Consider the following 144,179-nt stretch of genomic DNA (forward strand, 5'->3'; position numbering starts at 1 on the left):
TACCACTTGCATTTACTGACCTTCAGTTCTTATTCAAAAGACTTTTTCCAGAGGATTTGTTGCCAGTTACCAGAATTTTTGAAAAGATTTTATCCACAGTGTAGATGGAATTCCATCACCAGTTCTCTCGGAAGACTGATTTCTCAAGAGAATCCATCAGGCAATAAAGCATCTGGCTGTTTCTTACTGCACTTCTTTCCTTCATTATTGTTTATTCTTCTAACCAAAGGCCATGGATGTTGGTGCAGATGAGAGTACTTCTATTTTTCTGCTGCAGCTGTAAGAACTGCTGCCTTGAGCCCAAGTTGCACAGTGGGGTTAAGAGACTCTTAAAGTTGCACAACATCCTAGTCATGCCTGTATGTCTTTTACTTGAAGTCTCACTGCATCATGGGAGTTGTAGTCTCACTTCCTCTCCAGCTTTGAGAGGAAGCTAATATTTCCAGTGACAGAGGAGGAAGGAACCAGAGCAGCAGGGTAGGTTCCTTTTCTTTATGTCTAATAAAATACTCTATCTTTCCCTCTTTTCCCACTTGCTCTCTTTTTCGATAGGAGGGAAGCAATCTGTGTGGTATGCTTTGCCTAGTTTGAGACTTTATGCAATGCATGAGCAGTTTGTTCACTGTTTTCCCTGTTTACTCCTTTTCCTTAACTCTTTCCCAGTCAGCTATTTGGAGAGGGATGGGAAGAGCTGGGCATGCACATAAAAGTTTCAGTAACCAGTTTTCATTCTTCAAGAACACTTTTCTTCTCCCTTGGCTAATTAGCTGTGGCATGATAACAATCCTAGCTATGCCTCCCAGAAATCAATTAAACTTACTCCCAGGTAAGTGGCGTTCAGATTGCAGCCTGATTCAGTAGCGAACAAGGGCATGGCCAATGCAGCATAAACAATGTGCAAGAATATTATTGATCACCGCAAAACTTGGGTTGGCATAGCATCTAAACAAGGTTGTTCCACCCAGGAGGGCTATTGCATTAATGCCCTATCTGTGGGCTTTCTGGACGCATCTGATTGGCCAATGTGTACTGAGACTGAGTGTATGCTGGCAAGATGTAGTGCACTGTGTGGTCCTGCCACTGAAAAATGGTAATGCCCTTTCAGATCTGTTACAGGATGGGGCTGAGGAAACTATTGATGTGAAGACAGATGTGAAGACAGCATTTGCAGGTTAGAACAACTCTTCTGCTCCTTTGCCTTTGCTTATATAGTATTAATATTTAGGCCACTGATGCCATGTCATCCATGATGTAACAGAGGAACAGGATGGTGTAACTCTGCCTTGCTTGGTTCATTTTCTCTTTGACTATATTTTCAGTACATTTTTTTTTTCTATTTGGGCCAGAGTGTACCCCCAACATTTCTGTAGCTACTTCTCTTCAAGATGCACTTAAAACTGTCTTTTAGTACAGCTATCCTGGTGTGCTTATTAGCTCCATACTGTGCAGTTTTGGGGCTTGTGCCAGCATTCCTCGCTTTTTGCTATCCTAATTCTTCCCATTTTAATTTCTTTGCAGACCAAGATCTGAAGGAGTTCCTGATGCAGAGTTCCCTGGTTGTTCTTGTTAAAATGTTAATGTCTAATAACTAGGTGTTTGTAAATAAATCATCATAGTAGCAGAATAGCACTAGAAATAATATTTAGAGCTCAATGATTTTTTTATGATGGCTAATAAAGTTGTTGAAATAAAGTGTGCTTGTTTGCATGATGGTGGTGGCACTGGACGAGGCAAGCTCCTTTTGGACTGCTTTTTTGTTTTTGCTAACTGAGAGAAGTAGCATTTATCTCTTACACGCTCTGACAAAAGTGGGATATGAGGTAGCTGCACCCGCCCTGTCCTGATTCTTTCTTTGTCATTAAAGCAGGGGGGCGGGGAGGCCAAATGGGGCTTCAAATTTGATATTCTATGGGTGTTTGTTTGAGGGGCGAACCAGACCAGGACATGAAAGGGTGAGAGACATTATAGCTACCTCCTTGCACTTTTGGCAGCTGCCCAACACCACTCATTTCCCCCACACATCACGTCAGCGGGAGTGTGGGTTGAGCTTGTGGGACCCTGTCCCCCTCTTGCATATCTCTTTCTTAAAATCGTGTTAAAATCATGCGCCAGTGGTATTGGATGGCTGACGCTTTTGCTCGTGGTTCCTTGTCCTACTCTGCCATCTGATGCACTAAGCTCTCACCCTCTGCTTGCAGATTCCATTGTCTGCTTCAAGGTACGGCTCTGCTGATGTACATTGAGGTGACAATCTGGCCTTTATAGAAAGAAAGCTCAGTGGGCAGAGCACACGCAGAAGGTCCTCGGTCCAGTCCCCAGAAGCCCCACGCTGGGCTTGGAAATAACCCTACTGGAAGCTCCGGAGAGTTGCTGTCAGCCAGTGTAGATGATATTGAACTAGATCAGTGGTTCTCAACCTGTGGGTCCCCAGATGTTGTTGGACTACAACTCCCATCATCCCTGAGCTCTGGCCTTGCTAGCTAGGGGTGATGGGAGTTGTAGTTCAACAACATCTGGGGACCCACAGGTTGAGAAAGGCTGAACTAGATGGACCTAAGAGCCCGACTCGGCTTCCTATCCTGAAGCCCTCTTTGGGATTCACAGCCCAGAAGGAGTTGCAAGGGTGTGCCTTATTTCTGCTCCTCATGCTGCATGGCTCCCTCTAGCTTGCTTGTGCTCTTCTGTAGCTTCTACAGCAGGGAGCCTTTGCTACACACGGAGGCTCCCTGCACGGTTGAGAACCCCAGGAGATCAGGTTGTTGATTACAGCCCTCATTTTGAGCTTCCATGACTGTAACACATCTGTGGGGGACCTCGGGCCTGAGAGTCAAATGCAGCCCTTCCAGCCTTTATCTGATGCTTGGAACTTGCTCCCTGCTTCACAACCTAGATTTTCTGCTTGGCTGGAATGTGCATCTGATTATGCCTCTTGCTTGTCTAGATGTGTGTGTGCACGTGTGTGTGTGTGTGTGTGTGTGTGTGTGTGTGCAGAAATGACACTACTGCACAAAGGTAAAATAGCCATCAGCTGCTCCACACACTTTTCCGCCTGCCCACCCCCTCACCACTGGAATGTGACCCTCAGAATGTTGCCCAGAAGGGAATGTCGCCCTCAGGCTGAAAAATGTTCCCCGCCCCTGCTGTAATGTCTGAAGGATCACATCAGTCTTGGTTGCAGTCTCTCCCTAATACCTGTTAGCTAAATAACTTTCCACAGTGTTTAGTTAAAGCACTTGGCGCTGATCATCTGTGTTTGTCTCGGCAGCAATGAGGAGGCTCCTTACCCACCTCCTGCTTCCATCAATCTCTAAGCTGGTATAGCAACATACTTTCTTTACCAGTTGGTCTGATGATACAGATCATGGGCTTGCCAATTGGTTCCATGCACACTGTGGAACACGGCTTGCCTGCCGGATGGCTTGTTTCTCTGCTCTGAGGAAGGATAAGCATCCTGTGGCTCAGTGTCTAACCATCACAGGGCTTCTCCCTCGCCTTGTGTAAGGGGAAAGAAAACTCTGCTTGGCTGGCTCAACAGCTGGCTTGCTTGCTTCCAGGTTTCTCATCATGGTAATTTCTGTTGCTGCTGTGAGATGACTGTATGTTCTGGTTAGGTCCTGAACAACAGCTCACCTTAGGCTTGTAGTTACTGGTTCCTTTGAGTCTCTTCTTGTTCTGTTAGCAGGCATGCTTAGGCACCCTGTCTGTCCGGGCTCCTGCCTTGCTGGTGAGGATGGTGGTGGTGGAGGAATTAGGCTACACCTGCTAAATCACAGTGGTGGGCCTGACGGTATTTCCTTCCTTTGTAACCAGCATAGGTTTCTGAAACAGCTGTGTATTGTGGTCTTCACGGGTGCCATTTTGGAGCATCTCATTTGGTTTTTCCCAACTCAAACTTGAGTTTAATTCATAAATGGAATACTTCAACCAGCTCCAAAGTTGCTTGAGTGCCACTCCTTGATCAAACATTTCCTCTTATCCTGACACAATCTGATACCATAACACAGGGATTGCCAAAAGATTTTGCATGTCTCTGCCCCAACCCTGTTCCTCTCTCAGCTATATCTCATAATAATCAATCAAAATATTTATTACTGTCAATCAACCATTATTGAAAATATAATAATCCAGAGCGGGACCATCAAAGATCTTGCATGGCTGTCAGTTGTGTGAATGCCGTTAGAAGTGTAAATTACTTAGTACTGAACAGAGCTGCTGAAGAACCAGATTTTTCGTGAAGTGTGTGAATCTTTTAAACACTTAAAGAGGTATTCAGAAAAATAACCCACAAATCCCCTTTTATGTATTTTGTGTGTTTAAACTAAGTGTTCTGTTATGTCAGCCCATTTGGCTTGAATTGCTGTGGGCAAACAGTCCATTTTCTTTAGAAGACGTTGGCTAGAGACAGATTGCTTTGACTCGCACTAGAGTCTGCTTACCTAGTGGGAAGTGTTTCACCATGCCACTGTCTGTGGCTATAGAGATAATAAATGTTTCATAGGATCCAGCAATTGGAGATGAACTAGGGAAATCTGTTGTGTTTGTTTCTTGCAACAGAATCCACTAGATGGTGCCATAACAGACACATTGCTGGAAGTTCCATTCATTGTTTGTGTATCACACAATTACACATCCCATATGTGTACATATGTGTTTGTGTGTAGAGGTTGCATAAATATGTAATTTGCATAAATTAAAGATATTTAATGATCTGATCCAGTCCTCAGTGAAGATAGTGGAAGGGCTGTTGCTTTGAATATGCTTGCCATTTTTTGTCTTGTCACAAGTCTGGGGATTTCCTGAGTGTTTGCCTTATTTATAGAGATTAAGACCACCTAAATACTGCTTGTAGTTACCAAATATCCTAGATTTTTTCTATAGCCCACCAATTCCCAGGAACTATGAGTGGATAAAAAGAAGGAAAAGTAACATGCTGAAGTTATCACTCTGCTGTTTGAACAAGGCTCATGTATTGTTAATACAGAGGTCTTAACTCAGTTTCAGGAAGACAAAATGAGGCGTAGGTTATGAGTCCAAGGTGTACAGAGCTTTATAGGAGGAGAAACAAATGAATGCTCCTGAAATATGTTGTTCTACCTTAGTCTTTATCATCTGGATGTTTTAGGCAGTCATTACGAATGGCACCAGATATGGCCCAATAGACTATTAAGTCTGCCATAGTTGATAAGCCCCTTGATAGCAGGTGTTTCTTATGAATTTCCAAGCACATTTGTCATCAGAGGCAAAAGTAACTTAGAAGTTACTTTTTCAACTCTTTTTGATCTAATCAGTCCTGTAAGGCTAATAAAGGTTCAAGAGGTTTGTGAAGAAGCTGAGCTTTGTTGCAAAGTCCATAGCTCTTGTACAGTTTGATTGCCGGAAGTATCAAAACATTTAAGATGAAACTTTGACAAATTTGGTAGATTGGTTTTAAGATCAGGTGTCTCCTTGGGGACAGGAAGACTGACATGTCTGCATCTGGGAAGGTGTGTTGTAGTTCCCTTGAGCTCATCCATGCCACTGCAACCCGCACCCCCTTTTCACATATTGTGGATGGAAACATCCAAACTTATGTTTCCATTTATGCATTGTGTGAATGATGGGGAGGGATAGAGCACATGGGAAGGGTAGGGTAAACAAGCCTTGAGATGGGGCAGATAGCCCAAGTTACTGGATAGTCTCATCTCTGCATGGCATCTCTCTGTCCAACAAAATAAGAGTTTACCAATAGCTACTGATGAAAGTGCATGTCTGTGTGTGTTCCCCTGCCTCCTATTGTTCTGGCAGGCAACAGCATCTTCTACGTTGCTCACTATTGTCCAACCTTTTCGTCATCAGATAGTGACTCCATTCATTTCCCACAGCCAATGACTGGCTGACTTCGCAACACACCCGATAAGCTTGTGCTTGACTGGATGCCTGGCAAACTTGAAGTCATCTATTCTAGCTTGTGTCCAATTAGCAGGCATCCTTTTCGAGTGCCTGAACTCTGTGCTGAATTAAACTCTTGTGCTTTTGCTCTTCCATGCAGGACTCTGTCAAATGGCTTCCCAAGTCTCCTAAGCTACATGGCAGTCATAACTGGAATTCCCAGGGTTCTCGCTGGGGCTCTTTGAAGGGAAAGGAGAATGTCCAAGGGTGCAGTCTGTACAAATTCAACTCGTCCAATGAAAAATGGAAGGAAGGGCGGATCAGCCCCGAACAAGAAGCTGAGGAGCTGGAGGATCCTGATGAGGATGTAAGTGCCAATCCAGCAAAAGATGTGCTGCACCCTCCTGCAGCCATATTCAGGCTTGAGGAAATCAAAGAAAAGAACCAAGGAGAGAGAAAAGAAATTATGCTGGCTAATGTTGTAGATTCTGAATGTTATTAGGAAGTAATAACATTCACAGATTTTCTAGCAGTATGATAGCCCTTGAACTCATTGAAATCAGTCCAATACTCATTTACATGATTGCTGCATATCAGAAGTAGCTGAAAAAATAATGAGAAGTTTGAAGGGCAAAAGAACAAGAGATTCTGGAACAGGAAATAGAGGCTTTGGTGTGTCAGAGAAACTGGGTGGTATTCATCTAAATTTTACACATTGAAATTAATGGACCTAACTTATGTTCATAATTTCAATGGGTCTATGCTGAGTAAAATTCACTAGTTTATTTTGACATATATCAACTATCTCTAGTGTATGTCCAGAACAGACAATTTTGTTCTTCAGATTTTCACAGGATGAACTGTACAATGCCAATCCTCACTGTTGACTGATAATCTTGGGATTTTCACAGCAATGTAAATTTGCACATAGACATCTGAGTTGCTGTTAGAAACTGTTGATTTCAGAGCTTGAGCTGAGATTCTCTGGATTTGTGGAAAACATATAATCCTGGCTGTACCTTCAGAAGTGAGAGTGAAGCTACACAAGCAGCTCTGTCTTCCTTTTGTGCCTTTTCACATTTACTGTGGTCTGGTTCACACATAAAGCTAAGCCATGGTTTGTTTGTTTGTTTGGTTAAATTTGCACAGGAGCCCATATCCAAATTCTCTGGGAGTCTCTTTGACTCTGGAGACAACCTTCGAGATCAAAGAAATGCTAGAGTCACTTTTCAACAGGAAAGGCAAAAAGTGGCAACCAAGTCAAAACCCTTCCCAGTGGCCAACAGCAAACCACAGGTTCCAGTTGCAGCTGCAAACAGCTTCCCGACGGATGGCAACAGGTTTTCAAAGGAAAGCAAGGAGCAGATCCCAGGAGCTGCAGATACAACACAGTCACCCTTGAAGGTAACCCATGAGCAAGAAGAAGCATTTGCCTCTTGGTTCTGCTTTCTAGAATGGAATGCTAATAAATGGAACAGTCTGTATTCATTAGCTCCCGCTCCGGCGGGAAGGTAAACGGCGTTTCCGTGCGCTGCTCTGGTTCGCCAGAAGCGGCTTAGTCATGCTGGCCACATGACCCAGAAACTGTATGCCGGCTCCCTCGGCCAATAAAGCGAGATGAGCGCTGCAACCCCAGAGTCGTCCGTAACTGGACCTAATGGTCAGGGGTCCCTTTACCTTTACCTTCCTAGGTCCCTAAAGTAGGCCCACGCTCTCAGTTACTTTTATACAAGGCAATGTGTGTGAGGGAAAGGCACTCTTTCTAAGTGGAGGTCAAGAAGAAGAAGGCTGAGAACCCAAAGCTTATTTTAAACTGCATCCTATAGCCACATCCCTTGAAGCAAGCCCCACTGGGACTTATTTGGAGTAGATCTGTAGAGGATTGTGTTGCTGACTAAATTAAGGAAAAATATTCATGGATTAACGTCCCAGAAATTGTGACTTGTCTTATGCTTTCACTAATTACATTTTCTAAACAGACAAGATAGATGTAAACTATTAAAAATAATTGTTAGAGACATGAGTGCTAGAAATCTGCACTTTAAACTTATGCAAAGGAATAATTTGACAGCTTCTTGGTCAAACAATGCATTTTTTAAAATTGAAGCTGGCTTTGATCATTAAAAGGATTTATTTTTTTTACATTAGGTAAAGATAAAGGGACCCCTGTGTAAATGTTGTGTTTTGAGCACCTAATGGTATACTACTTTGTACTGCCTAATGGCATAATTCATTTTAACTTATTGTTAAATTAAGAGGCTAACTAATAATATGGGGTTCGATCCAGACTGCCCTGCTTGATGCAGAACCGTTGAAATCCATAGCCCTGATGACTAATTCTGAATCCAGACTGCCATCATATACTGCCTACATTCATTATGCCATCCCAAAATTAAGCTGTCAGATTGCAATTTGTGTTGACAGTTGATACAGGTTCCATTGCATTGCATCCCAGATCACAAGATGGAGGAAACTGGAGGGAGAACAGGTGGGAGGGTCAATGCTGGAGGGTTTGGGTGAATCTGCTGGGGTTGTCTCCAATTCCTTGGCACTTCCTCCATAACTTCCATCTTCCAGGAGTCATAAACAAATATATCTTAGAATTTATTTAATGGGGCTGCCATCTATGTTGTATAAGTATTCCTCCGGTTCTGTGCCACCATGTTTAAAAAGGTAATTACTGCAGCACAGGGACTGCTGAGATCTCTGTTCATTTTGAACGAAACAGCATTTTCCATGTGTGTGTGTTGTGCATGAGTTTCATTACTTGTTGCTTGTCTAATAAGAATGAATAAGTGTTGTGTTTGCTTGTTAACTGCCTATTCAATATGAACTACAATTCTCTTCCAGATAACGATTACTGTGTGCAGTCAAATGGGGAGTCTTGGTATTAGCATTGCTGGTGGAAAGGGCTCATCTTCATGTAAAGAAAATGATGAGGTGCATTTCATTACTCACACATTTTCCAACTACTAATTCTTTGTTGTGAGAGACCAAAACAGTCATCCTCCTGTCTTGCCATTGTCTCACTGGAAGTCATTACATGGCAGCCTGTCTTAATAAGAAAAGCAGAAAGGTTAGCTTATGCTGAACCTCAGAATAATCACATGAATTTCAACTTCTTGAGGGATGACTAAAATAATATTTGTTTGTTTGTTTGTATACAAAGCCCATATGTTGGAAATGCCATTACCAGTATCATTTCCCACCTTGATTCAAGGTGACTCTACTTGCTTCTATGCTAATGCAAGTATCACACCTGTTCATTTCACAATTGCTCCTTGCTCTTGGGGCAGTGTGTCCGTGTCATCATGCCACAAAAACATTTCTGTTCATGGTCTCAAATCTCTTCCCAACCCAGCACACCTGATTCTGGCCCTCTTCTCTCCCAAGTGAATTTTTGGTTTGATCTTACTAGCCCGGGAAGGCTGGCTTCAATTTTTGTTGTTGTGCCCACCAAAATAACTGGCGTCCATATAATTTTTAAGGCAGTTTTTTTTTCTCCCTGTGCGCTTAGTAATGCATAGCTAGCAAAATAAACTCCAGGTCTGAAATGTCTTATTTCTCCCCAGGGAATCTTAATAGCACATGTGTCCAAAGATGGCCCACTTGACTTGGCTGGGGTACAATCCGAAGACAAAGTTGCGGAGGTATAGAGTCTTTGCTTTCATATTTCACTTTATGAAATGCTCTCCTGGACTGCAAGGTAGGTTAGGTGGGTTATTAAAGGTCACTTAATACTGAATTGGCGTTTCTGTGTGCTGCGCTGGTGCCGGCTCGCCAGAGCAGCTTCGTCACGCTGGCCACGGGACCCGGAAGTGTCTCCGGACAGCGCTGGCCCTCGGCCTCTTAAGTGAGATGGGCGCACAACCCTAGAGTCGGACACGACTGGCCCGTATGGGCAGAGGTACCTTTACCTTTACCTTTAATACTGAATTAAGCTCATTAGTTGTGGCCTACCCTCTTTCAGCAGTGTATTTTAGCAGATGGCCTGTACTGAAAGAAAATTGCTCTCTTCTTCTGTGAGAAAATTTTCAATTGTAAGTTGCTCTTGGTTACTTTTTGTAAACAAAAAAGGTGACTAAAATGCCAATGCTAATAATAATATTATGAACCTAAGTCCAGTGCTGCCGAAGACTTAACTTTTCACCCAGACCTTTAGATGAATCTGGTGGCATGCTTCAGTTGTTGGTTGTTAGGTTCTGGGCTGTACCTCTATTTATTTTGTCCTTTCATGACGTCTCTGGTCTGTAACGTTTCTACTGTAACTTATTCTGAGGTGACTTTCAATAATGAAGAGTGGGTAAGAAATTCTTTGAGTAAATAATGGCAGAGAGAGAGAGAGAGAGAGAGAGAGAGAGAGAGAGAGAGAGAGAGGTGCTTTTTTCACTTGTTGAATAAACATTATGGTTCCAGGTTTCCTCACCTGTTTCAATAATGCCTGAAAAGTGAATTGGCTATTTTTCTTCTTTTTCTTTTTAAGGATGCCCTTATATCAGAACCCAGCACACCTGATTCTGGCCCTGTTGAGATGCCATCCAAAAGTGGACCATTCCAGACAGTAAATCATGTTATAACAGTAAGTAATGATGGAGGAAGATATTTATGCATTAATAGTGTCTGAAGAGGTGTTACTATTATGTTTTGGTAAAATATAGCTTAATCTCCCCTCCCCAGAAAAAAAAATCCCTGTTCTTTTTATTTATACCCACCTACCCCTGAATGGTAAGTTATCTGTCTGGTTCTTGTACTGAATTAAAAACAACCCACCAGATGTCAGTGTTAGCCTGGGCTCTTGTCAGAAGGTTTCAAATTCATCATCGACTTTGGAGAATGAATACTATTTACCAATAGTTAGAATTAGTTAACATTCTGCTTCTTCTCCCACCCCCACAAAAAACCATAGGAACAAATTTAAAGTAAAACAGTTGAATAGATAGTAGTGTGGAAAATCCTTCAGGCACACAGCTCTTCTCCAGAAAAAATGGAAATATGCCCTGTTGCAATAGCATTAAAATACTTGCTTCAGCACTTAATAGTTTAGCAAAACAGCTCAAATCTTCTCTAACTTTAATTCTGATTTATATTAGTAGATTAGCAAATATTAATACAGTCGTATCTTGGATCCTCAATGCCTTGCGAGTCAAATGTTTTGGCTCTCAAAACGCTGCAAACCCAGAAGTGAGTGTTCTGGTTTGTGAACGTTCTTTGGAACCCAAACATCTGACAGAGCTTCCATGGCTTCTGATTGGCTGCAGGAACTTCCTGCAGCCAATCAGAAGCCACGCCTTGGTTTCCGAATGTTTTGGAAGTCGAATGGACTTCCAGAACGGATTCCATACAACTTCCAAAGTACGACTGTATACCCTAATGCCTAAACCATTCTAATAAAAAATGCAGTAACTGCTGGAAATTATTGGTTCTTTACATTTAGAGAGACAGTATTAAATATCAGTAGATATCAATCCAATGTCCCTCTGGTTACTGAGAAAACCACAAGAGAGAAAGAGATAGAGGATGGATGTTGTAGGCAGTTTCTGCAAATAATACAGATCCTGAAAGGGATTGCTGTGGCGCTGTGGTCTAATCCACCGAGCCTCTTGGACTTACTGATTGTAATGTTGGGAGTTTGAATCCACATGACAGGGTGAGCTCCTGCCAACCTAGCAGTTCAAAAGCATATCAGCAAGAGTAGATAAATAGGTACTGCTGCAGTGGGAAGGTAAACAGCGTTTCCACGCGCTTTGGCACTTGTCACAGTGTTCTGTATGCCAGAAGTGGTTTAGTCATGCTGGCTGCATGACCCGGAAATCACCACTCAAGGTGTCCTGTAACTTTCTAGTAGTAGTAGTAGTAGTAACAATAACAATAACAATTTCATTATTTATATGTCACCCATCTGACTGGGTTGCCTCAGCCACTCTGGGCAGCTTCCAGCAAAATATAAAAACACAATAAAACATCAAACATTAAAATCTTCCCTATACAGGTTTGCCTTCAGGTGTCTTCTAAAAATCATATAGTTGTTTATTTCCTTGACATCTGATGGGAGGGCATTCCACAGGATGAAGGCCATCTTCTTGGTTCCCTGTAACTTCGCTTCTTGTGATGAGGGAACCACCAGAAGGCCCTCGGAGCTGGACCTGTGTTTGGGCTGAACAAAGGGGGTGGGCCGAGGCCATTTAGGACTTTAAAGGTCAGCACCAACACTTTGAATTGTGCTCGAAAGCGTACATTCTAAAAAATAGAATGAAAAAATCCAGCAATATAAAACCATCCACCAAAGCCCCATATATAATCCGAGCACAGACCCTCTCTGGTCCCCCTCCAGCCATATTTCCACTGTAGGTGGGCCTCTCCTTCCAATCTGAGGAAGAAGGATATGAGAATAGACTATTCCTAAGCTATCCAACATTTGGGGAACAGTTAAGCATTCAGAGAATATCTGGAAAATGCATGACATTAAAATTTGCAAGGGAGATCTGTGTCAGAGGAGAGTTCTTGGCAGCAAACGAATGTTAGCTTCTAGATTCTCTTGTGCAATTCACTTCTCTTCCCTACCCCCTTCCCTACATTCTTTTACTGTATCCAAGATACCTCGAATCATCCTAACACGCCCTTCCACTTCAGACGAAGACACGGACCAGTTAGCGCAAGACCCTGATGACTTTGAGCCCGAGGAGACGGACAATTCAGAAGGCCACCTCTATTCAGACTGTTTAAACAATGCTTTTTACCCCCCTTAATAAATTATTCTTTTTAGAAAAAAAGTTTTTCTGTTGCATTGAATATGGTTTGTGAACTGCTCAGATTTATTCATAGTTTTAAAGGATAGAGCTAGGTAGAATGGGGTGGCCTAGGGAGCTTGCTGGCAGTAGATTCAGAGGTTTGATGGGCTAGATTACATTTGCAGGTCAGATGTTCTCCATCTCTGATTTAAGCCAATACAACGGAATTGAATTTCAGCAGCCCAAAATCTACTGGTATGCTCAATTAATATGCCTTGAATTGTGCTTGGACTGGGATTTATAAAAACTGAAATACTGAGTGAAAAGAATCGTAGAATTGTAGGGTTGGAAGGGACCCTGATGATCATCTAATCCAGGCATAGGCAAACTCGGCCTTCCAGATGTTTTGGGACAACAACTCCCGGCATCCCTGACCACTGGTCCTGTTAGCTAGGGATGATGGGAGTTGCAGTCCCCAAAAATTTGGAGGGCCGAGTTTGAGAACGCCTGATCTAATCCAACCCCCTGCAATGCAGGAATCTCAACTAAAGCATCCATGACTGATGGCCATCCAACCTCTGCTTAAAAACCTCCAAGGAAGGTGAGTCTACCATCTCTTGTGGGAATCTTTTCCATTGTTGAACAGCTCTTACCATCAGAAAGTTCTTTCTGGTGTTTAGTTGGAATCTCTTTTCTTTTAACTTGAATCCATTGGTTTGAGTCCTACCTTCCAGAGCAGGAGAAAACAAGCTTGCACCATCTTCCATCTAACAGCCCTTGAGATACTTGAAGATGGCTCACATATTACCTCTCACTCTCCTCTTCTCCATGCTAAACATACACAACTTTGCTTCAAAATTCAGCTTCAAGTGCATTTTAAAATGAGTTATGCTGTCATACAAAAACTTATTTCAAAGATGATTGGGAAATAATTGGAGGAAAGGCCAACAGATTTTTCTTTCAGTCATTTTATCCACACTCTCATTGATTTTCATGTCATCTTTTATGGTAAGTTTTTATCTTACCAAAATGTTGGCCCAATTAAAAATATATATAGGTGGCCATATTTTCACATTGTTTATGCAGCATTCTAGTAGAGGAGAGATAATTGTGAATGCAGAAGACAGAGCCCCTGATATTCTTAAGAATATTTACATACACAACAATCTTTCTTCATTTTCTCTGAACCAAAGGGAGATGATCAGAGAGCTTCACAAAACACAAAAAATAAATTAGCCAATTTCACCACTAAAATGACTAGATAAATACCAACATAATTCAATACTGAAAGCTGCATTTAAAAAACCCCATAGCCCAGGCCCCAGAGATGAGACATTAGCAATGAAATTGCACAGCAACAGAATTAAAGGCTCATTTCAAAGGAAAATGGTCTTCAAACTCTGGTGGAACTGAGATAAAGAGAAAAGTGATCTAGACTCTGAGGACAGGGAGTTCCACATATGCGATGCTGTCCCAATGAAAGTGTCAGAAGACAATGGTACATGCAGGAGAGGCTCCATCAGATGAATGGGTGGATTCACATAGGTCTTTCAAGCCCTCGTGGCCATCATACCTGGCTGGAGGCTCCTTCTCATCAACCCTCTATCCTGATTACACAGGGTTAAAAACTGGGATTGTCCCCTGTCGAAAATTTATGATTTCTGGAATATCATGAGCAGTCCTTGCTCCTCACAAGTAAGTTTGAGACACTTAAGATTGCCTGCTGTAAGGTTTTTTAGAGAAGAAACTTTTTTCTTTTTTATGCTAGCTGTTTCCCCCTTCAGTTCTTTTCCTCTATCCTTAATCTTAAAAACAAAGTCCATAATTTGGAAGCTGGGGTTCTTAACTGTATTCTTTTGATGATGAACAGAGCATCTCTACATCCTGCGCTATAACAGACTTGATTGTTCTAATGCCTCTTCTCAAAACAGGGCTGATGCAGCCATTAGGTGAAGCCAGGGCCGGATTTAGGTTTGATGAGGCCCTAAGCTACTGAAGGTAATGGGGCCCTTTATATGTCCAGCTGCCCTTCGTCAACAACAAATTGTCACTGTTTTTTGTGTTGAATATATGCTATATGGTAATTTACGGACCTAATAGGTATCTAAAGCCATTTGCACATAACAAATAGGAGCCTACACAACGCAAAACACTGTTGCTGTATGTAGGTTTTATTTTATTTGTTTTTTATCTTATAGTTTGGAAATGTACATCTAGTTTTTTTCCCCTTAATTTTTTTGGGGGCCCCCAAGAGAGTGGGGCCCTAAGCTATAGCTTGTTTAGCTTATACATAAAATCCGGCACTGGCCTTGAAGCTGCACAACCATCCATAAAAGAAGCTGAGCCATCCACCCATCAGTCCTCTGAGATGGTGGAGACTCTGATTTTAGCTCCACTGTTTTTCTCATTTTGCCCTTGTCAGCTACTCCAACTGAGAACACCCCGGGCGTGAATTCCTCTGTTTGGCCCTCATATTTCTACAAGCATAGTCAGACTTCTTCCTTCACATACTCTTCTGCCTTCTACCCCCCACAGATGCATGCATATTCCATACTTGAAGCCTGTTGTCGATAAAAAAAGGCTTGGCATGAAGCCGTGGTCAAGTGGTTCCTCTCTGAAAAACATATTATGGATGTTTAGCACTCAAGGTTCCTGTGTTTCTGCTCCTTAGAGGAGGACGTAGTATTAGTTAGTATAAGGCACGTGACACTATTTCCCCCCACCCATTTCCCATGGCTGGTTATCTCGCCCTCCTCCATCGTATTTACAAAGCAAGCAGTATTGTCTGCAGAGTGATGGCAGCAGGTGCTGCTGTCGGAATGTGGCCTGTGATCCCTCACAAGATTAGCTTCCCCCTCGTCCTCCGATTCCACGCCAGCTGAAAGGGAAGAACTGTGATGATAACAGCAGGCTCTCCAAGTGCGTTTCATTTCCAGTGGGATACCTCTCTGCGCAGAGTTTAATTTCAGCCAAGGGGTCACCATGCCTCTGCTCAGAAACATGTTTTTGTGTCCGAACCATGTGATGTAACGAGAAATAAACAGGTCTTTGAGCACGTTCAGAGTGCATTCCCAAAACCATCCGCGGTGCTTTCAGGATTACGGAAGAGTGGTTCTTAGACATGTGATGTTTCTAGTCATTCTGAGCTATAGCAATTTCCACTTTAGAAAGTTACCAGTGGCTATACTTAAAATGTTCACAAGAAAACCACAAACCGTCAACTTGCTATTGGGTTTCTGTGATGTTTGTAAGGGTAAGAACATCCACCCAGAGTTAAGGGTGGGGAAGAAATCAAACCAGTATTTGCAGAGAGATGCAGCTGCCCTTCAAAATCTGCAAGCTCCAAATTTCACAGCGCTGTTCTCCCCCCCCCCCAAGAAAATAATAATTATACAAACTTGTGGATATTCCAAAAAGATACACACAAAAATTGATATATTTAATGTACCAAGAACAATATCTGTGAGTGTACCCATCTCAGGTGCTCAGTAGACACAGACACACACTCCCCAACTCAGCTTCCCGTTCTTCAGTTAAAGCTTTGGAGAAGAGAACTTCATGAGATAACTTCTCCCACGGGGATTTTTCAGAGCAGGAAGTAGAGGCGGCCAAGGAGGTTGCACAGAAATGGAGAAAGTTTAATGGAAAGAAGGACACAGTCACTGCTCACAGGCACCTCACAGGAATACGGTAAGCCCACCAAAATTCTTAAGTGCCCCAAGAAAGAGGAAAAATAAAAATAAAATGGAAGACTCTTTGGCAGGGGAAGAAAAGTTCTGAGCAATTGGAGGACAGGATTCAGCACAGCATTAAGGGATTATTATTATTATTATTTGCTTTTTTTGACAGTACTCACTGGTACAGAGTATGCACAAACCTTTTTTCACAGCCCAGGACAGACATTTTGTGCCGGCACCACAGTCCAGTGGTCATTATATGAGTACTGGCACCTCATTTTCCACTGAAAAATCTGCTCCTCTTCTTCTGCAGATGTATTAGGCACTTGTCACCTAAAAGGTCTCCAAGCAGCTGACTTTTTAAAAGATAACTACATTATACCTTTGCAAATTCATAGAAAACATGAACATGCTCATAGAGACACCCACAATCCAAATTCATGTCCAAAAGCAAAACACTGTCAGGTTGGGTTTTGCAATAAATAGCAGGGAAGTGACCTACCAAAAAAGAAAAGAAAAATGAATTATTTCAGTGAAAGCATGTAGTTTACTGCACATTAATAATCTGAGGCATCATATTATCTGGAGTGAAGTTATGGGGGATTAAAAACAAAAACAAAAAACCACACATACCACGATTTTTTAAAATTTCTTTTTGCATTGGCATCTAGTTGGCTAGAACGCACGTTTGGTTTAAATATGACACTATTCACTTTTCACTGCCCTGTTAATAGCATTCATAAGTGTACAAAAATAGGGCATGAGAGACTCACAGGCGCTTTTAGTGCGATGTGTGAAAACACCCTCAGACAAGTTGTTCCTGCTACTGGGCATGCTCTCCTACTACTGGCTGCTAACTGTTGCCCAAATGGCTCTGAACCACTTCCAAGGCAGCCCTGCTTTCGTTGGTGTAGCAACCAAAGGGTGTGTTGTTGTTGTGAACCTAGGAATCTCACTCTGTGCGCCAGGGAATGATCCCCCTCCCAGCAGAGTTACTAATATTGGACTGCTGACTTTTATCAGCCATGAACTGTTGCCAGGTTATTCTTCTACAACTAACTAGACATCAGAGCCTGCATCCCATGCTATGCAAAAGGCTTTGCGTGTGTGTCTGTACATATTCAATAAAATACTACTAAACCAAATCTCAAATTTTTTTAATTGGTTGTCCATATACAGAGGGAGATGTTTTGTAATGATGAAGTGATGAAGTGGGAATGGTTTTCTAAGATTTAAACTCCTGTTCTGAAGTGTAATACACATTTTTTAAAATGTAATTAAATCTTGGTTTTTTTATTTATATAGCACCATTGATACGCCACGGTGTTTTACAGAATGACAAGTCCTTGCCTTGAGCTGCTTGCAGTCTAACATTCATTACTAAGGAGGCCAAGAGTGGGAGGGATATTAGGATAATGGAAGGAAGCATATTCTTTTCATTTCAGTTAAATGGACTTCTGCTTGGGTTGCCTGCATCTTACAGCTTGCTAGCAATTCTGAGGCATTGCTTTTCTCAAGCATCTAAAAGCAGAGTTTAAAAGGTGGTACTTGAAATACAGACAAGGGACGCAGGTGGCGTTGTGGTCTAAACCACTGAGCCCCTTGGGCTTGCTGATCAGAAGGTCGGCAGTTTGAATCCGCATGACGGGGTGAACTCCTGTTGCTTGGTCCCAGCTCCTGCCAACCTAGCAGCTCGAAAGCACACCAGTGCAAGTAGGTACCGCTGCAGCGGGAAGGAAAGGGCATTTCCATGCACTCTGGTTTCCGTCACGGTGTTCCATTGCACCAGAAGCAGTTTAGTCATGTTGGCCACATGACCCAGAAGGCTGTCTCTGGACGAACGCCGGCTCCCTCGGCCTGAAAATCGAGATGAGTGCTGCACCCCATAGTTGCCTTTGACAGGACTTAACCATCCAGGGGTCCTTTACTTAAAATTCTACTATATTCTCATTAAATATCCAGCGGTGCCCAACCTCACAAACAAAGTCCTGATATATGTTTGCTCAGAAGTAACTCATATTCAATGGTCTGCTTCTCTCTGCAATTGACCTTTTAATTAGTATTGTCCTCCACTCACCTTACTTTGAAATAGCTTCTGCTTCTCATCTTCTAACTGGCAGGTTTCCATTTTCATGGTGTTCCTTAAATTTATTGATCTATTTCTATTCCCTGCAAGTGTGCGTGCACACACATGTGAGCCTTTAATTAATAATTTCCTTTTTACAAGAGAGTGGGGGGGGGAATATTTTTAAGACTGCCATTTTGCAACGAGTACTCTGCTCTTTCAGTACAGTTAAAAGACACCTGAAACTAAAATTCTGAAAGTTGTGGTCACTTTAATAAATTGTACGTGCTTCTCCTTTCAGGTATTGCACTGGTATCATGCAGCTGCAATGAATAATGGGACATTTCAATTAGCTAATTCGTTTGCGAGTGAATGAATAGCATATCTACCTATCTAGCCAAAAATTCAAATATAAGACACTTTGGGACTAGAATTTGCTCCCACGTCTGAGAAATTTTAATTACTTTGGTTCAGTTCTCCATCACTTTTATATCCACTTCAAATGACTCTTTTGATAGCTGCCTCACTTGAAGTTGTAATCAACACATTTCCATAGATTTCCCGCAACCTCCCCCCAATAAAGAGAGTGGAAAGTTTTGCATATTGCTTGATTGTAATAATGCCTGAGTGCACTTGCTTGCATCGTACTGTAAGATGTGGAGCAAACTCTACCATCTACCTCACTGAGAAATGTGGTCATAATGATTCCTGGCACAGCTTTGGAAATTATCAAATAATATCCCCACATGTTGTGTGGCGTCAAGTGTTATGGGGAACCTGCTGTTAGGAAAAGAGTCAGAAGCAGGCAGGTCTTTTGATCCTGCCCTGTGGATGATGATGGTGTCTGTGTAGGGGTGCCAACTTGAATAAAATATTGGGGGAGGGGGGGTTAAACAGGTAAGCCCCACCCTGCATAATCGATCACATGATGTAGCACGCACACACCATTTGAATGACAATGCCCTAGTCCCTCCCCCCAAAAAAGCTTTTGCTTTTTAGAAGCTGCCCTCGAGGACAGCACCAAATTCTAAACTCACATTCAAAACATAGTTTGGAGGTTTGAACAATTTAAGTGAAAAACTGCTGCTGGATACTCTTTTCCCTTAACAAAGCTCTTAAGCCAGATCCCCAAACTAGATTTTGAGCTTTAAATAACAATTTGGACTGTTCTTCTAGGAAAAGTATGTCTTGGGTGTTTGATGTCCCTCTGGGCTGCAGCCAAAGATTACCCAGGGAGGTGGCATTTTGTTGTCTGAACTTCTATTGCAGACTTGTATCTCTGAGGTCCTTCCTGTTTCATCAGGGAATCCTTAAGCAGAGTTTATTTCACGATCCCCAGGTAATCAAAATTGTGTGGTGCTGATAGTGCCAAATGCTAACCAGCTTTTTTGATGCCAGCCTGGCATTTATTGTTATCAGAAGCTAGTTGCTTGCCTTCCCTCCAGGGTTCTATTTGTGAATTTTCTACGTCTATAAATGGAAACCCTAGCTAACAAGAAATTATCGCCTGGGCAGCCTGATACAGTTCTGTCTCACAACTTGAGTATGTGATGTGGTAGGGTGTCTAACATGTAGCCGGCTAAGGCGCTGCTTTGTGGGATCTGAATCCCTTCTCTTCCTTGGAAATGGAGTTAGGAAAGCACAAACCAGAAGCTTCAACAAGAAACGCTTTGTGGAATGAGAAGCTAAAGGTAACAAGTGGTTTACCTTAAAATAATGGGGTGGCTTGGAGTTGTTGAGGACATGGAAGAAATGCAAAGTACGGTAGCTCTTGCATGGCTGAGACGTTCCAGTTACTATTTTGATACTTCCTCGAGTCAGTGACCTTGAAGATTAACAGGTTCAATAACAGTGTGTAGAAATTAATTCCGCTGTTATCTCTCAGTCGGAATGATGGGGGTGGTGTTACAGACGTTTCGGTACTTTGGAGTTGCCTGTTAAAATGATAAAGCTATAGATCTGCTCCTGTATCTTGTGAAGTATTCTGTATATATTTTAACAAGTCTTTCAACACGGTGCATGCCTTCCACTATGTGTCCAATACTGCATAAGGCAGAGAAGAATCCAAAATCCCCCAGATTTGCTTTTGTTTACAGTATATGTTGACTTAGACTCCGGGGTGATAAATGGAATTTGCTTGTGCCAAATTTGTTTTCCCGGTAGCACGAAAGGGCTGCGTTATTCTTGACCCTGGGAATGGGTAAACTGTGTTGCCTGTCGCTTCCACCGAATGATGAATTAGAAATTGCATCGCGTTCTTGAGAAGGAAGGCAATACAATTGAGGGATCAGTTTTGTTGCCTTCTCCTAATTCACTGTGAGAATTGCTAGTTTTTACTTTGCTGGCTTTGACTTGGAACTTCCCCCAAATGCCAGTGAAAGAAATAAAATCATTTGTGGACAACAGTGCAAACATTTTATTCTACTCAAGGAGTCTTTGTCTGAGGCCCTGTTAGTCTCAACCCTTCACCTAGAGATTATTTTCTCCATTATCATGGGGTGTTTTTGTGCTACATTATTTAAGTTCTGACACAGAGATGTGTTCACCTAGTAACCTAGGGACAAGGCCACTGCCACCCCCAGGCTGGACCTAGAATCGTTCTTTAGAATTAGTGTTTACTTGATGTAGGCGTACCTGTCAATACCTGGACCTGTTGGTATGCTGCAGTAAATTGTATACATAGAGTTCCATAATATATACAAATTTATCAGTTCATTTTCTCTATCTTTTATACAAAACTACTATACATCATTATTAACATACCGGTACATACAATACTGTTACCTAGATTTTACTATGTCGTGTTATATAATTTTCTTTCCTACATATTAAAAAATGCAGCTCTGTATGTAAGTCCACCTGTTTTTCCAACCTTGCAATAATATATTTCTTTAATACTTTCATTCTGAATTTTAAAGCAAAAATAGGACTTTAAGCTGTGCAACGAAGTCCAACATTTATTTTCCCATTTTGCTGCAGTAGTACTTCCATTTTTATTTTCAGTTTAAGGGCTAGCAACCTATTTGCTGCTGAAAGCAAAAATGAAACACTATGTCAACTGCCTCTTTACATCCAACTTTTTAAAATAATAATACAGTGGTACCTCTGGTTGTGAACGTGATCCATTCCGGAGGCCTGTTCGCAACATGAAAAGCCCGCAACCTGAAGCGCCATATTTGCGCAGGTGCACACCGCGATTTGGCGCTTCTGCGCATGTGTGAGTGGTGAAACCCAGAAGTAACCCTTTCTTGTACTTCTGGGTCACCGCCGGATGCAACCTGAAAGAGTGTAACACTTGGCTTCTGTAAGATCTGGCCCTGGAAGACACACGTCCCAGTTTTCCTTTGGGGCATGTTGGTGGGCATGCTTCATGCATCTAAAAAAGTGGCCTTGAGTCCACAAAAACGATACCATCATAAATTGGTTGTTTTTAAGGTACCTAGGATATAAACCTCACCAGACACAATGAGACGTACTTCTGGGTAAGCCTGCAAAAGACTGTACTGTGAAAAGCCTAGGAAATGAATGTTCATTTGAAGCCTCCTTCCCATTTCTCCTCAGTTGTACTGTTCTCCAGGACCTCTTCCAGGCCAGTTGCAATTGCCTCCCTTTCTCCTTCACAGCTTATTTGATGCTGTGAATGAAGACATGAAGTAACAGTGGGAGTAGCAACTTGCCCCTTCATCAATAGCGTGTAAAAAATTGTTTTCGGAAGACCAGGCACAGATCCACTACAGCTCTATGCTCAAGAGGGAAAATGTAATGGGGAGCCTCAGTGCTTTAGCTGGTTTTCTTCAGGACTGTGACTGCAAGTTTCTCATTCTTTCTCTTCTCAGGAAGGAGAGGCAGGCAGGCAGAGTGTCCTGTCTGGTAAAGGGCATTAGCCATAGCACTGCTTGTATTTTCCTCCCCAAAGACTTCCTCACCTTTTAATGTGCCCTTTCGTTTAAAAGTACTCTATGTTACCGCTACAGCTGCTGCGTCAGTGCTTCAGCTTTGCCCTACCTGAATATTTTGTCATTTCCCTGGCCCAGAGAGAGGTGGGAGATGATTGATACGAAGGGGTAGGATCAAAGGCAAACGGACTTGCAAGCCCCACATCTTTAGTGTGACATTTGTTACATACAGTACATGCAGTAAACATATTTTCCATCTTCGCTTTGCACTGAATTTCACGTACCAAAATATGTCAGGCTCCCTTTGCCAATATAATATCCACAGGGAGAAATTGAAATAGATTCTTGCGGGAGATAAGATTACCGTCTGGCACCTCAGTCCAAAACATTTTCACGATGGCATGAGATGTTGGGTGTCCCCACAACACGCGGTTAGCTTCATGTTTTGAGATGTTGCACTGGTGTGAGAGCTTATCAATGAATTTCCTTCCCTTCTCTTTATTCGCCTTTACTTAAAAGAACATTTATAAGCTGCCAATTCATTAAGAATCATGGCTATGTACATGAAGACGTTGTAAGAGTATAAAATGCAGAACCAAATGACCACTGGCTCCTATTAATTCGCTTTAAAAAATGGTTGGCAAAATGTTTGTGACAGGTGTCAAGATGACAGAATTGTAGGTGCCCGACTTCAATATTACTTGATGCCCCTGCACTAAAAAGCCCAGGTTCATGTAGAAACTAATGGAATATCACTTACTGTAACTGCAAGACAGTCAGAAGCGCTTCTCCAGATGATTTCAATGATGAGAGCAGAAGTCTGCTATAGTGCAAGGATTCCCAAGCTGTGGTCTATGGGCCACCAGTGGCCTGTGAGCTTCATTCAGGTGGTCCACAGCATGTTGGTGGATTTGTGATTGAAGATGGCACATATATTGCATTAGATAGTTATATCCATTTTTAATTGTATTTCTTGGCCATAGATTCATAGAACTGTAGAGTTGGAAGGGACCGTGAGGGTCATCCAGTCCAACTCCTTTATTACTTCTTTTATTTATTATACTATATTGTATTACAGTTTGAATCTGAACACACTCAAATGCAATCTTTAAGAAACGATCTATGAAACACACTTGAAACTCCCACAACACCTAGTTCAGCACATTGCAATTGCTACAAGAGGCAGAAAAATCAATCGGTGGTCCACCAGTACTGTACCACCAGCAATTTCAGGTGGTCCATGGGGGAAAATCTTTGGAAGCTGCCGTAATAAGTGTATTCTAACCACATAGCTGTTGCAGAAAATCTGTGGACTGATGTGATTTTACTCTTGAATCTTCGCAGAATAGCAGACCCATGGATTAAGTTGTGAGAACTTGTAATTTGTGGCACTTGGATGGTTTTGCTCATCACAGGTGACTAAGTGTGTAGCTACTTATGAGTCTGCAGTAAGTAGTCTAATTTCAGACTGAATTTCAAGGTAGCTGCAGTACTTCTGAGATCAGCACCAAGCAATAGATTTGAATTCAGAGTACTTCACAATCTGGATCTTGTTCTATAATACAGCTTTATAAGATGATCCCTGACTGTTTCCACTTGATGGAGCTTGAAGCATTACAGAGTCATCTGAACGAGAGACTGACATTAGATAAAGGCTTTTAATGCCAGTCTCTGATTATCAGTACAGCAACAATGATGTTGACTTTCCTTACAGAAAGACGTTTCTGAATGCCATAGACACTCCTGACTTGCTTTGATTAATCATTCTCTTACTATCTGTTGGCAGCTTAGTCAACTTCTGTTGGCAGCTTGGTCAACTTCACTGATAGATGTGTCACAACTTGATTCATTAAGGGCTAGAGGCAAATGTATCTTATTTCTTTCTGGTAGTTGGGTAGGACAAGGTACACTGACCTCAAGTAGCACCACACTCCTTGGCTGAAGGAGAAGTCAAAGTTCACTGCCTTTCAGTTCAAACTGAACATCCCCAGGTTGTGCAAATGATAGATAGGAATGAATGCTGTTTATTTTGGACCAGGGTGTTTATTGCAAGGTGCTCTGCTAAGTGGGAAGCTTACACTGAAAGTAAACTGAGACATCTTAATAGCATTCCTTGCTAAAAATGCAAGTTGCAGCCCAAGATGGACTGGATTTTTGTAGTGCTTTCTCAGGAAGAGATGGGCAAGCCCAGCTTTACATCTGAACATTAGCTGACTGATGAAAAGGAAAAGGAGGAGCCTGGGGAAGAGGATATGGGAAAGTCTGGAATATGTGGTGATAAGTGAATTCTGGAAACCAGCCCTGCTGCTGTAAAATGCTGGTAATTTCAAAAAGTGCCTCATTCACCTGAGACTTATGCTTCCAGTGTCTTATCCAAGGAGGGAAATCACATAGGCATGGGCATCAAATTCACATGGAGCACACATCACTCTCAACTCTTTGGACTTCACCCTGGATATGGGAAAAAACTTTACACATACCCTCCACCTTCCAAAGCTACTTTTTAATTACAGTGGTACCTCGGGTTACATACACTTCAGGTTACATACGCTTCAGGTTACAGACTCCACTAGCCCAGAAATAGTACCTCGGGTTAAGAACTTTGCTTCAGGATGAGAACAGAAATCGTGCTCTGGCGGCCCGGCAGCAGTGGGAGGCCCCATTAGCTAAAGTGGTGCTTCAGGTTAAGAACAGTTTCAGGTTAAGAACGGGCCTCCGGAACAAATTAAGTACTTAACCTGAGGTACCACTGTACTTATATAACTGATTTCCTTCAAAGCAACACATTTTTACAAAAGCAAATGAAATACTTGGTATCAGGCTAGGGATGTCAGAGAATTCTGAAGAAAATAGGAGCAGAAATTGCCAAAGTTCATTTATGTCCGGCATGCAAATCAATCCAGTGAATCTGATTGGTATTCACAATTGATTTCAGTCCATAAATTATGTGTACTTGACATCTCCTACCCTTCAATCTGCACTGAATCTTCTTTTTACTGAAACAATGTGGCCTAATGTCAGAATAATGCAGTTAATTATGTAGAATTTTACCACCATGTGCAGAATGGAAATCGATGCCTTCTTACATTCCTAACTGAGACTGAGCAACGATTTGCAAAGAATCTCTGCTTCAAACCAGTCAACTGTCCCAACAGCAAGGTGACCCCACCATGCATCCAAATGGTATATAAGCTGTGATTTTTTTAATTGATTAATGTACCACTTAATCAAAGGGCTCATTAAAATGGTAGATAAAATACAGCTAAAACCTACAAAACTATTTTTTTTAAAAAACCCAAAATATACATAAAATACATAAAAATGTATGTATTTACATACAAATGTATACATAAAATCTTTGAAACACAGATAACACCAGTAAAACTTTTAAAACAAATGTAGGTAGCTATGCTATGTTTGAGTAAGGTTGCTGAACTAGAAAGGTTTTCTCCAGTTGTCTAAAACAAGGTAACAAAGACACGGAACTAGTGGAATTTAGTAAATTTCATCCTGTTGATTATCTTACTAGTTTAAATCATAATTAGTAGTTAAAGGGGACAGAAACACACATGCATCACACAGATATTCTGTCTGTTTTCCCTTTCCCTTCCAGCAATGAAATTGGTTTATTGGTTAAAATTAGTAAGGTAGAGCCTAGCCCTGCCTTGATGTCATCTTTATGACTCATCAACAGGATAGCATGTTAACCCTCCACCGTAGGGTGTGGTACTCTAAGAATAGTGACAGAACTTGACTCCAGCAACAACAGCTATTACATGACTCTCTCTAGTTGACTGAACTGTCACAGTGGCAGCAATGAGGAGAGAAAGAAGAAGAAAAGACTTGCATATCAATAGTGTGTGTGGGGGGGGGACAAAAAGGAAATACAAAACAGAGCTCTTCCTGTCCTCAGTGGAGAACATTATAATGTTAACTCTATGGCATCATCCACAGGACCTTGGGAATTATAGTTCTGCACAGAGGGCAAGGAATCTCTAACAAAATTCTTGACATCCTTAGCATTCTGTAAAAAAAGTGAAAGTTGATTAGCTCTTGGGGGGGCAAGTTATTGAGCCTTTTAAAAAAAGTTTTACCTATTTTTAAGGAGATTTGCCAAAATCTAGTTGCCATACGTCCGGATTTTCCTGGACATTTCAGTGATTTCCGCCCAGACACTGCTTCCGGCTACAGTATTCTGGCTATATCTGGGAAATTCCGGACATAGGGCAACCCTAGTTGAAGTGAAAGATGCCAGAAGAGAAAGCAAGCAGTCAGAGGCTGCTGTCTGGCCAGGCAACCCATCACCACTGGGATCTGGCTAGGCTAGCAGCTGGCTAGAGTGCCAGGCCTGGTTTTAGCCACCCACCGTCTGAAGCTGAACCTCTGTTACTGGATCACGAGACATTGCTACAGGCTCAGTAAAATCTCCCAGGACTTGAGTGTGCTTCTCTGTGGTGCCAGCAAGTAAGGACAGACTGCTGGCAGTCCTGGGGGAGGGTGGTAGCAGCAGTGGCGTAGCGTGGGTTCTCAGCACCCGGGGCAAGGCAAGTAATTTGCACCCCCTAACCCGTGGATTTTAGCACTCAAGTCTCTTCCGCCGCTCCCCAGATGTTGCGCCAGGTGCAGCAGGCCCCCCTGCACCCCCACCCTACGCCACTGCTCCCACCACAAGTCTTCAGAACAGCCATCCGAAGGCTGGCGCGGGGAGAAGGTCTCTCCGCCCCACCGCCAGCCTTCGGAGGAGGTCCGAGGACAGTGGGGTTCCTGCTTCCTCGAGGAGGGCCGGCCAAACGCGCCCCCCAAAATGTTGCGCCCGGTGCGGCCGGCACCCCTGGCACCCCCCACGCTACGCCACTGGGTAGCAGGTGCCCCTGCTGCCCCTGGTAAATTGGCTTGCCATGACCCTGAGAATGCTTCTTTCACTAAAGAGAGAAATTTGGATATGAAGCAGGGATTTTAAGTGGGTGGGGAGAAACTGAGGACAGAGTGGTGGGGAACTGCAACAAACTTTTGGAGTGTGACTTGCTACTCTGCAGGATACTCCATTCCACCCCAGACCCTGTGATCATCACCTGAGGACCTTCTTTGTTTTCCTCCTCTGAGAGAAGTCTGGAGGGTGGAAACATGAGAGACTTTTCTGAGGTGGTTCCCCACTTGTGGAACACCTCCCCCTCAGGAGGCTTGCCTGGCGCCTTCATTACATATCTTTAGGTGCCAGGCAAAAACATTCCTCTTCTCATCCTTTGGCTAATTAAACAACCTATGGCCTTTAAAACTGAGTTTGTGAGGGGTATTATTTTTGTTTGTTACTATGATATGCATTTATGTGTTCTTATATTGTAAATGACTCTGTGATCCTTGGATGAAGGGTGGAAGAGAAACCAACAACAACAACAACAACACATAAGAAACAAGCACGGATTAAAGATCTACACTGGGAACAACTGTCTCTATATATCTTGCTGCCTGAGGCTGTTACCTCACCTTGCTTCATAGATGGGGTGGCCCTGAGTTTAGTTGCCTTTTATACATGGAGTGGAGCATCATATTATCCATTACCAGCAAAATATCTTGGAGATGCTTACTTTTATACACCTTCAGTTAGACCTAGGTTGCTTCCAAGCATGTGCTCAGCTCTAGAATTTGTTTTCAGGATCAAAATTCATCTCACTCCATGCTTGGTTTCCCTCTCAGTTGTCTTACTTTTTGGCAATCCCCCCCCAGAGGCTTTTGATGTTGTTAAATGGATATGAGTAAAACTAAAAATCCACCTCTTGCTGATCTACTACAAATCACCTCCAAGATCTACCAGTAGATCACAATTTTCCTTCTTCTGAGCTTTGGGAAAGCAGACAGACTGTTAGAATTAGCATATGAAATGTATTCAGAAATTGGCCATGGCTTCCTGTGAAAATAATGTTTCCTTGTATATTGATTATCCCTGGAGTACAGCTGGGTTGACTCTAAGCCTGCATGTGAGACAATTACAAAGCCCCCAGCCTTGCCTCCATTTTCAGATGTTAATCTAAAGTTACTCCCTTCCATTTTAATAACTTTTACTGCTGGATTCCAAATTCCTCCTCATTGAATTACAGATTTTATAGTGGCCTATTTAACATCACTGACACAGCTCACATGATTTTAGAAAATGGCCAGACTGGCGTAGAAAAGAGTAAACAATCTCCAGCAACTCAGCTGTAGAATAATAATAAGATTTTAAATTAGAATCAGTTGGCTACTTTAAACTGAGGAATTGAATGGGCATATGCTTTCCTGTTACATCAGTTCATATTAATGTTTTAAAACTTTCCAAATGTGTTGTTACCCTCTTGCCTCTTGTAAATGAAATAAAAGAGCTACAGAAAGCAGAGGAAAATTTAACAATGTCTCGGTCCAGAGATGCTTTACAGATGAAGTCTCTGATGTACATACAGTGTCCCTTACTTACAAGACTCCAGTCGTACCTCGGAAGTCAAACGCCTTCAAGTCAAACATTTTGGCTCCCAAATGCTGCAAGCCTGGAAATGAGTGTGAACATTCTTTGGAACCCGAACGTCCAACGTGGGTTCCGCAGCTTCTGATTGGCTGCAGGAGCTTCCTGCAGCCAACAGAAGCTGTGCCTTGGTTTCCAAATGTTTGGGAAGTTGAACGGACTTCTGGAGCAGATTCCATTCGACTTCCTAGATACTACTGTATTCTCATTCATTTTAGTTGATGGGAAACCTCTGTGAGCCTATCATTTGGGTGCAAAAGTCTCCTCTATGCATCTTTGTATTATTGAACTTGCACACAGAGTTTGTAGCAAAACAGCACCCTTTATGACAATGCACATAAGGGAGGCGTCAGAAGGTTTGGGGGATTCACAAATTGTGCAGACGTATAAAATATTCAATGGGGGAAGAAACCCTAATGGAGTCAAAACAGCAGAAGTGGCCCAATAAGGACTAAAGCTGTGTACACACACCAGAGTTTAGTCTGTATTCAGTGCACTCTGCATGTTGGTTTGTTCCTTGTCAGTTTTGTACACATGATGTCAAACTCAATCCAAATATATCCTGTTTGATTCTATGAGTTGCTGAGTTTTGTTTTTTCACAAGCCAGGGTTGATGCAAAGAGAGATTTTAAAACGGAATGAATTTACACTTCAACCCACATATGTGTGATGTGCATGTGAACAGTACGTTTTTCCAGTGGTTGTCCCCTACTGTGGTGACATTGCAGTGAGTGTACACCACAGTGGAGCATTCCACTTCCTTTCTGTGTCAACTTAGTTTCTACTTTACCAGTGGGGTGCTGGCAGAGATTTACATTTAAACAATTAAAAGGGAGGAGAATAACATTGTTTTCTGAAAGTCTAGTATATTGGAAAATTTCTACCTCAAGTTATATATTTTTTTTAAATGGCTGTGCAGAGAAATACCTGCATGCATGTACACAATGACTACTTACCCAGTCCTGGGGTGGGTGGCAGTTGCGGCCTGTCACAACGGGTCATGACCTCCAGGAGCAACGGTGGGATGGGTGACCAACAGTTTGGAAATCCTCATTCTGGACGCAGAGTAGGACGATAGTTCTTGCCAGTCCCAATTTTAAATCCTGGGTCTTGGGGGCAGGCCTTGGTCCCATGATCGACCCTGTCATGCCTGCCTCCACTAGGAGACTAAGGAGGGATACAAACCCAATGCTTAAGCCAAATCCTATCTACTTCTGGAATCAATAAAGTTGTGGCCAATTTCAAATCCGAGAACGTTGTCCTTGTCCAGTTTGCTCACCTTAGACCAGGCCTTGCTGCCAGGGGAGGGGTCACTGCGAACGGGACCACAATGGGGCATGGAAATGCTAATTGAGGGAGGGAGCGGAGAAAACCGCTGTGAGCTACTTGCAAAGTGATGTGAACAACGCTAAGCAATGCGTCCAGCAGTGTTGTGAGAAACCTGGAGTCCCAGTAAGGACAACAGAACGCTGAATGGTTGTTCAGAGGGGGGAAGCGGAAAACTGAGGAGTGGAGGAAATGATACTTCTGATAGGGTGAAAAGGAGGACAGAGTTCCCACCCTTTTAATGCTTGTATTAAAAAAAGGGAATTTCAGCTGGAGCAGCTTACATGATAAGCTGCTGGAATTGCACTACAAAGATGGAGGAGTCCTGCCCTCTTCACTGGGGAGAATGCCAAATGGGTGAGCCCAGAGAAGAGGGCCAGTGGCAGTGTTACTGCTGTGGTTGTTAAAGGTGATGGCTCTTTCTAGCACCCAGGATAAACACTGAGCTAAAGCTGTGTGACATTTTTAGCCGAAAATGTTTTTGGTTTCCCACTGAGGCAGCTGTCAATTATTTGTGCTAAGTAGATCTATCCCAGAGGGACTAATTACGCTGCTCTTTTCTCAGACATAACTGGTAAATGCAGGTTCATGGTATTCCCTTGTTAGATGTGTAAAAAAAAAGGGGGGGAGATGTTCCAAAAAAACTTCGGGAAATAGAAAACAAGCCTTGGAGAGTTAAGTGATAGCTCTCCCGTTGATCTTTCTCTTGTTTCTAAAAGCTCCTTCTGATTTGATGTAGGTACTGTGCTGTTAACAGAGGTCATTAAGATAAAGGTCCTCTTCACATGTTCAACCAGCTGTGTGGGAAATGCTTGCCGCTGGTGCTGTGTACAACCAACCACATAACTATCTTCCACCTGATTGGCAGCCCTCCAGAAGGGAAGTTGCTGACTGGCTAGGAAAACCATATGTGAGCTGCTCTTCCCACATGGATGCTTTACACACAGAGACACACAGGAGCAATACTGTGATAGCACTGGTGGAAATAAGCTCCCTCAAGGCTGGGTGAATGTGTGAAGCTGAACAATAAGCTCTCAAAACCTTGGGTTCTCAGCTTCCTTAAAACAGGAATAGAGACTCTATGGCCCTCCAGATGTTGTTGGGCAGTAAACTCATTTAGATTATCTGAGGGCATTCTACTCATGGCACCAGACCCTACAGAATATCATAGGGTGGTGATATGAAAATAGTTTTTTTTTCCTGCTTTTGTTCCTGTACTATGGCATACTCTTCCCTCAGCCATGTATAAAATGGCAACCACCAGTTGCTTCAGACATCTTGTAGAGATATATCTGTTTGCTCAGGCTTTCCTTGACCTAGAAGATTGAACCATGTTTGAATCCCTTGAATTCCTAATTTGTTTTTATATGCTGATATGCTGCTGTTTTATTGGTTTTGGGTTGTATTTTTGTTCTAATGACGCCAGTGGTTTTTACATGGCACAATGCTTAGAGATTTGTAAAACATGAAGGGGTTTATCAATGCTTTTAAGTAAAATAAGCATCAGACCATTCACCATACTGGTTGGGGCTGGTGGAAGTTAGAGTCCAACAACATCTGGGCAACCAGATGTTTCTTATCCAAGTCCTAAAGGAAGCATTAGCATCCTGTAATCAGCTCCTCATCCCCCAAACCAGTTGCTTGTCTGAATGGAACCAGTAACATTTGACCAATTGGCTCTGGGACACAGCTATTATTTATGATGTTTTTGAAAAGCAGGTAAAACATGGATTTCTAATAAGTGATAGAGCATTGGTCCCTGGTCCAGTCCCTGGCAGCATCACTAGGTAGGGTTGGGAAACAATTTCGGCCTAAAAAACAGAAGACCTGCTTCCATAAGTGTACTGTAGTCAATATTGAGCTAGGTAGACCAACAGTCCGAATCAGTAGAAGGCATTTTCCTGTTTTCTTAAGTAGAGACCTGAGTGAGAACTGTCTCAGTGTATTTGAATCAGAGATCTTGTTATAAAGCATTTTAAATTGTCTTAGCAATTATGTTATCATAATGGCAGTTTTATAAATTTATAAATATATCATGAAGAATAAGATATTTTATTATAGTGTCTTACATTACTTTCAAAACTGCATTTTTCTCTTGTGCAGATTCCTTGAAGCCAGCTAGGCAAGACACTTTAGGGCCATAATTTTAACCATCAGTTTATTAGGGGTCTGATACACTGTAGCATAATCTTTGTAGAAGTGTTTCGATTTGGAGCGATTTTCTTTAAAAACACCAAGATGACTTTGCTAGGCACTTTTTTTTACTTTACAATCACTTGAGTTTTGTTACAGTAAAGCAGCTTTTGTGGCTGACTTCCATTCTGAAGGGCATTCTCAAGCAGTTGGTGCCAGCACCATGCGCCTACACACGAATATTTTAAACCGTTGTTATTCATGCTATACACACAAATTTTTATAGGTCCACACCAGCAAAGCAAGAATTCTGTGTCTTAAAAGAAGCAACATTCACTTGCGTTGTCTCCCTCCCTTTTCCCATTGTAGGTAAAATAAAATGCTTCCTTTGTAATTTCATATGGTCAGTGCTACAGACTGCTGATGTTCCAAGTATTCACTTAGGCAAAGCTGTGTGCCTTTTCTAGGTAACACGATAATCTGTGTCATTATCTGCAGAGCTGTCATCATGTGCGAGCAACAAGCAGGTGGCACTTGAATCCTTCAGCGGAATAAAAAAATATAATAGAATAGGTTTCAAGACAATGAATCCACTTAGTCCTAGAGGTCTAATGTGGCTTTGGTAATGATGTTGCCTCCTGATGTTGCTGAACTACAATTCCCATCAGCCCAGACTACAGGCCACAATGGCTGGGATCGATGGATGCTGGAGTCCCAACACATAGGAAAGGCCACCGGGCCACCATCTCTGTCTTAGGAGTAAGTTTAAGAGTTAAACCTTGTGGCCTGTTTTATAGGATTGCCATATGTCTGGGAAATCCCAGACATGTCCTTTGGGGGGGGGTAACATGCCCATGGGGGGATTTTTAAATTTTAAAGGAAATGCCATGGTTTGGGGGTTTTTTATTCATTTATTTAGTTCAGTGGCCCGGTGTGCCTTTTCCCCTGGCTTGGGCCGGCAGCGCCTCGGGCTGTCATCTTTTTTGCTCTTCAAGATATGGCAACCCTACTGTTTGGAACCCCAGCATAGGATTTTACCATTTGCAATAAAGTGCTCCTGATCTTCTTTGAAAATCAATGCATCCATCATTTTCTTTTAAACTGTCACCTCTTAAATTATATCCCATTGAATGACGATAACATGTTTTCCCCAGTGAAATGTTCAGAAATCTATCTACCTCATCTCATAGGATGCTTAAGTGCTTTTACAAAATCATCCATAAAACCTTCTGGTTGAACAAACAAATAAATGAATTTCTGTTGAACTTCTGCATTGTAAAAGTTCTAACATCTATTCTCTTCTCTCATTTTGCTATTCTGAAGTATTTTCCATTATAGGTAAAATGCATTCTTAGTAGTTCAGTATGATAAATGACTTTTTGATGTTTCAAATAGTCACTTAGGCAAAGTGCCTAGCTTTTTTAGGTAACACAATATTCTGTCTCATTGCAGAGCTGCTACGTGCAAGCAGTGGGCTGGTAGAACTTTAATATTTCAAAAAATTGAAAGGAAATAAAAGGATAGATTTTAAAACTTTCACAATACAGAACATTCAAGTGCTGTCTAAGTATGTTTCATTCAATTTATTTGTTCACCAGAATTTTTTTATGGATAACTCTGTGAAAGCCCTTAAGCATTCTATGGACTGAAATATGTCAATTGCATAATATTTAAACCAAGAAAGATAGGTTAGCATCATCCAATGGGATACAATTTAAGAGGTGATACTTAAAAAGAAAAGCATTTTTGCACTATCTTGCAAATATAATCATAAGCGCCTTATTGCAAATGTTAAAAGAGAGGACTACAAAATACTGGGATTAAAACAGGCCACAACTTTCATTTGACTCCAAAACTTACTACTGTGGCTCTCTAGATATTGTTGCCTCCAATTCCAGTAACCCCCTGCTATCATGGCCTGTGGTCTGTGATGATGGGAAGAAGAAGAAGAGTTTGAATTTGATATCCCTTTTATCACTACCATAAGGAGTCTTAAAGCGACTAACAATCTCCTTTCCCTTCCTCCCCCACAACAAACACTCTATGAGGTGAATGAGGCTGAGAGACTTCAGAGAAGTGTGACTAGCCCAAGGTCACCCAGCAGCTGCATGTGGAGGAGCGGAGACGCGAACCCGGTTCCCCAGATTACGAGTCCACTGCTCTTAACCACTATACCACACTGGGAGTTCAACAACAACAGGAGGGACACCATAACCAAAGCCACATCAAACCTCCAGGAATAAGTGGATTCATTGTATTCTATATAATGGATCCAGCATATTTAATATTGGGAAAATAAAGGTTTTAATTATCTTAACAGTTTCATATAAATATCTTGCCCAGTGAAAATCTTTTGCTGACACCTCTGGCCCATGACTTTAGGAAGCAGCCATTTTGCCTTTAACAATGTCACATTTTAGCAACTGAATGTAGCTGAACAAGCTGAGCCTTTGTGTCCCAAATTCTTCCTATGCCCACACAAACTGCCTACTCCTAGAATATCCCATTAATGGAATCTCTAGCTAGAAATATATTAATTCCCTAAGACACAGGCATAAATCTACAGCATTATTTTATTTGGTTTCCCCCCTCCCTCTTGTAAATAGCAACCCATACAACATGGAGAACAGACTGAGGCAAGAAATGTGAGAGACAGTTCCTCCTTTAATTTCCTTTACAGAGAACAGGTATGAAGTCTTTTTGAATGTAATGGCCTATTGTATATTTTTTTAAAAAAAATTCTAGGACTTGAACACTGCTGTAGGTATAATGCTGTTCTTCTAGGATGTTAAATTTTTAAATCATTGTATTGGTACTCCTGGTATAAATGTTTCATGTTTAAGATGGAAATCCCCATAGCATAGCTAGAGGAAGCAAGCCCCTTTTGAACTCACAGTGGCTTGCTTCCAGGTAGATAGGCTTAAGATGAGGCTTTAAATGTTGTGCTGGTTTTATGCAGTGGGTTCTGAATACAGATTGTTATTTTGGATGCCTGTTCACATGCTACCCATCTGCAGATGCAGATAAGTCCGTTCACCCCTTTTGGTGCAGCAGCATTGCAGGACTGCAAAGGCTTTACTAGAGCCCTGAGGGGGGAACTGGAACAGTGGTGCCCTTCCTGATAAGCGGTGGGGGCTTATCAGGAACTGGATCCTGGCCTGCACCCAGCTTTGGCTAATGGGGATGCAGGCTGGGGACTTGGGCTGTGCCAGGGGGCAGAGCTGACGGAGCAGGTAGGCTTCCTTCGGATCTGCCCCTTGCAGTCCACACCTGGGGCACTACCTGTTTGTTCCTTCGCCGAATTTTTCCCCTGCCCACCCACCCTCAGTTTAAGCTTATAGTCAATGACTTTGCTGTGGCTACGGTGGTCGCCGTTCTTTAAGGGGGCCAGGTAGGAATTTCCCCACTGGGCTAATTGCCACTGACCCGGTGGTTTTGCCTACCTCATAGCAATCGCCACAACTGGTTGAGCATTGGGGCAATCCTTTGTTTTGGATGCAGGGGAGGTTGTAGTTTCCGCCTGCCCCTCCATCCAAATGCTGGGGTATACCGTTAAAGGGATCTGGGGGGAGTGGCCATGTCTGTGAGCCCCGGGGGAGAGGGCAGGGCCGAAGGCCCTCCCTCAGACGGTGGTCCCTGAGGGGGGTCACCCTATTTGATGTAAGTCTTAGGAACCCCCATCTGGATTGACCACATCTCACTTCCGGCGGGTGGGCTGGAAGTATTTTGATTGCCCCATGCCCAAGCCAAGCCTCTTTCATCTGTATTCAATAAAGTTGTGGCCTGTTTTGACCCCAAACCCAGCCTCATTCGTCTCTTATTTGCATGGGTTGGGGTAGGGGAACCTGATTCCTGGTCCTGCAAAGCGACTCCTTTTGCTCCTCATCTAGCATGGAAGCGCACACCCAGTGAGCATCTGAAAGAGGGAGGGAAGCCTCTGTGGTGACTACGTGGGGCCAAATATGCGGACTGCAAAACTTAAACTGATTCCCTATATCTGTGCCACGTGTTGCTGGCTACAACACCCTGCAGTTCCAGATGGTGAGGCTTTGGAAAAACTTTTTCATGCTCCGGATAACCCCAAATGAGAGTGATCTGAATGGACCCGTAAAAATGTAAAATTGTAGCATGTGGGCCTGATAGTTCTGTGAAATCCTTAGCTTGGTGCCCTCCAAGTGACTGACAGCTGTCAGCCATTGGTACTTTCCCAGAGGAGTGTGTCAAATCAACATCTTGCAGTACTAAGCAGTACCGAACTCACTCTCCCGCCTTTTCTGCCTGTATCCCTGACACTTTGAGATTAACATCTCACGCTGATGGGTGATGTGGGTTTATGTCTGTGTACACACTACCAGCTTAAAACACAGCTAGGTGGTTCCTTTTCTCAATTCAGATCAGTAATAATAATTTTTTATTTATTTATTCACAGCCCATGTGACTAGGTTGCCCCGACCACTCTGGGTGGCAGAATGTGCACGGCCTATATCTCAAGAAATGTGGTGTTCTCTAATTTACCACAAGACTGCTATTGAGTTCCCCTGTGTTTACAAATTTGTGATAGACTGCTGCCACACATATCCTGCCCCATATTTTTTTTTACCAGCTGCTATGGAGGCCACGCATTTTTATTGCTTTCTGTACACATACAAGCAAACACAAGAATTATATAATATCTGTGGGACAACTCTCTCCACATAATTAGTGGTTAGAAGGACTCAGTTTTAGTATAACACATCTTGAAAGTCTGTGGGTGTTCTATAATCAGCAGTTCTTTTCATGAAAAGTTTCTCGATCACGTTGAGTATTTAAAAAATAAAAAAATCAGCTTTGGGCCATAGAGTATTCTTCTGCTAAACTGCATAGGAATGTTGACTTGGCTCTGGCTATGTAGCCTCAACTGTAAAACTGCATTCTTTTTACAAGGTAATGAAAGCATCTAACTGAAGGCTTTATTTGCTGAGGGAGAGCTTGGCTTAACATTTTCCAATATGCCAGTGGTTAAACTGATGAGATACTTTAAAATGAGTCATATGTCTCTCTTGTAAAATGGTGCTGCTAATTGCAAAAGCATGGAGTGAATCCTTTCTATCTGTTTAGTGTGCTTATAAAACGGAGTATTCCCACTGGAAGCATAAATGCTGATCTGATTATGGCACCACCCCCACATTTGAAACTTTAGATTGACTAGTAAAATCCTGTGGTGTGTGCCACAGGAAAAGTGGGCGGGGGGGGGGGGAGAGAGAGAGGAAAAAAAGAAAGTATTGTGGACTGCTTGAACTGTTCCAGCTCCATTTACTTGCTTTTCTACCTATGCTTCTAAAAGACAGACAAACAGCAACAAAAACAAGCAATTACTTTACCAGCTCACAGTAACATGGCAGAAGCTTAGGGAAAGCATAGTTTCCCAGGCAAGGTGTTCCTATTACAAGAGTATAAGAAGGATATTGACAAGCTAGAACATGCACAAAGGAGGGCAACCAAGATGATCAAGGGCATGGAAACCAAGCCGTATGAAGAATGGTTGAGGGAGCTGGGTATGTTTAACTTGGGAAAGAGGAGGCTGGGAGGAGATATGACTCCCAGTGGCGAAGCTGCATGCTCCACTACTGGGGGCGGAGAGCAGGCGGGGGTGTGGCTGGTGCCCTCTGGGGGGCATGACATGCGCCCCGGGGGTGTGACACAATGCCCACAGGGGCATGGCGCACATCCCAGGGGTGTGGTACACCACCTGTGAGGGCGTGGCGTGCTGCCCGCAGGGGCGTGGTGCACATTCTGGGGGCATGATGCATCGTCTGTGGGGGTGTGGCACCCGGTGCGTGCAGGGGTGCACGGTGCATGTCGGGGGGCTACACGATGGCACCCTACTGGAATAGTGGTGCCGGGGGTGGTCCGCTCCCTCCGCACTCCCATTCCTCTGCCAGTGATGACACCTATCTTCAAGTATCTCAAGGGCTGTCATATGGAACAAACTTGTTTTCTCCTGCTCCAGAGAGTAGGACTTGAATCTATGGATTCAAGTTACAAGAAAGGAGATTCCAACTAAACATCAGGAAAAACATTCTGACGGGAAGAGCTGTTTGACAGTGGAATGGACTCCCTCATGATTTTTGTGGGCTTGTTTTCCAGGTTGATTCTTTGAAACCCTGAATCTAACTTTTTAAAACACTGAGGGCTTATCCACGGTTACCTTTCCCCCACTCTTTCCAGGCAGAGGTCTGCACTGATGCTCCATGTCCAAGCATTTGTTCTGTATGTTTTGCTTTTGCCATGAGCTTTCCCTGAAAAACCCCCCACTCTTTTAAGATGAATTGGAACAAACATCAAATCAGGTTTTCCAAGAGTTGCCATTTGCTCCAATTGAGCTTTAAAGAGCAGGTTTCAAAAGGGGAGGGCTTGAACATGGACTTCTAAATTGTGGACCATGCCTGGAAAGAACGGAGGAAAAGTGTGGATAAGGCCTGAGTCAGCAAGGGCAAATTCAGCCTGGGTTGACTAGGAAAAGCTGAGGGACAGCCAAATTTAAATAACAAATTGACACACGGCTGTGAGGCATTTGCGAGCTTTTTTGCGGAGAAGGTCTTGTCGCTCCGCCATGACCTCCCTGCCAATTTGGATACAATAAAGGAACTGGAGGCCCCTCGACTGTCCTCGGGTCCAGTATTGGACCACTTCGACCAGATATCCCCAGCCGATGTGGACAGACTCCTCCGAGCTGGAAAGCCCACCACCTGTCCTCTCGACCCGTGCCCGTCTTGGCTGATTAGAGCGTGTCCAGACGAGGTGCGGGCCCTCCTGGGGGATATCATCAATTTGTCCCTTGGCACGGGGACATTCCCAGGGGAACTGAAGGAGGCAGTGGTGCGCCCGCTCTTAAAGAAAACATCATTAGATCCTTTAGATCTATCCAATTACCGCCCGGTTTCGAATCTTCCGTTCCTGGGTAAGGTGATTGAGAGAGCGGTTGCTGAACAGCTTGGTGGGTTTCTGGACGAAACATCGGCTCTGGATCCATTCCAGTCCGGCTTCCGCGCTGGTCATGGGACCGAGACGGCTCTGGTCGCCCTAACAGATGACCTTCGTAGACAGCTGGATCGAGGCGGGTCGGGGCTGCTGATTCTTCTAGATCTATCAGCAGCTTTCGACATGGTCGATCACGAACTTCTGGACCACCGCCTTGCCGACGTGGGGATCCAGGGCACAGTCCTTCAATGGCTGCGCTCGTTTCTCTCTGGTCGGGGACAGAGGGTGGCGCTTGGGGGGGAATTGTCATCGCGCCACTCCTTGGTGTGTGGAGTACCTCAGGGTGCGATACTCTCCCCAATGCTTTTCAACATCTTTATGCGCCCCCTCGCCCAGCTTGTTCGGAGTTTTGGGCTGGGTTGTCATCAGTATGCCGATGACACCCAACTCTATCTGTTGATGGATGGCCATCCTGACTCGGCCCCAGACACACTGACCAGATGTTTGGAAGCTGTGGCTGGATGGTTACGTGGGAGCCGGTTGAAGCTAAATCCTTCGAAGACAGAGGTCCTGTGGCTGGGACGGGGCGATATGGGATTGGGGGGGGGGGCAACTCCCATCTCTTGCAGGGGCACAATTAGTGCCAGCACCGTCCGTTAAGAGTTTGGGTGTAATCTTCGACACCTCCCTTTCCATGGAGGCGCAGATTGCAGCTATAACAAAGGCGGCATTTTTCCATCTCCGCCAAGCTAAGCAGTTGGCTCCTTACCTCTCTCGCCCTGACCTAGCCACTGTGATCCACGCGACGGTCACCTCCAGACTGGATTATTGTAACTCGCTCTACGTGGGGCTGCCCTTGAGACTGACCCAGAAACTCCAGCGGGTGCAGAATGCTGCAGCGAGACTCCTTACGAGGTCTTCGCTGCGAGATCACATTCACCCGGTGCTATACCAGCTGCACTGGCTCCCGGTGGAGTACAGGATCAGGTTTAAGGTGCTGGTTTTAACCTTTAAAGCCCTATATGGCCTAGGACCCTCGTACCTACGGGACCGCCTCTCCTGGTATGCCCCACAGAGAAACCTACGGTCTTCAAATAAAAACATCTTGAAGGTCCCAGGCCTCAGAGAGGTTAGGCTGGCCTCAACTAGAGCCAGGGCTTTTTCGGCTGTGGCTCCGATCTGGTGGAACGCTCTGTCACAAGAGACCAGGGCCTTGCGGGACTTGACATCTTTCCGCAGGGCCTGCAAGACAGAGCTGTTCCACCAGGCCTTTGGCCAGGGCACAGCCTGACTCCCTCCCTCGGCAATCTTCGCAGAGCTCTGGCCCAATGGTTGCCAGTGGCTTGAATTAATTAATTTTTATAATGAATGATTTTAGAATGTTGTTTATGTTGTACTTTTGTACTGTTTTATTGTTGTTAGCCGCCCTGAGCCCGGCTTCGGCTGGGGAGGGCGGGATATAAATAAAATTTATTATTATTATTATTATTATTATTATTATTATTATTATTATTATTATTATTATTATATAGATGAGAAAATATGAACAGTAAAATAGTCAGAAGAGATGATCCTCACTCCAGTTTGTCAGAGAAAATATTGACCTGAAGTTAGGTCCAGTGAAATGACTGCAAAGTGGTTCAGACATGATAATGCATCATTACTATATGTTCTTTGTTAAATATCCTCTTCACACGCAAATATATATCTATATTTTGTAGGTTCCTTCAGAATCTGAATTTCTGAGGTTCACTTTTGTTCCTTCATTTGGAAGGCTTCCAACTCAGTTCTACATCGCCGATGCCACAACATTTCTTGCAGAGGGACTTGTGGATAGAAACTCTCGAGAATTTACTGGGCACAAGGTAGGGTTTTTTCCTTTTTTATATTTTCATACTGCTTTATGTTTGTGCGGAGACAGTCTTTCAAACTGTCTTGAAATAGGTTGGCTGCCATCTGCATAGGTCCTCTTTGCTTGTAATCTTTACTGTTTACAAGCAATATCAACTGTTGCTATTTTCAGGTTGGATTCACTCACATGCCAGCAAACCTAGTTTTGTAATTAAAGTTTATTTGGTGCTGTAGTGCAACAGACCCATTTTCTGACACCCCCCCCCAAAAAAACTGGACATTTTGTGAAAAGCAAACAGGTGGGGAAATGTACTGCAAATTGTAGGATAACTGTGATTGATTTAATGTCAAAAAACATCTCCATAATCAAATCAGATGAATGCTCAATAAATCATGGAAGTCATCTAACCCTCCCCACAAACTTTGTGCAAACAAATTATGACGAAATGCTCAACTTATGGGTTTCCTGGAAGTGATCTTTATGTCAGCACTGCATTAATGTTTGAACCTTCTTGGAAAATGTTTTTAGCTTTGGCAGCATTATAGCTGTCCTTTGTTCTTCATCACACCTTGATGACATCACAACCAGCCAGGAGGGATAGGGAAGGCCTACCCATTTCAGCCCACCTTTGGGAAGCATATCCAGCTCGTAAATTCTTTGGCAACCAGTCATCTGTACTCTCTTTAGTCTTGCAAAGAGACGCTTAACAGACTGGGCTAGAGCCACTAATTTAAAAGAGACAGGTTTGACCATTTGGGCATCCTCATTTTCTACAGAACCCTGTTTTACAGATATAAAGCCATAGGCTAATCCATACTAATCTCAATCCTATAGCAATGTTTTGTAAGTATGCTCTGCTGGATTAAGCAGAATGTCTTTCCAATCATGTCTTCAGTTGTGCCCTTTAAATCCCCAATGGAGGTGACCTTAAGGAGTGCCAACTCTGTTTCCCCCAAGCCAATGTGTTTACACAAGAAGTTCCCAGGAGGCATTCCTGAATGAGCACAATGTGTACTAGGGTTAAGTGTACAGTCCTTAAGAGCTATTCCCTTGTGGGGTCCTACCTTGTGAAACAAGCTAAGACATTGTATTTGTTGTTTAAAATACATGGTGCCTTGTTGGGGACAGCCTCCAGTCTCTCATTCAGGAGCCACAGCAAAGCTGTTTCTGGCATTTGAGGGGTTAATGGCCAAAATCTGCAGGACCACTGAATGGGTCCCTGTAACAAAACAATGATGCTTTGTACTAAAATGCCCACCCTTAACAAGTACAGTCAAGCTCCCTGACTGCAAATTCTTTTGTGTTGTCTGCTCAGAGAGTGTCCTGGTTTTGAAGTCCTTTTGTGGCTTCAATGTCTATATGGGGCTTTGCCCCAGATTTTTCCCTCTGAGGAGCGTGGGAGCCAGTCTTTTGGTTTCGTGCAGCCCACAGCCAGAACCCAGTCTCCACCGTGCCTGCTTTTAAGGGGTCTCGTAGTCCATTCTGCTCGACTGCACCTGCCTCCACCCCAGTTCCTTTATTGCTCCTAATAAAATGTGAATGATTTCTTCTGGAATCTACCCCCCTCACTGTTTTGGTGCTGCTTGAAAGCAACAAGTGTCTTCCCTTGTATCAGGCCATATTTATGGGAAAGTGCATTGAGGGAAGAGGGAAGTCGCCAACAGTGGAAAGCTCATTATGTCAACAATACAAGCCCCACTTTCTTTGTCTGTGACCCTCCCCATCTTTTCTGGTGCCTGAGACGTTGGACATGTTTTCCAATGCACTGTAACATTAGCTTGTAGTACAAATTCTTAATTCTTTGGCTGGTAAAGAAAACGAGCTTATGAAAGTAAAACAATTGACCCAAGCCTGGTTTGTTTTTGTTATTTTACAATAGGCCGAAGCAGTTCCTGGAGGTCAGGCCGTAGGAAGTGGAAACGAGGGAAACGGCAGCTCTGCCAGTTGCACAAACAGTCGCCATAAACTTTTCCAAGCCAAAGATCACAAGTCAAGCAGAGGGGAAATGGAAGGGGATGACCTTTTCAAAGCTGAATTTGTCTTCATTACGGACTCGGATGAGGACAAAAACACTCCCCTAGGCAATGGATATGGACATGGAAGATCTAAGGGTCTGGATGCATCCTGTTTGTCTCCGAGGGACGGATCCAGAGGACATCCGACAGCCCCACAGTTACCACTGCATACTGAGATCTCTTACAGTTCTGTCAGCCAACAGAAACAGTCTCAGGTATCTTGTTTTCCTAATTGTGAGCATGCATGGGAAAGATAATATTGCCATCTCTATGAAAACCTGTCTGTTTGTACTCTTCTTGGTTAGACTTGCTGTTTATTCGTTACCCTGCTCAGTTACGAATTAGTCCCTTCCATATTTTCTTGCCTTCCATGGCTGAGAGAAGTTGCTTGTCTAGTGGAGGAGATTGGTGTGGTGGTGGAAAAAGCACATGGCACTGCAACATTTTTTGTACTTTCAATGACACTTTGCAGTTATGGCAAATGGGAGTAGTCCAGCCTTCACCAAGCTGGTATCCTTCAGGTGTTTTGGACACCCATCAGCCCCTACCAGCATGGCCAGTGGCCAGGGATGGTGGGATTTATAGTCCATAATATCTGGAAATCACCACTTTGGAGAAGGTTGGTGTAGACTGTTACTATACTACTTCACCTAATGATGGCTGAAACAACACTTAACCTGAGCACACATTCTACTTAGGACTATTTTACACATGACAAAAATCCTCTCTCTCTCTCTCTCTATATATATATATTTGGGTAGGGGCCATTAAGGAAACAAAGGAAGGGAAGGGCTGTTGCTCAGTAGCACAGCACAGGCTTTATATCCCAAAGATCCCAGGCTCAATCTCTGCCATTTCTAGGAAACTCTGGTAAAGATTCCTATCTGAAACACTCTAGAGCCACTGGCACTCAGTGCAGACTGTGCTTCATGGACCAATATAAGGTAGCTTCGTAATTCATTTTGACGTAGGGAATTGCAACTCTCTTGCATGCGGATCATCATGTGTAAATTGCTTCCTAGTGTGTGCAAACAAAAAATTCACATGACTTATTTGAATATGAGATTTGCTGGCATTCTGTGTAGGCATTGAGTGAAGTGTGAAGCATCCTACAGATCAATGAACAACTGTGACTGCTTTTAGTCTCACAGTATTACTCTGAAGCAGCCAGAACTATTCACTGGACCAAGCAGTCTGGGAATGTCATCAGCAAAACTAACTTTTGCTGATAATCATGGGCTGGATCCAGCGGTTCCCTTCCTCTAGTGGAAGAAGCTGGATCCAGTACCAAATCTCCAGGCTTCTTCATACGTTATGTTTTTTAGATTGCTGTACACCTACGTTTATTTTTAACTGTAGACATGAAATGGTAAACGATGAATGTGGCAAGCATGTGTTGGTAAACACGGGGACTGTATTAACCATACACATTTGTTTCAGAGCTGAGATTGGCTGCAGATCTGTCTCAAATCCATTTGGGGGGGCTGCCTAACTTGTGGCACTGTAACTTGTAAAATAAAGATTTTGAGGGGGTGGGGAATGTTTCAAATGTAGTTAGTCGACTCGTACCTTATCTGCTTTGAGATATATGTGTAAGGATTGCTTCCTATAGACCAGGACTCTTGCATCTTGTGTCTACTTTGTTTTTTGTTTTCGTTTTTTGGAAACCTGAGGTTCATCATTGAGAGCTGGGTGCAAAATTGGGGCTCAGCTGAGCAAACATACAGTAAGAATTAAAGGACAGGGTGCTTCTGAACACATGTCCAAGCCAAGATTTGTGATCAGCACCAGAACCAAGTGTACAATCTCTCTCTCTCTCTCTCTCTCTCTCTCTCTCTCTCTCTCTCTCTCTCTCTCACACACACACACACACACACACACACACACACACCATTCCGGGTTGCCCCTTTAAAATTCATTTTTCAACAACATAATTTAGGAGCAGAACAGCTTTGTGGTTGTTCCTAATGTCAAAAACTCTTGCTGATTTACTGGAAATCAATACCCCTCACCACCCCAGTTAAAGGCCATAGGTCGTTTAAATAATTAAAGGCCTGGGAGAAGATAAATGTTTTTGCCTGGTGCCTAAAGATATGCAATGAAGGCACCAGGTGAGACTCCCTGGGGAGAGCATTCCGCAAGTGGGGACCACCACAGGCCTCTTGTGGAGGAGGCACACAAAGAAGGGCCTCCGGTGATGATCACTGGGTCCAGGGTTGGTTCATATGGGAAGAGGTGGTCCTTAAGGTGTTACGGTTCTGAGCTGTTTAAGACTTTCTATGTCAAAAACAGCACTTTGAATTGGGCCCAGAAATTAATTGGCAGCTGTTGAATAGTGGGTAGACATGGCAGACGACACAGCGATTTCTCCAAAGCAGCTCTTTATTTTGTAAGCTGGAACAGAACTGAACAGCAAACAGCTCAGCCGGCCTGCTTTTATAAGCAGCCGGCTGTAAACATTGTAGCAACAACAACCCAGGGTTTCCCGCCTAAAATAACTGACGTGGACCTGAGTGAAGACTATCTACAGTATCCCCCTGCTGGCCCAGGGTGAGAACTTCAGTACATAACAGCAGCCAGTGCCATCGGGCCAGTATAGGCGTCATATGCTCATACCGTCTTTCAACAGTGAGCAACCTGCCCACTGAATTCTGCACCAAACTATCTTCAGATGCAACCCCACGTTTAACGCAGTAATCTAGCCTATAGTAGAGCATAGATGACAATAGGTAGGCTGTCCCTGTCCAGACAGGGGTGCAGCTGGGCCACCAACCAAAGCTGATGGAAGGCACTCTGCACCACGGAGGCCACCGGAGCCGCAAGCAACACAAATGGACCCAGGCATACCCACAAGCTGCACATCCACTCCTTTTAGTGGATTATTCAGCTGCACTTTACCTGGAGTCATTCTTAAATGTATAAAATGCTGCTTATATTGTGCTCAGCCAACCAAGAAGAACCTTATTCTTTTAGAGAACTCTGTATATATGGAATTCCATATGTATATAATAGGTACTAGTTTGCATCCCATGCCAGTGGGTTAGTCATGATTAATAATAATAATAATAATAATAATAATAATAATAATAATAATAATTTTATTTATACCCTGCCCATGTGCTTTCCCCAGCCACTCTGGGTGGTTTACAGCATATATAAAACATAGTAAAACATGTTATACTGTATATGTTGGTGTGAGTGTGTGTGTGTGTGTGTGTGTGTGTGTGTGTGTGTGTGTGTGAGATTTGTAAGCTGTTAGAGAATCCCTCAAGCAGCAATTGTTTTCATGGGTAAAGTGTTTAGCCAGATGGTGCTAAGGAATGTGCTTGGTGTCTTCAAGTCAGGACACAGCAATGCTTATGTCTTCACATCAACTTCTTGGGGAGATGTGAATGTATAACTGTGAGCCCATTTGCAGCCATTGGGTCCCTTTGCAATTCCACATAACACCAAGGTGTCTGCTAATAAAATCCTTCGTGGGTTTGCATTTTAAAAACCTGAAGCTTTTTACATCTTCTGTTTACAACCTACAGTTGTGAATGGCATTTATTATTATTATTATTATTTGTGGGAAACAAATTAGTATTGAATCTAGAACACTGATATCTTTCTTTTATGTAAAGCAAAGTGCCAACAAATTATGTGCATGGATTATTTAATATTAAATAGCAATCACTTAGCAATGCAGCACACAAAATAATCACTGGTAATTAAAGGAGGTGTTACGCTGTTAAAGCACATGGCAGATGTAGTGAATGGAAATAGGATGCATAATTTGAAGAACATCATGGTTGCTGCTCTGTATTAACATTTCTTTTTCTTTTCCCCTCTCCAGTTAACTTCTCCTCTGTCTACCTCTGATCATCCTTCTTATAAGCCACTTGTTGCTCATTTGCTTTTTCCAACTAACCTGACGGTAGAACAGGACCCGTCTTCCGCTGTCCACCAAGCCTCTTCTCTTCAAGAATCCCACAGCCAATGGCAGTCTGCAAATGGGTCCTCTGTACGCCAGACATCTACCTATTTACAGTCTACTGCTTCTTACAGCCTCCCTTCTCCCATATTGCAAAGACCTTCTTTCCCAAGTCACAGCCTTTCAGATGGGGCTCAGTTGCCCAGTGGTCTCCAGGCTAGGAATCTTCCCCAGAAATATGAGCTCACCTCATCCCCTCTATCAAGCAAAGACTCGTGCCCTTCTTCCCCACAGGCTCACAGTTCAGCAGACACGCTTCAGAGCTCATCCCCTCAGGCCGCTTCTCCTCTCCCGCCCAAGAGGTTTGCCCCCTTGTCTGTGGTTCCCATCTATATCACGACACACTTATTATCCCCTAGTCCAAAGCCTCTGTCTTCTCCTCTTCATGGTTCCGCCTCCACCATCTATAGTGTCAACAACCCTGGCAGCCAAATGTCTTCCAGTTGGAACCTTCTGAAATCCGGAACTAAGTCGCCACTACCAACCAGACTCTCTCTTCTGACTGCTATTTTGAAGTCAGGATCCACTCCGAAAAGACCCTTTTCTCCTGCATCTTGCCCTGCTACGTTTTCTCCCAATTCCCTGGGCTCTTCAACGCTGGCAATAGACCAAAAGTTTAAAATGACCCCTCCGACCCCTAAGAAAGCTGCCTCAGAGTATTCAATTAGGTCCGCCTCTCCAAGTCAAGAGGAATTTCGTCTTTCGGTGTTTTCTACCGTGCCCAATCGCATGGCCTCATTTTCAAAATCCAGCCCTACTCTTAGAACCAGGTCCCCGTCTCCTAAAAAGCACCTTGACACCAGGGCGCTTTCCCCTGACAAATTGCGCCCTTTGTCGCCCACCATTTCTTCCTATAGAAAAACAGTTGTGTCTCCTCTGTTACAGTCGAAATCTCCCACTTTCTCCTTACCTCCCCACGCCCCTAGGAAAGGGGCCCACTCTCCTGCCCACAAAGCCCGAGGGCCTGAAAAGTCTAAGAAGGTGCATACCTATTCCCCCACTTTTACCGCTAAGTCCTATCCACTGTCTCCTCCCGGTGTTAGCCAAAGGGACGCCGTTTCCCCCACTGCAGACAAGGGCTCTCTCTCTCCAACCGTAATGCATTCTAGCTGCCGGTCAAATGGATGTTTACCGCAAGCCATTGTTAAGGACCCAGCTACCAATTCGCCAGGTCTTTCACCTCATTGGCAAGCTTCTCATACAGATTCGACTTCACCCACTCCTCCAGGCTATCGTATTAAAGCCCCTTCTCCACACAGAGAGTCCTCCTCTGTTCATTCAAACTTCCGAGCTTGCCCTCCATCTTCAAGACCCAGGACCCCAACGGTACCACAGCACAGATCTCCTGCCACGGTGCACTCACCTTGTTCATTGTTGTCAGGATCCAGGGAGGTGACTTCACCACTGTCTTTCTCTCTGCCTTCTGCCTCTGAGAATAAGAAGCCCCAGGTATTCAATATTTGCTTGCCTGCTTGCTTGCTTGCTTTCAGGGATGGGAGAGTCCATCCAGTTTGGTTGTTTCGGTGTCTCATTTTCCCGGACTTAAATTAAGTTATCCACATTATGCAGCAATTAGCATTTTATATATATATATTTAAAATCCTCATGGAAATCACCAGCATTTTTGCACTAATTTCTTCTAATAATCACATGTAGTTTGACACATTTTTGCAAGCAATTTATCCTAATGCTTCTTTGCATGTTATTTTACTAATACGTCCAGTTTTATGCCTACTTTCCACTAATAGACGCATTTTTGTAAACACTGGTTGGAGAACAGCACTGCAAAATTTGGAGAAGTGTGACACAGCTGTGTTTCGGTTTGCATGTGGCTTGGAAGAAATGGAAATGTGATAGATTTGGCTTTAAATGTGCACTGAGTCGAATTTCTCCTCCATTCCTACTAGCTTCCCTGCTGGTCTTCCCTTTCTTCTCCACTGCAGGAAAATGGTGCCCAAAGAATGAAAAAGAGAGAGAATCAAAGTTCTGAGCGATATGGATTATATCTTTGATAATTGAGATAATCCTCATCCAGCAATGTATTCCAAGCACCTTGAGCCAAAGTATAGAAAAACTTTGCATAGGAGCAGTGAGGGAGCCAAGCTAACTGCTAGTGTCAAATTGTTCAAGGTGGTTGAAACAAAAAGATATTGTGAGGAGCTCCTAAAGGTTCTCTTGAAACTGAGTGGGTGGGCAGGAAACTGGCAAATGCAATTCGGTGGCCTGGTTTGCTCATCACAGTATGGCTTCCCATGACTGTGTGAATATGCCATCTCCCAGAGATGCAGGGTGGAACCTTGTTTGTTCCTCCCTGGGTGTGGGGTGGCAGCTAAGCCAAGGTTTAGCTCAGCTCAGATTGTGGTTAAGGTCTCTCTTCCTTCACCATGATCTATTACCCTAGAGTAAACCTTTATAGCGACTTTCTCCCTCCACCATATGCCTCTGAATACCAGTTGCACCAGTTGCAGACCAGATGAGCTGCTGGCCTGATCCAACAGGGGTCTTCTTAGGTTCTTCTCAATATCTTTGACTAAATGAAAATAATGCAGGCCCTCATTATTTTGCATGCATGGCTTGTACCACTGATGAAGGAATGGTATATGCATCCGAGTACCCATGAATTAGGGAAGCAAATGGCACTGTGGGTTAAACCACAGAGCCTAGAACTTGCCGATCAGAAGGTTGGCGGTTTGAATCCCCGCGATGGGGTGAGCTCCCGTTGTTCAGTCTCAGCTCCTGCCAACCTAGCAGTTCGAAAGCACGTCAAAGTGCAAGTAGATAAATAGGTACTGCTCCAGCGGGAAGGTAAACGGTGTTTCCATGCGCTGCTCTGGTTCGCCAGAAGCGGCTTAATCATGCTGGCCACATGACCCGGAAGCTGTACACCGGCTCCCTCAGCCAATAAAGCAAGATGAGCGCTGCAACCCCAGAGTCGGTCACGACTGGACCTAATGGTCAGGGGTCCCTTTACCTTTACCTTTATCCATGAATTTCTGCATCATATTTGTGGTTTTGTCACCACATGTCATTAACAGTGTGCACCAGATTGCTCAGCAACTACTTTTAAGGCTTTGTTTCAAAATCCCTTCAGTTGAACCAGTGACCATTTACATACACAAAATCTTTTGGCACTGTTGGCACACATTCCAGCTTGTTAAAAAGAGAACTTTCCCCCCTTTCTGCTTTGTTCATGATAGAATGACAGTTCTAATCTGTGCTCATCAGTAAGTGGAAATAACCATGAGCTGCTCTGGATTAATTAATTTTGAAATTGAATTTTTTTGGTGTGATGCACCCTGTTTTCTGAAGCAAGTAGGGCATTGTCTTATGTGATTCTATGCAGTTTGCACAAAATGCTTGAATAGATTTTGCAGACATACAGGACAGAAGTCTTTCTGCCACATTCATGTGTGTGCACACACAGACACACACATGTGGCTACCTGCAAAATAAATATGCTGTATGTGCAGCCCACAATTCTCTCACACATCTTATGTGCATTCCAGAAATCACTTTAGTGCATGGACATCCACAGTGGGGTAGTGGGCAGGCGAGGGCAATTGCCCCATGCATGGTTTAACCATAATTCCCAGATTTTCTATTTTTTAAGATAGGAAGTAAATTTCTACATTTGTAGAACCTGATGTACTGTATGAGGCAAAACAGACAGGTATCATTCATATTTTTTGTGAGAAATTAGCATGTCTTAACACATGGACTTAGGGGACGCGGGTGGCGCTGTGGTCTAAACCACGGAGCCTAGGGCTTGCCGATCAGAAGGTCAGCGGTTCAAATCTCCACAATGCTCATCCTGCTTTATTGGCCGAGGGAGCTGGCGTACAGCTTCCGGGTCATGTGGCCAGCATGACGAAGCCACTTCTGGCGAAACCAGAGCAGTGCATGGAAACACCGTTTACCTTCCCACCGGAGTGGTACCTATTTATCTACTTACACTTTGATGTGCTTTTGAACTGCTAGGTGGGCAGGAGCTGGGACTGAGCAATGGGAGCTCACCCCGTCGCAGGGATTCGAATCGCCAACCTTCCGATCGGCAAGCCCTGCTGTCGCTATTTTTGGGTGGGATTCAGTCACATACTGGCAAATTCAGGTTGACCAAATAATGTTCATTTGGACCCCTTACACAGCAAACCTGCTTTCCTAAGAGATCAGAGTTTTTGCACTAAGGAAAATGATGGGGAGATGCACTGGAAAGTGAAAGTCATATAGATTCCCCACAAACAAATCTGAATGGATGCTCATTAAATAGTTATCTAAGCTCCCTGCAAATCAGTTGTGATGAGTGCTCAATATACAGGTTGTCTGGAAAAGTGTTCCTAGTGTGTTTACCTTTTCCTTGGGAGTGAAATTGATTAGATGAAAAGGTGCTTGCTATCTGGTCCAAGGGACTTCACCATCGTCTAGCAAACAGAGCTAAGGAAGGCAACTGCAAGTCAGAATGGAGAAAGTCCCAAATAGGCCTCTCCACCCTCCACCTCCACTTCAGTGGTTGTCTGTGTCTCAGCTCCATTATATTTGTATTGTTATCAAACTACCAGTGTTGGCTCTCTTTGCAAAGCAAAGAGTTATCGCTATTGCTCTGTGAAAGTGATCACCCGTCTTTATCTGGAGCGGTCTTCACTGACCCTGTCAGCAAACCCTGACAGGGACCCTGTCCTTTCACACATGTGGGCTGCATGGATTGTAGGTATTTGCAGCAAAGCATAAAATGAATATTGTGTGCACCCTAATAGACAAATGAATGCATGCCAATGAATAGTGAAATGAATGTGTGAGCTAGTGTTCTATAAAAGTCAGAACAACATATTCACGCAGCATGTAAACCCCCTTAATGTTGACAATATTTACAGTTGAGATTTTAATGTATAATATGTTTTCTTTTTCCATTCTCACCCCCCTTTTGTTTATGATTTGTAGTCACACAAGATCAAGACAAGCTACAAGGCTTTTGCAGCAATCCCTACAAACACGCTACTTCTCGAACAGAAGGTTAGTTTATTAAAAAAACCTATTCCAGTGATAGTGGTAATTTTATAATTAGGAGTAGCCTGATAAAATCACTTATTTGGGGTACCAAAACATATGACCAATGCTCTGCTGTTTCTGGTAGATGATTGCCAGCTGTTTAGCCCTAAGCGTTGATTGTCACTCTAAACTACTGGCTACATTTGCAGAGCATCCATCCTCAGGGATACTTGCCACCATTTCTGTGTGCTGTCTTGAAGAACTGGAGGTCCGGATTGGTTTCTGTTAGTCTTTCTAAGGAGCTTAACATTACAATAATCCAGGTTCCCCACCATAAGAATCCTGTTTGGAACCCTGGACAGAGGCAAATTTGGGAGAGCGCATCTGGTTCACTTGCACTGGGTGCCACAACAATGACAAACAATGGAATGTGAGAGGAAGTGGAGCACCACATTTTGGGGAAATGTTAAAGCCTGAAGTCTTTCACTGCCCTGGGGAGCCACTGCCATTCAGCATAGCCAGTGTTGTGCTAGATGGGCAGGATGACTAGGTTCAGAGCAAAAGCAGCTTCAAGTGTCCCTATGGGAGAAAGTAAACATCAGTGTGCATGCTCCCTCTAGAGGACAGGTGGGCACAGTGCATCAGAACAGCAGCATGACTAAGAACCAGAAGTCACACTGGTTGTGCACAGGCCCTTGGATCTCTCTCTTGATTGTGGAACCTGGCTGGGAGAAATTAGCTTAAAGTAACAAGGGAATCTTAAAAAGCACAAAAATAATTTAGGAGAAACTCATGTTTTCCTAAATTTACTCCTTAGATTCTACTGCTTCTACAAATGTGTGCATGGAGATTAAGATTATAATACTACAAATGCGGTTTATTATTTTTGTTGTTGTTCCCCTGTGGTACTTTGCAAAATGAGTTGGGGTTAGGGTAACAGCTGATTTGACGGAATTCTTTTCTTTGGGACTTTGTATGCATGTTGCTTAGGGTGCTTGGACAGATGGGTGCAATCTCAACAAAAGAAAGAAACAGGTTAACAAATGAATAAAATTTGCATTGTAGTTCTGCCTTTGTTTTTTATTTTTCCAATGCTGCCTTGATCTCAGAATAATTTGAATTAATCCATAGGCACTCGATGAACCAGCCAAAGCAGAAGAAGTCGCAGAAAACAAATCTTTGGATACACATTCAGAGGTGACTCTATTCTTCTCTCTGAATTCAACCCATCCCTATGAAAATCCCTTTATTTCTGGTCATATCTCCATTTGACTGATCTTGTCCACAGTGAATAAATGTTAGAATTTGCACTTTTAGGTCGCATCCACGCCATTCATTGGAGAGCATTTCAAACACACTCCTACCTCGAAAGAATCTTGAAAATGGTCATGTACCTTTCAGAGATCTACAATTCCCAGTCACCTTAACAAACTATAGTTCCCAGGATCTTGGGGGGGGGGCAATACGTTTTAAATGAGCTGTAGATGTATGATGTGGATGTGATAGTTGTGGTTCCCAAAAGATGCAGGCTATTACAAAATGCTGATAGCTGTGTTTTTGCCCACTTCTAATGAAAACTTTGTAATGGTAAGAGCTGTCTGCCAGTGGAAACGATAGCCATGGGAGATGGCAGACTCTCCTTCACTTGATGGCATTTAAGGAGATGCTAGATGGTCACTTGCCAAGGATGCTATGGTCCAAGGGAAACCAGTGCTCTCCAGATATATATATTTTTCAATTTTTTCAATTGATTTTCACATTTATCACAAGGAAAAAGGAAAAACATTACAAAACACAAAACAAAGAAAAAAAAGACACAAAAAGAATTATTACTTCAAATCCCTAATTTCATTACATTGAAAACTGACTTCCTCAAATCCCCTCTATCTGAATTTCATTCTATCACCTATTTAACAGTTCTCCAAATTCATATTTCTAATGATATTAACTCCTTTCATTTACTTACCTCATCTCCTTTATTGATATTGTAATCCTTAATATTTACTAGCACATATTCTTATTCTACCCCTAAGCCTATTAATTTCTTCCAAGAATTTTCTATTTATCTTATATTACAGTATTTAGCTAAATATTCTTTAAATTTCTTCCAATCCTCTTGTATCTCCTCTTCCTTCTGGTCGCGGATTTTTCCAGTCAGGTCGGCCAGCTCCAAAAAGTCCAACATCTTCATCTGTCATTCTTCTGTTGTTGGTATCTCTTGCGATTTCCAATTTTTGGCTAGTGCTCTCCAGATATTTTGGGCTATAACTCCCATCATTCCTAACCATTAACCAAGCTGGTTGGTAGTTGTAGTCGACAATATCCAGAGGACAGAACATTGGCTCCCTCTGCTGTAGTTGCATTTTGCATTATAGTTCTTGCATTGAGAAGGTAGCTGGTCTACATACCCCCACATGCCCCCCTTAAGCTCTCTGATTCTAGAATTACAAGGGCATTTCAGATATTTGTGTGAAATTTGTTGAAAGACCAAAAAGGGGTTGGGAGATACATGCATGATCTAGGTGGCGTTGGGTAATGATACATCTTTGGGGAGCTTAAAGTGTTGTGTTTTTGTGTTCAAGACAAATAAACAAATAACCCAAACGCTTAGTCGTGTTGAACTTGAGCATTCTTGCCTGGAGAAAAATGGAGGCGAAGAGATGGAATAGATAATAGGATGTAGCAAGAAGAAAGATGGTGAGGGAGCAGAAAATGAATGGAGGCTGAAAAGCCATACGTTGGGCTTTGCAAGCACACTGCAATTGACAACACAATGCGGTTTGCACTTGGTAAAGTCAAGAGAAGGCGACCTATTGTTGTTGATTATAGAAGAGATGCAAGTTGTGGAACAGGACTTGAACAAGACAAAGACAAATTATGCGATATTCATGGCACAAGCTAATCCCAGTAATAAAAGCAGGAGATCATATGAAAAGGGGATGGTGAGCTGCAAATACATCCTTGGGGTGAAGTTGAGAATCATGTTGTAGGTAACCGTCTCTCTTTTAAAATCTTCTAGATGTGCTCCCCTGCTCAGCTCAGGCAACAAACTGAAGAGCTGTGTGCTGCTATTGATCAAGTCTTACAGGACCCCCTGTCTATGGTAACCAGATATTTAAAGCATCTTATTTGTCTCTATGCTTTCTCCCCAACCCCTTTTGGTTTCTGCAACTGAGCACTTGCCATTTTCAACTCATCCTTTCTAGCGCCGTTGTGAATCTTCTCCAGGCTCCCTGCAGAACATATTGGATTCAGATGCAGGCAAAGTAAGTGGGCATGGATACCAGAATGCATTTTGTCTTACCCAGATGTCCACAGCAAAACATTTCTTCCCTGAAAACATGAACAAAGCAAGCTAAGGGTGTTCAAATTCAAGTTAATACGAAATTGTACTTTTCCATCTGACAAATGCACAATAGTCTGGGGTCGTTAATACACCCCATGCTTCATCTTTGACACAAGTTCAGGGGTGGGGGGGACTTGTGACCCTCCAGAGGTGGTTTGACTGCTGCTCCCATCAGCCCCCGACCAGCATAGCCAATTGCCCGGGATAATGATGGGACCCGTAGTCCAACAACAACGGGAGGGTTACAGATTCCTGCTCTGGTGTGAAATACCCTGAAGGTTTTTCACTCTGTGGGTGGAACTACATACACATAAGGCCAGAAGTGACTAACCACCAATTTGGGGGCCTCATCCGCCCCTCCCCCAAATTTTTCAGGGCCCCTAAGATCCTCCGCTGATTTTGGAGATGATAATAATAATAATAATGGGAGGGAGGAGGAGGAGAAGGGAGGCACAGTGCTGTGGTGGACTGATAAGGATGCAATTTTTTTCCTCTACCTTGCATTCAATGCCCTTTTAAAATGTGTTATTGGGTTGTTCTTGTTTTTATTTTGATTATATATTTTGTGTTTCGATATTGGTGTTTTACCCTGTGAACCACCCAATTTGTTCTACCTGTCTACTCTTACCAAATGGGGATAATTATGTGGTCCTGCTAGTTCCTCACAATGGGAGCAATGTGCTAACTAACTCTGATGTTTTTAATTCCCAGAAGGAAAAATAAACATATTCCAGGGTAGGGTTAAATAATGTTCTGGATGGTTGACAGTGAATCACTTGCTACAGTGATTGACCACAATGGTCTCATTCAACATAGTCCTAATATCTTAACAAGACACCCTTTTTCATGTTCAAATTCTGTGTGTATCTTATGCAACAATCTTATATTCACCTGGGAGCAAGCCTCCCTGAATTCAGTCAAACTTACTTCTGAATAGATGTGCGTAAGATTGTGTTGTTACTCGTCTGCATTGCTATTTGGTGATAACAACAGCAGAAAATTGCCTGAAAGTTACAATTTGGCACAAAACTTCTCAGTACAATGCACACGGAACTGGCCAACCTATGTTGCAATTACAATATCGGGCTGATTAATCTTTACCTACAGACATTGATGTCTTCACAGAGACCAGCTGGACGGGAAACAAGATTTGTAAGTAATGTCATAAATGGACTTTAAATTTCTTGCCTGCACTCAGCCTTTGTATCTATTGGCAAGAGCACAGCACAGCCTTGGAACATATAAATGCAGAGTGCATTTTCTCATCACTGACTGGCTACAGCAAGTCGCTACAGATTAGGAAGAACAACTTCCAGACCTGGGAAAGGTGTTTCCAGAGAGATCTGAACTCTGGCATCTGCGCTCTCTCTCTCTCTCTCTCTCTCTCTCTCTCTCTCTCTCTCTCTCTCTCTCTCTCTCTCTCTCTCACACACACACACACACACACATTAAGCACTGATCATAATACCTTTACAAGAATGCCACGTTCAAAATCACATTATTCGCTGTAATCTTAATCATCTTTAGTCTATCAAACTGAATGACAGAAGCCCATCTCTGGGGAACTGAAAATAAGTGGCTTGAAGGCATTAGCATTTAATGAAGCATTAAATGGCATTATCCATCTCTTCACCTAGCAGCAGCTCCTTACAGAACAGGCACCTGGAACAGAAATCTTGAAGCCTACTTGGATTTTTTTCATTAGCTCCAACCAATGAGGAGCTATAACAGGGCACCAACTGTATTTTCTCTTATGATGATGATGATGATGATGATGATGATGATGATGATAGTAATAATAGTTTCCCCAGCCACTCTGGGTGGCTTCCAACATATATCCGGCATTCCAGGATCAAATTAAAAATTGGGACATCTTCTGTAAATCCCAGACTGTCCCTGGAAAATAGGGAAACTTGAAGGGTCCGGAACATAAATATTGTGCCCAATAGCCACTGGTGGCCTTTCTCTAATCCTCTTTTAAAGCCATCACTTCCTCTTGCAGGGACAAATTTTATAGTTTAACTATTTTCCTCTGTGTAAAGTTGCTGATGTCACTTACAATTTCAGGTTTGGGGTGTATTGCAAATCTTGCTCTTCTGTGTGTACTGTATATATTTTGGAATGAACGAACCGCTTACAGACATAGACTCTACTTGGATAAATATGACAATATTTGGAATGAAACGTAATTTTGAAAAGAATTTGTAAGAAAATGCACGAATGATTCCAACTAAGATGTTACTTTCTCACTGCAAAATGTATTCGTTTCTCCTGTCATACCATGGATATTTTGTTATATGGTGGTGGTGAAGCGCAGAGATTTTGATGAAAACATAGGTGGGTTTTTCCTTCTATGCACAATTAACTGAGGGAGGGAGGGAGGGAGGGAGGGAGGGAGGGAACATTTATTATCCAGGGAAAGGTATTTATTTCAAGACAGGTTGATGTTGCAATTTTAGTCTACATGAGAATACATATTCATGGTTCCTCCTACAATTTGTTTTATTTCCTCAGAAGGCTCACTGTAGGAGGTAAAGGAATAAAAATTCCCAGTTTATTTTTTATTTATATTTCTAAATCAGTGCAATAGATAGCTAGAGAGGTGATGGGGTTTTTTTTATCATGTGCTGGCCCATAATGATTTGAAAAGGGAGTAGAAGTGATCATTCACTCTTCTGAAATTGTCAAACATGTTAAACTATGTTTGCGGCATTGTTCCACTGGTAACTGCCTGGGGGCTTTCCAAAAGATCAGTTTATTTAGTGCAACAAATATGCAGTTGATATTCATTTGCCACAAGTGCTAATAATGCAGTGTTGAAACAGGACTCAAATATAACATGCCTACAATTAGGGAGAGGAGAATCTGTCAGTTTTTGTTCCTCTCAGTTTCTCATTTGTCTAGTCTTCAGTCATCATGAATATTCACCAGCATTTGTTTGCAAATCCCTCCTAATATACAAATTTTATACAACTTTCCAAATATACACATTTATGCAAGCAATTTCCCCCAATATAATGCATTGCTGAATATGTAATTATCACTAATATATGGATTTTAATGAACAATTTATCCTAGTGAATATGTTTTTGTGTTCTTTACTTGTCTGCAGAACTGAATTGCAAAAATCAGAGAAGTGCAAAATTTAAAATATACCTGTGTTTTGGTTCACGCATTAATTAAGTTCATTTTTAAATGTGAACTGAAGTGAACTTTCCCCTCCCTCTATCCCTGGATAAGCTGCTGCTATGAGCATTTTGATTTTTGTGCGATTCATTTTGTTGCTTGTAGAAACAGATTTCATTTGGACTACCTTTCTCCTTTTCTTAGTTCTGCAATTATTATGCACTATTGTGATGCTTAGTCTCATTTAAAAAAATAAAAATCTAATACATCATTTGTTTTCGGGTTGTAAAGCCTCATACGTTCATACTTTTCCCAAAGAAAAACAAGACACTCTTAACATGATGGAAAACAATGTATGCTTCTAGTTGAACTGATATCACATGTATTTTATTTCAGGCTAACCTTCGTTCATTGCAATCTGTGGCACCTGAGAAGCAAAAGGTATGTTTCATGTCTAAACTAACACTCCCCACTACAATAAAATAAAATAAAATAGGTTATGGAGCTGGAAATGATTGCATTTAAAACACATCACTGGAGTGAAGGTAGTTTTATTTATTTATCGTTTCATGGCTTTTAAACCTAAATATGTGACCAACAAATTAAATAATAAAAATGCGGTGTCAGAGCAACCCATCGCTCAAGATGAAATTAAGTTACAGGGCTCTAAACAAAACCTACAGGCATGGAATTATTCTACCTAGGGCCAAACTGCATGTTGCATATAGCAGAGCTGTAGCTTCAGTGGGGCTAACTGGGTTTTTTTGACCCGGGTGAAGTCTCCAGAGGGGCACCATTGAGGCTCCCAGCCTTTGTGAGTGTATGATGCAAATGTGCATGGGTGTGTGTGCCAAACTTGGTCTTTGACCTGGGTGAAACAAAAATTAGTTTCACTCCTTCATATAGTGCACTTAAAAAACCCCAACTGCTTAGAAGTGGGTAGATCAACTTATGTTGGCATGTGCAAAACAAAATCTTGGAAGTGCCTCTTTCTAGAAGTAAAAATGAAGTTGTTATGTACTGAAGTTCTCACCCTGGGCCAGCAGGGGGATACTGTAGATAGTTATGCAAATAAGGGATCGAAAGTGACGTTCAGTGATTGGATAGTTTGTATGCAAATGAAGGATCGAAAGTGACGTTCAGTGATTGGATAGTTTTAGGAAATTGTTACAGTTACGTTGTACTGGAGCTCTATATAAGCAGGCTGACTGAACCCTTCAGTTCAGTTCTGTTCTGGCCTATGAATAAACAAGAGCTGTTTGAAGAATCGCTGTGTTGTCTGATATGTTCACCCACAACTTAACAGAAGTGATAATAAATTAAATGCTTAAGCATTTGCTGCTCTGTCTCCCTGCCTGTGGGAGATGCAGCTATGCATCTGAGAGAGTTTCGCAGAACAGTGCCCAGCATTTGGAATAGATCTGCATGTTGCTTGAAGCTGGGATGTGATTTGTCAAGCAAAATAATTTTGGCCAAGCGGCTGACAAAGAGGCTTGCCAAATATATTGCTTCGTTAGGAGCAATATCAATGCAGCAGATTGCTAATACCATTGTATTCGAAGCTGCTTTGCATTTATCTTCCATTGAATAAATCAAACGCTTGAGATGTCGTGTTTTCAGTCTGGTGCTGAGCCTCGGGACTTCATCATTTTATTAACTGCAAAGCAATATTCAGCAGGCTGTTTATTATGATGTCAAGAAAGCAATGTGCTTATTTGGAACTCTAAAACGGATTCCTCGCTATTTTTGAAATGCCTTGCTTTCATTTACAGATCATGAGCATTAAGTAACAACTTGAACTTCATAGTACTGTTGGACAGGAAGGGGTTTGGGAAAACCTAGTCCCATAGCCCTGTCTAACCATTGACATGCAATGCAGCATGGAAGCCTAGAAACTGATAGTAGGCATAGCATTCAGTATCCTGAGAATCTCAGCTTTCTTTTCCTTCGACATCAAGTTTCTAGTCCTTATGGTTATGAAAATGGACTATGACAGTATAAGGGCAAATTGTCCCCTGGGAAAGCTTTCGTGCTCCTCTTTTTCAATATGAGTGATGAATTGTTGTGCCACCCACAATGACTCTTGTGATGTGTTGGGGAAAATGGGAGTGATCAGCAACAGGACACAAGCAAATACAAATAAATATTTTCTTATTGGTTATGTATCTGGCTTTCCTAAGTATTGGCTTCCATAAAGCATCGATGAAGACCTGATGTTTCCTATAGAACAATGCAATACAGAGAAAGTATAGAGTGCTAAAAGAGAGTTCAAAATATTTAATTTATATGTTTTACATGTACAAATCAAGTAACTTGTATCTCGTGAATGTTCATGAGATTTGTTGCTCCATAAACATGGGCTCAAATAAAAGAATTTGCATTTTCCTCTTAGGCATTTCTGGAGAGCAGTAATTTAGTTGCCAGTGGGAGGGCAAAAATTAGACTTCTTAAATCCAAAGCTTTTGCCTCCTGTTCTTCTGATACATACATGAAAAGGAATTTTTATTACCCTTACATGGGTTGTATGAGACCGCTGACCGTCATTGCTTTAATTTTTTTAAGTATTGATAGAATACAAAATGTTCTATTAATATTTTCCAGAGTGAAATATAGCCCTGGTAGGAGAATGGCAGAAAAAGCATTGAAAGTAATTTTTCTTTCCCTTCCTTCCTTCCTTCCTTCCTTCCTTCCTTCCTTCCTTCCTTCCTTCCTTCTTTCCTTCCTTCCTTCCTTCTCTTTCTCCTACTCCTTCTCTGTCTCTTTCTTTCTCTCTCTCTCTCTCTCTCTCTCTCTCTCTCTCTCTCTCTCTCTCTCTCTCTTTCCCTTTCTCTTTCCCTTTCCCTTTCTCTTTCTCCACCTTTTAAAAATTCCAATACATATGCAAACTTTCCCTTCCTCTCTCTTACCTTGTTGGTAGTAGGTAGGTACAACAGGTGGTCTGGGGTGGGTCTGTGAAACTGCAGTTAAAAATCGTCCAGCATCTAGCACAGTGTATTACAATTGCTACAACAGGCAGAAAAACCATTAAGAAATCTTCCAAGACCCCCATCAATTTTCAAGGTGTCCAGGGGTGGGGGTTCAGAACCACGGCACTAAGTGAAATGTATTCCACTAGTGGAGCTTGAGAAAAAGCTTATCTATCTGGGACAGTGAAACAGATGACTTACCTGTCATGCCACAGTTCACTTTTAGTAGGCTATATCCAGTTTCCTAGGTACCACAGCCTGCCTGAGTCTTCTTCTGATCTTCCACTGAGGCCCTGCCCCGGTGCCTTCCATTTTTGGGCTGTGATGCTACAAAGGACAGAGCTTTTCAGGGGTGGCACCTGATTTTGGAATCCCCTGGTAAAGAGGTTCCACTGGTGCCTACTTTGCAAGCCTTTAGATTCCAGGTTAAGGCATTTTTATTTACCTGGATGTGTATGCGTGTGTAAATAAGATAATTAATAAATAAATAATGCATCAGCATGCCTTGTGAGTTGGGTTTTATACACAATCTTAAAAAGAAAAAGAAAAAAGAAGTTTTGACTCTCCAGTTGCTGCAGCAACTGCTGAGGGATGATGGGAGTTGTAGTCCAGCAATGTCTCCTGTGCCAAAGGCTATCATTTATACTGGTTGTGCCACAAATGCATCAGGGTGGACGAGTGCAGCAGTTTCCCTTTCATACTTAACCGTTCTTGGCTTCGGCAAGAAGAAATACTCATTGAGAAGTAACAATTGTATCTTTATACTTTATAACATGTAAGGGTGGCAAGTTAATATCTAAGAATGTATGCAGTTTTCCAAGACGTGCACACAATTCACACACCCAAACGTATCTCTCTACTTCTCTTTCCTGGAAACTAGACAAAGCCTGGTGTCATTCGTCCAACAATGGTGAAAGCAAAAATAATAACGTTAAAGGAAGAGGAACCTGCCCAACCAAACCCATTCAGAAAGTACCTAGAAGAAACCAGTGGCCTCCAAACTGAACAGGTAAAACTTCTTTCTTTTCCTAATTCAGCTGAGATTTTCTTACTGGAACAGTGTAGCTGAATTTGTCTTAAGTATGCAGGTGGATATTTTAAACAATGGAAATAACAAACCATCCCTGAACCAAACCCTCTTCCCACTTACCCCCAATATCTAATAAGAACTGCCCCCCTCCTTTGCTGATGTCATTGTGCTGTGTGCCTCCCCACTTTTGTGTCATGGGTTGGTAAGAATGGGGAGACTTGGGCCCCAAACCCCACTTAGCCACCAGGCTCCAGGGTAACTCTGGGAGAATATTTGCTAGCTCTTAGATGAACCCACCTCACAGGGTTGCTGTGAGGATAGCATGGGAAGGTATCCATTTATGCCACCCTCGGATGAAGCAAATCAGACATTCACCAGCTACTCCTTGTCCCGCTACATTAACTATTTTTTCTTCCTTATCCAAACAACTTGTGAACAATTGTGTCCAATCCAACAGGAGCATGAGGCAACATAGTAGGTTCTCCCTTGCTGATATGAGCCCATCTTTCATATTATAATAAACTGCAGTCCTTTACTGTATCTACTGCAGTAACCGTATTAACATCCACAAAACCATACAGAAATAACAAGTGAATTCTTAATCGTACAAAGTCAAGCTAACTGGGCATCCCCTCTAGGCCTCTTGGGTTGTCCTTTAACCAGTCTCTTTGTCTGCTTCTCTTTCTTCCAGGATTCATCTCTTTCCCATCCTTATTTATATACTAAACTGAGCTCTCCTACTAAGTCCCCATTGCACCCACAGGGACTCTCTCATGCTGACTTGCTAACTCCTGGTCCATTCAGTCATTTGGGTTCCATCTTTGGCGACATCCATGACAGTTCTTATAGTCCTTACCGTCGCAATACTTTGTATAACAAGGTGAGAAATGTCGCTTCCCCGTGTTTCTGTTGTGTTAATGAAGGACAAAGGCTTTTGAGGCAGCAGTTCTAAAGACAAAGTAATTCTATATACGAATGCATTAATATACTGCCCTTTGGCCAAATGGTTTCATAAGAACATAAAAGTAGCCCGACTGGACCAGACCAAAGGCCTGGGGTCAGACACAGACAGCCTTTATTGGCTCCCAAACCCTGCCCACTAGCCTGGCCAGATTGGCCAGGATTCAGATAAACAGATGGCGGAAAAGCCCAGTACTCCCTAGCGGCTGGCCTAGGAGTTCTCCAATGACTGACCGCCTAAATCAGGCACTGCTCCCAGGGGGTAGGTATTTGGAGCTGCCTATGCTGTGACCAGGTAAGCAGCCGTTTATGAACCTGTTGCCTGTGTGAACCAGGTGCCCATCAGCAGGGCCAATAGCCCTCTCCTGATGCTGTTCCCCAGAAACTGGTATTCAGAACCATACCTGGATGCTTCACAACAAATCAGGGCAGTTTCAAAAACATAGCACTTTTAAGCACATAAGAACGCGGGTGGCGCTGTGGTCTAAACCACTGAGCCTTGGACTTGCCGATCAAAAGGTCAGCAGTTTGAATCCCTGCAACGGGGTGAGCTTCCGTTGCTCGGTCTCAGCTCCTGCCAACCTAGCAGTTCGAAAGCACACCAAAAAGTACAAGTAGATTAATAGGTACCACTCCAGTGGGAAGGTAAACGGCATTTCTGTGTGCTGCTCTGGTTCGCTAGAAGCAGCTTAGTCATGCTGGCCACATAACCTGAAAAAACTGTCTGCGGAGCTGCTCCCTCGGTCTGTAAAGTGAGATGAGCGCCGCAACCCCGGAGTCGTTTGCAACTGGACTTAACTGCCAGGGGTACCTTTACCTTTAAGGACACTTACTTGGCAGGTACTTGACATCAATAGGTTATATGTGGCCTCTAATAAGCATCTTCAAATATTGTGAAATAATGCAAATGAAAAAGCATTAAAACAAGCGTCCCTGTGTTGTGAATTTCACTGCCTTCCTCAAGGCAGCCTCATTGGCTGACAGGGATGTGGGAAATGCCCTATCATGTGGGGAGCATTGCTAAATATTATGGGGTGGGAGGAGAAGTTACCACGAGGATGCTATTTCCAGAAGCATCTTTGTGGAGTATATAATATGATCAGATTCAATACTAAGTCAAATTCTGGACCACATAGACCAGAATTAAAAATTATGTGAGTGTCCCAGAAAAGCTTGGTTGCTCTTATGTTGTCGTTTTTAAATTCACGTGCTATGATTCCATTCTTCGGGTGGTATTCACTCAAGTTTTACTCAGAGTAGGCTTACTAGATCTAACTTAGTCTTTTTCATTAATTTCTGTGTAATTTATGTGTAAAACATAATTGAATACCACCCCATTCCTTTTCAGAAACTGTAGATATCCTAGCACGGCAGAGCTAAATTTCATTGGTCTTGATCTAAATTTCACTTGATCTCTGATTAGCTTTAGAGATTTTTTTTTCCAATAGAAAGTGCAGTCTTTCCAGCATCATTAAAAATATATCCTAGGCGTTTTCTCAAACTATCTCACATGAGTTGAATTTTAAATTAACCTTCTGCTGTGTCTACAATGAAATCTGAATTAACTAGGTAAGTTGTACTGTGATCATTCTACCACTAGAGAGCAAGATTCACTGAGCAAAATGACCTTCAGCGTTCATGAAGCATTAACACACCTGCTTAAGCTGAATGGATTCAGGTATTTTTCATTGGCTTTTGAAAAAGCAATTCTTCATTTAGAAAGAATATATATATATATATATATATATATATATATATATATATATATATATATATATATATCCCTGGTGAGTGCCATTGTAAATTAACCTGGTGAGAAAGAGTCTTTTTATGCCTTGTATCAGGGCCATCTTAAGCATATCCGGCGCCATGGTGCAAAGATCCCTCTGGTGCCCCCCACCTTTCCCAGAGTTGTTGACCTTTTCCCAAGCCTCTGCGGGGATCGCTCTCCTCCCACAGAGGCTTGGGAAGGAAGCTGCACGCCTACCAGCCATATGGTTGCTGGGGCAAAGCTGATGGGTGTGCAATGAAAGGGGAGGCCAGCAGCAAAGCCGCGCAGCTCCCCCACTCGCTGGGGTGCCCGAGAGGCCGGCAGTAGCACCTCGACTTACGTAACCCTCGGGTAATGTAAACTTCGGGTTGTGAAAGCAGCAAACCCGGAAGTGTTTTGCCATGCATGCATGTGCAGAAGTGGCCTACCGTCTACCGCCGTGGGAGCATGAGCAGAAGCGGTCTAACGCTTCTCCTCCAGTTGTGAAAACCTCGGGATCCGGCCGGACCTCCGGAATGGAACCCGTTCCGAAGGTACCACTGTACTATAATGTAAAAAGAAGTGCTTCTCATCATCATGATTAAGGCTGTGACCTCCTGACCAGGTCGTACTGACTGACTGTTGATGGGCAGCTTCAAAGTCTCCCTTAAGATGGTTCTTTATTTTGAAAAGGACTTGAACAGGACAGGTTTCAAACAAAGGACTGCTTTCTGTAAGACAGGACACACAGCCTGAAAGAATGGGGGGGGCGGCGGTTTACCTTAGAAATAAATTGCATTTGTGTGTAAACTTTAAGTGCTTCTGTATGTTTTTGCATTCCTTTCACATCAGGACAAAACAGATCTGCATGTCTTAAACGCCTAGGGAGAACGAAAGTTTGAAAGAGATTTTAGCCTCACTAAAAGCACAGAAAATATGTGGGAAACAGAAGATGTTGGAAACAGTCTTGTTGCTATGGCATTTGCCAGTTGCCAACTGGTAGAATTTGATGTCAAGGGCACACAGTTCCTATTGGGAATGGAAAAAACCTCCCACAGCTAAAAAGACAGTCGTTCAAAAAGCCCCACGCTTCTGCTGTGAGTGATAGCAGGTGATCTACCATACCATTAAAAATATGGAAAGTAAACATGACTCATTCTCTCATGCAAGAGGAATAAAGGTTTAATTAATCTATTTTGTGATCTTCTGGCGCTGCAGCTTAAGTGTCAAGTGTTCTGACATGGAATTGCTGGTCTAGAGAGAACAGTGTCAGAAAGCCTTTTAAGATGCCCGAAGAGTAGAAGGAACACTTGGGTTTATTGGGGCAGGTGTGGGAGGTCAGAGAGAGAGAGGAGCCACTGGTGACATACCTACACTCATATTACTCTCAGCATGGTCCTTAGCTGCATACAGATGGTATGTGTATAGGTTCTACTCTAACTCCAACAATTTGGAGTTAGAGCTGACAGTGGGTGTTCCCTGACTCTTCCCCCCATTTTTTGGTGGGATTCAGTGACATGTTGGCAAATTCAGGTAGAGAAATTAAAGTTGATTTGGCATTCTTGCAAGCACCCCCTCCTTCCCTCCCCTCCAAAATCAGACCTTTGTGAAAAGGAAAAGGCGCTGGAAAATATGGGTCAATGTTTCCTTGATGGAACATCATCTAACCTCCCTGGAAGCAAATGAGGATAAGTGCTCAATAAATCGGTTGTTTGCATATGAATAAAAACTAAACATTTCAAGCTGGCATTTTCTGGATATGGGGTTTTATTCTTTTGGGGGAATTGCAACTAAACATCTAAATTAGCATCCTATTTCTAGCAGGGGACAAAACAGCTGGTTATGGAAAGCCCCAAAAGTGAAAGCTCTAAACATGAGGATTCCATGTAGGCAAGAAGACCCTCAGCTACAGACCAGCCTTTCCCATCCTTGGTTCCTCCAGATGTTGCTGAGCTCTCATCATCCTTGATCATTGACCATGTTGGTTGATGGTAGTTGATACCCAACAACATCCAGAGACATCCTAAGTCTAGGCAAGGCTGTTATAGACAGAGGAGTTGATCTGATTCCCTTTTAAATTAATCTAAGCTAGTGGTGATCACTATACAGCTAGCACTCTCTGGGGCTATGTGGGTAGCAGCAAACGTAAGGCTCAGTGGCTGAGGTCACCAGAGACTGAAAACTGGTTTAGCACCCATCCTCCAACAGTCTCCACAAGTGAATATTTTCCTTTATTTAATCCTGTGGAAAGGGTGAAGCACAGCTTTTAAGGCTATTGTTACAGTGGGGGGGGGGGGGGCTCACCTTCATCACCACCCCAGACAACATTTGGAAGATTGTCCACCACTGATGGAAATCTTGTGAAGTATCGGGGTGTGTCTGAGTGCCTGTACACAGTGCACATTTGAGATGCACTGCAGACACACACTTTCAAAATCTTCAAAGTACACAGACCCGCACATGCATGCTGTCTGTCTTAATGATGGGCATTCTGCTAACAATGCAGTGAGAGGAGTTTTTCAGACATCAAACTGTCATGCAGGGTTCATGGGCATTTATCTGAACATTTATCTTCAGTGTATTGGCATCCCATTTGCAATATGCCAGGTGTTTCGCCCTCATGAAATGCCATTAAGTGCCATTTCAGTGTCTGCTTTGTAACGCTCTTGACATTTCCTCTCTTTGCAGCCCACTCATCCGATAGTGCCCATTCCAGAAAATGAAGCACTCAGCTCCAAAGAGGTAATGGTAAAGCATTCTGCATTTCTAAATGCATGCAGGGTTATGACTGCTCACTCAGATTTGTTCTTGTTGATGCAATGTAAGAATGAAAATTAGGAGAGGGTGTAGATGGGAAAAGGTTGTTTTGTATGACAGGTTCACATGCATGGGTTAAATCCTTTAATCTGTTTATTTATTTTACTTTTTTATAAAGGCATTCAAATACTTCCTATGACAATCGAGCTCAAGGAAGTGTACATATTTAAAAATATAAATGAACACAACAGGGAAACCGCAATGCTATAAGCAAAATGCAGCTGATAACCCGAATGACACAATTAATTAACTTCTGACAATAAAACACCAGGAAATGCTTTAGTGCACAGGTATGTTTTTAACGGGGGACGCGGGTGGTGCTGTGGGTTAAACCACAGAGCCTAGGATTTGCCGATCAGAAGATTTCAAATCCCTGTGACGGGGTGAGCTCCCATTGCTCGGTCCCTGCTCCTGCCAACCTAGCAGTTCGAAAGCAAGTCAAAGTGCAAGTAGATAAATAGGTGCTGCTCTGGCGGGAAGGTAAATGGCATTTTCGTGCGCTGCTCTGGTTCGCCAGAAGCGGCTTAGTCATGCTGGCCACATGACCCGGAAGCTGTACGCTGGCTCCCTCAGCCAATAAAGCGAGATGAGCGCCGCAAACCCAGAGTGGATCTAATGGTCGGGGTCCCTTTACCTTTACCTATGTTTTTAACAAGTGCTGTGTTTAACAAGTGTTGGCACTTGTTGGAGCTGCAAGGGAGGCAATTCTATATAGAAAGGGGGCCACCACAGAGAAGGCCCTCCCCCTGGTTTCCTCCAACCAAGATAGTGACACAGCCAAGAGTGCAATGCTTGGACAGGACAGTAGGGGCAGAGGCACTCCTCCAGGTATCCTGGTCACAAGTTGTTTTATAGGTTAAAGTCAAAACCTTGACTTTCACCCATTAGCTTATTGGAAGCCAGTGGAGTAGCTTCAGGAACTGTGTAATATGTGTGAAAGAGAGCACTAAATGGTACACAAATTACACACTTGTGCCTACAAATGAAAATAATGGTGATCACGGCATGGCGATAGGTAGGATAGAATTTATCATATGGAAGGGGAAGGGGAAATCCTGCCTGTACCTTTTTTGTGGCTGAACAAGGAGACCGAAGCCAACACTCTTGTTACTGAGTGGATGGCTGGCCTGATGTAGACACAGGATTCTAATGTTATTCTCATGCCATGGCTGTCAGGAACCTCACCTACCAAACTTCTTCCTCAGCTATGGCTGGTGTGGGGGCAGGAGGGGGAAGCTTGTTCTAGAGCAGTGTTTCCCAACCTTTTTTGGGCAAAGGCACACTTGTTTCATGAAAAAAATCTCGAGGCACACCACCATTACAGCCCCGTGACGTCAGCGCGCAGCATCACGCCGGGAGGGACATGAATTGCTAGCAAATTACATAATCACCTCCTTGAGGGCTGGCTCATCTTCTCCGAAGGCAGAACCCCATTAATTAACAGCACAGACTCACACCATAGCCAAGACGAGGGGGGAAAACCTCAGTCATGCACAGTCATGCACATGTGGGGGCTAAATGAGGACGAAGACCGGGCAGAGAGCAGTGTTCAAATCACCCCACCTGGCCAGGAAAATCCCTGGGTGCTCCCTTGGGCCACTCACCTGACCCACCTCGCAGGGCTGTTGTTGCGAGGATAACACGGGGAGAACCACGGGCGCCCCCGGGAGCTCCTTGGAGGAGAAAGTGGGTGATGAATGCAATGCACGAAATATATGAGAGGCGACCAGGTTTTGCAGGTGAGGGGCCCCCGCCAGCCTCCGCTTCCAACACCCGGCGCAACGACGCTGAAGTTTCCCCCCGGGCTCGGCTCGGGGAGCAGCGCTGCTCCCCTTCGCCCTCCCGGCTCTCTCTGCCCCCCACTGGGGACCCCCCTCACCTGCCAAGTCCGGAGCGCCGGTGGAAGTTGCATGCATGCATGCAGGGCGCCGCGTTGCCATTGCATTGCACTGCACTCCATGCAATGCCTGCACACATGCATTGCCTTGCACGCCCGCCAAGGGGTCTCCCCGCGGTCCGATGCGTCCCCTCCGGCGCGGATGCAGCATTGCAAAAATAAAAAACCCCCGACGCAGCCCTACCTGGGGGGCAGCCTCCGCCGCCGCTCCGCCTCCGCGGGGATCCCCGGGCTCCATCCTGCCGCCCGATCTCCGCGGGGGCGCAGGCAGGCTGCGCAGGGTCTGCGCGGAAGAGCCCCTGCCCGCCCGGCCGCCGCCGCTGCGCTCATTCCATGGCCGGGAGAAGAGCGCTTCAAACAAAACGCCCGGCCCGCCAGGCCACGCTGGGAAACGTAGTTCGCGCACCCCGCCCGGGCGCGGAGCCCAAAGGCGAGGGGACTACGGATCCCGGCAGTCCCCGCGCCGGGGACGGAGGGGGAGAGGCTGGGTGCAGGGATGGAGGGACGGGTGGGCGAGCGAGTGAGTGAGTGGCAGCCGCCAAGCCTTGGCCGAGAGCCAGGAAGGGCCTCCCCGGAGGAGGAGGAGGAGGGAGGCGCAGAGCGGGAGGGAGGGAGGGAACCCCAGGGGTCATCTAGTGACAGCGCCCCAATCGAAAATTTGACTTTAAAAAAAAAATCTTTCGAATTTTTTAATTTTTCCCGCGGCACACCAGGCAACATCTCGCGGCACACTAGTGTGCCGCGGAACAGTGGTTGGGAAACACTGTTCTAGAGTGAAGCCTTTATTCTGTTTCCCCAAGTTTAAGACTTCTAAAACTTCTAAAAGCTATGTTGTTTTTTTGAAGAGGAAAAAGAGAGAGGCAAGCATACCTGTGTTGTGTTCAGAATAGCAATATTCTTTCTAACTGGAAACTTTTACAGCTTTGTTCTGCTAGAGCACAAAACAAGCTGGATTTGCTGCCCTACCAGGAAAACAAAGATCTAAGCAGAGGAAATGTTCCAGACAATGACAGTCCTCACAGCAGAGCTCACTGTCTACCCAGAGGAGACTCTGAGAATGTTTTTGCGAAAACCACCTAAGGTAGATTTGTTTATTATCCTGCCTTCCCCCAATGAGCTCAAGGTGGCATGCATTGTACTCACAGTGGTCTGTGAGGTAGATGAGGCTGAGTATGACTTACCCCAAGGTCACCTAGTGTGCTTTGTGGCTAAGTGGGGATTTGAACCCTGATCTCCAGGAAACAGACCAGTGTTTCCCAAACCTGGGTCTCCAGCTGCGTTTGGACTACAATTCCCATCATCCCTGACCACTGGTCCTGCTAGCTAGGGATGATGGGAGCTGTAGTCCAAAAACAGCTAGAGGCCCAAGTTTGGGAAACACTGTTCTAGACCAACACTTTATCCTAACCTTTCTCAACCTTGGTCTCCAGATGTTCTTGAACAACAACTCCCACCATCATTGACCACTGGTCATGCTGGCTAGGAATGATGGGAGTTGTAGTCCAACAACATCTAGGGACCCAAGGTTGAGAAAGCCTTCTCTGACCACTGCAATACACTGCTATTTCCTGTTCATGACCCACCTTTTCGATATGTAAAGCATGCAAGGCATATGGCAGGAGGTCCAGCAGCAGGGTCTAGCCATCTTGCCCTCTGCACTCAGAACAGAAACATTGATGACCCTCCAAATGGGTTGCAGAAGTTGCCTAATAAAGACCTCTTAGGTTCTCATCAATGAATTAGTGCATCAGTCTTTAGCCTCCAGGATCTCTGAAATAATTATAGGCTGTCTGTGTAAAATAATACCCTTTATTAACAAAAAGGGACATCATCACAGCTGGATGTTTCATGCGATGTTAACAACTCAGCACTGTAGACATGCTCTGCTAAAGCCCAATAATGGATCAAAATTATTTATTCATATGAGCATGTTTGCACTCTGGTCAACACACCCCTGTCGTACCTTGGTTTTTGAACAGCTTAGTTCTTGAACGTTTTGGCTCCCGAACACCAAACTGTTCCAGTTTGCGAACTATTTTGGAAGCCAAACATCCAACAGGGCTTCAGTGGCTTCCGATTGGCTGCAGGAGCTTCCTGCAGCCAATCAGAAGCCGTGCTTTAGTTTCTGAACTTTTTGGAAGTTGAACGGACTTCTGGAATGGATTCCTTTCAACTTCCAAGGCATGACTGTATATAAAGTTAATATATAATAATAATAATAATACAATTAGTAATAATAATACAATAATACAATTAAGCTTGGATATAAGGGTTCAGGTGGTCCCTAAGGTATGCTGGACCTGAGCTGTATTAATTTACAAAGCCCTGAACAAGGACTTTGAAAAGGAGCATAAGATGCTTTCAAGTGCATCATTTTAGGATGAAGACAGGTGTAAGGCTACAATACTGCGCATTCTTACTTCAGACTAAGCCCAGTTTTAATTCCATTGGACTTACATCTGAGAAAATACATACACAGAAGATTATGCTGCCTAAATGATGGAATTTATTTGAACATACATTTGAAGCATTCCAAGACGTAATTTTTTAGGGTAGTGAATATATATTCAGATCACTTTCCACTACACTTAAAATGTTAATGTGCCTTCAATTTCAGGTTCTTATAGTGAATTTAACATCCTTTTCACAAATATCCAATAGCCTGAGTACATGACTATCTGTATGTTAGTAGCTTAGTAAAATCTTACTTGGTAATCCAGTTCTAATTGTTTATAATTTGGAACATCAATTGATGGAGATTATTAGATACAATTTCAGTCTGTGGCATTTCTCTCTCTCTCTCTCTCTTTTCAGACATGATTTCGGATTAGAAGTTAATTGTAGGGAATGCTACTTACCAGTCTGCTGCGATGCTGATATGAGATCTATGCTGAAGTGAGCTGAAGTGTTGCAGCTTAAAAATGGCCTCTCTCTGTATTCGTTGTAAAATATCAGTAGCATACCACAAGTAATCAGGAACTCAACAGTGAATATACAGTGAAATGACTGTTGAAAAATTCTGTATAACTTCCTGAAGTGTTTTTAACGCATGTTGCCTAGAAAATCAGCTTCGGCTGATCAGAAAACGATTTACATTTTGAAATGAAATAAAGTTGAGTTGTATATTGTATAAAGCAATTTTCGTGTGTGACTCATTTATGCCTGCTGAATAGTGGTCAGAAGGATTTGTTAGTTGTGTTAGTTGTCAGGGAACTGCCATCGGAAGGAATGGAGGTGGAAGGGCTCACACAGGTTGGGAGAGACTCAGCAGCTGAAGAGGGAACCAGTAGGGGGAGAGGAGCTGAGCTGAGGGAAAGTGAGCAGGAGGGATGGCTCCGAGACACTTCCAGCGAGGGCAGTGGGGAGGTTTCAGGACCCACTCCTCGCCGGAAACTGTCACGCAGAGAGGCCAGAAGACGTGTTTCCGTTAAGGAGCTTTTATGTTGGAAGCGATTCCGAAAGCAACCACTGTCGGAATCTGCCAGCGACTGAGGGAGCCATGTTTAAGGGGCTCCGTTACAGACAGAGGTTTGCAAACTTTATCAAACTCTGAGGGACTTGGATTTTACGCACAAGCAGCTCATCGTCCCATCACAGCATTCCGACAGTCTCTGTGAGCAGTTTGTGCAGGAGAAGGCATCATGAGCAACCCAGCCGGAACCGGAGAAGCAGGAGCTGGAGCGGGTCCAAGCCTGGAGGAAAGGTACCGGGCGTTGGAGGTCCAGCTAGCGCTGCAGACGGCGAGGCTCAAGGAGAGGAGGGCTCAAGATGCAGAGAAGGGGAAAACCACCCCGCTCACCAGAAAGTTGCCAGGATTGGTGCAGAGGTTTGGGGGGGAGCCCAAGGACTATCATGCCTTTAGGACAGAGATGCAATATGCCCTTAATCTGCAGTTTGATGACTTTCCCGACGAGGAATCGCGGGTGGCTTTTGTGATTGGGCATCTCGAAAAGGGGGCGAAAGACTGGGTGAGGCCCCTGATGGCAACAAACAATGACATCCTGAAGGACACGAGGAAGTTTTTTCGTGCCATGGATTTGATGTTTTCCAGCGATATTGAGCAGGGAGTGGTACGCAGACAGTTAATGGCGTGCAAACAGGGGAGCCGATCTGTTCATGAGTACTGGACTGAGTTTACCATGTTGATCCATAAATTGGGGTGGGATCTATCGGCGGAACCCATTCAAATGCTCTTTGAAGAAGGGCTTGCTTCGGCGGTAAAGGATGAACTTTCCCGGGCGCCCAGGGCGGAGTCTATGGACCAGCTGACCAAATCAGCGCTGACCATAGGAGTGCGCCAAGAGGCGAGAGCCTTGGAGAGGCGGGAAGGGAAGGGGGAACGTTGGAGGGAGCTTCGCATTCCAGAGATTCCAGAGCCACCGTTCCCGCCGGGAGAGCCGATGGAAATTGGAACAGCGCGCGTGCACGCAGTTTCAAAGCCCAGTGAAGAGCTGAAGGAGGGGAAGGGCGCCAAGAAATGTTATCTCTGCCAACAGCCAGGTCATTTTGCCAGAGTCTGCCCCCAAAGAAAGGAATGGCAAGGAATGGCGGGAGCTGTTGGGGAGAGGGAGGAAAAGGTACCGGAGCAAGTAAAAGCCAACGCCTGGCTGCCACCGTCGGGGCACAGCAGCCAGGCCAAAGAGCAGTGAAAGTGCCCACGCCGGAACCTCCTAAACCCGCCCTAGTGATAGAGGTGTTACTAGAGCTGCCTAACGGACACCCACTAAAGATAAAGGCGCTATTGGACTCAGGCAGCTCCTGCAATTTCATGAGTAAGGAGTTTGCTGCTGAGCACCAGATACAGACTATCCCTTTAAGTAACCCTTTGCAGGTGACCACGATCGATGGAAGGGAGCTGCTGGGAGGAGAAGTCAGCCAGCAGACCGTCCCAATGATAATGAGGGTAGCAAGACACACTGAGCTAATAGCGTTTAATGTGGCTACCTTGGGAGGAGCTCCCATTATTTTGGGGATGAGCTGGCTAGCGTTACATGATCCGCTAGTGGGCTGGCATCAGAGAGTGGTCTCCTTTGGGTCAGCACATTGTCTAGAACACTGCAAAGAGTGGGAGGCTCAAGGAGGGGCCAGAGCCACTCTAGCAGGGACGGAAGTAACAGAGAAGGGGAAGGTTCCCCAACAATACGCCGACCTGAGCAACGTCTTCAGCGAGAGGGAGGCAGACAAACTACCCCCTCATAGACCCTTTGACTGTCAAATCAATTTACTCCCTGGGGCACAGCTCCCTGTAGGCAAGCTGTACGCCATGTCAGACAGAGAGATGCAGGAGCTAAGGGAGTTCATTGACAAGAACCTGAAGAGAGGGTTCATCAGAGAGTCCAGGGCGGTGGGGGGCAGCCCAGTGTTTTTTGTGGACAAAAAAAACACGGACAAACCCAGGCTTGTAGTGGACTTCAGGGCCTTAAATGCAGTGTCAGAACCAGTGACTTTCCCGATGCCCAGAATTGATGACATTTTGACAAGGGTCAGGAAGGGAAAGATTTTTACTAAACTGGACCTGAGGGGGGCGTACAACCTGATACAAATAAGGAAGGGGGATGAATGGAAAACCACCATGTTCACCCCTTTGGGGGCATTTGAATATTTAGTTATGCCCTTCGGCCTACAAGCAGGCTCCGCGTGCTTTCAATCGTTTATGAACCACGTCCTGGGGCCTTTGCTTTACAAGAATTGTGTGGCCTTCTTAGATGACGTGTTAGTATATTCAGAGACTGAGGAGCAGCATGTAAAAGACGTCAGAGAAGTGTTGGGCAGACTGCAAGCCAATCAGCTCTGGGTGAAGCTAGAGAAGTGTCAGTTTCATGCCAAGGAGGTGGAATTCCTGGGGTACCGCTTGTCGGACAAGGGATTGGCCATGGATCCTGGCAAGGTCCAAGCGGTACTGGAATGGAAAACACCGAAAACAAGGAAGGATGTGCAAAGATTCCTTGGATTTGGAAACTTCTATCGGAAGTTCATCAGAAATTTTGCCCACTTGACGGCTCCCATTACGGACTGTCTCAGCAGTAAGAGGAAATTCGTTTGGACGGCGGAGGCGGAGCGAGCTTTTGAGGAACTGAAAAGGGCGTTCGCATCGGAAGAACAGCTCCTGCATGTGGATTTACAAAAACCGATGCGAGTGGAGACGGACGCATCAGACCGGGCTGTGGGGGCAGTGCTTCTGCAGCCTGGGAAGGAGGAGTCGGAGTGGAGACCGTGTGCCTTTTTTTCGCGAAAGCTGAACAAATCTGAGAGGAACTACACGGTGTATGACCGAGAACTACTAGCCATTCATGAAGCATTCAGGAGATGGAGGCATTTATTAATTGGGGCACAACATAAGGTGCAAGTGTGCACGGACCACAAGAACTTAGAGTATTGGAGAACGGCACGAGTGCTCAACCAACGGCAAGTGAGATGGGCCCAGGAGTTCTCCAAATTCCACTTTGAAATTTGTTATGTGCCAGGTCCAGAAAATGTTCAGGGCGGACGCTCTCTCACGCAAACCTGAATATTTGGAAGGGGAGGGGGCACCCGAAGAGAGACATGTCATCCCAGAGGACCGCTGGGTGTGTGGGGCAGCATTGGTGGGGCAAAGAGAACTGGTAGAGGAAACAGAGAATGATGAATATGCCCAGAATAAGCTCAGAGGTCTTAGGGGTGAGGGAGAGGAACCAGGGGGTTTCGAGGAAAGAAATGGAGCGTTGTATTACAAAGGGGCACTGTATATCCCCGAAGGAGACTTAAGGGGGAGGGTACTCAAGCAGTTGCACGACAGCCCCACGGCGGGGCATTTTGGACAACACAAAACCATGTGGTTGGTCACCAGGGAATTTTGGTGGCCTATGGTGAGGGAAGATGTACGGGAGTATGTAAGAGGGTGTGAGCAATGCCAGCGAGCCAAAGGGGAGAGGCGGGCGCCGGCGGGGCTATTAGAATCCTTACCAACCCCAGAACGACCTTGGGAGGCAGTGTCGATAGATTTTATGACTGATCTGCCGAAGTCCAAGGGGAAAACAGCCATCATGGTGGTGGTAGACCTACTAACAAAGATGTGCCACTTTGTAGCCTGCTCGCATGCAGTCACGGCGGAAGAGACAGCAAAGTTATTTGTAGAACACATTTTTAGGTTGCACGGGGTGCCATTGAGGGTGGTCTCAGACAGGGGGAAACAATTTACTTCCAGGTTCTGGAGGAAGCTCATGAGCTTACTGCAGGTGGAGGTCAACTTTTCGACTGCCCGGCACCCTGAAACCAACGGGCAGGCGGAAAGAGCAAACGGTGTCCTCCAGCAATACCTGAGGTGTTATGTCAATGACAGAGAGAATGACTGGGTAGAGAAGTTGGCGCTGGCGGAATTTGCCTACAACAATGCAGAGAATGTGTCCACAGGGATGAGCCCCTTCTTGGCTAATTATGGGTGTCATCCCAGGGCATTCCCAGGGGGAGGAGGGGAGAGATGGAGTGTTCCGGCAGCCGAGCATTTTGTAGAAGAAATGGAAGCAATCCATCGTCAGCTCCAACTCAACTTAGAAAGGGCGAAGGAAGAATACAAGAGGCAGGCAGACAAGAACCGAAGGGAAGGTGAAACCATAAGGGTGGGAGATCGGTTGTGGCTGTCAACCCAAGGGTTACCGTTCAAAGGAGGTTGTAAGAAATTAAGTCCCAGGAGGTTGGGTCCCTTTGAGGTCATTCAACAAGTCAACCCAGTGGCTTTCAGGCTCCGGTTACCCAACCACATGAAACTGCACCCAGTATTTCACAGGTCGTTACTGTGACCGTATGAGGGGGGACGAGAAGGGATGTCCACTCGGGGACCGGTCATAGAAGAAAGGGAATGCAGCAGCCATGTGGCAGAAATCCTCGACGCCAGGTGGAAGGGGAATCAGGTGGAGTATTTGGTAGCGTGGGAAGGAGAACCGGAGTCAGAAAACACTTGGGTAATGGCAGAAGATATCAATGACGAGGTATTGATAGAAACGTTCCATCAAAGGTTCCCAAGGAAACCTCAGCCTGTGGAGAGGTTCCGGAGGGAATACTTTGGGACCACCGATGAGGAGGAGGAGTTGGAAGGATTCACGCATTCGGAAGGGGAAGGGGAGATGGACTCTGAGGAGGAGGAGTACTGCGAGACCAGGAACCGCAACAGGTGGAGAGAAGTGTTCGAGACATCGGAAGATGAAGGAAGTTCCTTCCGGGGTTTTGCCTCCTCACCGCCCATAGAGGAGGGGGCGGGAGGGGGTGAAGGGGGCCCTGGAGGGGAGGTGGATGTCAGGGAACTGCCATCGGAAGGAAGGGAGGTGGAAGGGCTCACACAGGTTGGGAGAGACTCAGCAGCTGAAGAGGGAACCAGTAGGGGGAGAGGAGCTGAGCTGAGGGAAAGTGAGCAGGAGGGATGGCTCCGAGACACTTCCAGCGAGGGCAGTGGGGAGGTTTCAGGACCTCCTGTAGGGACACCCACTCCTCGCCGGAAAATGTCACGCAGAGAGTCCAGAAGACATGTTTCCGTTAAGGAGCTTTTATGTTGGAAGCGATTCCGAAAGCAACCACTGTCGGAATCTGCCAGCGACTGACGGAGCCATGTTTAAGGGGCTCCGTTACAGACAGAGGTTTGCAAACTTGACCAAACTCTGAGGGACTTGGATTTTATGCACAAGCAGCTCATCGTCCCATCACATTAGTCTATTTATTATTCTTTTTATTTATTATTCTATTTATTATAATACTATTCATTAAATTTATATACAGTACAGTGGTACCTCGGGTTACATACGCTTCAGGTTACATACGCTTCAGGTTACAGACTCCACTAACCCAAAAATAGTGCTTCAGGTTAAGAACTTTGCTTCAGAATGAGAACAAAAATTGTGCTACTGCGGCGCAGCAGCAGCGGGAGGCCCCATTAGCTAAAGTGGTGCTTCAGGTTAAGAACAGTTTCAGGTTAAGAACGGATCTCCGGAACGAATTAAGTACTTAACCCGAGGTACAACTACTGCCTTTCATCCAAAGATCTCAGGTAGGTTCACAGAATAAAAATACAAAATGAGAAAACCAAATACATAATAAAACAAAAATAAACCGGTAACCCCTTTCCCACAAACACATTTAAAAACTTTAGAATGTTCAATCAACCAAAGGCCTAGTTATTGAGAAACATTTTTGCCTGGTGCCTGAAGATATGTAATGAAGGTACCAGGCAAGCCACCCTGGGGAGAGCATTCCACAAGTGGGGAGCCACTGCAGAGAAGGCCCATTCTTGTGTTGCCAGCCTCCTAGCTGCTTCAGAAACATCCAGGTGGTGACAAGGGTTGTACACAATAATTTCTACAAGCAGATTCAGGTGCCCAACCTTTTCCTCTTTCTATTCAAGGACTGGTTTTTCCTGACAGTATCAGAAAATGGAGAGAGAGAGAGAGAGAGAGAGAGAGAGAGAGAGAGAGAGAGAGAATTGGTTTTGATAAGCTTCTAAAGACATGTAAGCCTTAAATTTTATTGTTTTCTTTCATTTATATCCCTGCACCTTTTGTCTGACATGGGGTCCAAGGCATCATCCATGTTGTTCCAGGCACTAACTTACTGACATTCAGGAAAGTGCTACACTCACCTGCTTTCAGACTATACCTTTGGAAGCTGATTATTACAGTATGTCACAAATAATTTCGTAATTTCCAGACAGCTCTAAGCCTACACAAAACTGACTGAACAATATGAAATGGTACAAGACAAGACAAACCCAAGACAGGTGATTGTCAAAACTACTGTATTATGGAAAATGAGAAATGTGTAGTAGTCTGACCTCAGTTGGAAAATGATAAACAGAGGATTGCATTCACTGACATTCTACTCAGCATATGCCCATTGAAATGAATGGATCTGAGTTAGTCGTAATCACTGGGCACAACCTAGAATGTCCCAGTCATTTGAGAGAGGCTTCATTAGGCCCAATGAACAAGATTTTCTTGCATTGTACCTGTTCAGGTTACAGGTCTATTTCTGAATGTATCCCAAGGATAGGTGGAGAATTGGTGGAAGCAAAAACCTTCCTGCACATGGAAAAATACTGGCTGATCCTTACTGTGCCAGTTTTGTATTTCCCCTGCAAAAGAAAAAGACGTTTAATGGGTAGTATTCAAACATCAGTTTCCCCAGCTGTACCTGACATAGTTCTCCCTAGGAAAATCATTATCACTTGTTTCCATTGAATGTATAAGGTAAGCAGTGCAAGACAGATTCTGGGAGCAAAATGTCAAAGGTGATAAGATGTGTAGCCATTCATCAACCTAACACCCATTGTATGCTCAGAGGAACTGGTGGAATTCAGGCTCTGTACATGACACACGTTTAAAGCACACCTCCTCCTTCCAGAGAATGCTGGGGACTGTAGTTTACCCATCACAAAGCTATAATCCCCAGCATCCTTAAACTACAGCTTACAAGATTCTTTGGGGTGGAAATGTGCTTTAAATGAATGGTGTTTATGTAGAGCAGAGACAGTGCGATTGTTGATTTTCTAGCCCAGTTGTAGGAGTCATTATTTATGCAAACAGCCCTCCAACAGTCAGTATTCTGAAACAAAACACCATTGGAAATGAGAAATATTGCAAGGGTTATGTTTGGTGTGTCAATGTGCAGGTGCTTCAGTAGCTAATAGGTGCTTCATTAACCGCTGAAAATGTAGAAATATGTGTCATTACATTTTATGGCAATTGCTTAAGCGGTAAAGTCTCAGTGAGAATCCATGTAATATACTCCTAAAGCTAATGTAATAATAACGAGGCTTCAATTAAACTACATGTGATTTTAATGGGCATTTAGCATGCTTAATTAGGTTGTGGCACAATGTTTGCAACGACTTGGATTTTTGGCTGCTGGCTGGCACATCTGAAAGTCCTTATGTGCACGAGAACATTTGTATGATATAAAATTTATGGTTGTTTTCCTTTTACGGGATTTATGGAGCTGTGCCATTACATAAGTTCCCTGGGCAGCTCACAGAACAAAATGCAGTGCAGAATGAGGTAGGTGCACATTCGCAGTCTTATTTGAAGAGGAAAAACTTCTTCCAGAGGGTATTAGCACAAGACAAGGTAATGAATCATTTCTTGCTGCCTGTCACTTATCCACTCAGTGTTGCCAGGTATATCAGAATTGTCAAGGAATGCTGTACAAGGTATGAGATGCTCTGTCAGGGATGTGGAACTGATGGACCTCCAGATGTTGTTGGACTCTAACTCCCATCATTTCCAGGCAGCATGGTCAAATGTTAATGGATGGTGGGCTTTGTAGTATACACACGAGGCAGGTTCCTCATCCCCACTGCAGCACTAACCTTGGGCAGTACAGTAGTTCCTTGAGGGCCCTCCAAACAGGCGAAAATGCCAAGTGGGAGACTGCTGGATGGGCAGGTTTTCTCTGTTTTGATTGCCCCAACATGAGGTATTTGCTCTGCAAAAGAGGAGCTCACGTTTCCTTCACCTGCCCTTCCGCATGCACCCGGGGACAGCAAATATGCTTGGGGTGTTCCCATACATGTTATTGGCTTGCATTGCTGCTGTGAGAAAAAGAAGCCATTTGCCAAGGGAGGCCCTTCTGGCTGCTCGATGAGAGTTTGAACAAAAACTGGATAAATTTTGAGGTTGTAATATGAGGATTCGAAGCTGATCCCATGATGACACAACCTTATCACCCTAAATGTGGCTTTCTCTCTCTCAGAATGGCTATGGGCCTTAGAGTTGCATGCATTTGTGTGTAACATGTAGTTTGGCCAGTAAGCAACAAGTAACACTGGTGGGATATTAAGCTAGACGTATACTAACCAAGTGCTATTTTTTTTCTAGAAAAAGAGGTGCTGGAACTCACCATGAACGCCTCCCTCATTCTCTTAGAATGGCAATGGCGCCCACCTGAGAGGTGCTGGAACTGGGTTCCGGCGAGTTCCGGCTAGAAAAAGCCCTGACAGTATCTAAGAATAGTAGCCATTAGAACCTCAGGTCCATCCAACATAAGAGTGCATGTATTGTGCTACTGATGTTGACTGTGATTAAGACTGGGTTATAATTGCCTGCCTTGAGGGTGACAGTAATCTGAGAAGTGTGCCTCAAAGTCAATAGGTTCACGGTAGGTATTCCTCTCCCTTCGGCAGGTAATCCAATATAGCAATAATGATCAGCATTAAAATGGTGATGGACATGCAGAACTGCCAAATATTAGTAGCAGATCTTATTCTATGTTCATGTAGCTTCGCTTTAAGCTCTAAAACAGTTACCGGTAACTTCTATGTTCTTGGGCAAAAAGCTTTATTGTGAAAAATCAACAGTATCTGGGTTTGGTGGCTAAAAATAATGTTGTCTGATGTGATGAAATCCTCTTCAATCAATTTTTGTTTCCTGTGCTTTCCCAGACACAGTTTTTCTGACTCATACAGCCATGTGAAATTTCAATTTCCATTGAATCTTTCCATGCCTAGCGAAGACTGTTTTCCTGCTGCTATATTTGAAGTTGCCTCAGGCAACTGATTCTGGGGTGTTCTAAAAGGGCAAGATATTATTTATTTAATTGGCTGTATTTTTACTCCCGGGGAGGGGAGGGGTATGTGTGAGAGATTTTCTGCCTCAACTGTCAAAACATTTAGGTCAGCCTTGGGTAGTATCCACCTTGATTTGTTGTACAGTGGTACCTCGCAAGACGAACGCCTCGCAAGACGGAAAACCCGCTAGACGAAAGGGTTTTCCGTTTTGGAGGCACTTCGCAAGACGAATTTCCCTATGGGCTTGCTTCGCAAGACGACAGCCCATAGGGAAATATCCGGGACCGCGGGGAAGCGCAGCGCGTCTTCCCCACTGTCCTCGGACCTCCTCCGAAGCCGGGCGGTGGGGCGGGAACGCCTCCTCCCGCCGCCACCGGGCTTAAGAACGATGCTCCGAAGCCGGGCGGTGGGGCGGGAACGCCTCCTCCCGCCGCCGCCGGGCTTCGGAGCATCGTTCCGAAGCCGGGCGGCGGGGAGGGAACACCTTCTGAAGGCGGGCGGGGGGGCGAAAGTCTTTGCTCCCCCCTGCCTGCCTGTCCCGGAGGGCTTTTGAAGGCAGGCGGGGGGAGCAAAGACTTTCGCCCCCCGCCCGCCTTCAGAAGAGGTCCAGGACCTCTTCTGAAGGCTGACGGGGGGCAAAAGTCTTTGTCCCCCCTGCCTGCCTTCCCAGGGGCTTTTAAATCGCCCCGGACAGCGGAGAAGTCCTCCGCTGTCCCGGGGCGATTTTAAAATGCCGCCCGCCAGCATTTTAAGATCGCCCGGACAGGGGAGAAGTCCTCCGCTGTCCCGGTTTTTTTTAAAATGCTGGGGGTGGGAAGAAAAGCCCTTGTCCCCCCCCCAGCCTTCAGAAGAGGTCCGGGGACAGACTGTCCCCGGACCTGGTCTGAAGGCGGTTTCCCTAGGAACGCATTAATTGATTTTCAATGCATTCCTATGGGAAACCGTGCATCGCAAGATGAAAAACTCGCAAGACGAAGAAACTTGCGGAACGAATTAATTTCATCTTGCGAGGCACCACTGTATATGTGTAGAGATTTCCTAACCTGCCTCAAGCATAAAAAAAATGTATTGAATTAGCCTACTGAGTAGGAGTATTTTCATGTATTTCAAGATGTGATGGCATCAGTGCAGCATTTAATCTTGCCAGAGATAGACCCATAAACTATCAAAGATACTTTATACATAACAATGGTGAGATCAGATGTAGCTTTCTAGAAAAGTATTTTACAGCTCAGCTCTCTTGATGTGCCCAGTTGTTTATCGTTCCAATTATCTGAAAGGATTTCTGTTTATTTCTTTGGACCTTGTGTCCAGTATTTATGTGATACTCAGCGGCTTGTGTAAAAATCTTGTGTAAACAGGGCATTTTATAACATCTCTGACTAATGGTTAAAGTCCAAATGTTTTCCACATCACAGAGAACATTATTTTCCAAGCTTCTGTGTGGACTTCTTGCTCGAATCATGAGCAATTTTTTTGCTTTGTTTTGACCTGCACACTTGGTAGAGAACCATTCTGAAAGAGTCCTGCTCAGCGAGACCTAGAAAATCTACCATTGGGAAACAAACCCCCCAGAATGGAGATCTATACCTGCCTTTTTGTTTTTTGTTGCTTTGCAGTCATGCTTTGCATGGACAGACTATATGCCTCCAATAATAATATTCTGCTGAAAGACCATTCGACGGAAAACAGAGCCAAAAGGACGCTATCCGGGGGAAGTTACTGTAGGCTACGAGGCTGCTGTCCAGGCAGAGATGATGGCTGCACCTTTCTGTACTATGCCAGGAATGCCACATGCTACTGTGATGCTTTCTGTTCCTCAGGCCCTCCTGGCTCTGTAGACTGCTGCCCTGATTTCTGGACTGTTTGCCGGGGCCACCCTATTACAGCTTCATCAGTGCTAGCGGGTGAGTGTTGAATATATCTCCAGCTGCATTTGGCGTAAAACCTATGTGTCCCCCTGGCCAAATGCTACAACGTTATTTATTTTTTTAGAAACTGTTATTGGCAAGTTAGGAGATGTGTCCTCTACTTGGAGATGACAGAGATGGAATCTGGGACCTTCTGCATCAAAAGCAGACGCTCTATGACTGAGCTAAGAACCTTCCCCACAGATAGAATCTGTGAACTTGCAAAATTAAGCAATACATTTGGTAGCCTTGCTCATTTTAAACACATTTTAATAGAAATCAAAATGTATCGCAAATGACATTTCTCAAATTTCATCGGAAGTTATTAACAAAACATGCTCTTAGATTTCACACACTGCGCTGTGACAGATACTGTAAAGTAATTTAGCACGCAAAATTATGTTATGCTTTTACCACCTGTAATCGTAGAGGCTAACATAAGCTCTACTCAGATTAGACCAGTTGAAATCAATTGACTTCAGTTAGTCATAGCTTTGAAGATGAATTCAAATAATGTTTGGAAAGTCGATACCTGTTTCAGAAAAAAATATTTAAAGGCATCCTCTGAGATCTAATAAGGAAAACCTCCCTGGCAAATCTGGATTCCCCCTCTCATCTCTGAAGATGAGTCAGGGCTCTAGATCTATAGACAGGAATGTACAGCAAAGCAGCAACAAACAAGTGGCTTTGCTCCTATTTAGATGGAATCTGATCCTCTTTTTTTTTTCATTTGTCTTTTCGGTTCTGGACCTGGTGTTTTTGCTTCTAGATTCTAAAACCCTTGTGTAATTCATGGGAACAACAATGTGGGAAGCTGTCAGTCAGGCCATTGGTCCATCAAGTTAAGTACTGCACACACACTGCATACTGCATACACTGACGCGGGTGGTGCTGTGGGCTAAACCACTGAGCCTCTTGGGCTTGCTGATCAGAAGGTCGGGGGTTCAAATCCTCACAACCGGTGAGCTCACATTGCCCTGTCCCAGCTCCTGCCAACCTAGCAGTTCGAAAGCACACCAGTGCAAGTAGGTAAATAGGTACTGCTGTGGCAGGAAGGTAAACAGCGTTTCCATGCACTCTGGATTCCGTCATGGTGTTCCATTGCCCCAGAAGGGGTTTAGTCATGGGTCACATGACCCAGAAAGCTGTCTGTGGACAAACACCGGCTCCCTCGGCCTGAAAACAAGATGAGCGCCGCAACCCCATAGTCACCTTTGACTGGACTTAACCATCCAGGGGTCCGTTACCTTTACCTTTTTTTTTTTTACAATGACTAGCAGAATCGCTCCAAGGATTTCAGATATCTGGAGATGCTTGGAATTGAACCTGTGACCTTCTGCATGCAAAGCCGATGTTCTACCACTGAGCTAAGGCCCAAAATCACTGGTAGACTTTAAGAGAGCTATACCAATTTTACACCAGCTGCTTCTCCTCTCCTACTCCAAACCAAACCAGACTCAAATAATATTAAGGACTATAGTAGCAAGAGTATCACCAGAACATGGATTACACATGGGACCAAAGGTCTACAAATTTCTGATATTGCATGTGTTCTTCATGGAATCCATTGCCAACTAGGTTGGGAGAGGGGGAACTGATGTCCCTCTTGGTATTGCTGGACTACAACTCCCATTATCCCTGACAATTGACCACGCTGGCTGAGGCTGATGGACCTTGGAGTCCAACAACATCACTAGCCCTGAATTAAGCAAGGCTATCCACGGAAATAATGCAAGCACTAACCTGGCTCTAGTTCCAGCAGAAAAGCATGAAAAGGAAATGCTGAAAGGGACAGGGCTCCGTTCTCGCCCTCCAATTTCCACACACCTCTGAAAGAAAAAAGAATCTCTGCTGAGTACCAATAGCAAGTTGGCTCCTTTCAGTTAAATTGCCGGCAAACAATTCTTCCAGCTGATAGCCTGGCGTGGAGCTGTATTTGCCAAGGAAACCCCATGGAGGAGAATATCTATTCTCTGCTAATGATGACAGAGGCTCCCTCATTTGAGGCAGCGCAGATCAGAAGGACTTTCTGTGAAGCAGCTGTGAAGAGTGGAATTCAGCCAGGCTTGTTCCTCCAGGAAGCTGGAGGAAGAGAAAGACACTTGGCATCTTCCCACCTCAGGCAGCATTCTCTTTGCCGCAGTGAGCTGTGCACATCAGCCCATTAAAGCCTGTTACAGATACAAACATCTATCATCTATCTATCTATCTATCTATCTATCTATCTATCTATCTATCTATCATCTATCTATCTATCTCTATCATCTATCTATCATCTTTCTATCACCTATCTATCATCTATCTATCTATCTATCTATCTATCTATCTATCTATCTATCTATCTATCTATCTATCATTTATCTATCTATCATCTATCATCTATTTCTGCCTCTATGAAGTGAAAAATAATACTAAATCTATCTCCTACTTAGAAAAGAGAGGGGTGATTGTCTCCTGATCACAAAAAAGTCTGTATAATTTTTTCGCCTGGTGGATTGGAGGCACCTTATTAACTATTAGTGGCCTCGATTCATAAATATTATCTAAAGCTGCAAGTCTTTGCAGTTCTATTGATTCAGTGTCTATCGGTTGTATATGGTACTTTAGATAATACAAGAGGACAGGTCCCTGCCCTGATGAGCTTACAATCTAAAATGAAAACTTGGGGGAACAACGGAAGAGTGGTAGAAACATGTTTTGGGGTAAACATGGGAGTTGGGGTAAACATGGTTACATGTGAGAAGGGCTGTAGCTCAGTGGCTTAGCTGATGCACCAAGCTGAACTATAAAAAGACCAGGGAGGAGCAAAATGGCCATGATCCTCTCCTCAGGAACCTGTGTATTTGTGTGTTAATGCCAAGCCCTGGTTTGGCTTAGCGTTACTTCCAAAAGTGGCCACAGAGTTAGAGAAGATGACTCTGAAATATCAGAGATATGCCACTGGGAATAAGCCCTATCAAGCAGACTTGCTCCTGAGTAAACATGCACAGGATTGGCCTACACATTAAGTAGAGGATGTTAGTTATGACTAGCATAAGTCTGTTGCTCTCAACAGGACTGTATCACACAATTATCTTTAGTAGGGTTTTGCCTAATATTCATGACTTCTTTTTCTTTCTTTTTTGGAGACATTCCAGACCCATTAGTTTTTCAACTATACTGTGTTCAGAATTAGCTGACAGGAAAATGCATGTTTCATTCCATGTTTATATGAATCTAATGATGCTTATGTACTCTGCTTAAAGTGAGTACACAGCATAAATTTTTCAGACAGGGGAAACAAAGGAATGATCATTAAAGCTTTTTAGGAATGTGAATAATTATGCTGGAAGCAGAGGGATATGTAAACAGCATTACAAGAATATATAATGAAATCTTTTCTCAATTTGTACGGGCATGATTCACTTATTCATCGAGTTCACTGATGCAGAAAATTAAAATGTCTACTTGGCAGAAACTGGGCGGTGGGACAGAATGCTATCCTCTGTCTTTAGGCAAATTATGTACAATCAATTACCTTGCTGGCATTTGGCTAATTATGGCCTCCTTTTTTCTATGTACTGCATTGGCAGGATGCTTCAAAGGTGGTCGGTACTATGAAGAAGGAGCAACAATTCAAGACAACTGCAATTCCTGGTAATTGAGAGAAACAAATGAAACGTCTTCACTCTTGAGATCAGCCTTAAGAAACCAGCTCTTGTCTATCTCACAAACTCACTAGCTGGTTTTAGGCAACCCATTCATCTCCCACCTGCAATATAGACAGAATATGTGGCAAGGATTCCAACAAGATAATGGATGTGAAACACTTCATGCATTTTAAGTCGCTGTATAGATACTGAGTCCTGCCAACCTAGCAGTTCGAAAGCACGTCAAAGTGCAAGTAGATAACTAGGTAGCACACCAGCGGGAAGATAAACGGCATTTCCGTGCGCTGCTCTGGTTTGCCAGAAGCGGCTTAGTCATGCTGGCCACATGACCCGGAAGCTCTACGCCGGCTCCCTCGGCCAATAAAGCGAGATGAGCGCCGCAACCCCAGAGTCGGCCATGACTGGATCTGATGATCAGGGGTCCCTTTACCTTTACCTATAGATACTGTACTGAGACTATTTGAAATAGGAGTTGGTTATTATTGCACCCATGTTGTTTGGCTGATAGGTGATTCACCAAATTTATTAATTAGAGATTGTGATGTAGGAGATCACAGGCTCCAGTTGCCCTTTCAAATTCAGCTAAGGAATTTAGATGGTGTGGGGGTTTCTTTTGAAAGGGAAAAGAATACTGGAATCCCTGTCAGAAAAGCTGCTGGTGCATTAAAATCCATAATTAAAAGCTTGTTTAGTTCTTAGTCATTGACCTTATACAGATCAATGTGATTGAAGAGAAGTAAAAAAGAAAGAGGACTGAAATATTGTCTCCTCCCTGCCCCTTAAATGTAATTCTTGATTACATCTTAAGTTAGGGCAACTAACAGGGTGAGCCTATCCATGTCTATGTAGAAGTAAGTCCTACTGAGTTTAAAGGTAAAGGTAAAGGTACCCCTGCCCGTACGGGCCAGTCTTGCCAGACTCTAGGGTTGTGCGCCCATCTCACTCAAGAGGCCGGGGGCCAGCGCTGTCCGGAGACACTTCCGGGTCACGTGGCCAGCGTGACATCGCTGCTCTGGCGAACCAGAGCCGCACACGGAAACGCCGTTTACCTTCCCGCTTGTAAGCGGTCCCTATTTATCTACTTGCACCCGGGGGTGCTTTCGAACTGCTAGGTTGGCAGGCGCTGGGACCGAACGACGGGAGCGCACCCCGCCGCAGGGATTCGAACCGCCGACCTTTCGATCGGCAAGCCCTAGGCGCTGAGGCTTTTACCCACAGCGCCACCTGAGTTTAGTGGGGGCTTATTACCAGGTGAGTGGGTTTAGGATTGCAGACTGGGGCAGCAGAAGCATATTTAAACTAAAATCCCACAGCATTTGCCAAGCAATACAGGAGGGACAGAGGGAGGGATTGAGAGAAAGAGAGAGAGCCATCTACACCTTATTTTGAATGCATTAACAAGCCCATTAACCTCTCTTTCAAATGGATATTAATTGGGCAATTTTCATTGCATGACTGCATGCATTACAGAGAGAGCAAAGCACTAACATGACTAATTTCTTGATGAGATAAAATGGTCTGTTGTATCTGAGGACCCAGCTGCTGGTCTTGGCCAGATTCCAATCCCAAATCCATCCTCACAATTCTGCAGCAGCATTTGGACTGTGAATGGTCTGGAAAGCAGAATGTACAACCCTAGAATGAATTCCATTTCTATCTGGGGAACAGGTCTGCAGGCATGTGACAGTTTATGATTCTTCACTTTAAGGACATTGTCACAAACGCGAAAAAAGGAAAAGGACCCCTGGACGGTTAGGTCCAGTCAAATTTGACTATGGGGTGTGGTGCTCATCTCCACTCTCAGGACGCCATGACAGAAGCCAGAGCTCACAGAAACACTGTATATCTTCCTGCCACAGTGGTACCTATTTATCTACTCCTGCTGGTATGCTTTCAAACTGTTAGATTGGCAGGAGCTGAGACAAAGCAACAGGAGCTCACCCCTTCGTGCGGATTTGAACTGCTTCAGCAAGCTCAAGAGGCTTGGTGGGTTCAGACCACATTAAGAAGCTCGGATGAACGTGGTGTGGAAGATTTTTCTGAGATAGGGCAGGGATCTGTTCCAAAGAACAGCTATATTCTGGGGGACAACTGTAAATCATAAAGATTTAGAAGAACCCATTCTTTTGTGGGGCCCATAAGGGTTACTGAATACCCACTAACCTTGATTATTGATTAAAAAAAAAACCTGTCACCAAGCAGATAAAACAAAGAAGGAATATATGACAGAAGCCCAAATGTTCTTCACCAGATACACACACAGAGAGGGAGAGATGAAAAGAGGATTATAAGATCATTGTTTTAGGACAACGTACTATGTGTTTGTAATTATTCTCCACAAACTTTTCCTATGTAAGTCTAACTCTCTCCTTTTATTCCTTTCAGCAAATGCATGAGCAGCAAGTGGAACTGCCTAGAAGAAACATGCCTCGTGCAGCCCAACTTAATTAAGCAAATCAACGATGGTAACTATGGGTGAGAAAAGTCCTGTTCTGCAGCACTAAGATGGAAATAGCTCCCATTTTATTGACAGAGAAAAAGATCACTTGAGCCTTACGCAATTGCCTTGATATCTTTTTTCCCCCCAAGCACCATGCCCACAGATGTGTGTGTATGCATTTGTTATTACACCTCCTCTGTGAGCACAGCGCAAGATATGTGATTTTCTTCTTTTGAAATAACTCTATGCAGCTATTCCTCTACACAGCATAGAGAAGCAACCTCTCTCCGAAGCTTCGAACATTATTCCCCCGACGATTTCGATATCGAGAGTAACAGCTTCACACAAACAAATTGAATGCTGAGTGTCCCCATGAAGTTAGTTTCCATTTTCAAGAAGGAGCGCATTGATTTTTATAACTTTATGATTTGATGACTCTTTATATTGAACATATAGGCCACTTAATCCACTAAGGATTTCTGCTCTGTGCAGCACATCCTTGATACAGCAAAGTGCACTAAGATGCAGCAAAATGTCACCAAGATTTTTTCATCTTAACTGATCCCATGGGAGACAAAATGCAGAAACAGTATTACTTTCTGCTGCAATTCCCATATCTTGCTGCCTGGGCCTGGCAGGTCTATACATCACAAGCAGCAGAAATGTCACAATTAAAAGGTGACTAAATTGAAACCCTAGTTTCACTTTGTGAAACCACTCCCCCTGCTCCAAAAATGTATGTTTGTATCCATGATCACACACACACTACAGGAGGATAGCCATGCATAAAGTAGACCCTGTCCCATAATAACATTTGTTAATGTAAAATGACTGTGTTTGTTAGTGGGGCATTTTAAGTAATGTTCTTGAGCAGTTGCCGGGTGAAACCCTCAGTAAATTGGATCCTATTTCTTAAGATAGGAGGAACCCTGGATGGTTAAGTCCAGTCAAAGGCGACTATGGGGTGTGGCGCTCATCTCACTTCAGGTTGAGGGAGATAGCGTTTGTCCACATAAAGCTTTCCAGGTCATGTGGTACAAACCACTTCTAAACCACTTCTGGTACAATGGGACACCGTGATGAATACCAGAGCGCACAAAAACGCTGTTTACCTTCCCGCTGCAGCAGTACCTATTTATCTACTTGCACTGGTGTGCTTTCGAACTGCTAGGTTGGTAGGAGCTGGGACAGAGCAATGGGAGCTCACCACCGTTACACTGACTCGAACTGCTGACCTTCCAATGGGCAACCCCAAGAGGGTTGGTGCTTTAGACCACAGTACCACCCTCTCCCAGTAGATAAGACAAAAAAGGGATGTGTGTGTCTCACACTATGTATGTGTGTATGTGTAAGTACTGTTGCAGCAAAAGACGACCCCTTGCATTTCAACTGTAGGTGAGATTACCATGATCACCGTTCCACCACCATTTTTGTGTCAGCAAAGGTTCATGTGATAAACATGATCTTGGAAGTCTAAATCATCATGGTTCCTGGAAATGGGTTTGCTGTGGGTGATACCTAGTGTTAGCTGTAGAGTAGACCATTGAAACCCATTGATTTCAATAGGTCTTCTGTGAATATGACTAGCCTTGGATATCACCACATATGGATCAGGCATTTCAACACTACAGGGAAAAGAATACCTATGGTGGATGCAAGGGGGACATTTTAAACAAACAAGCAAACAAACAAACAAACAAACAAATGTGAAAGAAACCAAGATAAAATCTGAGTGATAAATCTTGAGACCGGATGCACAGAAATAAATCTTGTGGTTGTGCATATCTATAGCAAAGCTCTATCTTCTGTGATTAACTCACTGCAATTTTGCACATAGTATTAGCTGATAAGCAATATGACTAAGCTATAGTATGATAGTGCACTGAATGATGTGAATTTGTGTGAATGATGAAACTCAGGAATACCATATTTATGTTGAAAGGAGGGAAATTGCCCAGAATTATCAAAGTATTATCTTAAAAGGAATGGGCAATGTATTCCTTTTTATTGTACGAATGCAGACCTTGAATGGCAAGTTTAAATGCTACCATTTCCCACATCAGTGGAAGATCGTTTCCTATGGAGGAAAATCTTATGAAGGCTTCATTCAAAACTTTTTTAAAATGGCAACATCTATGATGAACTGCCCATAGAACTAAACATGCATGACTAACACACTATTTTTTTATTTTTTTATCACTGCGGCAGCTGGAAAGCTAAGAACTACAGCCAGTTCTGGGGAATGAGTTTGAAAGAAGGTTTCTATTATCGTCTTGGCACGTTTCCCCCATCTGCTGCCCTGCTGGACACAAGACAAGTCACGGTAGGTTTTCATTTTCTCTCCTCTCTTCAAACAGCAAACTTCAGTGGAGCCTTTCCCCACAGTTATCCTCAAGCTATGCTTCAAATGGATTTGTCCATCATCCTGGGCATGACACTGAGGGAATGTGTCAAGCACAGGCAATTGGCTAACCAGGTGAAAATCGTGATTCTCTTATATGTGAAAATGAAATCTTCCTCTGATGGAAAGCTGCTCACTCAGATTAGCACAAAGAATCACAGAATCATAAAACTATAGAATTGGAAAGAACCCCCAGGGTCATCTAGTCCAACCCCCTGCAATGCAGGAATCTCAGCTAAAGCATCCATGACAGATGACCACCCAACCTCTGCTTAAAAACCTCCAAGGAAGGAGAGTCCACCACCTTCTGAGGGAAGGTCTGTTCTATTGTCGAACAACTCTTGCCATCAGAAAGTTTTTCCTGATGTTTAGTCAGAATCTCCTTTCTTGTAACCTGAATCCATTTGTTCAGATCATACCCTGCAGTACAGAAGAAAACAAGCTTGCTCCATCTTCCATGTGACAGCCCTTTAGCTGGCTACCAAATCTCCTCTTTTCTAGGCTAAGCATACCAAACTCCCCCAACCATTCCTCATAAGGCTTGGTTTCCAGACCCTTGATCATTTCAGTTGCCCTCCTCTGCACAGCTTGTCAATGTCCTTAAATTGTGGCACCCAGAACTGGACACAATATTCCAGGTGTGGTATATCCAAGGCAGAAAAGGGTGGTCCTATGACTTCCCTTGATCTGACACTGGACTTCTGTTGATGCAGCCTAGAATAGCATTAGCCTGAAATAACATGTAACAATTAGAAAACATATAACACTTGGAAAAAGTGGTCCTTAGAAATCCACCCATATGGGGTCAAATGGGGAAAGGCTGTGGCTCAGTGGCAAAGCATCTCCTTTGGATGCAGAAGGTCCCCAGGTACAATCCCCAGCATCTCTAGGTTGGTCTGGGAAATCCTGCCATCTGAAACCCTAGGGAGTCACTATTGGTCATAATATGTATGTTTGAATATAGTTATCCAGTCAAATGCCTTGGGTTTCTTGTAGGAAAACCTGATCACAGAAACAGATTTCCCCGAATTTTTTGTGGCCTCGTATGAATGGCCTGGGTGGATTCATGACCCACTGGATCAGAGAAACTGTGCAGCATCCTGGGCCTTTTCAACTGCAAGTAATGTGTCCCTCCCCTCTTTTTCTTGCACCCTAAACATAGGAGAGAGGCTGTCCATGCTTGCAATAGAATATTTCAGTTAGTAGTTCACTGCTTGCTAGAGAAGGTGCATCTCTTTACTTTTCCAGAAGTTTCAAAAGGGTTTACTATTTTATCTGTTTAGGGTAGTCTTTTTCCCTTTGGGATTATCCTTCTCTTATTTATTGCCACCCCTCTAATGCCCCTTAAATGGGGAGGTGGATCGTAAGCTAGAATAAAAGACAGACCCAGACTGGACTTTGGGGTGCAGAGTAACATGCAAATGCAATCTTCCCTAACCACATCAATAGAGTAAATAGCATGTCTATCATATGCAGCCAGGCATCCTCCTTAGATGGGAACTCTCTGTGTACACAGGCGCCCATGCAAGAGATCAGTATAAGACAGGGGTCAGTCAACCCTTTAGAAAGTAGGATACTTCTTTCAAGCCTAATTTCAGTGTGGAGGGGGGAACCCTGTGGGTGCCAGGGAAAGGCTCTGTGGATACATGTAACCCTTGTTGGAAGAGAATGGACTACTCTTCTGATCTACAGGAAGTTGTGGATTTTTGCAAACCAATGAACTAATGCCTGGTTGATTTGGATAACATAGCAATATAGAAATCGGTGGGGGTGGGAAGATAGAATTTGATGAAAAGATGCTCAGAGGTATCTTTCCCTCATCAGCACCAGAAAGTGGAAGAGCAGCTTGGCCCTAGCCATTGGCTGGGGACCAACCATGCACTGGAGTTGTCTGCTTTTCCTTCCCATCTATTTCTCTAGGAAAAACTGTAGCTATGATTAGTTGCCCTCTGGCAGCAGGAAGGAGTGGCAGGATGCTCTGGGTGGAATCCATCATTCCGCTTGCTTCATGGCTTTTGAACCAGCAGATGGCTCTGGCAATATGGGAGGAAGAGAGAGGAGTGTTGACCATTTCATCTTCCCTCTAGTGCCTCATGTACCTCTCTCTCTCACACACACACAAAAATTGTCCCAGACCCTCCACAACACCATGGAAGTTGGCTCGGGGGGCCTCCAGGACGAAGGGGGCAATCCCATCTCCTCTTCCATTAGTGGAGGAATCTGCTGGATCAAAGGTTGTTATGGGAGTGGAATAGCAGCACTGGAGTCTGCTCTTTGGCTCCAGTCACCATCCAAAACAACCTGGGTACGAACCTAGAGAAGGGCTTCTCCCACAAAGTCACCAGTGGAAACTCTGGCAGTGGTGGGACACAGAGAAGGAGAAAGGTCATAGCTCAGTGGTAGAGCATCTGCTTTGTAAACAGAAGGTCCCAGTTTCAATCCCTGGCATCTCCAGGTAGGACTGGGAATGCCTGGCATCTCCAGGTAGGACTGGGAATGCCTCCTATCTGAAACCCTGGAATGTGGCTGCAGGTTAATGTGGGGAAATCTGAGCTAGACGGACCAATTGTCCGACTAGATATGGAGCAGCTTCCTGTGTCACTCTCAGAAGTGGATGCACACGTTTGTGTGGGAAGAAATCCCAGGTCCCAAGCCATACAGGGACTTCTTAGGTACGCTTTAGGTAGGATATACCCTGTAGGCAAGCAAATTGGGGCATCTTGAGTTTCTCAACTTGCCTTCCAGCTGGCCAAAGGGATTGATCACATTTGAAGATGCAACCTATCAAAGTCCTAGGAAGTGCATCTCCAATTGTGTGGGAACGTGAAACCTTAAAGTTGAGGACATTCCCTCATAGCAATTTGCTAGAATTAAAGGACACTCTGTGGTTCCATACATATTCTGTGACACAGATTTATTATGTCTGGCACGGAGAAAATTCTAACCGTCCAAACAATATAGATTACTTAGTAATCCAACTGTTTCCCATAAAACAGGTGTTGCGGCAGACAGAATAGCAATTGGGTCCAAAGGCCGTTTCACAGACAACCTTTCCCCTCAAAATTTGATCTCTTGTGACACCAGAAACCAGCTTGGATGCAGAGGAGGAAGCATAAATGGGGCTTGGTCTTACCTCAAAAAATATGGGTAAATAAATCATTTACTTACTGTGCTTTTAGAGCTTAAAATAATCAACAGCAATAATGTTTAAGAAAAGCAACTTATATATGTGAACATCCTGAAGCAAAACAAATACAAAGTCACCAAACTGACATATTTTAAATTTATGCAAAGCATAAGTGCAAATCTGATAAGATTTCCCAATAATTTTCTCAGTATCAATGAGAAGTGCCGTATGAATTGCAGATCTATTGTCCAGAGAGTGCAATGTTAATGTATTCATATACTTAAGCCATGCCATTCATATGCAAGAAAGTGTACGCAGGAGATGTGAGTGCAAATATGACTTCCCTCATTGACTCAAGGATGGCCTTAGGACCCAGCTACATTAGTAAAGAACCAGCGATCTGAATGTGCTATAAACATGCAACACCAGATGGCGCCAGAGAGCAGGAAATTTTAAAACGTGATTTTCCATAGAGATTTTTCCCCTTTTGTTAAAACGATCTAATTTCTGACATATTTATAGGGGAGGAAATTTCTGTGTTTAGATCTACCCACAGTTTCTTGGACCAGTTACAGTGCGCCATCTGTAACATTTAAAAAGTAGCAACCTCCTTAGATTGTTACAAAGATGAACGCTATTATACTGACGCCACCCTAGAAATAGGACTGGTGCAAATATAATAGGATTGATTCCTGGGACGTGTCATGGTCATCAAGCTCTCTAATAACTGTCATAAGCAAATTTCAAAACTAATTTTAAATCAGATTTGACATTTGACCAACAATTCCTTGATTGTCAGGGTCTGTTTATTTGAATGTGGTAGCTAAATCCAGAGGGGAAGCTGTACTGGCCTGTTGCAACAAAAACAACTTCTGGTTAGGCAAGTAGTGCGCTGCAGCCAGCAGTGGCAGCAAGTGATGTATTCCTTGGTGGCTGGATCTGCTGCCTCGGTAGATCCTGCTGCCCAAAGTGTTTGCCTCACCTTGCCTCATGGGTGGGGCAGTCCTGATTGTACTGTAAGTTGCTGAAACAACAGTGAGGTCTGTAGCACCTTAAAGGCAAGCAAATATATTACAACATACATTTTCATTTACTAGAGTTTACCTCAACTCTATGATTCTGTGATTCATTGGATATGTCAGCTACAGCGGTCCAACACTGAGGGCCTTTTGGCAGTTCCCTCATGGTGAGAATGGAAGCTACAGGCAGCCAGGCAGAAGGCCTTTTCAGTAGACACACCTGCCTTGTGGAATGCCCTCCTGACAGATGTTGAAGAGTTAAACACAGCAACTCTCCCTTCCTTCCTTCCTTCCTTCCTTCCTTCCTTCCTTCCTTTCTTTCTTTCTTTCTTTCTTTCTTTCTTTCTTTCTTTCTCTCTCTCTCTCTCTCTCTCTCTCTCTCTCTCTCTCTCTCTGTTTGTAACCATCTGAAGACAGCCCTGTTTCAGGAAGCTTTTTTATTGTTGTTGCTGTTCAAAGCTTTACTAACTTCAACTTCTTCAAAAACAATTACAAAATGTTCAAAATGATACATCCAAATAATTCCATAAGACATATACCTGTCCAAGACATAGGCTCATCTACTTAGAAATAAAATGACTTATAATCACAGCTGACAAGCATAGTGCGCTCTCTCTATCTCTCTTTTTATTAGATGATGATTTTATTTTGACAAAGTAAGGATCATAAATAAATAAGAACAAAAATGTGCACTCCACCACCCTTTTCATTTTAACAGTACAAATTCTACAAATACCTTCCATATTTCCACAAAATCATTTCTCCTGCATGTTCCCCATTGGGAAGCTTTTAATGTTTGTTGTTTTGTTTTTCCTGTATTTTTGTTGGAAGCCACCCAGAGTGGCTGGGGCAACCCAGTCAGATGAGCGTGTTGTTCTTGTTGTTGTTGCTGCTGCTGCTGTTAAACAATGTATACCCTAGTCCACAAAAGCTTTGTCAGAATAAATTTGTTAGTTATTTAGATGCCACTGGATTCTTTGTTATCTTAGCAACTTAAAGCACAATCCTATATACCCCGCCCCCATTCAGAAGTAAGCCCTGTGAGGTTCAGTGAAACTTAATGCCTTGATTAAGTGCATCCTACACTTACCTAATTGGGAGAAAGCCCAGTTGACCTCAGCAAGACTTACTTCTGTGTAGACATGTATTGTTTCATAAATGGCTCATTGCTGATTCATACATGAAAACCAGAAGGTCACACGAAAGTGACTTTTACCTGTAGCATATTCTTTTTGGAATGAAGGGTGTGATGGTTCCCTCAGGGCCTACCATGGAGACTTCTTTACATTAGGTGCGTCTGTCACCTCTCAGCCTACTCTGCCCAGGCTTGCTCCCTTCAAGTTTGAGGTTATGCATCTCCATTCTGGAGGCAGCACCACAGTGCAGTAATGAACTTCTCATGTTCCTAAGACACACCCTAGTCTCTTAAAGGGAAGAGCCATAGCTCAGTGGCAGAGCATCTCATTTGTACACAGAAACTCCAGGTACAATCCCTGGTACCTCCAGGCAGGAGTAGGAGAGACCCTCATCTAAACCCTGTAGGGCTGCTGTCAGTCACTGTAGATGGCGCTGATCAGGATCTGAAATCCTTAAAGATGGCTAAGTAAGAGCTCAAATAACATTCATTCTACACCTTCCTTGTTCCCTAATGAGCCCGAAATGACAGCCAAAAGGGTGCTGCCGGTTTTCTTAAATAAAGGATTTACGTAAGCGCAAGTTCTTTGCTCACTCACAGCTCAATATGAGTGGATCGTAGTCACCGAAAGTCATTCTCCTTGAGAAAATGAGAGTATGAAAGCTCAGTCTGCAGTGGATGTTTCTGAACTTACAAAACATCACTTGCCATTATAGCACTTGAGGAGGGAAGAAGCTGGCATGGCCTCTCTTAAAGACAGCTCATCTGCCCAGCAGATCCTATCTTTAGGCCCTCATAGCTCCAGCAACTCTACTTCTCTTATTTTCTCGCTTCCACCCAACTATAATAATGCTGCAAGATTCAGAGACTGCACTCCATACACAGGTATAGCAGGGCAAGACACCAACTAGTAGAAAGTGGAATGGGTGTGGAAGCCTGCATTCAGCAGCCCCCTAACAGATGTGTAGAATCATGTGTCTTGTACTACAAGTCTGTGCAAGTGGTTCTGCGTCTGAGCAATTTAAGGGACATGTGCTGAGCATTCGGTTACTCCCAGAGTTCTACAGATTTAGGCACATGCTGCAGTGTTTCCTCCAAATCAACATGGTGCCCTCCAGATCTTATTGGACACCAGCTCCCAGCAGCCCCAGACAACAAGGCCAGCACGATGGAAGCTGGAACCCGGCAACGCTGGGAGGGCACCAGTTGACTATCCCTGAACTAAGGAACTTTAAAGTGAGTGCCATATTCCATTTGTAATTAAAAGCACCTTCTAAATTTCCCCTCGCTAGCTTCACTACCAGACCTCTTCCTTCTACCATTCCTTCCTGCCACCAGTCCTTCAGAGTAGAAAATAATTCTACCTACTGAGTTAAGTAATCCCCTATAATTCTCCTTTAGAAATTTGTTCAGAATGCTTAAAAGAATATTTAGAAGGAAAGTGCATTTTAAAAGAAGAAGCACGTTAGGCCGTTCTCCCTGCCCCATTATTTTTATCTCGAGGGGGAAATGATGTCACTTTTGTAGGATTTAAATGTAAAGTAATCCTGTGTTGGTAACAAAGCCTCATCAGCACTAGTAATTATGCATGTTGTGGCGATGTGACAGATCTCAGAGCTGAAAATTAGGACTCCCTTTCACTGGTGAAACCTAAAATTTTACCACGTCCTATTTACTTAAATGTGACTGATGCAAGACTCATTTGTCAGTATTGCACTAACTGTAGTTATTCTATGCCAGTGGGATGCTAACTTTCTAAATTGATTTGACAAGGCTCTTAAGAAAATGTAATAGGCTGTCACACAAATTTAAACATCTCTAAGCAGCTCCCTATATCAATATTTAATTATCTGTGGTGGGTATCCTATACCAATAAACCTGGAAGGGAATAAGCCTCATTGACTTCAATGGGACTTGCTTCTGAATAGATATGTATAAGATTATGCTGTAAGTCTGCCATCCTGCAGGTACAGATTTGGCTGCAGAGCTTACACGCTTAAGAAGTCAGAGTGGTGTTCCATCTGGCACCTTAGGACATTACCATAGCTAGTGGACCACTGTTGAGCTGAGCATTTCGGAAGGCCCACCCTACTAAATGGAAGGCATCTCTCCATGGTTTAGATTTAAGGCACCCAACAGCTCATTATTCTCCTGTTTCAGTAGCAGGGACGTGGATGGGGACCTGGACAAGAACTGCCTGTTGAGATACCCTATTGAGAGAGACGAAGGGCCTCCAATTAGAACAGGGATGGCTAACCTGGGGCCCTAGAGATGTTGATGGACTACAGCTCCCATCATCACTTACCAATGACCATGCTGGCTGGAGCTGATGGGAATTGGAGAGTAACACCTTGAGGGCCACAGGTTCTCCACCCGATTTAGAAGGCAGTAAACCTGCTGAGATGCAGACTGCTTAACACTGCTTAACACAACATGGATGCACCTACAATGGCTTCTTATGAGAGCATTTTCCACGCCCTGCACCATTCATTCAGCATGTAAGGTGGACTCTAAGACACCTATTGATCCCATAGATCTCTGCTGAATTTTGGTCACAGCCCATGTGGTGTAGCGGGGAGAGTTAATAAACTAGGACCTGGGAGAAGAAGAGTACAATGCCACATTCTTGAGGAAGCTCAATGGATGACTTTGTGCTAGTCATTGTCTCTTAACCTAACCTACCACACAGGGTTATTGTGAGGATAAAGTGCATAGGGGGAAGGGGCAGAGAACCATGTGTGCCACCCCAAGCTCTTTTGAGGAACGGTATAAACAAGTACAATTTTAATGAGTGGATAAGCCACAACATGGAGCTCTTTTTCTCCACCCCTTCTATGCTACCTTGTCTAGCATTATTTTCAATGACTTCCAGTCATTGAGAACTTCTGCACAGAATGAGCAGTTCAAGCATACTGCTTTTCTAACTGAACAGTTGTGCTGACTAATACTTTAAAGTCTTTTAGAAGCACACTGGAAGCCTTAGAAGATATCTCAAATCCTGGAAAAGAAGAATCAGTAATTGACCTTTCTTAATGTCTGTTCTGGGCCTTTGTTGGCAAGGTGATGTCTCTGCTTTTTTTGTTGCAGCGTAGCATTTTGTTATTAGAGGTTTTGGAGCACTGCGTGATTGTTGTGCTGATGGTGCTCAGCTCTTTCCCTGAAATACCTAAATCAGGTGCGGCTATGAAAGTATCGTGCAAGACCAGTGTCTAGATGGGTGAGGGTCATCAGACTGAGCTCGACTCATGAGGCTCCAGGTTGTATACAAAGTTAGAGCTACTCAGAGTATAATGGGCATGGTTAACTTCAGTCCATTAATTTCAGTGGGTCTTCTCTGAATAGGACCCAGATGAATGCAATCTTTTCACCCTGATTCTAGTCTTTTTTGAATTCAATAACTTGCCTTCCAGTCCCAGCTGCATTTCTAAATCGAATTAACTAGATGAAAGCCATAATACAGAAAATGATTTGGCATATTATTTGACAATCTTCTTTAGCCCTGAAAGGATCAAATGTCCTTACCGTGCCTTATTATTTGATTTAATGTATTATGCAGGTATTCTTCAGCAACTCTAAAATAATAAATGAGCCTCCCTCCTCTTGCTTTGCACCGGTCATCTTCTACCCTGCCTTTGGCACGTTAATCTTTTCTGCCGCCTTTTGCTCTCCCCACCCCACACTCATTCACCATTTATCGTCAATGACATGCCAAGGAATTAACACACAAATGCCTTGCATAGAAATAAAATGATGTGCAGTCTGTCCATGTGTCAAATGAAAAAGAAAGATCCAGCTGTAGCAAAGGGATATACAGAATAAACCTGAATTGCCAGGAGGCTGCTTGGCCTAAAAAAAACCCTGTAAACCAATATAAGGAAGACCAAAGAGGTGTATGTCCAGTAATAGATGCCCACAGGCTCCAACTGAATCTTTAAACTCACCACCACCACCACCACCTCAAACAGCATTACAGCACACCTGCCATTACCAGCGGCAATGGGAGTCTCATGTGTTCATCTCATAGTTCTTAGTAGCATCCACTGGTGTCATCTGCTGCAAGTAGGCTGTTCATATAACAAACAGCCTGTTTGTGAGGATGTTGCATGCCACTCTGGCAGGGATGGGAGACCAGTTGGACCACAAGTCAGTGGTGTAGTGCGGGGGACACAGGGGTGATTGCTCCAGGTGCAAAATTGTTAGGGATACAACATTTCAGCACCTGGTGCTACCTCAGTATGGCTGTGTGCTGGCAACCAATGCTAACGCTACTGCTACAACTCCCATTAGATCCCTGACCATTTGCCATGCTGGCTGGGGCCAAGGAGAGTTGGAGTCCAACAACATCTGGATTCATCCATACCCAATAAGAAGTGTGCATAGGTTTCCCTTTCCATGCCTGATGTGTTCCTGTGCGTGAGCAGGAAGGAAGCGAAGGGAAGAACTTTCCAAATCAATCAGACTTTATTCAGTAAAAATCTATATTGACCTTGAATGTGTATAATTTGTTGTTCATTATTGCTAGAGGCAGCCTATATCTCTTTTCTACAGCGCATTTGAAAACCAATGGAACAAATTATTCTTTACTGCTCTTTTCACATGGCAGAAATTAATTGACACAAAAAAGAATTAAATACAAAACCATGTTTCCTACAAGCATTTAACACATAAATGACCTTAAGCATTACTTCAGCAGATGCACACACATAACTTTATATATATATATATATTATTTTGCCATAAAATGGACTTCTAAGTGATTAAAGGGCAACAGAGCATGCTTATAAAATGTTTACTATAATGTGGGAATTCAGAGCAAAATGTCAACAGGATGCTAAGTGGTCCTTCCTGGATGACTCACGGAGGGGAACAAAACAGGCTGATGAGTATATACGGAATTGTAAAATCAAGATGGTGAAAAATAGCAACCCTCAGAAGGTCGTGCAGAAGGGGATGTGGACCTCAGACTGAAAAGGTTCGCCAACCCTGTCCTAAAAGCATCTGATTGGCCAAGGTGGGAATAATCCTAACCCTACTTACCTGGATTTCGATTGATTGATTGATTGATTGCCACTCAGAATCATAGAATTGTAGAGTTGGAAGGGACCACAAGGACCATCCAGTCCAGTTCACTGCAATGCAAGAATCTTTTGCCCAATGTGGGTCTCAAACCCACAACCCTGAGATTAAGAGTCTCATGCTCTACTGACTGAGCTATCAGCAGTTCATCACCATTACTTCATTACTGCTTCATATCTACTTCGTTAACTCTGTCTTTATTGTGCCACAAGGCTCTTTGTTGGTTTTGCTGCAATGGGGCTTCCCCTCTGGAAAGGCAACACACAGGGAATATTTGTAAATGGTTGATGGCTGAGATATGTGCATCTATCGTTGGCTCGATATATGTCTTTAAGCAGAGGCTTGACAACCATATGTCAGGAGTGCTCTGATGGTGTTTCCTGCTTGGCAGGGGGTTGGACGTGATGGCCCTTGTGGTCTCTTCCAACTCTATGATTCTATGATTCTATGTTTTTAAAAACATATGTTTCTGTATTGGCGGATGACAAAATAGAATAGAATAGAATTTATTCTTTATACCACGCCCATCTGGCTAGGTTCCCCAGTCATTCTGGGCAGCTTCCAACAAAGTATTAAAATACAGTAGTCTGTTAAACATTAAAAGCTTCCCTAAAGAGGGCTGCCTTCAAATGTCTTCTAAAAGTCTGGTAGTTGTTTTTCTCTTTGACATCTGGAGGAGGAGGAGGAGTTTGGATTTGATATCCTGCTTTATCACTACCCGAAGGAGTCTCAAAGCGGCTGACATTCTCTTTTGCTTTCCTCCCCCACAACAAACACTCTGTGAGGTGAGTGAGGCTAAGAGACTTCAGAGAAGTGTGACTGGCCCAAGGTCACCCAGCAGCTGCATGTGGAGGAGCGGGGAAGCGAACCCAGTTCACCAGATTACGAGTACACTGCTCTTAACCACTACACCACACTGGTGGGAGGGTGTTTCACAGGGCAGGTGCCACTACCGAGAAGGTCCTCTGCCTGGTTCCCTGTAACTTGGCTTCTCGCAGTGAGGGAGCCGCCAGAAGGTCCTCAGCGCTGGACCTCAGTGTCCAGGCAGAACGATGGAGGTGGAGATGCTCCTTCAGGAAGACCTGTGCAAAATAAGCCAATTGCAGTGGAATAGAAAATGGTGGATAAACGTGCAAGTGGACTAAGGTGCAGTCACATGGTGGCACATTCACACATCCTTAGACCCTTTAGATGTTGCCCTTCAACTCTCCTTTGCCATAGCCAATATGGCCAACAGTCAGGGATGATGTTAGTTATAGCACAAAAACATCTGAAGGATCATAGATTCTCCATCATTACTCCAAAGCAATTGCTTCCAAACTATGGGCAGGATTCAACTAACGACTCCAATCAACCCAAACCCTGTGCAAGGATTTCTACTTGTGCAACAGGGGATTTCCCCCTCTCCCCATGAACTCCCAAAATTTGGCTCTGGTAGGTTCAAGAGGAATTAAAAATTAAAACACAGAATTGAAAAATAATAATAAAAAATAATGTGTCGTCTGATCCCAATAGGCTGGTGTCTCATGCTTGCTACCCATTATTCTGGACTCAATCTGACCCGGCTGCTTGTGGGGTTTCAAGTGTGGCTGATGCTGCTGGGAAAAGGCAGGCTACACGACCATGTCCAAATGCCTTAGAACCATCCAACCGCATTTATCAGTGCGGTTCTCCCTACAGAATCTCCTCACAGGTAAGTGCAGACAACAGGTGAGTGGGGCTGAGAGACTTCAGAGAAGAGTGACTGGCCCAAGGTCACCCAGCAGCTGCATGTGGAGGAGCGGGGAAGCGAACCCAGTTCACCAGATTACGAGACTACCGCTCTTAACCACTACACCACACTTACAAATAACCACACGCTGCAAATAAAATGTTTTAAGTGTATTTTAAGTGCAATATACAATGTGACACTAGATGGCGATGGTGAGCCATGGAAAATTCAATGTATTTTTTAAAACGCTTTTTTAAAACATAAAAGTGGTTTTAAAGTGGTTTTTATATGTGTCTAGATTCCACCTAGGTGTCTGGTACCTTTCTTGAACTATGGAATGAACCATAAAGTTAAAAACAGATACATGATAATAAAATGCATTACTGCATTACAGGACTGCTATAATATATGTGAAAGTTCTTTCAAAACTTTACAGCACTGGATAAAAGTTTGTTATTATATCATCACTGTGAAAGTAAACTTTGTGTCCCCTGAGAGGAAGCATTCAGGTAAATTTCCTTTAAAACAAGACAATAAACAAAACCCAATGAAATTCTAGAGATAAAATCTTTAGTTTGAAACAACAGTTGAGGCACTTACAAATTTACTAATGCACCAATAAGCATGGAAATTGAAAAAGCATTAAGTGGCAGCTAGTCATTCACATTAGCCTGTGCAGCCGGAAGATCAGACAATTTATCACAATAGTTAAATTCAGCCCGTTGTAAAAGCTTTATATCCAACTCATTCTGAAATGTTAAATGTGGGGAAATATATGCAAAAATAGTATATGTCTCTTCCCTCCACCTTTAGGAGACGGACATAATGAAAGAAATTAAGGAGAACGGGCCAGTGCAAGGTAAAGAAAACAAATGCTCTTGCTTGCAAAACCAAAACCAAATTATTGCATCCTGCCCACACATAAAAGCAAGCACTGTGTAAGGTCCTTTGTACCAACACCACACGTCACACCAAGCATCAAACAGATGTCTGTATCACTGATAGGGCTGCTTACCTCTGTTTAGAGGGAGGGTTCTGATAACATCCCCACCAGTACTATAATGGCAATGCACATGTTGTCTTCCTTCCCCTGGTCCTTAGGAACATAGGAAGGTGTCTCAGACAGTCAGGTCGTTGGTCCGTCGAACTCATTGTCTACACTGATTGGCAGCTGTCAACCAGGATTTCAGAAAAGGCATCTTTCTTGACCCTATCTGGAGAGGCTAGGAATGGAGAAATGAAAGAAGCTGCAGGAAACACCAGGAATGGGAAGACAGAACTGCTTTGCTTCCACTTACACCAATGTTTTACACTTACCTTATTTGCTTATGTTTCATACTTCGGACATAAGCTGGGTTCCTTGTTAGTTTATGACCTGTCAGCGATGAGCCATAGGTAAAATTGGAAAAATAAGGAAAATGAACATTGACTTTGCTTGCTGGTTCCTTTTTTAAATCCAGCTGTCATGCACGTGTATCGTGATTTCTTCCTTTACAAGAGTGGGATCTATAAGCACATTTGGAGGACAGGTGGGCAGCTGCACCATGAGAATCACAGGAGAACCCATTCTGTCAAGATTGTTGGGTAAGTGATGTCTGAAAGCATGGATCCCTGCTGAACCTCTGCTGGAAGAGTGTCCTGTTGCATGGGACCATGGACACTAAATGGCAGACTTATAGTTGAAGTCATTTTGGCTTCTGAAGCACAGGGGTGGGGAATATAATATACACACCTTGTTTTGCTTCCCCTTCCGCTTCAGAGCTATAGCCCATAAAGTGGACACAGTGGCTGGGCATAGACATAGGCCACATCCACACCATATATTTAAAGCACTTATTTTTAAAATATTTTAAATTAGTTTTTACCCTTACGCTACTTTAATAGCTATGACTCCCCCCCCCAAAAAAAATGGGAATTGTAGTTTTTAAGGGTGCTAGGTATTGTAGTTCTGTGAGGGGTTTCTTAACCACTCTCAGCATCCTTAACATGCTACGGTTCCTAGCATTCTTTGGGGGAAGCCGCAGCTGTTAAAGTGCTATAAGAGAGCTTTAAATGTATGGTGCGGTTCTGATTCTTCAACATCTCCTCCTTTCCATTATTTTGCACAACAACTTCTATTGCCCTGGTTGATGCTTACTCTTAGGACTTGAGAGTCTTCCAGTGAATAAATTAAATGTATAAAACTCTAAAAGTAATTGCTTCTCGCCATTATTGATATGCAGTAGAAGTGGAGGTTTATGGATCACTGAGTGGATCGTTAACGCTACAAGCTTGCAATCAAAATACATTTCCAGCGCCTTAAGTTTCTACACACTTGTACTTTAATAAGTGATGTTTCATGATCTTATGTATGAGTGGGTATCAGCTTCCCAAGAAATTGTCTTCTCTGTCTTTTTTAGCTGCCAGAAGGCCAAGAGAGGCTTTGTGCTGCTACAGCAGCTAAAACAGCATCTTCTGTGAGGGCAAGAACTTCACAGCCATGCCTTGCCTCCCTGGTAGTTTTTATGAATTCCCACAACTTTCTTGCCACCTCTGGTGCCAACTTGTTCCAGCACTAGGGGGAGTTATCCCAACACATCTTGGGATAAGATTGTTGGAGGCCAGGCCACTCCGGTCAACCTCCATCCCTTCTGAAGCCCATGGTGGTTTGTGATGGAGTTGCACAGATGCTGCTTGGATGTGGCTGCGAGGTTGCTAGTGTTTTACATAACTGAGCAAGCATCTAAGTCTGGTCCTCAGTGAAACTAGATTTTCTAAAGGGGGTTGTCACAAACTGGCTGCTATGGACACTGTAGTCAGGAAAATCAGGAAACTGAGCTTTGCTGAAATTATGGAGTCTATTGAACTGGAACCCTTCATGCAACCAATTTCAAGAGGGATTCATCTGGTCAATGACAGCAGAAGGTACCAAGATACCTGCATAGCTGGTTATTTAATCCTTTGTTCCCCTAACAGTCGCTCCTTTATAGTTAGATGCTGGTGATAATCCATTCTGTAGTCTAATCAGTATCTGTAAAGGTCTGTAGTCCCAGTTCTGCTAATTTTATCCCGAGCCAAGGAATGGATAGCTTTGGAACTGAAATAGACATGCAGAGGGCAGAAACTCAGGGGAAATGTCTTCACATTTACTTACTCTCGTTCTGTTTAACTTTGGTTCAGTGAGCTGGCAACTTCCCCACAGAAGAAAGCCCATTAAAGAAAATAAGAAGCTATTTCACTGACAAGAAGTCTAAGCTCTACCATTGCCTGCTATTTCCATGTTGACACTGAAAATACACTTCTCATCAGCATAGCAATGAGCAAAATACTTTCAGATTCACTCTTCTGTTATGATTTATATTGATTGCTCACCATTTGAAAAAAAAAAAACATATCAGAGGGTGTATACAGACACACACAGCAGTAAAGTGCCTTCTCTGCCTTGTGGAGACACATTTTTTGGCCAGAGTTCACACATTGTAGTCTTCATATTGTTGGCTTTGGTGTTTCTAAAGTGTCTTTTGCTATAATTTTGCAATGCATTCTGAAGTACTTGTGGAAACTGAGAGTGCCTTCTCTTGGGTTGGCAGTCTTCTGGACAACTTTTCTTTAAAAGGAGTGTCAGTGGGTGTTGAAAGGGGAGGGAGCAAAGAAACTAATCTGTGCTAGACACACCTTCTGTGTGTACAGATGACTGTGTTTCAACAGCTTCTCATGCTGCCTGCATAGTGTGCAGGTGTAGACAGTTGCAAAATGATGTCTGCAAAAGTGATTTAGAAAACACCAAACTGCAGTGCTTCAAAGCTTGTATGCAAAGGTGTACACAGTCAAAAGCTCCTCCTTTGATTATTTCATCACCCCCACCCTGATGTACGGGGGAGGTGGAGAAAAAATATATAGCATGTCTGATGACATGGGCCGCCGACTTGGCTTAACATCCAGTGTCCAGATTACGTGGCTGGGCCACAGGAGTATGTGTTGGGAACAACTTATGCCTTTCCTGTCCTCTAGAATGATGAATGCTATCTCTTTGGATAGGTGGGGTGCACTGCCAGATGCAGATGGACAAAAGCAGAAATTCTGGGTAAGTGTACTTGGGCAGTAAGATAGAGCAAAGACAGAGGACCCCAACCAGAAAAAGTTGCTTGTGCTTAAGTCCCACTGAAAATGAACGGGTCAACTTGCAAATTAACTAACCATCCCTTTCAGTGGAACTTACTCGAGCATGACTATCTTTCTCTAGATTGGGGTCATAGCCTTCTTTGCTCATCTAAATTATCTAAATTTGTCTTTCCCTCCTCCCATTTTACTGTTTCACATTCATTGGTTGCATCAAGTCCATGTGATCTTCCATGGCTACCAAAACTGGGGGCTCACATTGTGGTTGGGTTGCCCACAATGCCAGTTGTTCCTAGCAAAATGTCGTGGTTTTCCTTCTGCTTTCTCACCTTATATTAGTGGCAGAATGAGTGAAAGTTCTGCTGACTGTTTCCAGTGACTATCAATGGCTGCTAGTCACAAGGCCTAAATTCTTCCTCTACAGCTGGAGGCACAAATGCTTCTGAATACCAATTGCTGTAAACCACAAGAAGGGTGAGAATTCTTGTGCTCTAATCTCACAGGCATCTGGTGGACCACTGTGAGAACAGGATGCTGGACTAGATGGGCCACTGGCCTGATTCCGGTTTGAGATATGGCAAACTAAGAGATCAGCTGCTTTAGCCTTCTCATACCACAAATATGCATGCCAACCATACCTATTGTCATGACCTTCAAGGTCTAAAACATCAGTGTTTTTTTTAATAATATCAATTCCCTTAGCCAGCATAAACAGGATGCCTCGTAATACCTTTCTCAAAAAGCAACAGGATAGATATGGATAACATTGTAAGCGAACTGCTTCCCAAACCAGCTGTGGGAGTGCACTGGATGCAGTGTGTACACAGCCTTAGACTACCACATGTCAAAGAGAGTTCAGGGTGTGTGTGTGTGTGTTGGAGGTTAGCCAGGAAAGACTGCAAGTTGGATTGGATAGAGAGAAGCTGCTTAAGCCCTCCCTCCAGCCATTCCCCAGCTCAAAATAACCATTGACAGCCCCATTGGACAGTGGACAAGAAACCACCCAGAGCAGGGAGTATTAGGTTACAAGAAGGAGATACAGAACAACTTCAGCTCATGACTTTTATAGCATTTAGTCTACTCTTGTAATGTCTGGGTGCTGTCAGTGTATGCTAATGGGCTAGATATACTACAAGTTTCACTCCATATAAAGTAGTTCTTTATAAGATATGGGGGCAAGTGGCAGACCTTTTGGAAGAGGACAGTACTATTATTGCCACTGGCGATATGACTCCTTTTCTCCTTTCACTACATCCCTGCTTCACTACGATCTGGCCATTCACAGTAATAAAAAGTTATTTCTTTCCCCTCCTGTAGATTGCTGCAAATTCCTGGGGGAGCTCCTGGGGAGAAAATGGCTATTTCAGGATTTTACGTGGAGAAAACGAATGTGATATTGAAAAGCTGATTATAGCTACTAAGTGTCACCTTTAGTTGATTTTCATTTATATCATTATTACACTCCAAAAGTTTTTTATATACCCAGAATGTACCATCTATAATGTCTTTGTGCATCCTTATGTTTTATTTGTGTGACTGTTTTACCTTCACTTAAACGTACTGCATTTCTGTGTGAATTAAAACATGGCTGTACACCCAGCATGATCAAATTCTGTTACTTGCTTTGCTTCCAGCTCCAGGGATATTGGCGGTCTGTCTATCTTTTTCTTCATTAATGGCACAAATGAAAGGTAGCATATATGTATAACAGCCAGTTCTCATGACCACCTCCTTCTGTAGCAGATGTCATTACTCAATGGGTGCCAATAATGACTGTGATACCTCAGGCTGCACATGGCATATATATGCCAATATACCCGCTGCTTGTCTACATGGTACCCAATTAAGGCTGTAATCCTATGCACTCCTACCCGAGAATAAGGTAAAAGGTAAAGGTAAAGGACCCCTGGATGGTTAAGTACAGTCAAAGGCGACTAGGGGTACAACGCTCATCTCGCTTTTCAGGCTGAAGGAGACGGCGTTTGTCCACAGACAGCTTTCTGGGTCATGTGGCCAGCATGACTAAGCCGCTTCTGGTAAAATGAGACACCATGATGAGTGCCAGAGCGCACGGAAATGCTGTTTACCTTCCTGTCAAAATGGTACCTATTTATCTACTTGCAGTGGTGTGCTTCTGAACTTCTAGGTTGGCAGAAGCTGGGACAGAGCAACGAGAGCTCACCACCGGCGTACGGATTCAAACTGCCCACCTTCCAATAGGCAAGCCCAAGAGGCTCTGTGGTTTAGACAACAGTGCCACGCGTGTCCCTTACTGGAGAGTAAGTCTCATTGAACCCAGTGGTTATTTATGAGTAGACGTGTATATGATTGCACCGGGGTGCCAACTTGAATAAAATATTGTGGGGCCCAGGTAAGCCAGTCCCCTCCCCCATAACTGATCATAAGATCCTGCACACGAATACTATTTGAATGACAATGCTTGTCAAATTTTTGGGGGGGGGGGCCTGGCCCCCTCAAATATTTTACTTGGGGGCCCAAGGGAACTTGGCTCCTAGGAATTGGCTCCTATGTAAATCCCATAGATTTCAATGGGATGTAAAAATCAAACATGTCTATTTTTTCTCCTGAATTGTGACCACTGGCTCCCATCCAGCTCTTGAAAGCAACTGGTTGTAAGGAGTGGTGGTTCTAGATATATCTACTTAAAAAATAAACAAACGCAGCCAGTCTGCTCTTTCTGACCCAATGAGCATCCCAATGCAAATGTAGCCGTGATTCTAAATCCTCTACGCTTGCAGAAAGCTACTTTGCATGGCCCTCTCTTGGAAAGGCAGGGTACATGTAATCAAATGATTCCACTCTCTGTTCTCCATATGCCATATTAGCAGCACATGCATATAGGGGCTTGCGCAGAAGTAAGTCCTGTTGCATTCAGTAACACCCCCAAATAAGTGTGCTTATGATTGTCGCCTAATTCTCTGGGTCTGCAAAAGAATCTACAATGTTCCAATAGCATCTTGCCAAAATGGTATTGATAACTACAGATGCTTTTATGCAAGAACTAATCTGTTCACATTACATGTCTCTGGGTGAGAGCAATTATTTTCTTGAAGTAGACATTCTGGAAAACAGGTGTGTTTTCACACACACAAATGAACACACTGATTATCAGGCCTTGCGACACTCACAGTTAACAGTTACAAAATTGCAGTATAGTCATATAATTATTACCTTAAGTTGGAACAAAAACCCTCTATCTTACTTCCAGAAGTACTGTTCAAATTCCAAGCCAGTAAGAAGGAAGTATCCAGTCCATTCCAGGGTGCAAAATCCTTGCCACACTTTTGTGGCTGCAAGCCTATTCAAATAACTTACTAGGTCATCAGAAGCAGGTGCATAAGAGGCTGTTGTTGAATTTCCTGTGAATTTTCCCACCTAGTGGGGTGGATTTTGGCCTTAATCTTTCCATCTTTTGAGGAGTGGCCATAATGGCCAAACTTCTGGTTTGTTTTCTTTCTTTGCACATAATGGCATCATAATTTTTATAAGAACCACTTGCAGATGCTGATTCAGTGTGATAGAGTTGTTATTGTGCATGCCAATGGCACAGTTATAATAAACAGTGGAGAATGATAGGTTTAGAAAGAACCTTGTATTTTGTATCAGGGATTTCTGATCCCAGCACCTTTTCCTAACTATTACCTTACACACTATCTCTCAAAACAGCCTTTCCCTTCGAAACAAACAGATAAGGAGCAACAACAAATCTTGCCGTTTGTGGACCCAAATGCATGCCATATTGACTTGAATCAAGTTGCTCTAGAGTCTAGACATTATCAGGATACTTCTTTACCAATCATTCTTAAATCGCATTTCAGGCATCATGAAGTGAAAATTGGCTGTTGTCAGTGTGAGGCAACCTTTGGAATAATTGCATATGTCAGTTTGAGTTTTACCGCTTCAAGCTTCTCAACTGCTTGAAACCAAATAGGCTCATTTCCTTCAGATGTTTTCAAATCCAATTGCATTCATATGCTTTATTTGGGTATATGCCTGAGTTAAACCTCTGCTTATATAACCTTCCCCTAAGCTTTTACTGATATATTTGAAGGCTGAATGGCCAGAAACATCACTATAATACAAAAGTCTGCCAAGTGAGGGGGGAGGGAATAAATGGAATTGCACACTTGGAAAGTAAAGAAATAAGACTAGCTCATCATTTCAAGAAAATGGAAAACTCTATCACTCAGAGGTGGGTGTTAAATTGATCAATAAAACTCTGTTACAAATAGTTGCAAGATTAAGGTTGCAAACTTCCCGAGTACCAGAATGAATGTTATAGGAAGCCCTGTTTGTTTATTCACATATCTACCCCATTCATAAAGCAGAAATCGTCATCTAACTATTATTATTATTTATTAAATCTATACTATCCTTCCTCCAAAGATCACAGGGTGGTTTACAATATACAAACACAAAAATACACACCATAGCAACAAAGAAAAACAATAATTCCACACACAATAGTTTACAAGTCCATAGAATGTTAATCAGCCAGAGGCCTGGTTGAAGAGAAACACTTTCGACTGTTACCTAAAGAAACGCAATGAAGGTGCCAAGCAAGCCTCCTTGGGGTGAGCATTCAACAAGCAGGGAACCACCAGAGGAAAGGCCCATTCTCGTGTTGCTGCCCTCCAGAGCTCTCATGGATGAGGCACACGGAGAAGGGCCTCAGGTTATGTGGGTCAGTTCATGTGGTGTGAGGTAGTCCTTGACAGTGCCACATCACCACATAGGCAGAGCACCAGCCTATGGGCCCCATGCCTTTGAAGGGCCCTGAGACAATGATCAAAATAATATTGATTTGATCTTGAAAGAAATTTACAATCGAGCTTTCTTAGTTCATTATTATCCCACTAGAGCGCATGCACAAATCGTCCCCGTTCCCTGTCCCGTCCCCCAAGATTTTGTCTGGCTAGGAGCCTCCACAGGATTTAATCAGGGCTGCCATATGTCTGGGATTTCAAAGGTGAAATTGATGTCCGAGGGGAATTTCCTAAAGGCGGCGTTAAAAAAAGGAAAAATCTCAACAATTTTGGGGTCTTCCTAAAAAATGTTCAGCAACTTTCGGGGTGTCCTGATTTTTACTTTTTGAAATACGGCAACCCTAAGCTCCCTGAGGTATTGCAGTCCTGAGCCATTTAAGGCTTGGTATCTAATTTTTATAACAAATAAATGGGTGACTAAGAGAACCCTTGCCTGAGAGCTGGACTGGAAGAAATGGGGCACAGAGAAGAAGCAAGGGAAAAGGGTGAATTTGGCACCTCTTTGGGTGGAAAATCAAATGCCTCCCCACATCAACAAGAAACATGATTGCCTCTAGCACATTTAGTTTCTCAACGAGTTTCAATGTCTCCATTAAGTACAAGCAGGCTGAAGATCACGACCATTGATCAAGGGGTGGAGAACTGGTGGTGTCTAAGAAGGAGTTGTACTCTGTCTCCCATCACTCCCAGTCAGCATGACCAAAGATAAGGGATGATGGGTGTTGCAGTGCGGTAGCATCTAGAAGGCTACAGTCCCTCACCCTTGCCTTATGTTAAGCAGTGCTGCCTATTAAAATTCAGCAATGAAGTACAAATGTATTATTTCTGTACCTAGTACTTTCTCTTTTTAAGCAGGTGGCTGTGATGAGTCACTGCAGTGAACTGTGCCCTGTGAACTGGACTAAATGAGGGACATTTTGTCAAAAGCATACATACAAATGAATAAATAAGCAGGCACCTTCCTGGAGCCAATTTTGATGTTCCTTTGATTGCTAAGTAAAGAAAAGTGTGTGTCTGTGTTTGTGAACACTTATGCAAAAAGCATAGCAATTAGTGCCTATGCAAGTCGATGCGAGAGACAGGTACTGCTGGAAACAATAATTACAGAAAAGAGATGATGAATAGCTGTGCTGTGACATTTACAGACAGCACCTGCCGTCATGTGAATATCATAGGGAAGCTTATGGTATGAGAGAAGAACATGGAAATTATGTATTCCCCCCACATTCACCCCTGATTGAGAGCACCTCCAGATTGCTAATATTCTGTGGGAGTATTTAATTTGCATACTAGAACATTGGGTTTGGACAGTTAGAGTGGATTAAAGTGCTCTGTTGCCTAGCACAACAAATGTGCATGTGTGCACACACACACACAGCAATTTGGAAAGTTGCGGGGAGATGCATTGAAAAGTGTGGGATGAATGGCTGGCTCAAGGGCAGATGTGTAAAAACATTAAGGACATTTCCAGTCCTTAATGTTTGAAACCCCTTTTATAGAGTAACTTTGCAGTCTGAGCAAGAGGAGTCAAACATTTCTTCAACACATTCTGAGACATTATCTGAGGCCCTTCTTCATGTGCCCCCTCTGTAAGAGGCCTGGAGCGCGGCAACATGAGAATGGTCCTTTCCTGCAGTGGCTACACATTTGTGAAATGTTCTCCCCAGGCAGGCTAACTGGGGGCCTTCATTAAATAGGTGCCACATGGAAATGTTTCTCTAGAATCAGGCTTTGGGCTGGTTGAACATTATATGGCCTTTTAAATGAATTTGTGGGAGGGGATTATTGGTTTGTTCTGGTTCTGGTTTTATTATGCATGCTGTGTTCTCATTTTGTACTGTATTTTTATGTTGTGAACTACCCTGTGATCCTTGGATGAGGGGCAGCATACCAATTTAATAAATCATCATAATCATACTCCAAAGTTTCCATTGATTCCAGGAGAAGCTACATCAACCACGCACTGAAACTTTGATTAGTTTATGGCACAGTTGATATGAGAGTCTTATAAAAATGCCTTATCTATGGGTACACAGACACTAGCTAATTAATTCTGAAAGATATCTTGGGCCAACTGAAAATACACCCCTGCCCTAAATTTATAGATTTACATGATGTGGGCCTCATCGTGCTTCACTGAAGAGGAAACTCAAATTATTTGTACAGGTTATTATGATCTTGGGTTGCTTATTTGGGCATCATCTTGAATGGGATAGTTCCCACACAAGATACTAAGGAATGCAGCATTGGGTGGCAGAAGATGAGACAGGTTTCAAAATTCCAAGCTAACTTCCAGAATGTTGCTAATTTGCATGTGGGATTCAACCACACATCAGCAAGTTAAGGTTATACAATTACTCTGGTTTTTGCATTCTTGCACAACAAAGCACAACATTCCAGCCAAGCAAAAGCACTTGAGGAGGAGACAGAGGAGAGCTGGTGATAGGCATGTTGTGAGATGGGGCAGGAGAGAGGCCTGGAAGGCTGTGTCTGGTCCCTGACGTTCTCCACTCCTGGGCTAAAGGTTTATTCCGTTAACCCACCTGTACACATGTTCACTTGCCATGCCAGAGACCCAGGGCCGGATTTAGTTTTGATGAGGCCCTAAGCTACTGAAAATAATGGGGCCCTTTATATGTCGAGCTGTCCTTTGTCAACAACAAATTGTCGCTGTTTTTTGTGTTGAATATATGCTATATGGTAATTTATGGACCTAATAGGTATCTAAAGCCATTTGCACATAACAAAATATGTATTTTATCAAAGTAATTGTTGAACTGAAATTACGAAGAAGTATATTAATAGTGAAATACAATTAAGAAGTATATTAATAGTGAAATAATTATTAAGCTAGGGATGCGGGTGGCGCTGTGGTCTAAACCACAGAGCCTAGGGCTTGCCAATCGGAAGGTTGGCAGTTCAAATCCCCACGATGGGGTGAGCTCCCGTTGCTCTGTCCCAGCTCCTGCCCACCTAGCAGTTCGAAAGTACGTCAAGTACAAGTAGAGAAATAGGTACCGCTCCGGCGGGAAAGTAAATGGTGTTTCCGTGCGCTGCTCTGATCCACCAGAAGCGGCTTAGTCATGCTGGCCACATGACCCGGAAGCTGTCTGCGGACAAACGCCAGCTCCCTTGTGAGCGCGCAACCCCAGAGTCATCTGTGACTGGACCTAACGGTCAGGTGTACCTTTACCTTTAATTATTAAGCTCTAACTTAAAATGATTTTTTATTCATAACAAACTTAATAATGCAAACACATTGGCATTTGACAATAACAAAAGTTCCTTTAGAAACACAATTTTTGGGAGGCCCCAAGAGAGTGGGGCCCTAAGCTATAGCTTGTTTAACTTATACGTAAATCCAGCACTGCAGAGACCACAAGCTTTGTGGGTGTTTTTACTGCCCTCTGCTACTTGTGCATTGACAAAGGGTGTCAATGCTAGGAATGTCCGGAGTAAAAAGACACCATCAACAAAGCATTAGCACATTCGCCTTCCATTGCCTTCCCCTTCTCGCTTCTCAAGAGGCAGTCACTATGTCTTCTGGAAGTAGTTCATGGATCTAAGTATCCGTGGGGCACAGTGAATGAGAGCAGTGGAGCAGGGGCAGGAGAGGAGCTGCTGCTTCACCCTTTCCACCTCCTAGAGGTGTCAGAACCAGAGAGTGAGAGGAGAGAAGGGCCAGCCTCTTCCTGCATCCCGCTGGCTGTTTACACAGGCATTCCTGTGATCTCTTGAGCCACTGTCTCCTGCTTTAATTGCCATGTTGTTTAGCAGGATTGTTCCTCTGCACATTTTAATCATGGCCGTTTATGTTTTAATGAGATTGCTTTATTGTTTATTTTAATTATAGTGCATTTTTAAATTATTCTGTGTTTTAACAATGTCGTGCAATGGGTTTTTAAAAATGCTTTGTAAATTGCTTAGGAGGCATCTGAGTATTAAGTGGAATATAAACTATCCAATGCCATTTTGTTCTCCCACATTTCCTCTACACCAATGGCACGGGGAAGATCTGTTCCAACCAGCCTAAGACCATAAGACCATTGTTTATTTGTTTCTTTCCTATTGACCTTTTGGTACCTGCTCTCACATTTTCAGGTCCATCTCTGCGAAGGGTCCTTGAGGGGCTGAACCATGTCACCATAATATGTTTTTCTTTTAAAAAATTAAAATTGGCATGCTTGTAACACTAGGAGATTCAACTGGGCTCACAATGAAATTTCAGTTTTTGGTATTTTATGATGCAATCAAGTGCAAAATGCAATCAATCAATCAAACAAACAAACAAACAAACAAACCCAAAAGATCAATCAAATTAGTCTGCATCTGCATAATTGGCAATCCTACCTACCTGAGTGCAGCCCACTAGGGTCTCAGAAAACCCCCTGCTTCCTGCCTGGGAATTTTTGAAAGGGTATGTATGCATTCGTGCATCAAGTAGCTGCCTGCAATATGTGGCTGGAAAACGATGTTCTAGTTTGTGCATTAACAAATAGCTCTGACGGCAGATGAGCAAGGATACATCTTTACTGCCATGCAGTAAAGTCTACCCCCAGAAAGATATCCACCAACGGCCCAGATATTGTCCCTGGAGTTATTCCCTATTCAAATATGGATTGCCAGTAATTTGGCTGCTATTTAGCCATTTCTCCACTGATTCGATTTTGGCTGATTCATGTTTATAAAGCAGTCTTACATACAATTCATACATGTCATTAATGGATGAAGCACATTAAAAAAGCACACAGATTGTGGTGGTATTGGTTGTTCAAACAGAATGTTATGTGTCCCAAACACATTGTGGTTTTAGGTTCCAATCCTTTACATACTTACCTGGGAGTAGGTTCCAGCAAACACAGTGGACAGCCAGTAACGGTGAATGTTTGTTGGGGGATTTGAGGTGGAGAAAAGTAAGTGCTTCTTGATGCAGCAAATAGTTAAATGATGGAGCTCTCTTATAGAATCATAGAGTTGGAAGAGACCACAAGGGCCATCGAGTCCAACCCCCTGCCAAGCAGGAAACACCATCAGAGCACTCCTGACATATGGTTGTCAATGTTAGAGGACATTCGGAACAGAAACATGTGTGTATACCTTTAAGAAGTTTCTGGGATTAATTCGCTGCAGGTGACCGTTGCTATAAAGGAAAAAAGCTGAGTTTTGTTACTTGCCTGCAGGAATAACATCCACCAGAGTTTGTGTTTATTTGCTTAGTAATAAAGCTTTCGTTTTTGTTTGGGTTTTTACACCTATGTCTCCTGGAGTCCATCTGTCCTCTGCCACCGGCTGAAATTCCCCTCCAACAGGTTATGGGCCCAGTCCCCAGTCCTGAGTGGGCAGAGACAGAGCGTGAAAAGAACCCAGAGACTGGAAGCAACTCAGCGTTTCTCAAGCAGCTGGCTGTGTGAAGGCATCGGCAGGGAGTGTCTGTTTGTGACCAGGAGCCGAACGTTTTTCTTCAAGCCATGTGTGAGTAAGAACTGAGTGGAAAGCTGAAAGCTGGGTGGTGCCATGGCTGGACTTGGAGCTGGAGCTCAAGGGGGAGCTTCCTATTTTCCAGTAGAGAAACTGGGAGAGTCCAATTATATGTCATGGAGTTTACAGATGCAGGCGTTTTTAAAGAAAGAACAATGTTGGACTGTTATTGTTAACCCTCCTGTAAAAGAGGAGGATGAAGAAGTAGATGAAGCAGACCAAAGGCTGGAGGACAAAGCTTATGCCAATTTAATTTTGAGTTTAGAGAAGTCTCAGTTATCTCATGTGCGAGACCTTGAAACAGCAAGTGAGATTTGGCAAGCACTGAGAGCGATACATATTAAAGACACTGCTGGCAGCAAAATTACTCTAATGAGAGCTCTGTACCGAGCCAGACTAAGTGAGGGTGAATGTGTTTCAACACACCTTCAAAGAATGCGTGATTTGTTTTCACAGTTAAATGAACTTGGGGAACATTTTTCTGAACAGAGAAAAGTTTATATTGTGCTGTCTTCACTTCCTGAGTCATGGGACAATTTAGTGATGACTCTGGAAGCAATCCCAGAAAGCCAATTAACAATGCATTTCTTAACTGGCCGTTTGCTTGATGAGGAGGAAAGACGCCATGAGAGGAAGGCCACAACCCCTCACCGTAACTCCAGAAATGGGAGGCTGTCCAGTAAAAGATATGCAACTGATGAGGAGCGGCATCCTGAAGAGGTTGTAGACCGCAGAGAGGAAGCAGCGTTCACAGTTAGAAGATGCTATCGTTGTGGGTCAACTAAGCATTTAGTACGACAGTGCACTGTGTCTGTGGGAGAAAATACAAGACAAAGGCGGCCTGCGTTTGCTGGGAAGCGAGGAGACAGGAAGAATCGAATCCAGTATGTTTCTGCAGCAGTTCGAGGCACCAGTCACGACGTTGGACAAGACTGGATTTTAGACTCAGCAGCGACAAACATTTTTGTCAAGTCTGCACAAACCCTTGTAGAAAAGCAGAAGCAGCCTTGTAAATCTGTAAATGTAGTACTAGCTGATGGAACAGTGCATGAGTCAGCTGGAAAGGGTAGTGTGAATATCAACTGTTTAAGTACCAAGTTTACCAATGTTTTATGTGTACCAAGTTTAGAAAATAATTTGCTTTCAGTTACAAGTCTTGTTAAGCAGGGATTTAAAGTAACCTTTTCTGGTTCAGGCTGTAGAATAGAGAAAGCTGGAAAAGTGGTTACAGCGTCGCTACAAAATGGTTTGTTTGTTTTGAAAGATCAGCTAGTAAGTGAGTCTGGGGCATGTGTTAAAGCCTATAATAGAGCCTTGCATGATGAGTGTCAGCATCTGTGGCATCGTCATTTGGGGCATGCCAATTTCCGCAGTATTGCGAAAATGCCAGAATTAAGCAAGGGAATTAAAATGAAAAAATGTTCAGTTTTTCTAGACTGCAATACCTGCAAGGAGTCTAAAAGTAAGCGAGGGTCTTATCCTGAAAGTACTAGAATAAGCAAGAGGCCATTTGCTTTAGTACATTCAGACCTTTGTGGGCCATTTGCAGAGTCTGAAGGAGGAGCAAAGTTTTTTTTGATTCTTGTGGATGATTATAGCCGATATACTTGGGTATATCTGTTAAAATATAAAAGTGAAACTGGTCAACTGATTAAGAATTGGGTCAACTATATAGAAAGGCAGTTTCCCTACAAAATTACCCAGTTGCAAAGTGACCGGGGAGGCGAGTTCATGTCTGAAGCCCTCCAAGTTTGGTTGAAAAAGCGTGGTATTAGTCACCGTAAATCGTGTCCTTTTTCGCCTGAAGAAAATTCAGTTGCAGAACGCAAGATAAGATCTTTACAAACAATGCTAGATTCAATGCTATGTGATTCTGGCCTATCCAGGAAGTATTGGGGGGAAGGAATTCTGTGTGCTAACTACATACAGAACAGATTGTTTCATTCTACCATTAACAACACCCCTCATTTTTTACTTTATGGAAAAAAACCCCTTTTGGACCATGTTAAAACTTTTGGTTGCTGGGCTTGGGTTCACATCCCAAAAGGACAGAGAAGGAAAGGAGAGCCCAAGGCAAAGAAACTTAGGTTTGTTGGCTATCAAACTTGGTCAAAGGGGTATCGTTTTGCACTAGGGCGTGGCAGAGTTGTAATATCAAGACATGCAGAGTTTTGTGAGCAAGATGGTTGGGTTCATTTACATGGAAATTCAGAAGTTGTGTTATCTTCTGATGATACAGATAAATTTGTGAAATCTGAGGAAGAAAAGCCACAAATTAAAGAAAGTTCTGAAAGTGACAGTGATGAGGATTCAGGGGATGAGGATCCCAGTACACGATCTCCTAAAGCTGAACCAATTTCTCCTGAGCAGGATGAATCAGAAGGGGAAGGTAGTTCAGAGGGGGAGAGTGTTCAAGTTAGAAGGTCACAAAGAAGCAATAAGGGGGTACCTCCAGAAAGGTTTACTATACAAAAGGTTAAAACTGTTGATGTGAAAAAGGAACCTCGTGATTATGAGGAAGTTTTAAAGTTACCACACCAGGAAATAGTAAGGTGGAAAAATGCAATGAAAGCAGAAATGAAATCTTTAGCAGAACACAATGTTTTTACCATTGAGCCATTGCCAGAAGGAAAAAGGGCAGTGGGCTGTAGATGGGTGTATAAAAAAAAACACTTGGCAGATGGTGATGTTAAGTACAAAGCCAGACTGGTAGCACAAGGCTTTACTCAAAGAAAAGGTGAAAGCTTTGATGAAACCTTTTCTCCTACTGCAAGGAGTGAAAGTGTACGTTTATTGCTAGCTCTTGCAGCACAACGTGGGTTTAAGGTAAACCATTTTGATATTGAAACAGCTTATCTTAACGCAAATCTGCAAGAAGAGATTTTTATGAATCAAGCGCCAGGTTTTGAGGCAGGAGAACAGAATTCTATATATAGGCTGAACAAAGCAATTTATGAGCTCAAACAGTCAGCTAAAAATTGGAACGAGTGTCTTGATAATGCTTTAAAAAATCTTGGTTTTAAAAGAAGCTTAGCTGATAACTGCTTGTACACTAAAGGAAAGGGTGATAAACAAGAATTGTGTTTGTGTTATGTTGATGATTTGCTTTACTCTACAAAAGGTGACAAGCAAGTGGAAAAATTTGCAAAACAACTAAGAAAGGTTGGGGGCCAGTAAAAAATTATCTCGGTTTAGAAATTCAAAGAACAAACGATGGAAGTTTTTTGTTGAGTCAAAAAGACAAAATAATGGAGTTACTTGAAAGAAACAATATGCAAAACTGCAAGGGAGTAAAAACCCCAATGGAAATAGGTTTTTTTCAAAAATGAAGGAGAATGCACAGAACCTGTAAATCCTGAAATGTACCATTCAATAATTGGAAGTTTATTATACATTTCATTGTGGAGCAGACCAGATTTGAGTTATGCAGTTGGAATACTAAGCAGACTAGTAAGCTGTCCTACAGAAAATGCCTGGAAAGGTTTAAAACGCATTTTCCGGTATCTAAAGCAAACACTTGATTATTGTTTAAGATTACCATCTTCAGGTTCTACAAAATTGCAGTGTTACGTTGACAGCGATTGGGCCAACCTGCCTGATAAAAAATCAATTTCTGGAATGGTTTTTCAATTTGGAGATTCTTTAATAGGTTGGAAATCCAAAAAACAAAGTATAGTGGCCACATCATCAACTGAGGCCGAATACTGTGCATTGTCGGAATTATGTAATGAAGTTAAATTTTATGTTCAGATCCTCAAGGATATAAACGTACAGTGTAATTATCCTATTCAAGTTATGGAAGATAATCAAGCCGTAATAACCTTGTCTGGATCTGACCAGTTTAGAAACAAATCAAAGCATTTGGAAATTAAATATCAAAATGTAGCTGAAAATGTAAAACAGAACCAGATAATGCTGAAGTATTGTGAAAGTGCACAAAATGTGGCGGATGTATTCACAAAAGCATTAACCTTTGAAAAACATACACGACTGGTAGCAAAGTTGGGAGTTGCTGTGTGTGATATATAAATATGTTCTGTTCTGTTCTGTTTAAAATACTATTTGTTTTTTTTTTATATAATGATTTTTATTAATTTTCCAAACATGTAATACAACACAAACAAAACAAAAGTATACAAAACATACAAACAAATAAACATGTATAATTACTCAAACTTATTTTCCTAAACCTTCTTTCTCGGACTTCCCCATACCTCCCTTTTCCTGCATCCTTATGTTAACCCTTTCTCAGCAACCCTTCGTTCAATTAATTCGGTCATTTTCGTTATGCATTTTTTAAAGTTATGATTTACCGCTGCATGCTCTATTTCTTATAACCATGACATCTCAGCCATCATCAATTTTACAACAGTCTTTAAGGTATTTTTTGAATTTCTTCCAATCTTCTTCCACCGTCTCTCTCCCCTGGTCGCGGATTCTGCTGGTCATCTCTGCCATTCCCATGTACTCGATCACCTTCGCTTGCCATTCTTCCAGAGTGGGTAGCTGCTGCGTCTTCCAATACTTTGCCAAAAGAATTCTTGCCGCTGTAGTAGCATACATAAAAAATGTTTTGTCCTTCCTTGGCACCAATTGGCCCACCATGCCCAGGAGAAATGCCTCTGGCTTTTTCAAAAATGTCCATTTAAGGACCTTTTTAATTTCATTATAGATCATTTCCCAGTAGGCCTTAAAATACTATTTGTTTCTGTTTCTGTTTGAACGAGAGGGGGTGTTAGAGGACATTCGGCACAGAAACATGTGTGTATACCTTTAAGAAGTTTCTGGGATTAATTCGCTGCAGGTGACCGTTGCTATAAAGGAAAAAAGCTGAGTTTTGTTACTTGCCTGCAGGAATAACATCCACCAGAGTTTGTGTTTATTTGCTTAGTAATAAAGCTTTCGTTTTTGTTTGGGTTTTTACACCTATGTCTCCTGGAGTCCATCTGTCCTCTGCCACCGGCTGAAATTCCCCTCCAACAGTCAAGCCTCTGCTTAAAGACCTCCAAAGAAGGAGACTCCACCACACTTCTTGGCAGCAAATTCCACTGTCGAACAGCTCTTACTGTCAGGAAGTTCTTCCTAATGTTGAACTCTCCCATAGGCAGTAGCGATGGCTGCCAATCTAGATGGCTTTAAAAGAGGATTTGACAAATTGGTGGAGTAGGAGAGGGCTCTCAATGGCTACTAACCCTGATGGCTATGCCCTGCATCCATCCTTGAAGGCAATAATGAATACCAGTTGCTGGAAACCAGAGGAGGGCAGAGTGCCTTGGGCTCAAATCCTGCTTGTGGATTTCCTGTAGGCATCTGTTTGGCCACTGTGAGAACAGGATGCTGGACTTGGTGGGCCATTGGCCTGATCCTGCAGGCTCGTTCTCAAAAGACTGTCATAAGATGGAACTACTCCTGATTTTAATCTCAATTGCTAAAAGTGCATTGCTAAAGACAGACTTCATACACAGGGCTTGTATGTTGTGCATTGAAATTTGCCTGGCCATTGTTATCTTCATAAAGTTATAGGGTTGCAATCAAATGATGCGCCATGGCATGGTAGCATTTACCCAAAATGTTCTGTTTGATGTGCTTGTTACCAAAGCTTTTTGATCATATGTCTTATTTAAGCACTAAAATTAGCATCTGGGGTAATATTGATAGCTGAATTAAGCTGCCTTTGATCTGTCTCATTGCTCTAAGCACCAGAGCAACTTTAATGATAGTTTAATCTGTTTTGCTGGGAAACCATTCATTATTTTCTTTCACCGTGTAAGCCAGTCTGTAATTTTGCACTATACTACATGTCTCCAGGGTAATTTGAAAAGGATAACATCATACTGGCCGTTGCCCAACTCCTTTTGGCTACTGTGTGAGTGGGAAAAACTGTAGTTAAACTTGAAGTTAGGAAACACACTGATTGCACATAGTAATGTAACTCCTGAATTCACTTTGCAGAAGGTTGATCAGTCTGTATTCCAGTACATTGAGAGTGAAACACTTTGCTTTTTCTAAGAAATACAGTCTGCTGTAACAAACGGGTGAGCTTTTCACAATAACAAGCCCAATGATAAAGTGTTTGACGTGTGTAATTCTTTTTCCTTTTTAATGACATTTTCAAATGCTACTTCTGTTATTACCCCATTATTTCTACTATTTTCAAGAATCACAGAAATGTAATAATGATTCTGATTTTTTTTAAATATTTATTAATAATTTCAAAATTACAGAAAAGAAAGGAAAAAATTTAAAAACAACACTACAATACATAGAGAAGGGGAAAAAAACCCAAGAAAAAAGACATAAAAACCAATGCAACAATACAGCAAAAAGATAAAAAAAGAAGGTGGGGAAAAAGACACAAATCCCATATTACATATCTTTAACTTCCATTTGCTTGTTTCATTGACCTCCTCACACCTCCCTTTTTGTATTCTAGTTTGATTGATTATTTCAGCAAATTCTTTCCATCTTTCTCAATTTTTACTAAATAATTTATCTTAACAATTTAACCTATTAATTAACTCAACAAATGCTTTCCATCCTTTCCCCATATTCTGTTATTCAAATTACCTTAAGTTATTTAACCTTATCTTACCAAAAAATACTTTAGAGCTTAACGCTTAATACTCGATTATACATAACTCCTGATATCTTTTCTACTAGAGTCATATAGTTTCATTCCAACATTTTCCCTAATGTTCATTAATTTTAGACTAATTCCCTAGGGGAAAAAAATCTTTATAAATTTTCTTCCAATCTTCATCCAACGTCTCTTCTTCCTGGTCTCGGGTCGTGTCAGTCCTTACTGTCCATTCCATCTAGTCCATCAACCTGGTAATTTAATGTCCGAGGCCCTTAAGTCTCTTCCATGTCCCTTCTGCAGATCTTCTTCTTCTTGTTAATACTTGCACTTTTCCTTGTCTTTTGTTGGTCTCTTTCTTAGTTTCTTTCCTTTCTCGTTGGGGAGTAGGTCTCTGGGGGATTCCAACCCAAAATTATCTTCGTCTCCCTTCATCCAACCAGCCCATTCCCCAGAGTCCCACTCCCCACAATCATCAATGTAGTCCAAAAAAATTTAAAAACATATTTCGAGGTCTCTCCAAAGTTAAGAACCTCCTCAGCTCCAGACTCCCCCTGGCCGATTCCAACTTCAATCTTCAAAGACAGCGGCTTATGCTCCTGTAGGGCCTCGGGTCTCTCCATTTGTATTATTTGAGGTGCAACCGCAACCTCCTCCATTATCTTCTGCACTTGCCCAATCAGTACAGGTTCCTGAGTTGGTCCCTGAATAGTTTCTGTATCAATATTCCCTGTTTGTCCACAGTTATTAACCACAACAGTCATCAAATCCATTTTCTCATGCATCTGTTCCAGCAAGGCACTTGTCTTGCATGAAGCAAGCACCAAAACTTCCTCCCAGCTCATATTTAGTCAAGGTAAAAAAGGACTGGTCCCACGATCTTAATCTGACAGCTGTAGAGTCCTCAAGTAGACTGCAGCAACAGTTTAGCAAGCTCCCTCTAGAGGAGACAATTTCTATTTGTATCCATTTTTTTTAAGGCAAGTCCAACAAAGGAAAATTACTTTCATTTTTCAGATATTTTGTTTCTTTAGAATGCAGAAGGCAACATTGGAATCAATTTATTTCTCTTCTTTAGCTATCTGTCAAAGTATTCCATTCACAGTCAATGAACCTCTCCAAGAATTTCTGTCTCTGACACCCCGTTCCCAGGTTAGAGACGGTGGAAACTTATCTTTCTTCACTCCCTCTCCTGCAGGCATTAAACAAAGTCCCCCCCCTTTTCTTCTGCCTCCAAGGGGGTTTCAGTAATTATAAATGAAGGAAATTTAAACTTTTTTAACGACTTTCCAGGCTTTAGCTTACAAGGTTTTTTGCTTCAGTCTATGTACAAAAAGCGGAAGGCAGACTTCCTGTTTTGAACCTTCCCGCTTCGGTGCCAAATTAAGATATTTCTTGATCCAATTTTCCGTTTCTACTCACGGGTACTTGTTTTAAATCCAATTGTCCACAGGAAAAAGTCAGCGCTCTCCGGCAATGGCTGTGCGGCTTCACTCCGTGAAAGTAGCAATCAGTTCGCAGCACCGCGCCGCTCACCCCACTTCATTCCGGAGCCCCAAAATGGGGTTCCCGGTGCGTAGGGGGCGCGCTCCTGGTGCCCTGCCGAACCCCACATTCCCAGGCTTCCTCCGCCTGGGATTTCTAGTGGGTCCCCACCTTCGCCGCGGCGGGAAGACCCAGTTTCTACGGAGCCAGTTCCTCCGGTCGGAGGAACTCCGCCATTCGCCGATGGTGCTAACCCGGAAGTCCAATGATTCTGAAAATTTTGGAGTTTGGCAGGGAGGGGGAGACAGTTTGGCACAGTGCTGGTTATGTACATTGGTACCTTGGGTTACAGATGCTTCAGGTTACAGATGCTTCAAGGCTACCGACTCCGCTAACACGGAAATAGTACCTCGGGTTAAGAACTTTGCTTCAGGATGAGAACAGAAATTGTGTGGCAGTGGCGCGGCGGCAGCGGGAGGCCCCATTAGCTAAAGTGGTACCTCAGGTTAAGAACAGTTTCAGGTTAAGAACAGACCCCAGAATGAATTAAGTTCTTAACCCGAGGTACCACTGTATTTTAGTTTAGCATAGTCTGACCAAACTAAGTCTTCTAGAGCAAATTATACATCAGGATGCTTAGTTTGGTCAGAATCGAGTATACACTTCCAGAGTTAACACGGTAGGTAAATTTAATAAATACTACTAATAAAAATATATGTCACAAAATTAAACACAGGAACACCTATATCAACCTTAATTGACTTTTCCAAGGATACACTTGAAGTTTCACTGTATGCCACACATTCTCTCTGTCTTTGAAATACAAAACAACGCAAATAATTTCCCTGTTAAAAAACACTCCTCTGGGGTCATTACAAAAGGCTAGTGAAGTTGTTTTGAGTGTTTATGCCTTGACACCTGCTTTCATAACAAAAACAACAACCAATTCACAGTCCCATCAGTGTCGCTAAATAATAATAAAAAAGCCTGCACTAGATATCAAAACAGCAGTGAGAGAAATAAAAGGCAAATGTCATTTTAGAAACTCTAAACATGACATCTCAGGAGCTTGTCAAAACACTAACTGAAGTGGTTGTTAAAAGGGCTGTTTTTCATCTGTTTCCTTTATGTTTGCTAGATCTGTTGTAGCCTTTTTTGACATGTTTTGTGATTGGCTATTTTATTGCAATTTTTCATGGTTTCTTCAGTGTCTTGATGAAAAAAGAAGTCAGGGAGCAACTAAAGAGGGGGCGGGAGTTGAGTTCATCGTAGATTAAGGCTATTATCCAATATTATGTATCTGGAAGTAAGCCCCATTGAATATAAGGAGGTGTACTTCTGAGAAGACATGTATAAGATTGCACTGCGATTCATTTGAATTAGGCTAGGTACACATTACCGACTTAAAATTCAGCCACATCGTTCTTTTTCTCAATTTGAATCGAAGCTGGTTTTGTGGAGGGAAACGCATCAAAACACACTATTTTATAAGGAACGACATGACAGATACAGAATAGATATGGATTATGGTTAACATCACGTGTAGACCAGTTCCCAAACCACCAGTGGTGGGAGAGTAATAGTTGCAGAGTAAATGGGAGTGTGTCTAGACACTTAGTAGCTGAATGGTGACAGCAGAGAAATTCTCCCATCCAAATTACTCCCTGGTTTGGTGTTGTGTGTAATGGTTCTGAATTTCCTGATCCCCACACCAGTGATATCAATACATAAGTGACCACCTGAAGGAGCATCTCCACCCCCATCACTCAACCCAGACACTGAGGTCTTCCTCCGAGGATCTTCTGCTGGTTCCTTCAATGCGAGAAACGAAGTTACAGGGAAGCAGGCAGAGGGCCTTCTTGGCAGTGGCACCTGCCCTGTGGAACGCCCTCCCATCAGATGTCAAGGAAATAAGCAACTACAGTGGTGCCTCGCAAGACGAAATTAATTGGTTCCGCAAGTTTTTTCTTCTTGTGAGTTTTTCGTCTTGCGAAGCACGGTTTCCCATAGGAATGCATTGAAAATCAATTAATGCGTTCCTAGGGAAACCGCTTGCCAGGCTGGCGGTGCGGAGAAGGGCTTTTCTCCCCACCGCAAGCCTTCGGGACAGGTACGGGAACAGAGGGGAAGGCGCGCAGCGCTTTCCCTCTGTTCCCGGGGCTTGCGTGGGAGGAGGGTTTTTCCTCCCTGCCGCCAACATTCAGAACAGCATTCTGAATGTTGGCGGTGGGAAGGAAAACCCTCCTCCCACCCCAAGTCTTCAGGACAGCCATCCGAAGCTGGGCGGCGGGAGGAGGCGTTCCCCCCCCGCCCGGCATCGGAGCTTCGTTCCGATGCCGCGCAGCAGGAGGAGGCGTTCCCCCCCCGCCCGGCATCGGAGCTTCCTTCCGATGCCGCGCGGCGGGAGGAGGCGTTTCCCCCCCCCCGCCCGGCATCGGACCTTCGTTCCGATGCCGCAGCGCGGGAGGAGGGGTTCCCCCCCCCGCCCGGCATCGGAGCTTCCTTCCGATGCCGCGCGGCGGGAGGAGGCGTTTCCCCCCCCCCCGCCCGGCATCGGAGCTTCGTTCCGATGCCGGGCGGCGGGAGGAGGTCCGAGGACAGTGGGGAAGACGCGCTTTTCTTCCCCGCTGTCCCGGAGATTTCCCTATGGGCTGTCGTCTTGCGAGGCAAGCCCATAGGGAAATTCGTTTTGCGAAGCGCCTCCAAAACGGAAAACCCTTTCGTCTAGCGGGTTTTCCGTCTTGCGAGGCGTTCGTCTTGCGGGGTACCACTGTATCTGATTTTTAGAAGACATCTGAAGGCAGCCCTGTTTAGGGAAGTTTTTAATGTTTGAAGTTTTATTCTGTTTTTAGTGTTCTGTTGGTAGCTGCCCAGAGTGGCTGGGGAAACCCAGTCAGATGGGCAGGGTATAAATAATAATAGTTGTTGTTGTTGTTCACTATTTCCAGATGCTACTCAGACTGTTGCACATATTCAATTTGCTGCAGTTTGATCTCTCTCCTCACCCTTACTGATTACTAATGTGTTGGGATGTGATTAAAGCCAGTGCTATTTTTCTAGAAAAAGAGATGCCGGAACTCATGGGTGTAGCTAGGACTTTTGTTAGGACGGGGGGGGGGGAGAGAGACTTTGTTGGGGGGCAGGGCTTTTGGTAGGGGGGAGAACTGACGTGATTGGTCAGTTAGTTAAGTATTTCTTCTTCTTCTTTTTTACTTGATCTAGGGGAGACATGCCAGAACTTACCTTGTTCTCTTAGGCTGGATCTAGACACTTCAAAGAAGCTATTCAGTTAAACACGTCATCAACTCATACAGGGAAATCCAGTAGGGAAAGACGGAACTCCACAATGCCATCTGGTGTCACAGTGTTATATCACATATACAATGCATATAAAACACTTTCTCTTTACCAATCTAGCTGAGTCCAGAGAATGGCAATGACGTCCACCTGAGAGGTGCCAGAACTGAGTTCTAGTGAGTTCTGCATGAAACAGGTCTATGTTTTCTGGGATTCATGGCACTAACCTGGGACTGTCAACACTGAATAGTCACTGTGTCATAAACAGGAACTACTTTGTGGTGTATTAGTGTAAGTATGTTTGTGGTCACTAGAGGGCTGTACAGTTAAAAGAGCCACGTGGGATTAGTGTTGCTGAACTTGTCCTGCAGGCTTCAATCTGGCTTCTTGCTACCTAGAAAGCAAGTGTTTCATAATCCCACTATACTGAGCACTCCCACAATGTGGGTGAAAAGAGAAAAGAGTGGTAAAAGCAGCAATGCAACAAACAAAAATCAATAGAAGACCACAGAGTCAGAGCATTTCAACAATGCACTATATTCATCCATACCAAGGGGAATTTTGCAAACATTTCTGTAAGAAAAAATGCTTGCCCACCAGACCCCAAGGCCATCTTGTTTAACTTCTGTTTTTTTTGCTGCAGCCAACTGGAAGCCTCCAGGAAGCAAAGCATGATGAAGGCCATGGGCAACCCCTGTTCTCCCTCATGCAAATGCAGTGGCATAGTGTGGGTTGTCAGCACCTGGGGCAAGGCAAGTAATTTGCGCCCCCTAACCCGTGGATTTGCGCCCCCTAACCCGTGGATTTGCGCCCCCTAACCCTAACCCCCAGATGTTGTGCCCGGTGCGGCCGGCCCCCCTCACCCCCACGCTACGCCACTGTGCAAATGGTACCCTGAGATACAGTGGTACTTCTTGTTTAAGAACAGCCCTGTTTACGAACTTTTCAGTATACGAACTCCGCAAAACCAGAAGTAGTCATCTGGTTTGCAAACTTTACCTTAGTCTACGAACGAAAACCGAATGGTGGAAGGGCACCGGAGGCGGGAGGCCTCATTAGGGAAAGCGAGCCTCGGTTTAAGAATGGCTTTGGTTTAAGAACGGACTTCCAGAATGAATTAAGTTCATAAACCGAGGTACCACTGTATATTGTTTCTGGTCAAGGAAGCCCCATCTTAGCTAGCATACCTAATAGTGTTGACAGATCGTTCCTCCATGAAGTGTTTGAAGTCAGCGGCAACCATCAGACTGATTTTGTGTTCACTTCTTGAAAGCCTGTTTTGAGCACGAAGGAAAAGGAAAATGTTTGTCAAGGCTGGGAAACCAGTCTTCTTCAAGAAGTAAAACATGGACTGCACAGAAACTGAATCTCAAAGCAACTCATTTTACAACCAAGATAAGCCATCACAAGTTACTTGCTGCTGTATGACGAAAACATCTCAGTCCTGACCTGCAGGGAGTGCCCTGGGTGTATTTAGAGGCCTGCCTCTTTCACATTGCTTAACCAGGCAGAAAAGTCTCTGACAAAGAGAAGTTTTACCAGTTCTAAACAATAACAGACCCTCCAACACTATTAATTGTTACGATTTATCATCCATTGACAATTTCGTTCAGAAAGTTTGCCAGGATCACTTCAGTTCAGATCATATACAGTGGTACCTCAGGTTACATACGCTTCATGTTACATACTCTGCTAACCCAGAAATAGTACCTCAGGTTAAGAACTTTGCTTCAGGATGAGAACAGAAATCGTGCTCCAGCGGCACGGCAGCAGCAGGAGGTCCCATTAGCTAAAGTGGTGCTTCAGGTTAAGAACAGTTTCAGGTTAAGAACGGACCTCCAGAACGAATTAAGTACTTAACCCGAGGTACCACTGTATTGGGCAAAAATGTGAGGGGTAGAAAATCATCAAGGAAATCGGAAAACAATAACTGAGGCTCCATCTGCACCATACATTTAAAGCCATATCATACTGCTTTAAGCAGTCACTGCTTCCCCCAAAGAATCCTGGGAACTCTAGTTTGCTAAGAGTTGTTAGGAGACGGCTGCTTCCCTCACAGAGCTACAATTGCCAGAGTAGTTTAACAACCAATCCCTAGGAATTGTAGCTCTGTCAGGGGAATGGGGGGGGGGGGCTCCTAGCAACTCTCAGCACTCTTAAACAATGACACTTCCCAGAATCCTGGAAAATCAGGGTTCTAAAATCTCATTGAGAGTCTCCATAAGTGCAGCTCCTCACTTCACAAGTGCAGGTTAGGAATGCCAGTGGAAGCAGCCGGCTGAGAGAGAGGCAAGGGCACGGCTAGTGTGCTTCTCCCCGAAGCCCCCTCCCCACTACTGCCGCTTTGAGTGTCAATTCAATTCCTAATCAGGATGTTGAAGAGAGCTGATGCAAACACTCGATTATAAATTTAAACATACCTTATCTGGGATTGCGCAAAGTTTTGCAGAGAGAAAACCAGCCCTTCTCAGCTACCAGATAATTGCCCTAAAATATTTTGTGTTTCACTTCCATTATATTTTTTCCAGATTAAGAAGCAGGAATATTATGCCTTTGATTTTTTCCTGCTAGATGTCATACTCTCCAAATGAGTTGCAATTGGGAATTCAAACTATGCTTAAATATACTGCTTCTTATTACTTATCATCTTTCTTCAGATACGAGGGCTTGCTTCCCTTTATTTATGATGGAGGTGGTGCTGATGTCTGACAGCTGCAGGTCTTAAAGTTTAAGACTTTAAAGCTTTCTCTGGCGTTTCACAAAGGGCTGCTGCTCAGGGTGTAGGTTGCTTGCTTTGCATTCAGAATGTCCCAGAATTAATCCCTGGAATGTGCAGGCCAGAGTCTGGAAGGAAAGATTCCTCTCTGAAGCCTCGGCAACTGCTGTTAGTCAGTGCAGACAATACTGAACTAGGTGAAGCAATGGTCCCTTATGTTCCTAAATTTGTTGCTGGCTGACTTGCAACAAATCAAATGTGTCAGAAGCTGGAAGTCAGGGCTCTAAGCCAATAACACTTTATTTCTGTACTCAACAAAAGCAATGACTAGCTTGGGAGCAGATTATTTGAATGGCCCTCTATTCTAAGATGATACTGCCTGACTAGGGAGAGACTTTACCCCATATCCTGCCGCTATCAGATATGGGACTGACTAGAACACAGAAGAGAGTCCTCTCCAAGGTTGTGAAACAACTTGCACCATGAGATCAGCTACCTTCCAGATAGCACTGATATGACCGTATTGTGCTAATGTACCTCTGGTCCAATGGGCCAATTCTTAAATGGTTTCTCCTAGCTCTGTTGCTGTTGACCAAATCTCTTGTTGATTCCTTGCTGCGATGGCTTACACTTGTAACATTTATTATGTGATTTATTTTTAAAAACAATTGTTGATGTTCATTTCCCAGAGTGCCTTAGGGCTCAGCTACACTGGACTAATTAAAACGTTATATGTGCGTTATAAACATGTGACACCAGAGGGCGCTGTAGAGCTGCAATACGTCCCAAAGAGAAAATGCACTGAGAGCTTTTTTATAGAGAGAGTTTTTTAAAAATAGCGTTTTCCAATTCAGTATAGGGCTGGATCTATACTGATTGTAAAGACGTTTAAAAAAGAAACATTAGTGTAATTTTACATTGACGGTTTTACACTGCTCTACAGCGCCCTCTGGTGTCATAGGTTTATAACGCATTTATAACGTTTTAAGTCGACCAGTATAGATTAGTCCTGGATCAATCCTTAATCTTAGATGGAATATGGCATGTATATATTGGGGAAAGCTCTGTAGCTCAATAGAGCAAGTCCAAAGTTCAGTCACTGACATCTCCAGGTAGAAAACCCTAAAGTGTCCCACTACTAGTCAGTGTAGATAGAACTGAGCAAGACTGCTGGTCTGACTCAGTATAAGGGAACTTCCTGTGTTGGTATGTTTTGAATAAATACGATGTCAGGGACCGGGCAGAGGAGGAATAGTGGAGACTGCCTCTTCAGCCCAACCCTTCCGGAGAAGAAGACAGTTCAGAATTACAACATGGGTTTGAGGGAGGTCACAGCTCAGAGGCAGATGAGGGGAAAAGCTGGGAAATAATGGGAGAGGAGGAAGAAGAAGCACTAGAGGGGGGACAGCTGATGGACACAGTGTCTTTAGAAAGCATTTCAAACTCCCCCTCTCCCTGAAGCGGGCAGGCATTGAAAGAAGGAGAGCAGAGAGCTCAGAGGCAGAGGGCACTTCTCAGCACCTGTAGTGATGACACATGAGGGGAGAGAGGGAGGGGTGGAGACTCATTCAGGGCAACGCCATTACTCCAAGAGGCTGCATTTCTAAGCTTCTCTCTGTGAATATTGAATAAATAGCATTGGTAAGAACTTTCCTTGTCTTATCCGTTCCTGGCAACCTACGGGGGGGGGGGGGTTGGATCCTCTCATGCCTGGCTTACATATATAAATCAACAGCTGCAACTTCATCGGAATAAATAACTGATAACTGCTTTCATTTTATATAAAACGAAACATATAAAAAATTGCATTGCAATCACTTTAGGGAAATTTTTTTTGGGGGGGTTACTTCAAAATACTTCACGCGTGATCTGAATTATACTGGGATTGCTGGAGGCATCTCTCTTATAGTTAGCAGGAACGAGGAGGCTCGTTCTTTTTTCCAGAAGAGAATGCCAGTCTTTTGAAACTGCAATGAAACTAAAGCAGGACAAGCCCAATGGTACCTAGCCTTACCTCAAGGATATGGAGACAGCAGCCAAACGAGTCAAACCTGTCTGCTTTCCCATGCTGCTGAGATTCATCTGGCAAGATGGGACCTCAGCATCAAGGAGTCGTTCGGATTCAGTGCTAACTTTCCACGTAAAGAGTTTGAGACTGTGCTAACAGCGAGGGTGATTGAGAAATAGTGTTTCAGTCCGATATCCACACACCCTATTCATTGCTGTATAATTCAGCTTAACTGGGAGAAATACAAGTGCTGATGAAATATTAGTCCAGAAATCACAGACGTTACTTGGCAGGTAACTTTTCCAACAGTTTAGTGAATGAAAACCCACAGAAACATGCACTCCCAAGTCTGTGGGGGCTTAAAAAATAATAATATTCTACTACACACCTAGTGAAATTCTTTGTTCTTTTGCACCACAAAGGATTTTTACTACCTGCAACTCATGTGGCCTTAATTATGCTAATTTTTTAAATTGATGCATTCAATTCTGTTTAGCGTTAATTTTAGAGGCAGTGAAAACTGTCTCAATGGATTTTCTCCCTGTGTGGAGTTAATTTCCTGCCTTCATCATCCTGTTCATAGATACGAGAGCAGATGTGATTTTTTAAGAGACTCTGAGAATCTTTATTTTTTCACCTTACAAAGGGGGAGCTCTTTGATATGTAGTGGAATATCCTGAAAGAAGCCACGACCGGCTTCAGTGCTGAACAGGAACATTCTATGCTGCAACATTCTGTCCCGCTTGTTACGACGTGTGTGTGTTTATTATTTGTTCCTCCTGCAAATACTGCTCTTTCTTTGGAAAGTTCAGAGCAATTTAGACAAGCTCCCAGGGCTTCCCATCTAGACATAGATCAAGTTCTCATTTCCCTCTCAAATCATTCTCATGAACGGACAAAGGGAATTTATGTTCTGCAGTAGACTGGATATATACTTTGAACACCTTATCTCTGGTTGGTAAAATAGATTGGTCTGCATTTTTTGGAAATGATTTTACATTGCTGTTATCTGTCTCTTTAGGGATAGTAAACGTTAAGACAGGTTTCCTTTAAATAGTTCAGCTTTAGAGCAGTTGGTTTACTCATGTGTAGGAGCCACTTATGGGAATAACAGCTGTTGAAGATACATGGATTGGCAACTGATCCCCTATATAAGAGCTCAGCCAAATGTCATTGTGTTAAGAGCAGTACATGAATATTAGTATGAACAAGGAGTATTTGCTCCTTGCCTACAATTCAGAAATGGTTCACTTTTGGACTACAGGTTTGAATTTGATTTTTATATATATACAGTATGTTATCTAAGAAAGTTTGGAGAACTTGTATTTGTGTATTGTAGTTTTGTATCTTATACATGTATACCTATATATATTCTTACACGTGTAGCCTTTTTTTGTTTAAAGAATCATTATTTCTGGAAACACTTCATTGTCAGTTGGGTTACTGTAACTTTGTCTTTTACTACCTGAAATAGACTGCAGGCGTATTTCCTTTTCCCAGGAGTTACTAATCTATAGTTCAGTATTGGCTGTGGTAGATTAATTCTTATAAAATATATAAAGTCTGAAAGCTTTTCTTGTTTTTTTTTTAAAGATATAATGAACAGAAAATGATTCCAGCTAGCTGATTTGATAATTTCAACCAGGAAGTCTCACTGTTAAATAAAAGCTGGCAAGGATGACTTGAAATGAAGCCAATCCATGAAAATCAGACACACCCTTTAATCTATCGCTTCAATGTATTCAGTATTTCACAAAGTCCCTCCTTTAGTGCCAACAGACTCCAGCTCAGGTGATTACATGTTCTGGACATAAAGGGAACTTTTTTTGCTTTGTGGTAGACAACTGTTTTATCCTGCAGTGTATTATGTTATTAAATAGCCGTATCCCAGGTATGGACTTAATTTCTGTTTTCTGATTCTATTATTTTATTCATTTGGTGGCTATAACAGCGTTTGGATCTGTAGACGAGAGAAAATGAAAAGAAGCCATTTGTGTGATCTAGACGGGCACCAATGGAAAAACTCCCTATGTGTAGCCACTTCCTGTGTACATGGGTCTGTACACACACACACACACACACACACACACACGATGAGTGCTGTTTGCTTTGCTATTGCCGGGCACCTGTTGGAAAGGAAGGGAGTAGCAAAGGTAGCAAACGCTGTCACAAAGTAGATATGGTCCACTTTTGGCTGAGGTAAAGGATGTGGAGATTCAGGCAATGAGAACAACAGGCGCATCATGTTTTTGCATGTTGAGTTTCCATTATGGAAGGTGACCTAATTCAGTGCTTGGGTCATTCTTGCTGGGCTAGAGTGATGGTGTCTAATATTTTGTTATTGGGGTCAGGAATGGGGAACTATTGTGTGAGACGATGTAGAAATATTGATGAAGTCATCTGACCAGTAGTGAAGCTGACAGGCACGGAGCATCAGAATAATATTATTGGAGCTCTAGAAAAACAAATGATCCACTTCCATCGCAACATGAAATATCATAACTTCTAGCAGGGAATGAACCACTTGGCAGTATGAAGCAATTTAAAATCCAATCAATATGACACAATATATCTAATGATGTGAACAGGAGATGATCAGGAATTATTTTCTGTTTTTCTTTAACAACTGCATAATCAAGTTTTTTTTAAAAAAATAAACATTTTCTTCCTGTTTCTCAATCAATCTTCAGCCCATGACAAAAATTAGGAATCCAGGAAAGACATGTTCAAATGACTAAGCAGGAAAATTGGCTATTGTCTTGGGAAAATTCTGTTGTTCTTTTACAATTGCAGCAACTCAGGTTTCTTAATGGTTTAGAAATGGTGAAGAACGCCTTTTGTGTCTATTTACAGTAGTTTTTATATATGGTGAATGAGAGTAATTTTATAAAATAAAATTCATTTTTGTAACTTTTCTTTACATCCTACACCCCACCCCCTGCAATATTTTGTCAACCTTTGCGAAGTTGGATGGAGAGATGATGACTGGCCCGAGGCCATGCAATGAGCTTCACAGCTGTGCAAAGAATAGAACCTGCATTACCCAGATGCTGGTCCAAAATTGCAACTGCTACACCACACTGGCCTCTCAATAAGCTTTATGGCCAGGCAATTTGGTACAGGATTGCAGCCCACATATCTTTTTTTCAAATGTTTTGAACAGATGTTATACAATATGCTGAAATCATGCGATAGATCACTCCAAACTATCACAATTGGTTTCTCATTCCAAATTAATTAATATTTTGGTGCTTTACGTCTTGATCATATTTACAAGTATGTATGAGATGGAAGTAACCACACATTTTCTTTTTGATTGTTACTACTTCTGTTGCTGCTTGTTATATATATATTTTTAAAAAGTTGCTTTCACATCACAGAATTTCTTGAACTTCACCCCTAAATTAGGGAATCGTGTTCTCTTTGGGATTCTGACTGTGAGGCAAGAATTTCTGCTTTTCATTAGTTTTTTTAATGAAAAAAGCAACAACGACAAAAAAGGATTGAAGTCTTTCAGTGATCACAAGTACCAATAATACTAGCAAGCATGTCTGTACATGAATGTTTAGAATAAAGCTGGCATAAAACTGGTTAATATTTGCATTTATCAACTTTCCTCTGTTTGCCTAAGGAGGAGAATTTTGCAAAATAGAGATAAGACAGCTTGAGCTTACATAAAAACAGAAATGAAAACAGGCAACTGGTATTTCTTTTAACCTGAATTTCCAGTGGCTCAGGAAAGCCTTATAGGATACATCTGAAACAGTCTTTCAGTGGTGGTTCTTAAAAATAAAAATATATGTTCTGCTACATTTCCAGATCAATCATAGGAGAGCAAGGATAAGTAAACAATGAACTGGTTGCCTCTCTTGTATTAGCTTCTACATTTGGCCTGAAGTCAGATATTATCTCTTTCCTCACTTTTTTATGCTAAGAAAACAACATATGATTTGTGTCACTCTCATAATCATCCTGATTCAGGGCCCAATGAGATGGTGTGTTAGCTACCTATCTGTGTACCCTAATTCTCAGTGTGGGCCCCTATCAAGATCAAAATACTACTGTGGAGTTAGGGGACTTTGACTCTCCCCTCCTCCTGGTCCTGATCAGCGGTAGTTTACATGAAATATTCACAAGAAAATGGCAGTGACATCAACAGATTTCAAAAGCATGTAGTCATTACAAAATTATGGAACTCTAGATAAAACCCACATTTTAGAAAACAAATATGCAAGTTGTTACTAATTTATTCCCAAATTGGTGGCATTAAAAAAAAAGCATTTGCAGCACATTTATCTCCAGTAATAGCAGGCAAAATGCCCCTGTGCCTTTCATTGAAAGATTCCTGTTTATAAGACAGTCCACTTTATTCCATTGTGTGCTAAATAGACTGGGAAATTAAATTACTGATTTCCTTCCATTACATGTTCACTTATCTTATAGTTAAATACCACCATTTGTTTAAAAATGGAGCTCATGTAATGATATAAGGAAATAATGTAAGGAACAAAGTCATTATCTGCACCAAAGAATCTTGGAAACAATTCCCAGCACCCTTAAAACTACAGTTTCCAGGGTTCTTTTGGGGAAGCTGGATAATTTAAAATTATGGTGTAGATATGAGATATGTTGATGAATGAGCACTCCCATCATTTCTGACCATTACCAATACTGGCTGGGGCTGAGTTCAACAAGGAAGTAAAGGAAGTAAAAGGAAGTAACAAGGCAGTAAAAGGAAGGGGATGAAAGAGATAAAATGAGTTAAGCAATTGTGGATGCCATGCATTTGTTACATGAAACAATACAGCATGGGTGTTAATAAGTACAGAGTATTCGCCTTATTCATCTAATATCTTAGATTATGCCAGTGCGTCATCTTGCCTGCATTAATCTTTATAAGAAACAAATTAAAATAATATAAATGCAAATTAAGCAGGTAGCACCCATTAATTATATGTTATTAAGACTATTTTATCAGTTAGGATAGGGTGTGCATTTGCGATAGTTTTGTGTGTATTATGTGTATTTTTTAAAAAACTGAACTATCAGTGTAGGTGCTGGGCAAAAGACTTTATAATATATGCAATGCAGTTACAGCTATCTACCTATTTTTGCTCCAATCAAACAATGTTACCACAAATAAGCCTTGTGATCATTCTAATAGCTTCCCTTTGTATAGGTTCTCCTTTGATTTCACATTCCAGTGGGATTTTATTCCCGATGCATAATCTATCCAAATCTTCATTACATTGGTTGTTAAATGATTGCCTTGCTAATCAACCAATAGAACAATAGTCTTTGGGGAGGCGACCCTATGGCGTACTTGCCATCTCCCAATGGAAATAGCTGTGGCTGATGTATGAGGTGAAGTGGAAGGTTTTCCTGTTTAAAAAAAAAATATCCTTCCAGTGGGAGGTATATTACTGCCCTCTTGACCCAGGATTCTGGGCCCCTTTCAGAGGCACATCAGGGGAGCAAAAAGGCTTGGGATCCTCAGGATCCTGGCTTATAGCTATCAACTTTTCCCTTTTCTTGTGAGGAATCCTATTCGGAATAAGGGAATTTCCCTTAAAAAAGGGGGAAAGTTGACAGCTATGTCCTGGATCCATAATGCCGCCATTTCAGTCTCTGCTTACAACAGAACATTGCCAGCAGGACACGGTGGCAGTGGGGCTTCTTACTGGTGTGTAAGGTTCTTCTGGCACCATAAGTGATGTTCTGGTGGCACCACTCCTTCTCCACAGGAGAAGTAACACTTGCACAGCTTCCTAGGCAGCTGAAAGTTGAATTCACTCATTTATTTAAAGGATTTATGTACCACCTTTCAGAAAAACTTCCAGGGAACTTACCAAAAAACCCACCACGATAAAATACAAAATCTTCATGCTTACAGGTTAATAAAAATCTAGGAACAGTTACGGTTTTATTTCAGATGAATAGTCCAACATGTTTTTCATTCAGTCGATTCTATATCTTGCATATTTTAATGGCCTTCGATTTTCAGGCAGTTTTGAAAGATACAGTTGCATGGTATTTAAATCCTTTCTACCAACTTGACATTTTCGTATGGTCTTGGTGTTCTAGATTTATTGATGTAACGCCGTTTAAGCCCTGCAGCAGAGCTGTAGCTGCTGCATTGTATAATACCCCTTTTAAAATGTCTGTTTCTTTGCTTATCTGTCTTATTAAAAAAAACCAACAACTGGATCTTATGATTCACTTATTATCCTGTTTCTCTGTGGCCACTTATTTACCATGCATTAAATAACTGGTGGAACATACCAATATAGTTTTCTGAATGAACAGGATGTTGATCCAGTGAAGGATTTTTATTTTTATTTTTTGCCTTTTCCAAGGACTAATGTAAACATTACAGGCTCATAAAGTGCCCCTGTGTAGTGTCTCAGAGCCACTTAAATCATTTAGGGCTTTTTAGTATAATAATAATAATAATAATAATAATAATAATAATAATAATAATAATAATAATAAATAAATAATTTACATCCCGCCCTTCCCAGTTTAAAAACTGGGCTCAGGGCGGCTAACAGCAAATATAAAACACTGATTAAAATGTGACTTAAAAACAGCGTAGAATACAACATAAAATGCAGCATCAATATCAATAAATTCAAAAATTCAGGGGTCATTTTTTGAAAGAAAAAAAACCCCAATCAGTAGACCTCGAATGATCACCAGGGCTAACTGGCCAAGTTGGTCCTACTAGGGCCAGCGAGGAGGTATGTGAATAAGAATTTAAATGTGTGGTCCCAGAAAGGGTTTCTTCATAGAAGAGGAAAAGGAAAAGGGAATAGAGGATCAGACTAATTCAACTTGAAGGCCAGGCAGAATAGCTCTGTCTTACAGGCCCTGAGGAAGGAGATCAAGTCCTGCAGGGCCCTAGTCTCAGGGGACAGAGCATTCCACCAGGTTGGAGCCGTCACTGGAAAAGCCCTGGCCCTGGTGGAGGATAGTCTGGCTTCCTTAGGGCTAGTTTAGAGAAAAGGTAAGTGGTGATGGGTACAAAATTATTCATGGCAGGAAAAAAGAACGTTTTCCTCCATCTCTCATAACTGTAGGAGCTAATGCACCTCCAAGGAAGCTGCATGTCGGAAGATTCGGGACAGACAAACGAAAATACTTATCCACAGAGTGCATAAATTATGGAACATATTTGCACAGGAGGCAATGACAAGCACCGACTTGGATGACTTTAGAACCTATACTTTGCCTTCATGGTTACAGGCAGCATGCTTCTGAATACCAGCTGCCAGAAACTACAGGAGAGGGTAGTGCTGTTGCGCTCCAGTCCTGCTTGCAGGCTTCACATAGGCATCTGGTTGGCCGCTGAGAACCGGATACTGGGTTAGTTGGGCCACTGGCCTGATCCAGAAGGACTGCTATTATGTTCTTCTGTTGTCCCAGATGTCAATTAGATCATATGTCTTTTTGTAGGTTTTTTAGTGATTGAATTAAATGGTGGAATTGTAGAGTTGGACCACGAGGGCTGTCTAGTCCAGTGTTTCCCAACCTTTTTTGGGCAAAGGCACACTTGTTTCATGAAAAAAATCTCGAGGCACACCACCATTACAGCCCCGTGACGTCAGCGTGCAGCGTCACGCCGGGAGGGACGCACGAAAGTGTAAGTTTCCATTTTTCCCCCTCCCCCTTGCCTTCCTTCTGTGCCAACCGCCAAAAAGCCAAGAAAAAAGCCAAGACTTTAGGGCAGCAGGTCGACACGGAAGAAGCTCCTACCTAAGGACAGGTGCGACGGCCGTGTCCTCTTCTGCCACACTTGGCAGCCCTGCCTCACGGTCGTGACTCCCACCCTGATTTCTCCCCGCAGGTCGAGCGGCACAGGCAGCCCAATGTGTCCAACCCAGACACAAGCCCCGCTTCCCCACTCTAGATCCTGAATGCGACCAAGTGCTCTGGACTCCCGAGCAGGGTGGGAAAGAGGACTCGCATCTGGTAGCCTCCGGGCTCCTCGCCTGCTCGAGGGATGGCATTGCAGGCAAGCTGCCGGCCGTCGCCATCGCCGCCCCCTCATGCGAGTGGACCTGCCCAGAGTGGTGGGCCGGGGGAGGCTCGCTCTCTGTGGGGATGTGGCCCGCACGCGCGGCCCCGCTTCCTCCTGCCCAGGGCTGAGCTCCTTACCCGCGATCTCGGTCTCGCGCACGCGGATCCCACTTATTCCGAAGCTCGCGCCACTAGCCGGGCGCGGCACGGCCCACTGACGTCATCGCGGCTCGCCGCCGCCCTCGACTTCCCTGTTCCCTCCCCTCCCTCGGGTCGCCGTGGTTACCGAGGACTGCAAGCTGCTCGGGCGAGCGTGGGGCATTAAGTGGGAGAAGGAAAATTAAAATTAAAACTTGCCTGAAGGCCGCCTCTCCGGATATGAAGCTATCTTTCGAATTTTTTAATTTTTCCCGCGGCACACCAGGCAACGTCTCGCGGCACACTAGTGTGCCGCGGAACACCGGTTGGGAAACACTGGCTAGTCCAACCCTGTCCAACGGGGTATTTTAACCAACATGGGGCTGGAAGCCAAGACCATGAGATTAAGTCTCGTGCTGAGCTATCCTTGAATACGTAGGAACCAACTCCTAGGGCCCAAGGGGTCTTCGGCTCCCCCCCCCCAAGAAAACATTTGAGGGGGTCACCCAGCCTAAAGTTGATGGGCATTGCCATTCCATGGTGTGCATGCACTGCATCATGTGATCAACTAGGGAGGGCAGGGCTTACCTCCCCCCCCCCACCACAAATATTTTATTCAAGTTGGCACCCCTGCTTGAATGCATGATATTATATTAATTTTAGTTCTTTCTTGGGGAGGCAATAAAATCAGACATCCATCGCTATTGACCTTATTCACTGTGG

General features: G+C 43.3%; 3 protein-coding genes across 10 annotated transcripts; all 3 read left to right on the forward strand.

Moving 5' to 3' along the window:
• Positions 1-3,434: 3,434 nt before the first annotated feature.
• LOC308583261 (uncharacterized protein) lies at positions 3,435-12,632 on the forward strand. 2 transcript variants are annotated; one of them, XM_081187089.1, is made up of 6 exons: positions 3,435-6,235; positions 7,018-7,272; positions 8,719-8,808; positions 9,441-9,518; positions 10,352-10,447; positions 12,462-12,632. In XM_081187089.1, exons 1-6 carry the CDS (start codon positions 6,023-6,025, stop codon positions 12,612-12,614), a joined length of 885 nt encoding a protein of 294 aa, XP_081043215.1. In that variant the 5' UTR covers positions 3,435-6,022; the 3' UTR covers positions 12,615-12,632. The 2 variants fall into 2 exon arrangements, with proteins under 2 accessions (XP_081043215.1, XP_081043216.1); XM_081187090.1 differs by lacking the exon at positions 8,719-8,808.
• A 6,874-nt stretch (positions 12,633-19,506) lies between these two features.
• MLIP (muscular LMNA interacting protein) lies at positions 19,507-72,999 on the forward strand. Of its 7 annotated transcripts, none has more exons than XM_081187065.1 (16): positions 19,507-19,677; positions 34,793-34,873; positions 40,868-41,011; positions 42,878-43,228; positions 46,849-48,435; positions 51,922-51,993; positions 53,101-53,166; positions 54,989-55,072; positions 55,176-55,235; positions 56,423-56,467; positions 58,838-58,882; positions 62,288-62,416; positions 63,129-63,317; positions 67,836-67,889; positions 70,783-70,942; positions 72,676-72,999. In XM_081187065.1, the coding sequence occupies exons 1-15, from the start codon at positions 19,522-19,524 to the stop codon at positions 70,939-70,941; spliced, it is 3,222 nt and encodes a 1,073-aa protein (XP_081043191.1). In that variant the 5' UTR covers positions 19,507-19,521; the 3' UTR covers position 70,942; positions 72,676-72,999. The 7 variants fall into 7 exon arrangements, with proteins under 7 accessions (XP_081043191.1, XP_081043196.1, XP_081043192.1 ...); XM_081187068.1 differs by lacking the exon at positions 19,507-19,677 and adding an exon at positions 19,740-20,029; XM_081187070.1 differs by lacking the exon at positions 63,129-63,317.
• Positions 73,000-83,836: 10,837 nt separating this feature from the next.
• Positions 83,837-110,575, forward strand: TINAG (tubulointerstitial nephritis antigen). Its single transcript, XM_081187083.1, has 11 exons — positions 83,837-84,291; positions 87,867-87,930; positions 90,330-90,419; positions 92,593-92,707; positions 93,782-93,905; positions 95,782-95,932; positions 104,658-104,835; positions 105,667-105,712; positions 106,314-106,437; positions 108,871-108,916; positions 110,269-110,575. Exons 1-11 carry the CDS (start codon positions 83,961-83,963, stop codon positions 110,383-110,385), a joined length of 1,386 nt encoding a protein of 461 aa, XP_081043209.1. The 5' UTR covers positions 83,837-83,960; the 3' UTR covers positions 110,386-110,575.
• Positions 110,576-144,179: the final 33,604 nt, after the last annotated feature.

The sequence above is a fragment of the Podarcis bocagei genome (assembly GCF_964188305.1).
Source record: "Podarcis bocagei genome assembly, chromosome: 3".
Taxonomy (NCBI): Eukaryota; Metazoa; Chordata; class Lepidosauria; order Squamata; family Lacertidae; genus Podarcis; species Podarcis bocagei.

Coding starts and splice junctions, on each gene's coding strand:
- LOC308583261 (XM_081187089.1), top strand. CDS start 6,023: ATGCAGGACTCTGTCAAATGGCTTCCCAAGTCTCCTAAGCTACATGGC. Junction 7,273..8,718: donor CAACACAGTCACCCTTGAAG/GTAACCCATGAG, acceptor ATTCTCTTCCAG/ATAACGATTACTGTGTGCAG. Junction 8,809..9,440: donor CATGTAAAGAAAATGATGAG/GTGCATTTCATT, acceptor ATTTCTCCCCAG/GGAATCTTAATAGCACATGT.
- MLIP (XM_081187065.1), top strand. CDS start 19,522: ATGTCTTGGGTGTTTGATGTCCCTCTGGGCTGCAGCCAAAGATTACCC. Junction 43,229..46,848: donor GCCAACAGAAACAGTCTCAG/GTATCTTGTTTT, acceptor TCCCCTCTCCAG/TTAACTTCTCCTCTGTCTAC. Junction 53,167..54,988: donor CTTTGGATACACATTCAGAG/GTGACTCTATTC, acceptor AAAATCTTCTAG/ATGTGCTCCCCTGCTCAGCT.
- TINAG (XM_081187083.1), top strand. CDS start 83,961: ATGGAGATCTATACCTGCCTTTTTGTTTTTTGTTGCTTTGCAGTCATG. Junction 92,708..93,781: donor TGGACACAAGACAAGTCACG/GTAGGTTTTCAT, acceptor GGTTTCTTGTAG/GAAAACCTGATCACAGAAAC. Junction 104,836..105,666: donor CCTACAGAATCTCCTCACAG/GTAAGTGCAGAC, acceptor CTCCACCTTTAG/GAGACGGACATAATGAAAGA.